A 142733-nucleotide genomic window follows, 5' to 3' on the forward strand; every position below is an offset into this window, starting at 1 on the left:
ATGCTGTTGGGCATCGAACCTGGGTTCATCCTGGGTTGGCCCGTGCAAGGCAAATGCCTTATTGCTCTACTATGACTCTGGCCCCTGATTTCTAATTTCTACTTAAACATTTTGTACTGTAGTTTTCAATGTTTTCCTTGGTAAACATTTTGAAATGATGATAAAATATTTTTATTGACGTCTTTTAAATTATCTTTTGAACTGGGCTGGAACGATAATATAATGGTTTAGGGTACTGCCAATACACATGGCCAACCTGATTTGACCCCAGAATCTTAAATTGTCCCCCAGCCCCACCAGAAGTGATCGTTGAGCAGAGCTCTAGTGACTCAAAGGAATGAGCACATGCTTTGCAAGCAGGAAGCTCAGTTCCTTCCTTGGTCCCATCAGGAATAGACCCCCAAGAACTGAACTGAGAGTATTTCCCACTCCTAACACATCTGAATGGAGAAGAAAAGAGAACAAATAAATACCCTCAAGGAGGCGAGGGTGTGGCTCAGTGGCCTGGTTCCACGTTCAGCAGTGCCACCGCCTCTACTCCACTCCCAGTTGTAGCCCTGGTGACCCCTCTACTGGGCCCAAGAACCACTGGGAAGGGTCCCTCAAATAAAATATCCCTATGGGCGTTTGCCCAAATAGGAAGACAGCTTCATCCCATGTGACTCTGAGGGCCCAGCAATGTTCCTGGTGGTGTCATTTGAAGAGATCTGGTAGAGGGCCACCACACTGACCAAGGGCTACTGCCCCAAGGGGTTGGCCTGGTGCACTGGGGAGCCTTAGGTGGTGCGGCTGCCTCGTGGTCTCTTGGCAGACACCCCTCACCCAGAGTCACTGTCTCTGACCACAGGAGCTGGGTGCCTCCTTCGGAGAGTGCAGTGCTGCGCTGGGTCACAACATCCTGGAGCCCGTGGTGACATTGGCCCGGTGAGTGTCTGCTGTCCCCACTTGAGCCTCGGCAGCCCAGCCTCTCCATACTGAAAGAGGAAGGTCCTTCCAGAAAGCTCCCAGGCTCTAGTTCTAGGATCTGTGTGCAGGGAGGCATCCCACATGCAATCTTGCCATTCAGTAATGTCTGAACCACTGGCACCATTCTCCTGAGAGCAAGCTGTAAGGGCAGGGGTAGGGGGTTTGGGACAGTCACAGTTCTGCCTGAAACTTTCTAAAAAGTCCTAAAACAAATGCCCTGCATTGTCTCCAGTTCACACACACACACACACACACACACCAACATACCATATCTCTAGCTGACACATAGACTCACACAGACACACATACATATCAATACACATACATACACACACAGACTCACGTACACACACACACACACACCAATGTACATTATCTCTAGCTCACACACACAGACTCACACACTGACACAGACATATGGACAGACAGACTCATGCAGAGATACACATATAGATACATATGCATACACATAGAGACACACAGACTCACACAGACACATGGTTTCACAAAGAGACACACAAGCATACATAGAGATACACACAAACACAAACACACAGAGATATACACAGACACACACAGATACATACAGACTCAGAGACACACACAGACAAAAGAGAAATGCATAGATAAACATATAGACACAGGTAACACAGAGACAGAGACCCAGAGACTCACACAGACACACACAGATCCACACACACATACACACAGATGCACATGGAAGTACATAAAGAGACACAACACACATACAGACACACAGAGACACAACACAGACAGGTGCACAGACAGATACACAGACTTACACATTGGTACACAGATGCACACACACACACACACACACACACACAGATGCTCATTCACAGGGCCCTCCCTAACTACCTACCCCTGGGTTCGTCTTCCTGTCCCCAAAGCCCTGTAATTACATGGTTGGTCTTGTTGTGCAGGAGGCAGTCGGCGTCTGTCCAGACTCAGTTTAGCCCCCTGCCACAGCTTTGGTTTTTCTCTCCCCCTGCCCCTACCTGGTGCCTGGCACAGGGCACATGCTCGATGAATGAATGAGTGAAGGATAAATAAATGAATGGAGGCCAGAGAGAGTACAGAGATTTAGGAGCTTGCCTTGAATCTCACAGGCTCTGCTTCAAATCCCTGCATCACTTTTCACTCTCAGCCAAGGTCCTCCTGAGCACAGGACCAGGAGTAGCAGCGCCCTGCAAATGAACAAAGCAAGGAATGGATGGATGGGAGATGTGGGGGTGGCTCAGTGTCCTGAGTCCTTCTCTATCAGAGCAGCGAGACTGAGCTTGCTGTACTGCAGACTTGCTGATACCCAGACACCCTCCACAGAAAATGTGCCGAGAAGTGCACCTAAGGCTTTAGTGTCAAAGTCCAAGTTCCTAGGCAGAGTCAATAGCTCAGCGGTTGAGCACAGACCTCACACGGACAGGCCCCAGGCGCCATCTCTAACACTACAGGTGGGGGGTAGGGGGCTAAGCCTAGACAGGAGTGAGCCATTGTGGGATTCTCACATTACCCAGACCCCTGGCTCTCAAGGCCCATGTGACACAGTGGTCAGAGCCATGCCTCACATGTGGAGGTCCTGGGTTCAACCTCTTGCACTGGCAAAAAAATTTTTTGTTTTTTTGGGTCACGCCCAGCAATGCTCTGCACTCAGTGATCTTTCCTGGTGGGGCTCAAGGGTCCATGGGATGTCAGGGATCGAACCCAGGTCAGCCATGTGCAAGGCAAACACCCTACTTGCTGTATTGCCACTCCAGCCCAGAAAGATAACCAATGATGGAAAAAAAAAAAAAACAGGCCCATGTAGGACAGATTCAGCAGAGCTGGGAGAGAGGAAGTAAGGAGAGCAGGCACCGGATCCAAATCAATGCCCTTGGGAAGGATCAAGGGCGCCTGATGCCTAGTCTCTATCCTACAGGTTACTCAAGGTGCAAGAAGACCACTTGAAGGACTGCCTGGCAGAGGTGACCCACACTAAGCCTCCGAAGAAAGCTGGCTGCTGCTCCTGAATGCTGGCCCATGGGTTTGGACAGTCACCCCCAGATCTCCTGGTCCATCTGTCCTGAAGACAGCAAAGCCAAGAAGATATTTGGAGATTTGAAAATCTTCCTCTAGGTCTGGAGAGATAGTACAGGGTGAAGTTCTCACCTTACATGCTGCTGTGCACAGTCAATCCTTGGCACCAAGAAAACAAGTTGGGAGCCCTCTGAGGGAGGGCAGTTGGGTGAATCCTGGGCCAACAGGGAGGATCAAAAATCCTTAAAGAAAAAAAAAATAGGGGCCGGCATGGTGACACTAGAGGTAAGGTGTCTGCCTTGCCAGCGCTAGCCTAGGACAGACCGTGGTTCGATCCCCCCGAGTCTCATATGGTCCCCCAAGCCAGTAGCGACTTCTGAGCACATAGCCAGGAGTAACCCCTGAGCATTACCGGGTATGGCCCAAAAATCAAAAAAAATAAAAAAGATATCTAGAAAGGCACCTTAAAGAAACTATTCAACATTGGCCACATATCTCTAGGAGTAAAATGATAGAATGAGCATCACTTTACTTTTAACATGTACATGTTTATTCTTCTATAATGCTATATAGTCAGAAAAAAATAAATGTTTAAAGGTGGGAAAAAAGCACCAGAACTGATTTCTTTTGTGTATGTGTGAGTGTGGGGGGTGGTACTTTGGGCCACACCGGTCAGTGCTCAGGACTGACTCCTAGCTCTGCACTCAGGTATTATTCCCAAACGGTACTTTTGGGAATCATTTGGGATAAACTGTGTGCAAGACCAACACCCTCCTGTCAGCACAGTCACTCTGAGCCCTGAAGCTGATTTCTTTCTTTTTTTGGGGGGGGGCACACTCGGTGACCCTTAGGGGTTACTCCTGGCTATGTACTCAGATATTGCTCCTGGCTTGGGGGACCTTATGGAATGCTGGGGGATCGAACCGTGGTCCATCCTAGGTCAGCCACATGCAAAGCAAAAGACCTACCTCTGCACCACCGCTCCAGCCCCTGAAGTTGATTTCCTTTTTTTTTTTTTTTTTTTTTTTTGGTTTTTGGGTCACACTCGGCAGTGCTCAGGGGTTACACCTGGCTCCACACTCAGAAATCACTCCTGGCAGGCTCAGGCTCAGGGGACCATATGGGACATCAGGATTCGAACCAATAACCTTCTGCATGAAAGATAAACGCCTTACCTCCATGCTATCTCTCCAGCCCCTGGAGCTGATTTCTAATGGGTAGTGCCTGTCAGTTGTAAAGCGCTCACTCCCTCCCCCCGCCCCGCCTAACACACATACACCAAGCCTGGCATGGCATCCTGAAACGTGTCACCTTGTTGGGGAGCAGGGCCGACCTTGGAGTAGAATCTCATTTCAGTAGCAGTCCATTCCTCCCCTGCCCCAGACTGTCCCCCTAAGATCTGACTCTGAGTGATCTCTTCTGAGGATACTACACTCTACCTCATCACTTGTTTGTCCCTGACCAGCCTCTGCACTGAAGTGTCAAGCTGGGTGTGGCTGGTGGAGCCGAGGGGGCCGTCAGAGTAAAAGGATCTGGAGTCACTCTTGGACTCCTGGAAGCAGGAGTTCCCCAAATTACACAGGTTTTGCCCCCCAAAAGTAGGGTTGCACCTTGTAACTAGGTGTTCAGTGCCCAGAGTCCTGGGGAGGTCCACTCTGAGGTCACCTTACGGTAATGTCAGTGCCCACTGCCTATGGCTCTGGCCGGGTGGGGTGCTGAGAGCAGTGGGTACTGGGAGTGGGGTGCTGGGAGTCAATTGGGTACCAGAGAATTAATTCCTCAGTTGAATGTGAGCAAAAGAAAAAGGAGTGTGGAGGCAGAGAGCAAGAAACAACACTGCCCTCTGGTTCCATCCGAATCTCTGCCTCTAGGGTATGAAGGTATTGCTTAGTAGTGGGGTCCACAATCTTGTTACTAGTTTGGGGGGATGCTGGGCTTGAAGCTGGGAATTGACACATGTCAGACTAAGCTCTGCCACTGAGCCCACCCTCCAGCCTAAGAATTGTGGATTTGCGGGGCCGGGCGGTGGCGCAAGAGGTAAGGTGCCTGCCTTACCTGCGCTAGCCTTGGACAGGACCGCGGTTCAATCCCCCGGCGTCCCATATGGTCCCCCAAGCCAGGAGCGACTTCTGAGCACATAGCCAGGAGTAACCCCTGAGCGTCACCAGGTGTGGCCCAAAAAAAAAAAAAAAAAAAAGAATTGTGGATTTGCGTGGATAAAGCTCTGGTTTAGTCCCCGGCAATCCCTCAAACAAAACCCAAAACAACTCAGCTCGGAGCACCCAACCCTCTGCCATTTCTAAAGAAATATTTGGGCAGCAGTGAGTGCCCATCATTAAAAGTGCACATGGAACCAGGGACAGATGTAGAAGTGACAATGAGGACTCGGGGCTCAGGGCACTGTTGGTGTGAACGTGGATTTATTCTTCAGTGTGTGGGCTCTTGAGAAAGATTTTCACACAAAACTCAGGTCTGTAAGAAGTTAAAGTTCATTATACAGTTCAAGGAGACGGGTTGAGGTTCCTCATGGAGGACTTGTCTCATGTCCTGCTCTCATCTGGTCTAGATGACCACATCCTAGCCACCTCGAGTGTGTGACGGGTCTTGTCCTTCCTTCAGCATCTGTGTTCCTGATCTGGATTCGCCCAGTGTGTCGTTGACCTGGCAATAAGAGCCCTATTGCCTTTGCTCCCTTGCTGGAGCTTTTAGCTCTGTACCTTGTGGGGGCTCTCTAGGGTCATACCCCAATGATTTCCCTTCTCTTAGTCTCCAGCCACAACAATACATGCATATGCATAAAGTGGGAGAGAGACAGGGGTGGTGAGAGAAGAGAGAGAGAGAGAAAGGGAAAGAGAAAATTGCGTTTCTACTACCCACAACCATTTCATTACCGTATTTTCTGGCATATAAGATGAATGGGCGTATGAAACGACTCCCTAATTTTACAGTTAAAAACATAGGTTTAGGCCTATATTCGCTGTATCAGACAGAACGTTCCTGTGCTGCAACTGTATGTACCACAGTGAGCCAATCACAACAAGCAAAGGTTATACTGTAATAGATTTCCTCTCTGACTGGCCAATCTGAGCAGGCTTATTACAATACAGATTCGGGTACAGAACTTTGTCTAATTTGCATGCATAGAAAGCCTGCTTGGATTGGCTGAGTTGGAGAGGTGGTCCGACAGCCTTGCAGTGATTGGTGCAGGATCGAGTTGGAAAATTAGTTTCGTGGCAATATCCAGATGATTTGCATATCGAAACATTTCTCGGGATATACTCGGCGTATAAGACGACCCCCGATTTTTGGTTGACTTTTTCTTTGTTTCAAAAGTCGTCTTATACGCCGGAAAATACGGTATTTATTTTTGATTGTATAACTTTTCAGGTGTATGAGATTAAAATGACCCATTTGGGGGCCAGAGCAATAATATAACATGCAGGGCTCTTATTTTACATATGGCAAAACCGATTTCTATCCCCAACATCCCATATGGTTCCCTAAGCACTGCCAGAAGTAATTCCTGAGTGCAGAGCCAGGTGTAAGCCCTGAGCAATGCTGGGTGTGTGCCAAACCTCCCTTCTCCAAGAGTGACCCATTATGTTAACTTTAGATTACTATATATTTTTTTTGTTTGATTGGTTGGTTTGGTTATGGAACCATACCCAGTAATGCTCAGAGTTATTCCTGGCTCTGAACTCAGGAATCACTCCTGGAAGTGCTTGGGGACCATATGGGATGTCAGGATTGAACCTGGTCTGCCATGTAAGACCTTGTAAAAGCCATATGTAAGTGCTTTACCTGGTCTAGGGCTTTGGTGCTTAGATTAACTAGTTTATCTGGCACTCTACCTTTCTGCTCCCAGTGTTCTGCCTCCACTTGGGGATTCTCAGCCTCTTCCTGATGGTGGCCCCCTCTTCTCGTTGGCCCTTGTTCTACCATTTCTTGTCTTCTCCTTTCCCTGGCCCTTGTTGTAATCCCCAAACCTCCCTATAATCTGAGGCCTGTAATCTGAGCCTTTTCTAACTATAGCAAGTTTAGAGACAGACAGACACAGGATGTGAGAGGTAGGCAGTGAGTGGTACAGGCCCAGTCCTGCTCTGTTCTTGGCTCTCTCTGGTGTCCAGAGGCCTGGCAGACTCCCAACTCAGTCCGATGGGTCAGTGACTAATGAGTTAGTAGGTAGAGTGTGATTCCTGAGGGAGCCAAGGTGGCAGGTAGAGTCCCTGTCCTCTGGGGGATTCAGGCCAGAAGCAGCTTGTCGCCTGCCCCTCCCCTCCCATCTCATCTCTGCTCCTGGTCCCTGTAGTGGGTGCTGGAGGGGCTGGCACTGCCCAGTCTCCTCTCCTGGCTCCTGCCCGGAGCAGCCTGTGAGCTGAGTGCAGCTGCGGAGGGCTTGGAGCAGGCCACAGGGCCGGAACCAGCGGTGAGTCTCTTGAGTGGCACCTTCTCAGGGCATCCAGTAAGGGGGTTCCTGCCTCAGTGGGAGCTGATTGGGGAAAGTTGGGTGTAACTGGGTGGGTGGGCTCAGGGTATAGCAGAGGAGAGGACCTGGCAGAGATGGACGGTGCTTGAGGAGCAGAGCTTTGGAGAACCAAGTAGAAAGAAGCACAGCATCATTTATGGGGCCAGGAACCCTTTGGAGCACATGATTTTTTTTGTTTATTGCTTCAATTTCTTTGGGTGGCACATCTACTGTACTTGGGTTATTCCTGGCTCCATGCTCAGAACTCACTATTGACGGAGCTCCTGGGGCCTTTAGGTGCTGGGATCAAACCTGAGTCTCTTGCAAGGAAGTCAGGGCTCAGCCCACGGAGCTTCTCTCCCACCCCACGGGCACAGGCTTGATCTTCACATCAATGAAAGGAAAAGGTGGGGGAGGGGATTATTGTTACCCCAGGTTACAAACGAGGAGAGAGCAGAAAGGATTAGACCTCAGCTTCTTAAATTGTGGGTCACAACCTCATGTGGGTTAACTGAATGTGGGGATCATGAAAAATTTGGTAACAGTGAAAGGTTTCTAAATCATTTCTGGCACAACCAAAAACAATTTCAAGCTCAAACAAGTGATGAGTCCTGAGGTGTTTCTGGCAGCACTTGCCCTGATTGCATTTCTCCGGGGTCCCGGGACTATAGGTTTAAGAAACCATGGGAAGACCGGAGAGATAGCATGGAGGCAGGGCGTTTGCCTTGCATGCAGAAGGGCGGTGGTTCAACTTACGGCATCCCATATAGTCCCCCGAGCCTGCCAGGAGCGATTTCTGAGCATAGAGCCAGGAGTAACCCCTGAGCACTGCCAGGTGTGACCCATAAACAAAAACCCAAAACAAAAAAGAAAGAAAAGAAACGCTGGGTTAGGTTGGTAGCCAGCCACAGAGTCAGCAGGTGGTAAACAGGATTGGACCTGGGCCTCAGAACCCACAAAGCTTAAGTGATGTTACAGAACTTAAAACATTTTTGTTTGTTTGGGGGCCACACACAGCAGTGCTCAGGGCTTCCCGACTCTGCACTCAGGGAAAACTCCTGTTGGTGCTTAGGGGGCCAAATGGGATACCAGAGATTGAACCCAGGACATCCAGGTGCAAGGCAAGTGCCCTACCCACTGCACTGTCTCTCCGATGTTACAGAACTTGGGACAGAATGGTGTGGGGTGTGGATGCTGAGTAGGAGTAGGGCCATTTCCCAGATCTTCTGCCTCTCCCCCTGGTGCTTCCACTGCCCCTCACTGCAGCCGACTTCCCAGCACTGGCTGGCAGGGCTAGGCCCCATGAAAGAAACAAAAACACAATGACAAATACAAGAAAGTTAGGGGTGGCACCAGACCCTTTCTTCCCCAGCACTACCCACCCCCCCCCCGAGTCTGAGGCTCTGAGGAGTATTAATACTGAATTCATACACACCTCTCCTCTTTCCAGCTGACCTCAGTCAAGTGGTTGCCATCCCCCCACAAGCCAAGCAAATACTCAAGATAGGGCTTCCAGGGGATTCCAAGTCCTATGACTCTGAAAGAGAGGATTTTCTCCAGCCCTCACTTCAGTGTAGGAGAAAAGGAGTACAAGCCAAACAATGGACCTCAGGGAATTGTCTTTTCTGCTGGAAGATCCCCACTATGAATTAGGATTAATACTCAGGAATTATGTATGGAGATAACAGGTAAGCTTCTCCCCACTAAAACTGGAGGTCCAGGCCTGGTGTGTGGGGTGCCTGATAGCAATGTTATCAGTCCTCCATTCCTTGGGATATCTAGACCCCATCTCAAGGCCAAACTCTCCCAATCAAGGAGGGTCTCCCCAGGGAGCAACTCTTCCTATCATCCCAAAATCTCCGCGGGCCTACCTTTGGAGTCTTTTGTGCTCTTTTAGATGGGTCCAAACCCAGCTGAGCTAAATCCTGTCTAGAGAGGATTTGAAATCCAACCTGGATCTCTTTGAAACTCCCTAGGTAATCAGTCTTGGGGACTCCTTGGTGGGAGGTTCAGGTGGGGTGTGGACTTTACATTGTCTCCAGGTTCTGTGAGAATCACTTTCCCACTTAAACTTCTATGTCAAACATGCTCATTCCCCAGACAGAACAGAGCAGTGATAGAAATAAAATGTGTATTAAATATTCATTTCTGGGGGCCAGAGTGGTGGCGCAAGCAGTAAGATGTCTGCCTTGCCCACGCTAGCCTACGATGAACCGCAGTTCGATCCCCTGGCATCTTATATGGTCCCCCAGGCCAGGAGTAATTTCTGAGCTCATAGCTAGGAGTAACCCCTGAGCGTCACCAGGTGTGGCCCAAAAAACAAAAACGAAAACAAAAAAAAATAATTTCTGAATGGTGAGATACTGGGACATGATAGAGCTTAGTGGTTAAGGGGCTGGAGAGATAGCATGAAGGTAAAGTGTTTGCCTTGCATGCAGAAGGATGGTGGTTCGAATCCCGGCATCCCATATGGTCCCCGGAGACTGCCAGGAGTGATTTCTTAGCGCACAGCCAGGAGTAACCTCTGAGCGCTGCTGGGTGTGACCCAAAAACCAAAAAAAAAAAGAGCTTAGTGGTTAAGAGTCTAGACAAGATCACCAAGTTGTTTCTAGCTATATTAATATGTATATACATACACATATATATATAGTTAGAATATATAGCTATATTTAATATTCTAGCTAGTATAAATAAATGTGATGTAACATATATATGTATATGACTTTAAGGGCCACTTTTCAATCATTTTACCTCTGTTTTTCGTGATGTATAAAAGCATGTATGTCCTAAGAAATTGAACTCAGGACAAGATAGAAAAAAAAAAGATGTCATGTAAGCTACCTGCAGGAATTTTAGAAAAAAAAAAAAAAAGACTTAGAAAAATATCAAAAATTGGGGCCGGGAAGGTGGTGCTAGCGTAGGACGGACTGCGGTTCCATCCCCCGGCGTCCCATATGGTCCCCCCAAGCCAGGAGGAACCCCTGATCGTCAAACGGGTGTGGCCAAAAACCAAACCCCCCAAAAAAAATCAAAATTAAAAAATACAATGTATGCCAGAGCCAGAGAGATAGGAATAGGAGTTAGGGCACTTGCCTTGCATATGGCGATGGTTTGATCCCATTACCACATCTGGTCCCAAATCCCCACCAGGAGAGATCCCTGAGTGCAGACCCAAGAACAAGTTCCCAAATTCAACCCAAAATTACACTGGATCTGAGCTTCCCCTTTCACAACTCCTGTTGGCCTTCATTTCCCTGAGGACACTGAAGGACAGTGAACACTTAGCCAAGGTCATACACATACTCATGGAGACTGGGATTGAACCACAGGGTGTGGCAGGATCCATTCTCCACCAGGATGCTCAAGGGGAGCTAAAGCATGCTGAGGATGCCCCTGCAGTGCCCACTGTGAAAGGCAGGGAAAGGGAGGTAGCCAGCGAGCCCAAGTTCTACCTGGTCCTTGTGTGTCCCTGTAGGAGTATGGGACTCAGGCCAGAGACCAACACCACGACCCCCGCAGGGGCTGAGCCTGTCCTTCGACTCATCTTTGCTGGCTTCTGTGGCCTCATCCTGCTGGTGGGGTTTGTGGCCAACGGTTTCATGCTGCTGGTGGTGGGCCGGGGCCCGGGCAGCCCCCGCCCACTCCTCGCCTTGACTAACAGCCTCATGGTGAACATTACGCTATCCGATCTGCTCTTCCTGGCCTTCGTGGTGCCAGTGCTGATGCTTAGCTTCCTGCGGCCCGATTGGTGGCTGGGCCCAGCCATCTGCACCATCAGCCAGGCTGCCAACAATGCCACCAGGTTCTGCACCTTCTACAGCATGGTGGCCACAGCCCTGCTGCGCCACGCTGCAGTGGCCCATCCACACATAGCCCTCCCGGCCAGCGCCGCTGCTCGCCTACTACTCTGTGGGGCCATGTGGGTCCTGGGCCTCACTGCGTCACTGCCCAACTGGCTGTTCCAGAGAGTGGTGAGGTCAGGGCCGGGAACCCAGGCCTGTCTCCTGCTCCTGAATCCCGCACAGACCTCCTGCTACTTCACCCTGCTGGGGGCCCTGGCCTTCCTGCCTTGCATGCTGGGGCTGGGCTGCTCTTTCAGCCATGTGGGCTGGCTGCTGAGGACTCATCCTTGTGGGCCCACAGGGGAGAGCATACGGGAGCATCGCGAGAACACAGGGCTCATCCTCATTGTGCTGGTGGTCTTCGTGCTGATGTGGGGCCCCTGCTCCGTGCTGGGCTATCTGTCGGCTGAGGGGGGCCTGCCCGACACCCTGGGGAGTTTTGTGGCTTCCAGCCTCTGCACAATCTTGGCCTATTCCAACTGTGCCGTCAGCCCTATCCTCTGCTTCTGCCTCTCCCGCCCCTTCCAGGCAGGCCTCAGGGCCCTCCTCAGCTCACCATGGGCTGGCAGACCTCTCAGAGGCAGGGGAGGAGCTGCTGTGGGGACAGAGGGTGTCCCGCCTGGTAGGGACATGGCCCCTGACAGAGCATATCCCACTTGGCCGGGACAAGACCCTGGAGGTCTTTGTGGTATGGCAGGGGTCTAAGGTGACAGTCTAATGTGGGGCGTTGTGGTTGGAGAGAAAGGGAGAAACCCTTGGAAATATTTGAGTTTACCATCCTCATTCTACTAGTGGGAAGACTCAGGCCCAGAGGGGGAAGGCTTCTAAACATTCACAAGCTGAGCTTCCCATCACCTAAACTTTGACTGTACTTGTTGACCCTTTACTAGTTAGTTTTCAGAGCAGTAAATTTGAGTTCATTTAGCACAGCTGGGGTGAATGAACAAGAGGAAGCTCCCAAGGCAGAGGAAGCGACTAGAGAAAGAATGTGGAAGCTGACGGGCTGGGGGGCTTCATCCTAAAGGCGGGGAGTGAGTGAAGGTGGAGAGGGGAACCAGCTGGCCCCTGAGGGCAGCTCACAGCCTGAGAAAGCTTTAGAACGGCCTCTCCTGACACACCCCTCAGTTCACAAGAGATTCAATAAAGGCCCTGGGAGCTATGGGCTGCGTTCTTCATGTCCACCCTTCTTCCTGCTCCGTCCCTCTCCAAAACCAACGCCAGGCACCTCTCCCTCCTCCTGGAAGCCCCAGGTTCCAGCTTCTATGCCTTCCCTCTGGTCTCTTGAGCACAGGAACCAGGGAAACCATCTATCCCAAAATGCCTCGGGGACACACACACACACACACATGTCCACATATATAGGCTCACATATACACACCTATACAATGCACACTCACACACACGCACACATACCAGAGCCTCAGCCCTCAAAGGTCCCCATGACACTTTCGCTAAGAGCTCCAAGTTGACACCCTCCCAGCAGGGGGCAGATGGCCCAGTGCACACATATGAAGACTCCTGGCCCTGGGCCTTAAACTGACCCTCCAGGTGAGCATTTCCTCCTGATGCTTCCACAAGTATCCAAGGTGAGGTCCCACGGGTCATGGGATTTCCCTACTAAACAATGGCGCAGCTTTGTTTCCGCTCAGAGCGCATCAGCATGCGTCAGAGGGGCACCCAGTGACAGGGTGGGCCATGAGTCAGCTCCGATTTACTATGAAATCATCAGAGGTAAACAAGCCCTGACTGTGGTATAATTAGCACCAGCTTTCTCATGCTGCGCAGACTGGAAAATGCTGCCTGGGGGTTGGGGACAAACTTGCCCAGAGAAGGGAGAAGCCCCCTTCCCTGAGATCCAGAGCCCCAGAAGCCACAAAGATTTCTTTGTGAAGGGGACAGTGTTCATGGGGTCCCTCCAGCCCAGAAAGTCCCGGGCATGCCACACATTGGTACCACTCCTGTAGCTACTCTCTGCTTCTGGAAGGGAGCAGAGTGGCCTGAGGGTCTCATCATGGACTTGTGACATTCAAGATGGCAGGAATGTGCCAGGGGCCTCATAGGATGCCTGCAAACCCAGCCCCTCCTGTAGGCTAGGCACTGGTACCCCTGAACTGTAGGCTTCCCTTGGTGTTGCCACCCTTCCCAGACATACAGCCATGTGTGTGAGTCACAGAGTCTTCAAACTTGATCAGGTCCCCACACAGACGCTCAGAAAATGCCTGCGGCAAGCCTGAGTGTCCACAGTCCCGGGGAAGTGTCTGGGCTTGTTACCTCTCTCACCTCCCTGGGCCTCAAGGCTTTCTACATTCTGGATTGTTGGATTTTGAGTCTGCTTTAACTTTTTGGGCTACACCTAGCAGTTCTTGGGGACTACTCCCAGGAGTCACTTCGTGGTGCTCAGGAGACCACTTTCACAGTCCTGAGAATCATCTCTCCAACCCATATTCTGGTATTTTCCCCTCCATGATCCCAGCTTCTGCTTTCTCCCCTCCTGCATGCAACTTCTATCCCCATGGGCCTCACTGGTGTTCTTCAAACACACTAAACACTCCCCACCTCAGGGCCTTTGCACTTGCTGTTCCGTCTGCTTGGGCACTCTTCCCTGAGAGACCAGAGACCACTTTCTCCTCTCCTCAGGGCTAACTTAAGCCTCCCCTGGCCATCTCCTTGAAAATAACACTTGGTACCCTCATCTCCTGTCCTCCTGTTTTCCTCTGCACCTCTCACCATCAGCAGTGATACTGCCCACGGTCTGTTCACAAGTGGTTCCCTGGTTTTGTGTGTTTGTCATCTGTTCCCTGTGGAAACAGTGTATGTGCTTTGCTTGTTGACAAGCACAGGTTCTGACACAAAGTCCTTGCTTGGTAAATTCCCAAATGAAAGAACAAAGGGGAGAGAGAGGAGGACTTGGGCTCTGTCATACAGTCACATCTGTGCGAGTCTTCAGAAGGGAAAGGAAAACAGGGACCTTATTTAGTAAAAGAACCAAATTTACTTGTTTAAGGCAACTTCCACACAAAGACTGTCTCAGACGGGCACAGGACCAGACTGTCGAAACACCACCACCATCATGCACGACACAGAGGAAGGGCCAGGCAGTGGATATGGTGGGACCTGGTCTCCACTCAGGCACCCAGGTTCAGCGGGCTGAGGAGCCCCATGCGGCAGGAGGGAGGGACTAGCATGCTTGACCTGTTTCCCTAGGGGGCAAAGGTGGGGCTGCAGTGGACCTTCCCACAGCAGGAACAGGGGCTTGAGACCCAAAGCCAGAGCCCGAGGCTGAATGACTAGGGTAGACTTGGGGTGATGGGCTAGAACAAGGCAATCCCAGAGCCAAGGCAGCCTGGGCAAGGGCTGTTCTGCTAAGGAGTGACATGGGGAGCCTCAGGACACCAGAGGCAAAGAAAAAGCCGCTTGCCTTGGGCTGTGAAAATTAAGATTCTGAGGCCAAAGGGCTCCACATTGGTTCCCACAGCAGGATGGACTTGAGACAAGGTCTGGACCCAGAAACCTGTCTCCCAGGGATGAAGTGGGACTAGGCTAGCTCTGGTGGGCACCAGGGGACCCTAAAACCAGGGGAGATGCCTGGATGGCCTCAGGCCTAGTGTCTGCCTTCCCTACCCATCACACCTCCCAGCATCTCCACCTCCCCTGCAAGCATCCTTGGGAGCCATCACAGCACTAGCCTGATGGAGTCCATTGGGAACAGTACAGAACAGACACTGGGTAGCAGAGGAGACACCACAAAAGGGTGGGAAAGAGAAAGGGTGGGGAGGGAGGCCCAGTGCAGACAGCAGGGCGTCAGGTAAGCCCACGGGATGCCCCCAGGTGGGTCAAAGGGGACTCCAATTGTCCTGATGGGTAGCAACTTCAGGGCTGGGCTGGAGCAGGGGTCAGGATGAGAAGAGATGCTCAGAACTCCGCCTCCCCCCTGTATCCCCCAATAACCTGCTTAGAATGTGGGGGCAGGCCTCGGAAATTGGGAGGTCTCCGAGGCCCCACCCCTTGCTGGCCTGCAGGGATCCCAAAGGCCCAGGCCTGCGGATTGTAATGGGCAAGGTAGTTCTAGGACCCTGCTACTGGCCTCCCTGCAGGCCCGTGCTGTCTGCTCAGACGCTCGCATGCTGCGGTGAGGCAGGGGGCGTGCGGGCCGGAGACTGCAGCGGTGAGGCCGGGGCAGCGGGCGGGGGCCTTGGGCGGATGCCCTGTGCCTTCATGTAGGACACCAGCTGGTCAGGAATCTCGGCCAGCACGTCGCGGGCCAGGCGTGCCATGCTCAGCACATGGTTCCCTGTGCGGTCCACGTAGTCCCTGAAGGGCACGAACTGGCAGGGGTGGAGTGGGGGAGGCACGGTCAGGTGAGATCCCCGCTGCACTGCAGCGACATCCCCCCCACCCCCCCAGTCTCTAGCTGACCCCAGTCTCTGCTGCTATTGGGAGGGGGGCGCAGCCAGTGGTGCTCAGCCACTAGAGGCTCTCCTAGACCCTGGAACCCATTAGGCACTCAGGACCTGGTGTGGTCTACAGGAGACTCACAGGAACGAGCCCACCGAGGCAGCCTCAGGTCTGTGTGGACAGGGCCTGCTGGGGACATTTCACTCAGTCCAGGGGTTTCCCCAGCCCATCCGGAGTTATCAGGGTGCTGATTCAAGAACCCCGAATTGTAGCCTCTCTCAGTGCTTGTAAGATAGTTACCCTCTGACAATGGGCCAGGGGTGTGGCCCACAGGGAATGTGACCCCAGGATGGACTATGATGGCACCACTTCTTTTGGGGGGACTATGATGGCTGGGCCACTTTGAGGCTCCCACTGCATCCTTCCCAGAAGGAGTCCCCAAAAGCAGGCATGAGGCCAGTGGGGTTAGAAGGGCGGGCAGGGTGGGGCTTCACCTGGACAATGTCCCGCTCAGCTAGCTTCCCCCGGGAGGACACCCGCACATCGTCACCATCCAGCTCCACCATGGCTGTGGGGGCAAGGAGGGGGTGGGTAGTAGCCTCCAAGCCTCTGCTGGGCTCTGGCTGTATCCCTAGGTGAGGGATCCCGAAACGAGCCCAGCCAGGTGAGTCTCTGGTCCCAGCCCACGCTCTGCACCCTCACACAGAGAGACAGAAGCCTCCCCACGGCATCAGGGTGCACACCCAGGATGCCCCTCTCTGTGCAAGCACAAGCGTTTTCCCACCCTCGTGCTGCCCCAGATCGTCACATGCATGCACCCGGGAGTCCCACAGAAGAGTGAGCCGCAGGGCCCCTCAACATCCAGGTGCCTGGACACTCACCATCAAACTCGGCCTGGCCCACACCGACGATGATGATGGACATGGGGAGTTTGGCAGCCTGGGAGACAGCATGGAAGTTGGGGGGGTTTCTGACCAAGGGGCCAGTTACACGATGGGGAAAATCACAGGTAGAACAGAAAGGGGGGCTCATGAGGAGAAAGGCAGGAGGACAGTGAAGCAAAGGGGGGGAGAGAAAAGAAGAGAGATAGGAGAGAGAGAGAGGAGAGAGAGAGAGAGAGAGAGGGAGAGAGAGAGAGAGAGAGAGAGAGAGGGAGAGAGAGAGAGAGAGAGAGAGAGAGAGAGAGAGAGAGAGAGAGAGAGAGAGAGAGAGAGAGAGAGAGAGAGAGAGAGAGGAGTGCAAACAGGCAGAGCCTGGATGCCAACCAAAGAAACCCAGGGTGGGGATTGATCAGGAGAGAGGACAAAAGAGAGAGGAGGGAGGCAGAGGCAGAAGTGGCCACCAGTTCCTCTCCACTGGGTCTATATCAGGTGGGAACACTTATATTTTGGGGGCGTCACACCTGGTGATGCTCATGGATTACTCATGGCTCTGCATTTAGGAGTCATCACTGAAAGTGTTCTGAGGACCGACCATACAGGATGCCAAGGATCAAACCCAGGTTGGCCACATACAGAGCAAGGGCCCTACCGCTACACTATTGCTCCAGCTCCAGGTGAAACCATTTTTGTGGGTCTGGAAGGATCTTTGGCCCTCCCCATCTGTAGGCAACGCCATGTTTCTGCTTCTGTAGCCCCACACCCCGCCTCCTCTCCTCTTCTCAACAGCATGGAAATGGGCTCGTGGGGCTGAGAGGTGGGTGAGGGACTCCCCAGCAGCACTCCTCAACCCAGAGCCACTCGCACCCCTGCCAGGCTCCAGACCCAGAAGGGGGGATGGAGGTCCTGAAGAGGGGGGCAGGAGAAGCCACGCCCAGGCCCACCCCTTCTCCTCAGCCCCCTTCCCCTGCCTGTGCCCCGCCCTGCTTACGTTGACGATGGCCTCCTTGGTCTGTGCCATGTCCGAGATGACGCCGTCGGTGATGATGAGAAGCACAGAGTACTGGGAGCCATCCTGCACTGTGGCTGCGCTCCTGGGGTGCAACGTGTGGGTGAGTGGGGACCCTGCCAACCCCTCTCTTCCCCCGCCCCAGGGCCCTGGACACTTGGTGTGGGTTTCCACAGGACCTGGGCTTCCTGAGATGTGAATGGGTGAGGGACCTGCCGGAGGACCCCCTCTTGTGAGCAGCAGGGGCCTCACCTGGCCACGTGGGTGACCACTGGGGCGAAGTTGGTGGGGCCGTAGAGCTGCACAGTGCGCAGGCTGTGGTGATAGGCCTCCAGGATGCCATCGATGCCACAGCATGACGGGTTCTCCTGATTACCGTTCTGGGGGAACACAGGACAGACAGCGGCTGGACCAAGTGGGAGTGCCAGGTGGGACCAGGGCAGGAGAGGGACCAGGGCATCGCCTGCAGGTCAGGGCTGCTAACGACATGTGTCTGTGGGAGTAGGGGGCAAGAAACGGAGCTCCGAGACTCAGCATGAAGGCAACAGGTGCTGAGGGGCTGTGGGCCTGCTCCCCCACCCATGCCTGTTAGGGGCATCCCACAAAGAACCCCACACCCTGGAATGAGGACAGGGTTTGAGCAGGTCAGGGAGGGGGTGCAGCACAAGAGGAGCATCTAGGGGGACACAGGAAGGAAAGGAGTGGACTGGAAGCATCATCTCCTTTGACTTTTCCAATTCAGCTCTGATGGGGAATCATCAAGGTGTCACCGAGCGGCCGAAACCAAACTCGCACCCCCTTATACTCCTTCCTGAACCCTGGAAACATGAAGTTCAGCCCCGACTCCGCTGCACCTCACCTGTGTGACTGCAGAATGGGAGAGGTGACCGTGAACTGGGTGGGGCTGGTTGCCGACATGCCCCCAATGCAGGGGGAATCGAGCAGGCAGGCATCTTTCTGTCCCACTTAAAGGCTGCCCAGAAACCCCCATCCCAGGGCCAATCCTCAGCATTGCCTGCCTCCCGGGACACCCTACCAGTGGGAACTCGTGGGACACCCGGCCATCCGGGGGCAGCTTGGCGCCAAAGCCCAGGGCAGGGAACATCTTGTCGCTGTCGTAGTGCTGGATGATCTCCCCGACGGCCGTCAGCGCCAGCGCGTAGGCATTCAGCTGGTAGGGGCTCATGTAGTGCAGTGACGTGGACTGCGATGGGTTCCCTGGGACACAGGACATGCCATGTGAGAGCATGAGGGGAGGGCAGAGGGCAGGGTGCCCCCAGTCTCGGCTTCTTTCTTTCTTTCTTTCTTTCTTTCTTTCTTTCTTTCTTTCTTTCTTTCTTTCTTTCTTTCTTTCTTTCTTCTTCCTTCCTTCCTTCCTTCCTTCCTTCCTTCCTTCCTTCCTTCCTTCCTTCCTTCCTTCCTTCCTTCCTTCCTTCCTTCCTTCCTTCCTTCCTTCCTTCCTTCCTTCCTTCCTTCCTTCCTTCCTTCCTTCTTTCTTTTCTTTCTTTCTTTCTTTCTTTTTGGTTTTTGGGCCACACCCGGCGGTGCTCAGCGGTTACTCCTGGCTGTCTGCTCAGAAATAGCTCCTGGCAGGCACGGGGGACCATATGGGACACGGGGATTCCAACCAACCACCTTTGGTCCTGGATCGGCTTGCAAAGGCAAACACCGCCATGCTATCTCTCTTTCTTCTCTGCCTCTCTTCACCTCTCCTCCCTCCTGCTCAATGCTTGGGTCCTGCAATGTTGGGTAGAAAACCTAGGGCATCCCTGTGCACATATGCCCTCACCCTCTCCTTGCTCCACATTCAATCCTTGAGTGAATCTTGGCCACTTCAAAATTCACTAAGCACGATGCTACCCATGTTTCCCCACTCCTGCACCATTCACCAGCCTCTTCTTGTGGGTGTGCAGGGCCTGCTCACTGCTAAGTCTGTGTCTGCCTCTCTGCACACCAGCCCATGAGCCCGCCAGGCCTCGGAGGCTGTTGGTGCCTCTTATTTGCTCACAAAGATCTACGGCCCTCTTCTCCTTAGGATTAAACCCAAAAGCTTTACAAGGCTTCCCACCTTCCAGGTTCCTGGTGTTCCAGCTCTGGCATTCCCTCTGAGTGATGGTTGTTTCCTTGTGAGGACCCATGCCCAGGTTTGCACAGGGTCTGCACCATCACCTGTTTAGTTCTCTACTTCTGTGGTCCTACTTCTCCGAGCCCCTATGGAAACTTCCAGCCTCTCTCGGACTCTAAGCCCATCTCTTGGCTTGATTTTTCACCCAGAGCTCTATGGGGGTGGGAGGATAGGCCACACCCAGCTGGGCTCAGAATTTTCTCCTGACTCTACAGTTAGAAATTATCTCAGACAGGGGCTGGAGCAATAACTCCATGGCACTTGCCTTGCAAGTGGCCAACCTGGGATGGACCCGGGTTTGATCCCCAGAATCCCATATGGTCCCCTGAGCTTGCCAGAAGAAATTTCTGAGTGCAGAGCCACCAGGTGTGGCCCCCAAACCAATTTTTTTTCTTTTTGGGGACCATATGGGATACCAGGATTTGAACCACCATCCTTCTGCATGAAAGGCAAACGCCCTGCCTTCATGCTATCTCTCCAGCCTCCTGAGATAGCTTTTTTAAAATTTTGGTTTGGAGGGGCCAGAGAGATAGCATGGAGGTAAGGCATTTAGAAGGTCGGTGGTTCAAATCCTGGCATCCCATATGGCCCCCTGAGCCTGCCAGGAGTGATTTCTGAGCGTGGAACCAGGAGTAACCCTTGAATGCTGCCAGGAGTGACCCAAAAAACAAAAAAATAAAAATAAAAAAGTTTTGGGGTCGGAGAGATAGCATGGAGGTAAGGAGTTTGGCCTGAAGGCAAACTTCTGTATGAATACAGAAGGACGGTGGTTTGAATCCGGCATCCCATATGGTCCCCCATGCCTGCCAAGGCCAATTTCTGAGCATGGAGCCAGTAGTAACCCCTGAGCGCTCCCAGGTGTCACCCCAAAACCAAAAAAAAAAAAAAACAAGCTATCTCAGACAACACTAGGGACTATATGAGATGCTAGGGATCAATCCCAGGTAGGCTGTATGCAAGGCAGGCTCTACCTGCTAGACTATTGTGCTGGCCCCTTGTCCAGAGCTCTTGTCACTAATATTGTCCTATTTCACTTGTGTGTTTGTTCACAAAAGGCAGCACAGCGCAGACCATCAATGCCCCTTCAGGTCCTCCACCCTGCATAAATTGTGCTTAAGTTCTAAACCTCTCACCTCACTCCCATCTGTGACCCAGAGAGAGATTTTAGCAGGCAAGTAGGCACCTTTCTAACTTTCTTCATTGCTGTCACGGCTCAGGCTGCTGCCCCTCTCAGGTCCTCCCCCCACCCCCAAGATGCAAGGCTATGCAGCTCCATCAAGGTTCTGGAACACCGCTAGTGAGCAGCACAAGACCTGGGTCTTTTCAGATTGGCCCAATCACAAGCACAGGGCACACTGATGAGACACCCGTTTCTTTCTTTTTTCTTTTTTTGGGTCACACCAGGTGGTGCCCAGGGGTTACTCCTGGCTCTGCACCCAAGGGTTACTCCTGGTAGGCTCAGGGGATCCTGAATCTGACATGCTGGGAATCGAACCACCTTCCCACCTGGGTCGACTGTGTACAAGGCAAATACTCTACTGCTGTGCTATCTCTCCGGCCGTGAGCCACTGTTTCTATCATTGCCCAGTTGGTACTCTCCTTGCTCCTGAGGTGGGGTTCCAGACCCACATGGGAGAAGATCAGGGGACAGGGAGCCTGGTTCTCTGGCTGCTTCACCGCCCTCCCTGAGCACCCCAAGTTCAGGGTTGACTGGACTTCTTTGCCTCACAGAGCATGAGGGGTACAGAGCAGCATTGCACAGGAAATGGGTCCCACAGGGCCAGGCCATGACCCTGGGTAGGAAGGCCTACCCCAGAGATGTCAGTGACTAAGGTTGGGTCTGGAGGATATGGCTGCCACCCCGAGTGTGGCCATGGCTGTGGGCCTTGTCCTGGGGGGATGAGGCCCTGGTGCTTAGCACCTGTCCCTTCTATCCCACACTCACCATTGGAGGCTGTGAAGTCAATGGCCACTGTAAAGTTGATCTGGGTCCTAGGAGAGAGAAATATGGGCAGAGGCATTATCCTGGCCCACACACACCAGTGGAATGCAGGGAAGAGATAGTAACCTGGACCCCACCCGCCCCAGCTTCTTGTGGCCTTGGGTGAGTTTTTCCAACTCTGGAAAACTGGGCTCATGATCCAGAAATACCTTCCCCAAAGGATGGCCTGATGCCCAAATCTGGTGTGTAAGTTGCTCCAGGGCCAGACTGACTTGTCTGTGGCCTGTCATATGGCTTCCTTCCTCCTGCCCTGAACTTGTGACCAGGGGAGGAGTGTCTCACTGGACTTCTGGTTCAGATCTAGAGTCAGATTCAGGATCAAATCTTGTTTGACCCAAAACAGAGAGATTAAGAGAGGCTGAATATCTCCTGAGAAAAGAACAAACTACTACCTACTGCATAGTCTCGTCAGAAAGACGTCACCTAGGGGCAGAGTGATAGCACAGCAGTAGGACATTTGCCTTGCAGGTGGTCGGCCTGGAATGTGCCTGGGTTTGATTCCCGGCATCCCATATAATCCCTCGAGCCTGCCAGGAACGATTTCTGAGCTCAGAGCCAGGAATAACCCCTGAGCGCTGCTTGTGTGGCCCCAAAACCAAAAATAAATAAATAAATAAATAAATAAATAAATAAATAAATAAATAAATAAATGTATATCCCACTGCCTTTAGGAAATAGGGAAGCTCAGTGGCCCAGGGCTGCAGAATGAGGATGCTGTTGGGAGGCACCTCTAGGACCAGAAGAGCAGCAACAAGGCGCACACTAATCTGTGCAGAGTCTCAGACCCCTAAACTATAACTGTGAAAACTCTGAGACCAAATTCTTCAGAGCTTTTGGAGTAAAATGAATTCCACAAATCAGCCCATAGCTGTGTGTGGCTCAACCAATACTTTGGGGAGGGGGGTTAGGACACTGTTGACTCTTACAAATACAGAGTGAAAGGAGAGGCAAGTCAGGTCTGCTTTGTTTTGTGTTGGGGCGATACTCAGTGATATTCAGGGGTTATTTTGGGGCTCTGTACTCAGGAGTGTCTCCTGGCAGTGTTCAGAGGACATATATAGTGTCAGAGTTTAGAACTGGGATCAACAGGATGCAAGGCAAGTGTTAAGGTTAAACCTCTATATATCTCTCTGGCCCACTGCTGTGACTGCTGTCCTGGCTTAGGGTTCCAAAGGAAGGCAGGTAGATGAGTGGGAGAATAGCTCCCTTCGGGCTCACTTCACCTGCTTGAGGCTTAGTAGGGTAAAAGACAGGCTGAGCACCCAGCTCCCACTCCCACACCCTCTCCTGCTCTCAAGACCAACGCCTGACTCCCCTGCCTGCCAGAACATGCCAGGCGCTGGCACTCTGAGCCATCTTTCTCACTCTGGTTCTCTAGAGGATTCCAAGAGGTGTGGGGGCTGAGCTGGCCCCTACATAGGGTTGCCATACTCTTGATGACAGCTTGGTGCAAGAGCAGGACATTGAAGCCTTTTAAGGACCCTAATGACCTCAAATCAACCCTGATCCATTCATTGCCTCTACGGCAGAAAAGAAACCTGGTGGGAGGCTGAGCAGAGGGCACAGTGCAGAGGAGAGGCCAGAATGCTGGAAACCAACAGGGGTGTTGGGGAAGGACTGGTTTAACTGGGGGTGGGCCCAGAGCAAGGGCAGGGCCTGGAGCTGCTTAGGGAGGGACCTGCCAAGTGACCAGAGGGAAGAGAGACTGTGCTGAAGGCAGAGAAGGCAGTTTCAGGGGAGGGAAAGCGAGTGTGGCCTCCCCGGGCCCAGCCTTCCCCTCTGCCCTAGAGAACTGGGCCACCCTGGCCTTGGGCAGTGTGCCTGCCTGTCTCCTTTCCAAACAGGTGCAGTCACTCACCTGCCTGCACCTGTGCTGCTGAGAAGATTGCAGGGCAGGACCTCACCTGGACGGCACCTTTCCCAGGAGTTGTGGGCTGCTGCCTGCTGGCAGCCCTGCCTGATGAGTGCCACACATTGACCGTTCTCTTCTTTCTGCTCCTTCAAGTTTTTTAGATCACCTCCCCAGCCCTGAGAGCACCCCCAGCTCATATTTCAGGTCACCCATGCCCTAAGGACACAGGGCAGGTTCACATACTCTTCTTAGAAGGGGCCATTGAAAGTCACCTCACTGCAACTCTTAGTATCAGAGAAGGAGGGTGATGCCCAGTGTGAAAAGTAGCCTGTTCACAGGACTCAGCTGTCTATGACCATCCACAGAGGCCAAGCCCCTCTGCAAACAGAGCCCTGATGAGCCCTGGTCTCCTGACTCCTAGCCAGGGCAGTCACCCCCTCCCTGAAACTGTGGTTCTCTCATGACTCCCATGAGAGAGATGTATGGGAATACCTCTTTGTCCCATGGCCCATCTCTGCAGGGCCACCTGCTATGACCCAGATCAGCCTCCGTGGCTCAGGACCCCGCCAGCCTTCGCAGGTCCTGTTAGACTTGGCTCAGTCTAAACTGAGATTCCTGGCAGGTCTCTCAGAGCCCGTATCACAGACTTGAACTAGGGCCCCAAAGAGAATGGGGGTGGACCCGCTGATCAAATCCAAGTGTGGGCCCATTTCCCGCCCACCACCAGAACTGCAGTCTTTCTCACCCTCCTTTTATGTAGTCCAGGAATGTGCACTCGGACTCCACGGCGAAGGATAACAGCGTGACCTGGATGAGAGGAGGCCAGTCACTGCAGGGTACTGGTGAGGAGAGCTCAACCATGCAGCCCCTGAATTCTCATTTTACTCTTCTGTGCTCTGGGGTCATTCCTAGTTCTGCATTCTGGGGTCATTCCTACTGATGTTCAGGGAACCATCCTGGGTGCTGGGAATTGAGCCCTGGTCAGTCATATGCAAGGCAAAGCCCTTAACCCCCATGCTATCTCCTTAAGCACTATTCTCCCTGTTTTACAGCCAAGGCCATTGATACCCAGAGGGGTATTGGCAGGTGTCCAAGGGCAGTGCCAGCCGAGGATGTGATGGGAACCATGTGGGCGACTCTGTACTCTGGGCCTCAGTGCCAGCTGCTCCCCACAGGGCCTTGTCTCATTGGAGCACAGAGACATGAGCCTTGGAATCCCCTGAGAGATCCTGCCCTGTCCTTCTCAAAGGCCAATGCCAGGCTGAAAGCCTCTCGGCCCTGAGACTCACCTGCCCTGGTTTGTGCCTACCTCCAACCCATGCTGCCTCCTCCCTGTGGCATCCCTGGCCCCGCCCTCTCAGGGTCCAGACCCTCAGGAGCAGCTTGTCCTGTCCCTGACTAACCCCAGGAGCTCTCTATCTGAGCAGAGGTCTCTTGACTGGCTACTCAATGAAGTAACTCTCAGGTCACAGAGACATCTAAAAGCACGACAGGAGCTCTCTCACCTGTCAAAGAACCCCACAGCAAGACTTGGGGAGCCCCTAATGGTGCAGCTACACTCACTGCACAGGGCCAGCCATGACAGGTCTCTGCTTGACAAACTTGATAAGCTGTGAGCCCAGAGAGTGGGAGGGTCATGGAGACCGCCCAAGGCATGTACACACACACACACACACACACACACACTCACATTCACACACAAAATACACTCAATTGTGCTATACCCACATACTCACACACTCATGATACACATGCATACATTCATATGTGCACTTACACTTACATACACACAAACATGTTCACATGCACACACACACACACACACACACACACACACACGCACACTGTAGTTATAAGGGAGGCGCCAGCATGGACAAAGCCTCTTCTCATGAGAAATGGACTTGGACACAGAATCCCCAATCCTGAGTGAGGATCATCAGACTCTCAAAGAGGTTTAGTGTTTTTTTTGGGGGGGGGGGGGGGAGGGAGGCAGCAAACCTGGTGGTGGCTGGGGACTCTGCAGCACTGACAAGCCAAGCCTGTTCATGAAAGCATATGCCACTGAGACCCATATGCCCTGGCCCCACTCTGGTGAGCTTTTTTTTTTTTTTTTTGGTTTTTGGTTTTTGGGTCACACCCAGCGGTGCTCAGGGGTTACTCCTGGCTGTCTGCTCAGAAATAGCTCCTGGCAGGCACGGGGGACCATGTGGGACACCGGGATTCGAACCAATCACCTTTGGTCCTGGATCGGCTGCTTGCAAGGCAAACGCCACTGTGCTATCTCTCCAGGCCCGAGCTTTTTAAACATTTTGGTGAATCTGTGATGTAACACAGCACTTTGCATTGCATTTATGAGACCGTGGGTCTGATTCACACACACACACACACACACACACACACACACACATACACACACACACACACACACACACACACACACACACACACGGTGAATCTGTGATGTAACACAGCAGTTTGCATTGCATTTATAAGACCATGGGTCTGATTCACACACACACACACACACACACACACACACACACACACACACACACACACACCTTGGAGCTTGAATCAAGGTGCCCTGCTACCAGTTTTGGTGTTCCTCTGGCCCCACATCCTTTTCTACTACTCACTTGAACCTAAGTTGCAGCAGAGGATTTCCCCGCACGCTTGCAACTCCAAGGACCCAAATCTCAACGGCACCTTGGTGTTGGCTACTAAGGCTTTCCTCAGCATTTTGACAAGATCCTAGAGATCAGGCATAGGTAAAGAGAGGCAGCACCAAACAGTCCTGGGCCTCACCTGGGCCTCCTCAAACGGAAGCCCCAGAGCTGGCCTGGGCACCTGGATTCTACAAACTCTCTGGATCTTCATGAACTCTTTATGACCATAGAATGTGCTGAGCAAAGAAAACTGAGAACTGGGCCTCATCCTTTCTTATTCCTATCTGTCTCACTATGTCTCCAAGATGAGCCCCATCCCCACCTGGGCCTCATTTCCTGCAATCCTGATGTAAGAATGCTGGACAAGTTCAGTGGATTTCAATCTTTTTTTTTTTGCTTTGGCTTGGGGCCACATCCAAACAGTGTTGGTAAGCACCAAACACAGAGCTTACTCCTGGCTCTCCACTCAAGGATCACTCCTGGTGGTGCTCAAATGCTATATGGGATGCCGAAGATGGAACCTGGGTTCTGTACAAGGCAAGTAAGTGCCCTAACAGCCCTACCTGCTGGTGTATGGCTTCTCTAGGCCCTTTACTACTTCTTCTTTTTATTGTGTGTGTTTTGGTTTTAGTGTTGTCTGAGATAACTTATTTTGGAGGGGCACACCCAGTGGCACTCAGGGGTTACTCCTGGCTCTGCGCTCAGAAGTCACTCCTGGCAGGCACAGGGGAACATATGGGATGCCGGGATTTGAACCACCATCTGTCCTGGATTAGCTGTGCTCAAGGCAAAAACCCTACCACTGTGCTATATCTCTGGCCCAAAGTCCTTTACTTCTTTATTTTATTTTTGGTTTTTGGGCCACACCTGGTAGTGCTCAGAGGTTACTCCTGGCTATGCGCTCAGAAGTCGCTCCTGGCTTGGGGGACCATATGGGACACTGGGACTAGCGCTGGCAAGGCAGACACCTTATCTCTAGTGCCACCATGCCAGCCCCAGCCCTTTACTTCTTAAAGGTGCTTTATCCACAGCACCCGCTCCCCCAGGGGTATGTCTGCCTAAATATGTATTTGGTCTGTCCCAATAAAATCTGATCACATGATACCTACAAGAATGTGTCCCTCCTGCTAGGACAGGGCCAGCAAGCAAAAGCCCTCAGTGTCTGTGCTGCAGGGCCATGTGCCCTGTAGATGGGGCCTCAGATGAGTCACCCCAGGGTGAGCAGGCTGGGGAGTGCTCTGTTGTGAATGTACACACCTCGTTGCATGCAGGGCCTTGGGCTCCATCCAGTACCATGTGTGCCCACTGAGCACTTTGGATACCTAGCACCATGCTGGAAACATCCCCTGCTGGCCCCTGAGCCCACTAAGTATGGAGTCCTCCCACCCATAAAAGTACCCTCAATCCCAGTGACGCATCCACTGGCTGAGCTTCACCTTGCACTGTCTTCCATTTCTCACATCACCAATTACTGAGTGACCTTACCTGAGTCACTTCCCCACCGGCACCTTGCTTCCCTTTTCATGACAAGGGGATGAGCAGGTCTGTTGAGCAGTGACCAGTGAAAAATACCCAAATAGGGAATTTCTAGTCGGGGCACAGCAGGTTTGAATGTCCCACCCAAGAAGGAAGTCACTTGAGACAGCTCACGCTGCAACACAGGACCTGAAGCCAGCCTGTGCCACCTCCACCCTGCCCCTGGGCTGAGGCGCCATCGCTCCACCCCACCCCCAACCCCGTTGGTTCCCACGTTCTGCAGAGCCCAGGGAGGTGCCCCACGGGCTGGGTTGGGAGGTGGCACATGGGCTGGGGGTGGGGACACCCCACTCAGGCGGGGTAGAAGGCGCCCCATTCGGGCTGGGCATGATTTCACCACTTCAGCCCCAGAGGTGCCGACTCACTGTGCCAGAATTCACATATTTCTTTTTCTTCATTTTCTTTTTGGGATTTACCACCTACAGATAGAAAGCAAAACAAAACAATAGTTGGTAGGTAAAAGTACCCAAGTAGGTGAGTCGGGGCCCCTGCACAGTGATCGAGGACGGTCTTCGGAAATGAGCCACTTCGTGGAGGAGCGCTTCTGTGGGAAAGTGGCATTCAGGGTTACGAAACTGGGCTCCCCAGTTAGACTCAGTGTCCCACAACCAAACACACCAGGAATAATATTTATTTAACCTTCCTTCCCACCACGCCTACAGACACACCCTCCAGGGCTGCACTACCAGGGAGGAGGGGTACAGAGGAGGGTAGCTGCTGGGAGTCGGGTGTCTGAGAGGAGGGGTGCTAGGGAGTAAGGGTGTCATCCAGGGCCCTGTCGGTGCCTGCTCCTCTGTTGGCTCAGGACTCCACGTCCCCAAAACACTTTCCCTCACCTTTATCCCACTCCTGTCCTCCATGCTCCTCCCTGGGGAAGGTCGAGGCTGACCCCCCCACCTGTGCTCTCCCTTCCCTTCCAAATGGGACCTGGCAGCAGACAGTGGAGGACGAGGTGGGCTGGTGACAAACACATCTGCTGACCCAGCAGCTGAGCACCTGGATAGGAGGCCATGATGGTCTGGCAGAGTGAGAGTGGCCTACCCTGGGGAACTGCATCTCACAGCTATGCCCATCAGAGTCACTTTTGTTTCCTATATGGGACATCTAATCTAAATTGAGGTTTACATTCTCATCCTTGGTCCACAAAACCTTCCTGCTGGCTAATAAAAAATAAAAAAAGCCATGAAACACATGATGTGCAGTAGAAGTTGATAGAAGGGCTGGAAAGATGACTCAAAGGGCTGGAGCACATGCCTTGCATGCAGGAAACCTCATTTCAATCCCCAACACTACCTGGTCCCCCGAGTACTGCCAGGAGTAATCACCCTCACCTCAGAAATCCCAGGTATGACAAAAAAATAATATAGTATTTAAAAAGTTGGGTACAGAAGGTAAGGAGCTTGCCTTGCATGCAGCCAACCTGGGTTTTATTCCCACATCACATATGATCTCCTTCACTGAACACAGGAATAAAACCTGAGCACCTCTGGGTATGACTCAAAAATTAAAAAAAAAGAGAGAGAAAGAGGAAGGGAGGAAGAAAGGAAGAATGGAAGGAAGGAGGAAAGGATAAATTGAAGAAAGAAAGGATGGATAGAAGGAAGTAAAGAGTGATGGGAGAAAGAAAGGAAGTAAAGAATGATGGAAGGAAGAAGGAAGGAAAAAAGGAAGGAGTGAGGAAGGAAGGCTATAAGCAGCTTTTCTCTGCTGTCCCATTCATCAAAGCTGGGACTGTTACATGTGCTCTTTCACTGTGACTTTTGGTGAATCCTTTTATCCTTCCCGTATCTGCCCAACAGGCTAACTGGCTTGCTCTTTAGCTAAACAAAGAGATTTTTGTTTGTTTTCTGGTCATACCAGGTACTCAGGAGCTATTCTTGACTCTGTGTTCAGGGATGACCTAGCAATACTCAGGAGCGATTTCTGAGCGCAGACCCAGGAGTAACCCCTGAGCGTCAAATGATTGTTCCCCCCCCCAAAAAAAAAGGGCACCGAGCTCAATCCCTGGCACCGTGAGGTACTCTGAGCTTTGCCAGGAGTGAACTAGGTGTGCCCTCCTAGAAATATGGGTCCTGGTCTCTGGGTGTGGCTGAGTGGGATGGGTTGAGAGGAGCAGAACGAAACTTTTATTACAGATAGAAGTTCATTGTGAGGTTGGCGGTGTAGGCTGAGGGTCTCAGGAGATGTTGTGAGGAACTGGGAAGAAAAGAAACCAGAACCACAGTTAAGCCTCCTAGGCTGGCCCATGGTGACGAACGTGCACCGACGCTGTCATCAGCTGCTGAGATGAAGCTGTGAAACTTTGAGCAGTGAGCCCATCTCAAACTTGGACTCCCAAGTAGCCCTCTCAGCTGAGAACAAACATGGATGGGGTGGGGTGGGGTGGGGGTCTGGGTGTGGCTCAAAGAGCTGAACACAAGCAACAGTTCTTTGTAATCTTCTATGTTTTCTTTAAATGAGCCGTTTCCACTCTTAATTATGACTGACCGTTTAACATTAAAGCAGCTTTGTTCTCAGATCTTCCTGGGAAATGGGCTCAGAAGAAGCTCCCTGTTATCCTGAGGTTTCAGGAACCCAACTTCTTTTTTTTTTCTTTCTTTTTTTTTTTTTTTTTGGTTTTTGGGCCACACCCGGCGGTGTTTCAACCTCAAACTTTTTTTTTTTTTTTTTGGTTTTTGGGCCACACCCGGCAGTGCTCAGGGATTACTCCTGGCTGTCTGCTCAGAAATAGCTCCTGGCAGGCACGGGTGACCATATGGGACACCGGGATTCGAACCAACCACCTTTGGTCCTGGATCGGCTGCTTGCAAGGCAAACGCCGCTGTGCTATCTCTCCGGGCCCAACCTCAAACTTTTTAAACAGGGGGCCAGTTACTGTCCTTCAGACTGTTGGAGGGCCAGATTATAGTAAAAACAAAAATTACGAACAAATTTCTATGCACACTGCATATATCTTATTTAGAAGTGAAGAAACGGGGCCAGGCGGTGGCGCTAAAGGTAAGGTGCCTGCCTTGCCTGTGCTAGCCTTGGATGGACAGCGGTTCGATCCCCCGGTGTCCCATATGGTCCCCCAAGCCAGGAGCAACTTCTGAGCACATAGCCAGGAGTAACCCCTGAGCGTTACAGGGTGTGGCCCAAAAACCAAAAAAAAAAAAAAAAAGAAGTGAAGAAACAAAATGGGAACAAATACAATATGTGGCCCGAGGGCCGTAGTTTGGGGACTACAGCGATGCCTGCAAACTTCACAAAGGTGGCCTGGCACCCTCTAGGAGCCATCTGAGGAACTTCCCAATTCCTGGGTTCGGGTATTTAGCAGAGGTGGCCCAAGGGGCCAGAGGCTATGATGCTTCTAGGGATAAAGACTATGTTACCACTTTTTGATGACTGTATGGTCTTTGCAAGGTGGAAAGTGTGATGAACAGGTAATACTCCCCACGGTGGGGAGAGAGAAAAGCTGAACAACAAATTTGGCAGTAGAAGAGGCTCATCGAGAAGCCAAGAAGGCTCCCTGGAAGAGGAACTCCGAGAGTGTCTGTAAGACCCAGCAGGCCCAACCAGGTGAAGAAGTATGAGGGAGTCAGGGAGGACACGTGCATATGAAGCTACAGTCCAACATGGAGTTCAAAGATCCTGGATGGGTAAGCAGGCAGCGGGCAGGGTGTGAGGTGTGATGAGCATGGCCTTCACTCAGTAAAGATCTGTGGAATCCGCTAGCATGAAGGTGTTGTTCCAAGTCTCCCCTTTCTTTCCTGGGTGGGCCAGGCTGAGGCTACGACAGGGAACTGAGGTGATTGTAGGACCATTTTGGAGGGGCAACTAGTGGCTGAGGGTAGAAAGGGGCTCACCAGTAGAATATAACTTACATATGTGATTCCTAGCACCTACCTCCCCAAAAGAGGTAGGTGGCCAGAGCAATAATACAGGGGTAAGGCCTTTGGCTTGTACATGGCCAATGCCAGTTTGCTCCCTGGCACTATATGGTTTCTTAAACTCCATCAGATATGATCCCTGAGGGCAAAGCCAGGAGAAAATCCTCAGCAATGCCCGATGTAGCCCAAAACAAAAATTAAACAAAAGAAATAGAAAAGAAGGCTGTTTGGGGCCAGAGAGATAGCATGAAAGTAGGGCATTTGCCTAGCATGCAGAAGGATGGTGGTTCAAATCCCAGCATCCCATATAGTCCCTCAAGCCTGACAGGAGTGATTTCTGAGTGTAGAGCCAGGAGGAACCCCTGAGTGCTGCCGGGTGTGACCCAAAAAAAACCAAAAAACCAATCAAACAAACAAACAAACAAACAAAAAAGGCTGTTTGGAGGCTGTTGCAAAGCTCCCCTGCCCAGGGGAAATGCCCACAGTGGAGGTACACAGAATTAAAGGAAAGAAATGTGGTATGAGTCAGGTGGGGGGCCAGAGATATGCCTTACACGCAGCCTACCCAGGTTCAGTCCCCTGCATCCACTGGTTGAGCAGTGGATTAACCTCTGAGTATTGCTGTGTGTAGCCCCAATACCAAAAAATAAAAAATAGGGGTCAGAGTGATAGCACAGTGGGAGGACATTTGCCTTGCAAGCGGGTAACTCAGGATAAACATGTGTTCAATCCCCAGCATCCCTTATAGTCCCCCGAGCCTGCCAGGAGTGACTTCTAAGCACATAGCCAGGAGTAACCCCTGACAGTCACCAGCTGTGGCCCCACCACCAAAAAAAAAAAAAAAATAGTCAGAGTTGGGAATTAGAGCAAAGATAAGAGAGATGCAGCGAGACCCACCTCCACTAGGTACCATGGCCCATGATGATGGCACAGGAGACAGAGTTGGCATCCAGGAAGCGGGCAGGCTGCAAGAGGTGTTCAAACTGCACTGGGCCGGAGAAGTAACCAGCAGCCAGTAGTGAACCTGCCCAACAGCCATTGTTATGTGGAGACTCCAGACAAGAACAGTTGGTGACATCCGAGCCAGCCTCTCAGGGAGACCTCCATAGCACAGGGGCTACAAATTCATGCCCTTCCTATTCTGCCCAGTGGCCTTTTGGTGTGTGTAATACTACTGTATTTGGCCTTTCTGCCAATGGCAAGGCTGCAAGGAATTAATCTGAGAAACAGGTGCTCCCGCTGTGTCTGCTTTGAGCCTGAGCTCAGGCCTCCCTGGAGCCCATCAAACACCCTCAGGAACTACATTCTGAGAGATCTAACTGCTTCCCTCACCTTCAAATCTCCTTAACTATGTCCAGACAAAGACTGAGCCTGCTGGGGGAGTGGAAGGGCAGGAGACAAAGTAAGCTCTTCCCTTTGTAGATGGAGAAATCAAAGCTATTTCCTGTGAGGATCAAAGCCCTTTTAAATGCCCCTCCAATTTACAATAACTCCCATTGATGGAACTTGGGAGCCCAGGATAATGTGGAGCCACCAGGCAGGGCTGCCAGCTGGGCTGCCCGCCACCAGAGCAGCAGTGTGAGGGCGTGACTGGACATGGAAAGTCCCTGTCCCCAGTTGAAGGGCTATAAGGAGTTGGGTTGTTGGAGGACTGTGGAAAGTCAAACAGTACAAAGGACACAGCCAGGACCAGAGAGACAGCATGGAGGTAAGGCATTTACCTTTCATGCAGAAGGTCAGTGGTTTGAATCCCGGCATCCCATATGGTCCCCTGAGTCTGCCAGGAGTGATTTCTGAGCATGGAGCCAGGAGTAACTCCTGAGCGCTACCAAGTGTGACCCAAAAAACCAAAAACCAAAAACCAAAAAAAAAAAAAGAAGGACACAGCCATAGCTATGCCAACCCTGGAGTTTGGAAGGGAGCGAGCAGGGAAAGCCACACTAAGGGGCAGGATGAACAAGCCATGAGGACTTTCATGAGGAGTCAGTTGTCACTCTTAGAGAGCAAACGCTGTTATCTCAGGGCTAAGGTGTCAGGGTTACAGGCTATACAGGACAAGGCTCTTGCCACAGAGGTGGCTGACCCCAGGTCTGTGTATGGCCCCTGGGCACCACCAGGAGTGAACCCCAAGCGCACCCAAAATTAAACCCTAAAAAAAAAAAAAAAAAAAAAAGAATAAGCCCTGAACACAGCTGGATGTGGCCTAAAACACAAAGGACCAACATGTCACCATCCAGGTTCTCTCATTCCTTCCCTGTGAAGAAGAAACAACTACAGTAGTCAGTCATCAGGCCCTGGAATGTGGGGACTGAAGGCAGGACACACAGAATACAGGACATCAGGACCTCTGGGTTTCAGATTAGCTGGTCGTTTTCTTTGTTTTGGGGCTTTGGGGCCAGGGAGCTCCTGCATGCAAAATAAGCTCTGAGCCCTCTGAGTCATCTCCCCACTCTGGATTTTTTGGTTGTTTTGGGATTATACCCAAAAGTGCTTAGGGTTTAGTCCTGGTTCTGTACTTGGGATCACTCCTGGTACTAATCAGAAGACCCTAGATAGCTGGGACCCTATGAACCCAGTTTGGCTGCATGTGAGACTAACATCATACCTACTGCACAACCCTCTCCCATCAGGTCTTTCGAACACCACTCCAACACCCCCACAACATTATCGAAAGTGCTAGAAGGAACATTGCCACTCTGTGATCTGGTCATGAATAAGACCACTGAATCAGGTTTACTGGACTCAACCACTTCTTTGGAGACATTTAACATCTCTGGGAGTCCTCATGTCCTTACCACAATTCGGACAGTCACTGCCACCTGGCAGGAGAGCAAGCAAAGCCCCCACCAAGTGCACATGGTAACTGGGATCTGTGTGTTCTTCAGTACATTACAGGCTGCGTGCAGGGAGGTCTCACCTCATAAATGTTGAACTGGCTCTGCCCTCGGGCCAGCTCTCGATAGCTGGTGGTGAACTCTCCGATGAAGTCATGGCTGCAAAAGAAGAGGCCAGGCTGCATCCCCGCTATCTCCTCACCCAAGCTCCTGCTTCTGTCTGGTTTCTACGGTAGGCATACAGGTCAGGAGATTGGCCATGTGTGTGCCTGGGAAGTGCTCAGGGTCACCTGGGAACAAGAAACCTGCCATCTTCCTGGAAAATAGTAGGGCCTTAGAGCCTGACACCCATCTATCCATGGATCCTATCACAACAAACCAGCAAGAAAGGGCATGGCAGGGACTATCTGGGAAGTCTGAATGCAGAATGGATTTGAGAAGGTATTCAATCCTGACCAAAGCGTAAGAAGAGTGAGGGCATATGTGGTTAGGTTAGAAAATGTTCTTCTGGGGCTGGAGAGATAGCATGGAGGTAAGGCGCTTGCCTTTCATGCAGAAGGTCATCGGTTCGAATCCCAGCGTCCCATATGGTCCCCCGTGCCTGCCAGGAGCAATTTCTGAGCATGGAGCCAGGAATAACCCCTGAGCACTGCTGGGTGTGACCCAAAAACCGCAAAAAAAAAAAAAAAAAAAGAAAATGTTCTTCTGCATAGATGTCCCCGAGGAAGAATTTAGAGGTGAAAAGCTCATGTCTTTTTTTTTTTTTGTAATATTTTATTTTATTTATTTATTTTTGGTTTTGGGGTCATACCCAGCAGCGCTCAGGAGTTACTCCTGGCTCTGTGCTCAGAAATTGCTTCTGGCAGGCTTGGGGGAACCATATGGGATGCCGGGATTCAAACCGGAGTCTGTCCTGTGTTGTCTGTGTGCAAGGCAAACACCCTATCACTATGCTATCGCTCCAGTCCCAAGCTCGTGTCTTTTTTTGGGGATGGGGGGTCACACTCAGCAGTGCTTAGGGGTTACTCCTGGTTCTACACTCAGAAATCACCCCCGGCAGGCTCGGGGGACCATATGGGGTGTCGGGGTTCTAACTACCATCCTTCTGCATGCAAGACAAATGCCTTACCTCCATACTATCTCTCTGTCCCCCCCCCCCCCAAGCACATGTCTTAACAAAGCATGTCTGTAAAGTAGGAACGAGGCAAATAGGGGAGCTCTCGGCTGACATAGAAAGCTCCTCTCAAATTTTATGTGGATTCAATGTTTTCCCAGTCACTGGGTTTGAACACTGCAGATCCAAGCTGCTGGGAGTATGTCCTACAGTGTCGCAGGGGCCTGGCCTGTCCCTCTTTGAGGACTGTAAACTAACTACTGCAAACATCTGCCGGAGAACTGCCACCTTCTTGTGTGACAGAGAGTGCGGCTCTGTGGCACGGGTACTGTCCCTGCGAGGGGGCAATATGTCTGTGATATTTAACTAGGCCTTGTCCTTTCTGGAGCCACAGGATGCTGATGACCAGTTTGGGGCTCCTAGAGGGTGAGCCACAGTGACACCTGGTGGCTGAGGATATCCCTGATTGGGGGGGGGGTAGTAGCGATGAGAGTCAAGGTAAAATGAGGCAGATGTAGGTGGCATATGAAACTGACTGTCCCCTGGAGGAGGGGGTTTGATAAGCTCGGAGCCATCTCCTGGGGTGAGGGGCTCTTGCCTAATTCCACTGTGCGAACACACAGCCTTCTTGGGCAGGAAGACTGCACAACACCCCCAGTAGGTTAAGCACAGGCGTCCAGGAAGATGAGGGACTGAAAGGGAGTCAGAAAACTCTGGAACCAAGGGTTCAGAGTACAGATCTGAATTTGGTTCACAGACAGGCCAGGGTCTCTACTTAAGCATGAGGTCTGGCCTCATCTCATTTATGATGCCCAAGCACAGTGGTCGGCAACCTTTTTTTTTTTTAACTGAGCCAAATCTCGCCAAAATCACCATTGAAATTTATTTTGAGAGCCACACAGAGTGCGCACTGACAGAGGCTAGGAGCAGAGTCCTGACTCCTGGAGCGGCCACCCGGCTCACAGAAGAGCCAAATTAAAAGTGTAAAGAGCCAGTGTTACAGCTCTTTTAGAATTTGTCCAGCAGGCCTTCTGGTCTTTACCGGAAGGCCTCCCCCCAAAAAAAGTGTAAGAGTCACATGTGGCTCTCGAGCCACAGGTTGCCGGCCACTGCCCAAGCACATACCTGGGCATACCAGCTCCCCAGAGATCCCACATGGTCAGGGGCCTACCTCCAGCTAGGTGAGGTCTGCTTGCCTGAGGGTTCCCAGGTTCATTCAGGTGCATCTGAGCATACACCCCCAGTCCGATGGACCAAAAGGGGTTTCTGGGAACTGAGCTCATTTTCAGGAACCTCGACTCTGCACAGTGTGTGTGGGCACCCCAAGCTTCCCACTGAGAGAACATGTCCATGGGTGCTCCAGGGCTATCTAGGTTCTATGATCTGGACATGAACATCTCAGAGAGTCTTCCAGTCCTGAGCCCAGAGGAGAGCAGGGCCGTTCCCCTCCCCTGGGCCCATCCCAGCTTACCTGCCGTCCCGGTCCCAGTCATACACCTCCACTTTGATGGTCCTGGAAAGCAAAAAAGCCCATGGGGGCATGGGTGTGACCCTATGTAGACGTTGGGCCAGAGTGGGGCTAGGGACACCTACTGGGCTCCAGCGCCCTTGGATGGGACTCAAGGGACAGAGGCACTGCTTGAACCCCGAGGGCTGGGGAGTTCCTGACCCATGTGGGAATGAATGGTCGGGTTTCAGGAGAAAGTTTCCCACTTCACGTCATCCCCACCTTCTCTCTGACTCCTAGGGTGAGCACAGGAACATACGGGGACGTGGTGGCAGGAGGGCACACCCAGGATCTCAGAGCTAAGCCGGGAGGGTCTCCCAGAGTGAGAAGCCCCATCAGAGGAGTCTGGGGTGCAGCCGGGCTGGTAGGGATAGAGGTCGGTGGGGATACCCCTGCTGCTTTTCCACAACTTCCTCCCGGATGCCAGTGGATTAGCTTTGCGTTCAGCCTGGTGGCTTGAATTCGCTTGTTTTGACACCAGTGCACTGGGCTGGGCTTTGGGAGCCCGGGTTTATTTTTAGCCGTTGCCATGGCAACAGAAGATGGGGGGGCCGGAGTTGGTGGAAGGGAGCTGGGGGGCCTCCAGGGATACCCAGGCCTGTCCAGTGCCTTGGGCCCCGCAGGGTGCTGCGTGGGCAGGTTCTGACATCGGATCCGACCCCCTAGCCCCCGCCCCAGGCTAGCCCAGGGTCAGGGAGGACTCAGCCTCGGGGTTCAGGGTCCCCGGCGGGCGGCGGCGCTGTGTCCCCGCAGATGCGAATGAGGGGGTGCGGCTGTGCGCATCACAGCGCCGCCCTCGGGAATGGAGGAATCCCAGTCGGTCCCGGGTTCTGGGCAGCAGGGCAGCCGCCCCCCCCCCCCCCAAGGATCCTTTCAGTCCTCCTGAAAACACCTGTAGCCCTGCAGGTGGGCTGCAGAGCAGAAGAGGCAGCGCCGATGGTGGACCTCATCCTGTCTGTGCCCCCCGAACCATCTTTCTTTTGGGGCAGGGGAGAGCTCCTCCAGGGGGCTTGGTGCTGGGTGCCACCCCTGCCTCTAGCATTGGAGGCAGACACAGAGCTCCTTGCCTGGGCCCCGACTCCAAACCATTATTTTATTATTTATTTTCTACTTCGGGGGACACACCCAATGGTGCTCAGAGCAATGACTGGCAGTGCCCAGGGGACCATAATAGGCGGTGTCAGGATTGAGGTGCTGGGATTTGAACCAGGGTCACAGCCACATCCTACAAAGACCCTTAACCTTTGTCCCTCTTCACCTTTGTGGCCTTTTTTTTTTTTTTTAACCTTTGTAGCCTTTAGAAGCTTTATAGTATATGTAATAGCCTTATATGTATAGCTTTAAATTTTGTGACCTTTGTTAAGGCAAAAGCCTTAATCTTCAGCTCCAAACCATCTTTTTATTTTGCTTTTTTCTTGGTTTGGGGGGACACATCCAGCAGTACTTAGGGCTTATTTCTGGCTCTGGACTCAGGAATCACTTCTGGCAGATCTTGGGGGACCAAACAGAATGTTGGGGAATTAAACCTGGGTGGGCCACATACAAGGAAAGTGCCCTAACACTGTCCAACTTCCTTCCCTCCACTTGATCACTTCGCTACCCCAGGAACTTTTCCGCATGAAATTGCTTTAATTAAGGGATACTCTGGCCCACATACCTGAGTTCTTGTCACTTTTGGGTGGGGGGTTTCTTTGGGTCACACCCAGCGGTGCTCAGGGGTTACTCCTGGCTCTGCACTCAGAAGTGGCTCCTGGCAGGCTCGGGGGACCATATGGGATGCTGGGATTTGAACCGGGGTCCGTCCTATGTTGGCCGCGTGCAAGGCAAATGCCTTACCGCTGTGCTATCGCTTCGGCCCTGCTCTTGTCACTTTGAATCCCCGCAAGGGACAAGTCTGGAAGGGATGCTAGAGGCTGCCTGGCACACTACCAGGGAACTGCTCAGACACAGCCTTCAGGCCCTGGGCAGAGCCCAGGAATTTATTTTAGAGATGTTTCCCAAGCAGTTGTGCTGGCATGTTCTGGAGTGATAACTTCCAGCCCTTCGCTTTTAGATGAGGAACTGAGTCCTCCTAAGGGACTTCCTTGGGGTCACTGATCTAATGTGTCCCATTAGGCCAAAGATTCCCATCCTCCTCAGGAACTTCAGCAAGGGGTACCTTGACAAGAAGCCAAAGGTGCCTCAAGGACTGTCACATGCTCAGAGGCTGTATGAGGAGCCCTGTCACAGTCACAGCCCAGAAAACTGCCAAAGCACTGGTGGTAAATGTGATAGGAGGAGGAAGGGAATGAAGACTTGAACCGTATCCTGCGGTGCTCAGGGCTAACTCCTGGCTCTGTGGCCAGAGATTGAAAGTGAGTCAGATGTGTACAAGGCAAGCGCCCTACTCACTGTATTATCTCTCCAGCCCCTTATGTAATTTTTGGGTGAAACACAGCTGGCAGTGTTCAGGGAATCCAGGATCTGTCATTCCTAGCAGTGCTTGGGGACCACATGCAGTACCAAGGGTATATTTGTATTTCCTTCTTTTTTTTTTTTTTATTTAATTTTTTGGGTCATACTCAGTGATGCTCAGGGGTTACTACTTAGGAATTACTTCCCTGACAGTGCTCAGGGAACCATATGGGATTCCAGGGATTAAATCCCCATTGGCTGCATGCAAGACAAATGCCCTACCTGCTATACTATTGCTACAGTCTCTTTATTTATGTTTTCAATCCCACTACTGAAGACCTGATGTAATTGGACTCCAGCATGGGGAGTTTGGAAAAGCTACAGCGGGAGTTGTTTTTTTTTTTGTTTTTTTTTTTTTTTTTTCAGAAAAGAACACGTTTCCAAACATGGTTGCCCACTGGATCCCCACGGGGAGTGTTAGCAATCCTAGTGGCCAGACCTCACCTCAGCTTGAAAGCCAGACTCAGCCAGCCTGGGGTACAGCGTGTACAGGGGCATATTAAAAGCCCTTCAAGGCTCTGAAGTTGGCAGCTGAAGTCTGGACCACTGTGGGTGAGCTCTGGGCACACAGCCCAGCTACAAAGACCCCCCCAGGATAGTGGCAGCCCCTGAAGCCAGGACTCCATTAGTTTAGAGGCTTCAGTTTCCCATCTTGGCGCAGATGGAAGTCAGAGAAAGAGTTTCCAGCTACAGGGAGGCAATGGCAGAGACTGGACTTGGCTTTGGCTACTCTCTGGACAGCTGTGTCACTATGCAGTCCTCGATGGGCTGTCTCATATCCCAGTATGTTTCACTTGTGGTCTGTAGGCCTCGATTCCCAGGCTCCCCACTGTCTGTGGCTTCTGGGGACACACATTCAGGAGAAAGGACTCATGGCTATGGGACAAAGAAATTTACTCACAAAATGAAACTCACCCCTAGTTCAGAGACTCTGTCCTGGGAGGCAATGAGGTGGAGGGGTGGGGGGGTTAAGGACAGCCCTGGATGGACACCCAGAATTTTAGCTCTGATATACTGTGCTTCTAGCTTTACCCTCAATGATTCTTTAATCCTCTTTAACAGCAAATAGGGAGCAGAAAAAGCCTAGTGGGTTAAGGTGCTTGCTTTGCATGCAGTCAATGGGGTCCATCTCCAGCACACTGTATGGTCCCCTGAACTCCACCAAGTGTGTTCCCTGAGCACAGAGCTCTGCCAGGTGTGACTATGAGTGATCCCTGAGCACAGAACTCTGAGCATTGCAGGGTGTGACTCCAAACACCTCCCACCCCCCAAAAAAACCAGAAACAACTTTCCAGTATTGGAACGGATGTGGTAATAAAGGAGCCTTCACAGCTGTTGGTGGGAATGTCGTCTGGCTCAGCAATGGAGATTACTCATAAGAGTAAGAATAACTTCCATGTGACACAACAATACTACTTTTGGTCATGTACCTCCCAAACACATAAACACTGATTTCAAGGTACTAGAGAGATAGTACAGGGATTAAGGCATTTGCCTTGATGCAGTCAAACTGGGCTCATTCCTCAACACCCTATATGGTCTCCAAGCACGGCCAGAAGGGATTCCTGAGCACAGAACCAGGAGCAGAGCTGATTAAAGCCCAACTACCAAAAACAAATTTAAAAGGGGGACAACTATGCTCGTTTTTGAATTGCTGTGAGAAATGACATTCATTGTTCAATTTCTCTCTAGAACATTCAAGCCTTTTCTCCAAGTTTCTGCCTCACCAACAATGCCTAGTCACCACAAAGAGGCAGCTACATAGAACCAGGGTACACCATCTGTTTAGTTTACTGCTGAGCCCTTAGCTTCTAGAACAGGGCCACAGTAGTGATTAGGTGCTCAATAAACATTATTTGTTTGCAGGGCCTGGAATCACCAGGGAACTCTGGAATGCAGGCCACTGGCACAGTGGACCTCTTCCACAGCACAGCCTCAAGGAGAAAGTAAGAAGTACCCCGGGGGACACCCTGTGACTTCCTGTCTGAGTTTAGCATCTGCATGTGTAAGCATGAGGATGAGATACCCCCCAGGAGGTTGGATGAAGTCATTAAGGCCACTCTGATGTATGAGGTATCAGTGATGTGAGAGGATCCTCACCGTGGATCACAACCAGGCCCACTCCCAACCTGGGGATCTGCTTCCTCCAGATTGGACCCCGAGTCATGAGATGTTGACCTTTGCTGCAGACACAGCAAAAGGGGATCCCCAAACATTGGTGTAGTCCTAGATGACTCCAAGAAAAGAAATGGCCCTTTCCCTCAGCCTGGCAGGGTTCAGGCTCTCCAGGCCTCCATCTCTGAGAATAACAGGGCACATCACTCAACCCAATCCCCTGAGATTCTTGTAAAATGGACATTCACAAAGTAACTAGTCTATTAAGTCCAGACAGGTAGCAGGACTGAGTACAGGCTGATATATGGGAGCCCTGGGCTCTCCCCCCTGACCCCACATAGTCCCTGATCACTACTGGAAATGACCCCTGAGCATAGAGCTGGGAGAAGTTCTTCGAGACTGCCCAGTGTGACTCAAAGACAAAACAGAAAGTCTGGGCTGGCATGATAGTCAGAGCTAGGACACTTGTCTTATACATTGCTGACCAACTTGGATCGCTTGCACCCTATATGGTTCCCAAAGCCCCGCCAGGAGTGATCCTTGAGCACAGAGGCAGAAATAAGCTCTAAGCATTGTCTGGTGCTTAGCCCCAACATGAACAAGCCAAAGAACACAAAGCTATAAGGACCCAATTGGGCCCAGGACCTAAATACTCAAGGGTCCTGACCTGCCTCCTGGCCCCATGAGGATAAAATGAGCATCCTTTGGGGGAGTGTTCTCTAATTCTGGGTATGTGCAGAGATTCCCAGTCAACTCTGTCCCCTTCTCACCATCTCTCCATTCTTCTGCTCCTGTCCTGTTCCCCCACTAGCCTCCTCCCAGCCTTCTGTCTGGTCCCCACTGACGGGACCATTATTGCTCCATCCTTAGTATGGCTGAGACACTTCCCCTCTCCTGGCCTATTTTTTAAACAAGCATCACTTGGGACAGGGCTTAAAAGCAGTGCTCAAAGGACCCATGACCACCACTCCTCATCAGCCCACTGGGCCGCAGTTTAATGCTTGGACTTGCTGACACTAGGGACTGAGAGGCTACCCGCAGAGCTTGACCATAGGATGCCAAGATCTTTCATGTGAAATGCATACACCCCTACCTCCTTGGACCCTGAACTCTATTTCCAACCAAACTTTGTGTTTTTTATAAGGGCCACTCTTAGTGCTGGGCAGTACTCAGCAGTGCTTAGAATCAAGCTGGGGATCAAGCTCAGGATCTCACATGTCAGGCCTGAGCCCTTCCTTTGGGGCTACCACCTGATCATTTTAACAACTGCTTAAGTGGGTGGAATAAAGGGTCCAAGAGAAGCCACCCATTGCCAGTCTGGGTATATGAAGGGCTATATCAGGCACCCTATCACTCCAAACCCAAACCCCAAACCCAAGTGATGAATTCACCTCTCCCACACCCTTACCAGCAGATCAAAGCTGTCTGGTCTTCTTGCTGTCCCTTCTCCTTTCCTCCCTTCCTTTACTTTACTTTCTTCTCTTCTCCCTTTCCCTTCTCCTCTCTCTTCCTTTCCTTTCCCTTCTCCCTACTTTATTTGGGGCTAAAGTTAGAGGGACCATCAGTGTTTTCAGGACTTCAAACAAGTGCCCCAGCACTAAGTAAGACCCTCTCAGTAATCTGATCCAAAGCAACTACTCATAGCACATATTAAGCATCTGCCCACAGTGTGTAGGGTTAGGAGCACAGATCCTGGGGCCGGAGAAATGGGACAGGAGGTAAGGCGCGTGTCTTGCATGGCGCCAACTCTGGTTCGAATCCCTGGCATATGGTCCCCTAAGCACTGCACACATCTCTCCTGAGTAGCCCCTCCACACTGCCAGATGTGGCCCAAGACTTCTCCCCCAAAACCACAAACAAAAGCAGAGATTCTAGGCCTAAGACATGACTAAGTGCCAGAGCACGTGCCTTGCCAATGTGAGGTACTAGGTTCAGTCCCATTTCCAGGTCTAGCCTGGTGACCCCGAGCACAACAGAAATGGCTATAAACTTTGAGCACTACCAGGAGTAGCCCCGCCTCCATTTTATTTTTTTGTGTTTGTATGTTTTAGGGCCACATATGGAGGCACTCACAGCTTATACCTGGCTCTTGGGCTCAGAAATTACTCCTGGAAGGCTCAGGGATCACATGGGATGCCAGGAATTGAACTCAAGTCAGCCATATGCAAGGAAGATGCCCTACCTGATGTACTAGCTAGTGTTCCTGATCCTCTATTTTTTTTTTTCTTAAAAAGAACAGATTCTGGGCCCGGAGAGATAGCACAGCAGTGTTTGCCTTGCAAGCAGCCGATCCAGGACCAAAGGTGGTTGGTTCGAATCCCGATGTCCCATATGATCCCCCGTGCCTGCCAGGAGCTATTTCTGAGCAGACAGCCAGGAGTAACCCCTGAGCACCGCCGGGTGTGACCCAAAACACAAAAAAAAAAAAAAAAAAAAAAGAACAGATTCTGGGGCTGGAGAGATAACATGGAGGTAGGGCATTTGCCTTGCATGCAGAAGGACAGTGTTTCGAATACCGGAATCTCATATGGTCCCCTGAGCCTACCAGGAGTGATTTCTGAGCGCAGAGCCAGGAATAACCCCTAAGTGTCACTGGGTGTGACCCAAAACCCAAAAAGAACAGATTCTGGGGCCGGAGAGATAGCACAGTGGTAGGGTGTTTGCCTTGCATGCAGCCCATCAAGGATGGACCTGGGTTAAATTCCTGGCATCCCTTTTGGTCCCTGAGCCTGCCAGAAGCAATTTCTAAGCGCAGAGCCAAAAGTAAATCCTGAGTGCCACTGGGTGTGGCCCAAAAATGCCCTCCCACCTCCTCCCCAAAAAACTGAACAGATTCTAAAGTCAGCTGGCCTGGTGGCAGTCAAAAACTAAGCCAATTCTTGGGGCTGGAGATATAGCACAGTGGTAAGCATTTGCCTTCCATGCAGCTGACCTGGGGTGGATCCGAGTTCAATTCCCAGCATCCCATATGGTCCCTCAAGCCTACCAGGAGCGATTTCTGAGTGGAGAGCCAGAAGTAACTCCTGAGAATCTCTGGGTGTGACCCAAAAACCAAAAACAAAACAAAAAAGAAAAAGAAAGAAAAGAAACTAAGTCAGTTTCCTTACTTATAGTGTTGACACTATTCGTGTGAAATGACTTCTTCACCATACTTGGGGCAGAGCATGGTGCAGGGAAGGCCACAGGAGACTTTGTGGGATGATAACTGTGGCCTCCCCCTCTGGCCCAGGAGCACCCTGAGCTGTTGGCTTAAGTGTGAGAGTTCAGAGAAGGTCTCACCTACCACAGTGCCTGCAGCAAAAGACTTGACTCTGACTTCCACCACAGGCTTGGAGAAGGGCTTCATCTGCCTGACTCAAAGTCTCTTGACACTCACCTCCCCAGTGGCTGTGGGGTACAGACAGGGCCACTCACTCCCCAGTGAGTGAGGAGTAGTAGGGCAATTGTGGCACCTCTATTACCATCTACCATCAGTCATAGTCACTCTGTCCCTGCTGTGGGAAAGGAACCAAGCTGCCCACCCTCCTAGACAGTCTGGGCGGGAACTTACCCTGGTTGGGAGACCCTCTGTGTGCTCCTGCACACTCCCAGAGACTCCAGCCAGGCTGGCATTTGATGCCTCTCCGGAATGAGAGGCACCCCCGAGGCTGGACCTGCTGAGCCCTCTGTCCTCCAGTCTGAACTTACTCCCCATATCTCTTTAAGTCCAACAATGGTGCTCAGGACCCCTCCCCAGGAAACCCCTACCGCACCTCTCAGACCTCCCTGAACCTTTTCAGACCTGACTGTCCTCCACATCAGCTCCTATCCTGGCAGCCACAGCCAGACACAGGGGAGTTTGTTGGGGCCACCGTTTCGCTTCCTAAAACACACTATCCATTTGAGGACTCCAGGTCTCCCATCCCCCAAGCAGAAATATGGCTCCACTCTGCCAAGGGCTATGGCTGGATTGCAGCGCCAGCACTAGAAGCACTAGGGCCACCTGTAGAACAGACTGTGGCACAGCTGACTGAGCTCTGCCATGGAGCAGGCAGAGGGAGGCCAGGAGAGAGGGAGAAGCAGACACTTCCGGGAGGCTCACACAGCCATGCGGGCTCTCCTGAAGGCCTTCTCAGGCTCTGTCATCCTCAGGGGTAGGCCCCGGGCACCCATGAGTCACCCTCCTCCCTTGCTCTTGGGGGGCCGTTTCCATCTCACCGATCATAGTCCCCATTGCAGAGTGCTCGCACAGGGATGGAGAAGGTTTGCCACACGGGATTGAGGGTGTTCTTCATGACTTCGGTCTTGTGACAGATGGTGAAGCTGGGGAGAAGAGAGAAAAGTGTCAACTGGTTCAGATGCGAGACAGAACTTCATAAGGAACCTTTGCTTCATGAGATGTAAGCTGCCTGTTGCTAGAGGCATCCAAGCAGAATCTACACTGTTTCCTGGTGAGGTAGCAGAGCATTCTCACAGCATGTGGGGTAGCAGGAGACCCCAGTCCTGAGACCCCTTGCTGTCAGACCTTCAGCAAGCCCGGCCCTCTCTGGTTCCTCACCCAGAAGCCCAAGAAGGTGGAAGACGATGGGGGTGGGGAGTGGCTGAAAATACCAGAAATTTTCCAAAAAAGATCCATGGCAGGCTGGGCATTAGGGGCTATGAGGGCCTGGCACCCTTGGTGAAATTGGTCATCTGAGTTTCATGGGCTGCTGACCCATCCATCCTGGGTGTGGAATATTCTTTCCCCAGAGACCACCTTCACAGCTCATCCCATCCCTCAGCCTTGCTCATTTGTCATCTCAGTCATACTTTCTCCGAGTGCCCCGTCTAAAATTAACCACTTCCGATCCCTGTATCTGCCATCTCCAGGCCTCTTTCATTTTTTCTTCCTTTTTTCCATTCCACCCATTTGAATTTTGTTTGTTTGTTTTGGGGGGCCACACCTGGCAGTGCTCAGGGGATACTCCAGGCTCTGTACTCAAGTATCACTCCTGGCAGGCTCAGGAGACCATATAGAATGCCGAGGATGGAACCCAAGTTGGTCAGGTGCAAGGCAAGTACCTTACCTGCTATATTATCTCTCCAGCCTCACCCTTTGAATTCTAATTAGTCTGACTTTTCCCTATTTCTTTTATGGGTGTCACTAAAACATAGGTGCCCGAGAACAAGGATTTTTGCCTTCTTTAATCACTGATATATTCCCCAGTGACAGAGATATCTAAGTGACTAGCACTTAGTAACTTTTGATTTGTTTTAGTTTTATTTGAGGGCCACACTCCTGGTGGTGCAGGGAAGGAGATGTGGGGGGACCATATGTGGTACAGGGAATCAAACCAGGGGTCAGCTGTGTTCAAAGCAAGTGCCTTAAGCCCTGTTTCATCTCTCAACCCACTTAGTAATTACTAACAAAGTTTTTCCAGAATGGCACTGGGGAGATGACTCTGAGGGTCTGGGGTTCTTATGGACCTCTGAGATGTTGCTGGGGTGGCCCTGATGGACCATGGCACTCACTGGTACACCTAAGCAGCACCACATCAGGGCCAACACAACCTTCTCACCAGCACAGCCAGGTCTAGGATTGCATTGGGCGTGAGGGGGCACCTGGGCACTGCTCGAGAGGCAAAGTGAAAAAATAAAGGGTTGCTTTTTGTTTGTTTGCTTGTTTTTGGGCCACACTCAGTGATGTTCAGCCAGACTCTTGGCTCTGCACTCAAGGAATCACTCCTGGGGGTACGGAGACCATATGGGATGGCGGGGATCAAACCCAGGTTAGCCATGTGCAAGGCAAATATCCTACCCATTGTACTATTGCAAATGCATTTATTTACCTTTTTTCTGGGGTGGAGGCACTCCTGGTGGTACTTGGTAGGGGGAAGTATGCGATGCTGGTGCTGGCCGCAAGCAGAAAAGGCTCCTTACAGCTGTACTATCTCTCTGCTCTCACCCATAAATAAATGCATTTCTTTTTTGTTTGTTTTTTGGTCACACTCAATGATATTCAAGAGTTACTCCTGGCTCTTCAGTAAGGAATTACTCCTGGTGTACTTGGGTGATTATATGGGATGCCAGGGAAGGAACCTGGGTTAGCTGCATGGCAGGCAAACACCCTACCCATTGTGCTATCACTCTGGTCCCCAAAACAAATGCATTTCTCAGGGGGAACCTTTCTATAGCTTTCACAAGCATTTCAAGCCTATGAAATAAAATCCTTGAGCCTAGTTGGCCCAAAGTACAGAATTGGCTTCTCACAGCTGACCCCAAACTGGTGTCCCTAACCCCTCCCAGTGCCTCTGGCCTTAGCTGGCCTTTCTTGAATTACAGTCTCCTGGAAAAGCAATGGGAAACTAGGACAGAGCTGAGGTATGACCACCCCATCCCAAAATTTCCACCTCAACTCTCTCAGCTTGGAAAGGTCACCCCGGAAAGTGCCAGGCCCTGCCTGCACCCACACAGCCTGTGCCATTTCTTCTCTGGTCATTTCCAAGTCAAAATGTCATTCCTGTCACCACGAGTCAGCAGTCTCTCCCCTTCCTCCTCCTCGCCCACTGCAGTGTGGAGGTATATGTAGAAGACCTCTTTGTACCCAAGTCTGTGAGACTATAGGAGTAAGGGTAGGGTCCTCCTAGCTGCCTGGGCAGCAGCTGTGACTGGAGGAATCTGAGGAGGGGTCAGGAGGGAGAAGGAAGGGTGCAGATGTGTAGACCTCCAGCTCAAAGAGCCCCTTCGTCCAGGCATGTGGGAGGGGTAACCCACCATCAATCTGAGACCATGGACTCTACTCTCTCTTCCAGGCAAATGTTTTATTTGTTTATTTGATTTGAGTTGTTTTGTTTTGGGCCACACCCAGCATTCCTCAGTGGTTACTCCTGGCTCTATGCTCAGGAATTACTTTTGGTGGCTCAGGGGCTCAGGGAAGCATAAGGGATACTGTGAAGGGGACCCAGGTTGGTCACATGCAAGGCATGTACTTCAGCACAAAAGGGCAAGCTTTTTATTTTTTGCATGTTTTTCCCTTTATTTTCTTTTTGTTTTGACACCACTACCCAGGGAAGTACCCAGTAGTTCTCTGTGTTAGAGGAGGTCACTCTGGTGTTGGGGGGGGGGGGGGGGACTGGTGGTAGATGTCAGTCAGCTGGAACTCTGGCTCCAGGCAAAATATACAACCCTCTCACACTCCATCACCAACTCCTCAGATCCCTCCTCTCTGGATATAAGGGGAAGGGGGGAGGGAGAGAGGATTTTGCAAGGGCTGGTGTGGGAAACTGTCCCTTACAGCAAGCATCCCACTGCTCATTTGGATTCACCTCCACACTATGGGCACAGCTGGAAGAGCTTTTAGTAACCAAAGAATTAGACAGCTGTAAGCTCTGGACTCTAGGGCTACATATAACTTAGCTGTCTAGCTGGGATCAGTGACTTTCCCTCTTTGAGCATCCCTCTCATTGAGAGGGTAAAAACAACTGCTCACACAGGGGCTGGAGAGATAGTACAGTGGGTTGGGTGCTTACCTTGTAATCTGGGTTTAATCCCCAGGCACCCCATGTGGTTCCTGACAATCAGGAATGATTTCTGATTGCAGAGCCAGGAGTAAGCCCTGACTGAGCACAACCAGGTGTGGCCACAGGAGAACAAAAAGAACAGCTGCTCACACAGCTAGACATACTCTGGTCACATGAATCTGCTGCTTCTCATCCTTGCAGCCGCCCAGGTGCTAGAGGCAAAGACTATCCTGCTGTCAAAGCAGGAAACTGAGAGGTTCTGCCCAGCAGCATCTCCACACATCATCTTGGCTACTGACATTAAGAACTATAAAGAAATCAAAAGCCACCCCTATTCCAGTGCTCAGCCACAATAGGCGGCTCATGGCAGATTTACTGGATGGCAAGACCCAACATTTCTCTCATTCCATAAAGTTCCATTGGTTGTGGAGATGTGCCTAGAGTTGCACCGTTATCAGTAGAGCCAGGCCTGGTAGGTGCACGTCTCCACCATCAGTTTTACTCCCAGAGGAGTTTGAGGATTGAATTAGGTAAGGTAGGGTAGCACTGGAGCTGGGGTGGGAACTCTGTGCATCTTCCTTCCCTCCCTCCTCACCATCTTTAGCTCTCAGTTCCCTACTGTTTCTCTCTACAGTTTTAAACCTTCTCTCTCCAAACCACGGATGGCCAGTACTTCTGTGAACTGTGCCCCTACCAAAAGCCCTCCAGCGTCACCCCCACTTGATCGATTCTTTGGCCATTTGGCATGCAGCTGCATGGCCAAGCAGCGGGTGGGGGCTTGCGTCTACCCAGTCCCTCCCCCCACCATCTCCTGCCATTCCACAGCACGCTCTGCGCCTCCCACCCGCTCACCCTGTCAGTCACGCAGCTCTGCTCTCACACACACATCCTTCCTCACCTCCCATCCATCCTACACTTAACCCCGCCAGAGCAATTCTGGCAGCACACCCCTCTTGGCTCCAAACGCCAGAGCCTTCCATCCACCTTGTCCGCCCTCCAAGCCCTCCCCACGGGCCTCCCTGGCTAGCCGAGCGGACACCCCGTGGGCGTCCAGAATGTCTCAAGGCCTTTTCCTCACTCCCTCCCTCCAGTCAGTTTGAAGTCAACAAGAATTATTTAAGGAAATTCTGCTGGGAGTCCTTTGCTGAGACAAAGAAGCCTTTTGTTATGCAAATGATCACACCTAATTTCCCCTTGTTTTGGAAATCCGGGCTTAAAAATCAGTTTTCCCTGGAACTGAAACACACCTCCTTCCTGCCTCGCCCCTGCCCCAACACCCACTTTCACGTGCCCACACCCCCGTATGCTCACTGGCACAGACGCACTCATGTGCCCACTTCCACACTCATGTGCAGGCCCACACACCGCACACTCATGTTCACAGGTATGCATGCACTCACACACGCACACATTCACACCCCAGAATCATGACACTCTGGGTGTTGGGGTCCTGCTTCCTGGAGAGCCCCGGGGTCTCCTGCCCAGCTCCTTCTCCACGTTTTCTCCAGCACATTCCAACCCAGTTCGCCTTCCCAGGCATTGTTTCTCAGTTAACCTCCCCGGCCGGGTTCCTTCAGAAGCTCAGCTCTAACCTTCCTTCCTCCCCCTACTGCGAAGCTTAAAGAGACGGAGGGGATCTCCTAGCCCAAGGAGTTCAGGCTGCTGCTGAGCCCTCAGAGCGAGGGCTTCACATCCCCGGGCTACGCAGATAAGTTAGCAAGAAGCCCCCGGGGCCCCAGGCTCTCAGCCCCAAAGCTGCCCCTCTGTGGCCAAGGCTGACCTACATTTGCTACTGCGCCTCTGTGTGTGTTTGTCAGCTTTCGGGTGGGCGGCTTCTAGATTAGGGAGCAGACAGGAAATGGGGCTTCAAAAATGAGTGGAGTTTGGGATTTTGATGTTTACTTCAATGTGTTTATTGTGGTGGGAGGGGGGACTCCAGGGCCTCGAAGGAGCAGAGCTCGGCAGGGTAGGAGAGGACTGTGGTGCTGACTGAGAGCAACATCAGGGACTCCTGGAAGGAAGCCTATGACACGAACAAAAATGTGCAGCTCCGCCCCGCCCCATATTGCTCTGTGTGTGCAGTGAGGGGGCTCGGGGAGTTGAGGGGGGTGGAAAGCTGGTTTGTGTGGAAGAAGGAAGTAACTGGCAGAGGCACAGGCCGGCTTGAAAGGCCAAGCATGTCCCTGCAGGAGAGCCTCGTTCAACAAGTTCACTCCCCAGATCCATATGCCCCCTCCCATACAGAGGCTGGAAATCGGCACCCGGCTTTGGTTAACAAGAGTCAACTGACGGCCCCTCAAGTCTTCTTTTCCCACCTCTGTAGGGCCTCTTTCATCTGAGACCTCTGTGTACGTTGCGTGAGCGTGAATGCGTGTGACATAAGGTGTGCATGTGAGAATATATGTGAGTATCTCTGTATGTGTGAGTGGTTGGTGTAGACATCTGTATCGTGAGTGTATGTGCGGATATATGTATTTGTATGAATGTGGGTGTGCGTGGAGGAGGTGTGCATATGTGTGGTGTAAGTGAGAATATACTGCGTATCTCTTGATGGGATGTGTGGAGTCGGTGTGTTCATCTACATGTATGAGTATACATGAGAATACAGATGAATGTGAATGAAGCTAGTGTACATGTGTTAATGTGTATGTGAGAATATATAGGGAGACTTCATGTGAATGTCTAGGTGAAACTATTTAAGTTGTATCTGTGTGGAGTTCAGATGTCCCTGTGTATGAGAGTATGTAAGTCTGTATGTGTGTTTGTGAGTGTATGTGTATACAGCTATATGACTAAGCAGGTGAATGTGACCGTATGTGTTTGAAAGCGTGTGGGTGTCTGTGCATATTTGTACATGGGTGTATGTCTCTCTGAGGGTATGGGTACGTGTGTGAATACGTGCTGTGTTATTGCATGCAGGTGTCTGTGTGTATGATAGTGAATGTATATCTGTGAGTGTATAGGAGTGTCTGTAGGAGTGTTTAAGTGTCTGCATATCTGTGAGTGCATGTGAGTGTGTATAGGCATGTTTGAGTGCACATGTGTCTGTGAGTGTGTAAATATGTATTGGGGCTGTGCTTTCCTCTGCACTGGCCCCAGCCATGTGATTTCCTTGCCCTTAGTCCCCCCCAAAAGATGATTCCACCCTGTCTGGCAGGTCACACAACCATCCACCTGGGCCCAGAGAGAGAGTGATACGGGCAGACAACTCACGTCCCATCCTCGTTGCTTCTGTAGAACACCAAGAAGGGGTCGGACTTGCCAAAGAAATCCTTCTTGTCCAGCTTGTTGGCGCAGAACTGCATCGTGGCAACGTCCTGGAGTATGGTGGGGAGAGGCAGTAGTGTGAGGCAGGAGAAGGCTCTGGAGGGCATCCAAGTCCCTGAGAAACACCCCCACACCCTGGACACGTGAGCCTGTAAGAAGGACAGGCACACTCTGGCCCCTTCCAGCAAGCGGCTGTTTCGGTCAGTGGATGGGAAAGCTGGAAGATTCCAGAGTCACCGGCCCCAGACTGAATCCTGATTTCACCTCTCTGGAAACCTCAGAAAGGGAGGGCACAGCTTGGACCCTGGGCTGGCAGATGAGAGGTCACATCTCCAGGGTAGCCAGAGGTAGAGGAAGAGAGCATGTGAAGAAAGGGTCAGGTTCTAAACTTGGGGAGCCTTCATATGGGGGGGTTCATTTCACTTTCCTGAGCTCACAGGTAAGACAATCTGCCCAAAGGTGCCCAAGGTGCCCAATCCTTACCACATACTTTCATAGCCCTAAACTCACAAGAGACCCCAAAATATTTGACTAAACCTAAGACTAGACCTCACCCATTTCATAGCTGTGAAGCTTGAGTCTCTGAGCTGAAAACAAAAGCCTACAGTTCAGGACTGAGGCTCCTCCAGGTCCAGGTAACCATTGTCTGGCCAAAGCACCTCCCCTGTATCTATCACATGCAACCTCCTCAGCCCAAATTCTCTGCATACTCAACATCCTGAATTAGTGATAGGTCTTCTCAGGGCTTTGTCCTGTAGTCTCTGAAGTTGAGCCAACCCTCGGGGACTGGGAAGTATATGTGTGGTAGTGGGGTGTCCCCCCCTTCTCAAGCTGCCCCCATCCTCCTGGTCACTGACAGTCTCTTGAGATTAGTATCCCACAGGCTAACTGGTGGCACTTCCCACAGCTGAAGGGCTTGGTAAAAGGTGGAGCTAGTAATTGAGGAGGGTCTGTACCAGAGGAATCTGGGCCAGGGAGGTGATGGTAGAGGGGATAAAGCACTTTCCTTGCATGCAGCCAATTCCAGTTTCATTCCAGGTACTGAGTACCACAGGGAGTAATTTTCTTTTCTTTTCTTTTTTTTCTTTTGGTTTTTGGGCTACACTCAACAGTGCTCAAGGCTTCCTCCTGGTTCTATACTCAGGATCCATATAGAGTGCTGGACATCAAGCCCAGGTTGGCTATGTGCTAAGCAAGTGCATTACTCGCTAGGCTGGAGGAATAACTTTTGAGCATGGTCTGGGGAGCATGGTCTGCCAGATGTGGCCCCCCCAAAACTACCCTGAGTAATCTGGTGGCTGCAGACAGGCTTTTAGCTTCAGCTCTGTCCCCTACCACCAGCTGTGTGACCTTAGTTAGTTCCCTTCTCTGTGCTGTTTCTCATCTACAGCAAGACCATGAAAATACCTACATTCCGCTTGTAAAAATAAAATTAAAGTGTTGAGAACAGGATATAGAGATAGCTAAGAAGAGTTCTAACAATCAAGTTTTGCAAGTCCAACCCTTTTTCTCAAGGTCCCCATGTCACTCACACCTCCCCATCTCACAGGCATTCCCTGGAGACTTGTGAGCTCACCTATGCGGAGTGTCTCCCTTCCTCCCTTCCTTTCTCATTCATCCAACAAACATGTTTTGTGTGATACCATCCATGCAGGCATGCTCCTGAGCTTGGTGCTTTGCATTTTACATAGCACAGGATATTTTTTTCAACTAATCTCTTGTCATTTTTTCACAAATGAGAAAGCAGGAGATTGGAGAAACTTGGTAACCTGCCCAAGATTGCCATGGAATGGAAATTCAAACAGGTGTGAGACTTGTCCAGCAGCTTCCAGACGTGTCCCACCATCTGGGAGCACCAGCTGCTTTGACTTGACTGCTGTGTACACTTTTTTTTGGTTTTTGGGTCACACCTAGCAGCGCTCAGGGGTTACTCCTGGCTCTATGCTCAGAAATCGCTCCTGGCAGGCTCTGGGAACCATATGGGATGCCAGGATTCAAACCACCTTCCTTCTGCATGCAAGACAAACACCTTACCTCCATGCTATCTCTCTGGCCCCATTCTCTGTACACTTTACACTCAGGCATGAGTGGATGGGAGGGATGGAAAAATTAACCTGGCCCAGTAATACTGAGTACTGCATAGGAGTGTCCCTGCCTCCCGAAAAAGAAAAAGTGAAAGAGGAGCTGATTCTGCTGAACAATAGTGGGGACAGATCCAAGAATGAACCCTGAGTTCTGAGCATCCCTTAGATTTTAAGTACTGGTTGGATTCACACACACATACACACACACACACACACACACACACACACACACACACACACACACACACAAACTGTTCTTGTAGACTGGTCAGTTTGGCACCAAGGCAGCCCAGAACAGACAGCGCTGGGGTAGACTGGAACTCAGCAACTTGGCAACAGGGAGTTCAGAGCTCCAAAACCTCTTTGGGGCTCTACCTAGGGTGATCATTATGATCCTATCATTTTCACACCCTCACCTGCAAACACAAATAATTCAGGGTTGTTTCTGAAACAGTCTAAAATCTGTTTATTTTGTGACACCTGTCACAAAATCCAGGGCAAAGCTCTTATATTTTTATCACTTAGGAGAACCGCCAGACCTGTGAAATCAGGAAAGGAAAATATATATATTAGAGTGTTGGGACCTAAATTCTGAATAGGGAGCCATTTTGTAAAAGTCACATGGCAGGCTTCTTCTTCTGGTTCTGAGCAGGGAGAAAATCCATTTTGCAAGGATCACATGGTATGAGCCAATTTCCATAGAACCTGCCTCAGTCTACCTGGCCTATCAGGTAGGGACAGAAGACAATGGGAAGGTACCCCTAGTCAAGAGCCAATCATTTTGGAGATCATCAGAAAGCTAGAACTTCCCTATATCCCTATCCTATATAATCCCATTCACGACCTTGGGTGGGGTTCTTTTCCACCCCTCGTGGGATAGAACCCTGACCGGTCAGTTAGGAGCTGTTGGCAGGCGGAATAAAGCTTAAACTTTACTCCAATTTGTGTGGTCTCATCCTTTGATTTCTGGACCCTAACAGGGAAAGCTACATTTTGGGTTGTCTTTGTATGAGGGAAGAGGGCACACCTAACTGTGTCCAGGTGGTACTGAGGGAACCATAAATTGTACCAGGAAACAACCAGAGTTCAACCTTCCCGCATTCTTTCTTCAGTCATGGGGGAAAAGATAAATGTCAGAGCAGAGAAGGACAGAGGTCCCAGGGCCATGGAGGTCTCTGCAGGGAAGGCTAGGCCCCTAAATAGCCTTTCCTGCAGAATATGTTGAGGAGCCAGGCCATGAATAGGAACCCCAGCTCAGCACTCAGCCCCTGAGGTGCCTGGGGCTAGCAAGCCAGCCTAAGGCCTGGCTTTTCTTGTCTGGTAAGTATGGGAAGCAGAACCCCTGGGCCCTGGCTGCAAAGACTTCTAAAGGAGATGGGGACAGCTATCTTCTGCTAAGTGGCAGCCCACACTACCCAGCAGAGGAGAAACAAGAGAAAGCCAAGAGCATCATCCCCAACTGAGTAAACTTCATGAAACTGCCAATATCCAGTGGCTGTTTACCCACACAAGCTGCAGTACAGCACAGGGTCCTGGAACACATGCCAGACACTATTTCTACACAGATTTATCTAAGCCTATCAACAACCCATGAAATAGGTACTATTAATTTTGTTATTTACTTCTGGGAGATTTGGGGCCACAACCAGTGGTACTCAGGAGTTACCCCTGATGGTGTTCAGGGGACCATATGTGATGCCAGGAATCAAATTGAAGTTGGCTGCCTGCAAAGCAAATGTCTCGACTCTTGGACTAACTACTATTCTGATTTTCATCTTAAAGATGAGATGCTAGAGGGGGCTGGAGAGATACCACAGCAGTAGGGCATTTGCCTTGCAAGCGGCAGACCCGGGACCAAAGGTGGATCGAATTCTGGCATCCCATATGGTCCTCGTGCCTGCCAGGAACAATTTCTGAGCACAGAGCCAGGAGTAACTCCTGAGCACAGCCAGGTGTGGCCCAAAAACCAAATCAAAACAAATTAAAGATGAGAAGCTTGAGAGATAGTACATCAGGTGGGGCATTTGTCATACATGCAGCCAATGTGCATCCTGACATGCAGTCCTGACATCCCACATGGCCCCCCAGGACCATCAGGTGTGACTCCTGAATACAGTCAGGAGTAAGTTCTGAGAATTGCCAGTGTGACACCCCCCCCACACACACACACAAAAAAAAAGGCCAAAAAAATAAATCAAGTTCATCATAAAGACTAGGAAACTGAAGCACAGAAAGATGAATCCCTTTGCATGATGGCCAGTACAAGGAGGAACAAATAATCTGTTTCCAAAGATTAACAGTTGAGATTTCAAATGAGGACCCAAGTCATCAAGGTTAGCTTCATTATATTCAGTTTGAGAAGTCACAGAAGGGTGGCATTCTATTGAGAAAGACCTCTGTGCAACCGAGTTAAAAGAAAAAGGACTTTCTCTGAAGTTCAGAACTGGAAAAATCTCCGGATGAGCCACCTCTCATTCTGCATAGCATAGTGAGGCTCTGAAGGGGGACTATGGCGGAGGGGTGTGCCATTTTCTTGCTCAACAGTACTTACCCTCCCCGCACCATCTAGACCTACTCTCTCCAAAAGCCCATTATGGCCATTGTGTCATCCACGAGGATGAGGCAGAACCTCACAGAGATTTCTAGGCTGTGACCCAGGCAAGCTTCCTCAAGACTGGGACTCCATGATGAGATACTGTCACAGCATTAACATAATAAGAATCTTAATATTTCTAGAGGAAGTCAGTCAGAAGACTTGCTAGAATGTTCATACCCTTAGCATGGGTAGCTGATCAAAAATTCCTGAGGAAACATTAAGATTCCTATTAGTGTTTCCCCATACATTCATTGTGTAGTCTCATTTTCTTCATATTTTGCATTATGTTGGTCCCTGCAATCCTACTCCCCTGAAGCGGGTTCATCAAAATCCTCTGGCACTGTTGGACTGAAGCAGCGGTATCTAAAATATACTAAAGATTCTACAAAACAACCTACAAACAATAGACTTATATAGTAAAGTGCCAGGCTACAAAATTAATACCCAAAAATCCTGGGCTTTCCTAAATACAAATAATGAAAGAAAGGAGATATTAAAAGAACAATCCTATTCACAATTGTGCTTCAGAAAATCAAGTACTTTGGAGTCAATTTAACTAAAGTTGTGAAAGACCTATACAAAGAAAACTGTGAAACCCTGCTTCAAGAAACAAACGAGGACAGACACAATGAAATGGAAACATACTCTGCTCATGGACTGGTAGAATTAACAATATTAAAATGGCAAGACTTCCCAAAGCATTGTACAGATTTAATGCAATCCCTCTAAGAATACCCATGACATTTTTCAAAGAAGTGAGTCAAACATTCCTGAAACTTATTTGGACCAATAAACATCCACGAATAACTACAGCAAACCTTGGAAAAAAGAAGATAGAAGGAGTTGCTTTCCCCAACATTAAACTGTACTATAAAGCAATAGTCATTAAAAGACATGGTACTAGAATAAAGACAAACCCTCAGATCAATGGAATAGACTTAAATATTCTGAGATTAACCCATAGGTATATGATCAATTAATTTTTTATAAAGGGGCAAGAAATACAAAGTGGAGCAAGGAAAGCTTCTTCAACAAGCAGTGTTAGGAAAATTGGGTCAACTGCATGAAAAAAAGTGAACTCATCTCTATTTAACACTATGCAAAAAGTCAAATCAAAATGAATTAAAGACCTTGATATCAGACCTGGAACCATAAGGTACACAGAGAAAAATCTAGGCAGAACACTCCATGATTTTAAAGCTAAAGGCATCTTCAAAGAAGAAACACCATTGGTCTAATGGGACTACATTAAACTGAGAAGCCTAAACTGAGAAGCCTATGTATCTGAAAGGAAATAGTGATGAGGATACAAAGATTAGCCACAAAATGGGATAAACTATTCACCCAATACCTACCTGATAAGGGCTAATATCTCAGATATACAAGGTATTGGTAGAACTCAACAAGAAAAATAAACTAACCTCATCCAAAAAGGGGAGAAGAAATGAACATTTTCTCAAAGAAGAAATACAGATGGCCGGGGCCGGGTAGGTGGCGCTGGAGGTAAGGTGTCTGCCTTGCAAGCGCTAGCCAAGGATCAGGACCGCGGTTCGATCCCCTGGCGTCCCATATGGTCCCCCCAAGCCAGGGGCGATTTCTGAGCACATAGCCAGGAGTAACCCCTGAGCGTCAAACGGGTGTGGCCCAAAAACCCAAAAAAAAAAAAAAAAAAAAAAAAAAAAAGAAATACAGATGGCCAAAAGGCACATAGAAAATGCTCCACATATTAATCATCAGGGAGATGCAAATTAAAACAACAATGACATATCATTTCATCCGCAGAGACTAGAACACATCACAAAGAATGTGTGGTGTGGAATGCAGGGAGAAAGGAACTCTCATTCACTGCTGGTGGAAATGCCGACTAGTCCAGCCTTTTTGGAAAACAATATGAATATTCCTCAAAAAACTATTGAGCTCTCATATGATCCAGCAATACACTCCTAAGGATACACCCTCAGAACACAAAAACACCATACAAAAAGGCCCTCTGCACTTCTATGTTCTTTGAAGCACTATTTACAATAGACAGAATCTGGAAACAACCCACGAGCTTAAGAACAAAAGAGTGGCTAAAGAAACTGTGGTATATCTACAAAACGAAATACTATGCAGCTGTTAGGAAAAATGAAACCATGAGATTTGCTTATACATGGATGAATATGAAGAGTATTATATTGAGTGAAATGAGTCAGAAGGAAAGAAATAGACATGGAATCTCCGCTATGGGATTAAAAATATATAGTGTGGTAATAATATCCTGAGATAATAGAGAAAAAGGTCAGGAGGACCAGTTCATGGTAGAAATCTTGCCACAATTGTGGAGTCGTAGAATTAGGACAGAGAAGGGACCACTTGGACAAAGATAGTTGGAATTGAACATTCTGGACAATAACTGAGTGTTGGATAGAGATAAAACGATATGCATGGTACCCCTTCATTAATAGTGCAAACTACAGTGTCTAAATAGAAAAAAAAGAAAGAAAGAGTGAGAGGAGTAAAATGAAGGGGGGAGGGGAAAGGAAAACCAGGGACATTGGTGGGAAACATTCCTGGGTTTATACATTGTAAGACTAAAACTCAATCATGAACAACTTTGTAATCATTGTGTTTAAAAGGAACCAAAAGAGACTGGAACTCCTCCAAGGAGAATCCTTGAGGCTAGAAAATGTAGTGTCTAGGATTTACTTTTGAGGGTGTCTCTACCAAATGTCAATAGTCATGAACATAGCTCTGCTGATTCCTTTAAATGAGGCGTAGTTGGGGCTAAAGCCAGAACACAGAGGGTAGGGAGTTTGCTTGCATGCAGTTGACCATGGTTCAATCTCTGGCATCCCTTATGGTTCTCAAGCTCTGCCAGAAGTGATCGCTGAGTGCACAGCCAAGAGTAAGACCTGAGTATCTCCAGATACGGCCCAAATTTTAATAATAATAATAATAATAATAATAATAATAATAATAATGATGATGATGATGATAATGATAATGATAAGGGTAGTGAAGGAATCACATAGGTGAACTATGTGCATTAAGAGTCTGAGAGTGTGGCAGTAAGATGAGGTAGGATGACAGAATTGGGAAACAAGGAGGGGTCCTAGGCAGCCTCAGCCTGGGAGTAGGGCCCTCACTCTGACCTCTGGTGCAGCTCTGGGAAATGCTGCACCAGAAGCATCTCTAGAATCCACTGTCGATAAAGCAGTGCCTGCAATATATAATTTCCTGCAATTTCTGCCTTTCACCCTATCTTTTTAAAAAAACAAATTAAGTTCTTCTAAAACAGCAGGATTACCTCAATTTGCATCTCTCTGCATGTTAATCAGGAAGCTTGTGGGGCTCAGCAAACAGCTTTTCTCTCCAGTGGGACCTGGCCTGCTCTAGCACAGAAGCATTCCCTGCCCTAATAAAGGTCAGAGGTCAGCTCTAGAGGCCACCAGATGGGAGAGCCTTTGGGAGAGACTCAACACTCAGGCTCTGCCTTTTGGACAGCCCCCAGGTTTAGAATAAGCATGAACGGTAAGTGCAAACTTTTAAAGGACAACCAGTTTCAATAGGCCAAATATTTTCATTAGACAATTTAAAAGAGCAAAGCAAAAATCTGTGATAAAAATATTTCAATAAAACCATTTTTACAGGGGGCACAGCAGTAGGGCATTTGCCTTGCAAGTGGCGGACCCAGGACTGACCCGGGGTTCAATTCCAGGTCCCCCAAACCTGTCAGGAACAATTTCTGAGCATAGAGCTAGGAGTAACCCCTGAGTGCCGCTGGATGTGGCCTAAGCTTCCAACAAAACATTTTACAAATAAAGCAATGAAAACACAGGGAGGTTAAGCAGCTTGCCAAGAGTCACACCACTGGTAAATAAGAGTATCATTTTGTCTATAGGCAGAGTCCAAGTTCTTATCCACTTTTGGGAAGATCTCCCCAGCAGTTCTTGAAGGCTCCTTTGATAGTCAAACCAGGCTTAAAAGTTTAGTGCTTTTTGCCTAATTAGCAAAGGGACCCATGAGCTGGGGGCCACCTAGTAGTGTTTGGGGGTTGAGGGGTGAGATATGGCATTGGAGACTGAACCAGGCCTGTGCAGTTCAGGCATGTGCTCTAGCTCTGAGTATCTCCCCAGCCCACTGAAGTATTTTAAAATAGATGTTGGAACCATGATGACATTTATGATATTCTCAAATATGACTGAATTTTCCAAATTTCCTAGAATTAGTTCATTGTCTGTGTGTGTGTGTGTGTGTGTGTGTGTGTGTGTGTGTGTGTGTGTGTGTGTATGTGTGTGTAATATTAGGGGTAAACTCCTAAGAAATGCTTAGGGGACCCAGGAGCCACACAGTCAAGCAGACCAGTGACAGTGGCAGTTACTAGGAGGTCTTGTAGTACAAGAGACTTAACTGGGGTTAGTGCATGCAAGGCAAGAACCCAAACCCTGTATGTTCCCCAAACCCCAGACTTGATGTTGTCTGTTTGTTCCTTCACTGGTCTGTTCATTTGTTTGTTGCTACTCCTGGCTCTGTGCTGGGGCTGGGGCAGGAGTCACGTTGGGGCTTACTTCTGGCAGTGTTGGGGAAACTGGGCAGAACCTATCTCCTCCATGCTTTGTGCTCTGGTCCTTTGAACTATCTCCTCATCCCATATGGTCTTTTTCAGCCAGGGGAAGAAAAGAAATTAATGAAAAAAGAAAGTCATTGACTATAGGTAATACTCCCTGGGCAGAAGGGAACACCACCTTGGCTGGGGAAGTCTGTGAGAAGCAGCTTATGGGAGGGTCAGCCCAACTGACAGGACAAGACTGCAGCAGAAGGCAGGAGCTACTGGCAAGCCCTAGAGATGCAGTGAAAAAAACCCTAAGCCTGAGTTGATTGAAATACAGATGGTGGGTGTGGACATGCTTCCAGGATGCTGGGTGTGTCTTTAACAGTCTCTCTGGTATTCAGTTGGCTTTGAGCCTGTTGATTTGTTCATTCAGAGCTCACCTTGAGCTGGCCATTCCCTTTCCTAGTCCTTGAGTCTGCATCTGGGATATTAATCAAAACCCATCATCTAACTTGACCTGAGAGGTGGCTCCAAAGGCTGAGAGCACCCTTGTATGCAAAGGTCCTGATTCTTTTCCCCAGTACCATCTGCGACCCAAGCACAACCAGGAACCCATAAAATAAAAGCTTCAGCTATGTGGTGTTTTGTTCCCTAAAGAGAAGAGGTTATGAACCCGAGCAATGGTGCAAGCGGTAGGGCGTCTGCCTTGCACGCACTAACCTAGGACAGACCGCAGTTTGATCCCTCAGCATCCTATATGGTCCCCGAAGCCAGGAACGATTTCTGAGAGCATAGCCAGGAATAACCCCAAGTGTCACTGTGTGTGGCCCAAAAACCAAAAAAAAAAAAAAAAAGAAGAAGGGAAAGAAGAGGTTCTCTATTACACTATGGAAGAATGGCATCAACTATTAAACACAGGTCATCCCAGAAATCTCACTTCATGGAAAACTAAATATAGTTATCATAGTCTACACATTACAAATGTATCTTGGGGCTGGCATGGTGGCACTAGAGGTAAAGTGTCTGCCTTGCCAGCGCTAGCCTAGGACGGACCGTGGTTCGTTCCCCCAGCGTCCCATATGGTCCCCCAAGCCAGGAGCGACTTCTGAGCGCACAGCCAGAAGTAACCCCTGAGCATTACCAAATGTGGCCCCCCAAAAAAAACAAACAAAAAAACAAATGCATCTACCCAGAAAAATAAAACATGGAGAAAATACAAACTCCCCCCCAACTTGTTTTGGACCATACCTGGAGACACTCAGGAATTACTCCTTACTCTGCACTCAGGAATTACTCCTGACAGGTTCAGGAGACCATATGAGATATCAGGTATCAAATCTGTCAGCTGCGTGCAAGGCAAACAAATGCCTTACTTGCTATACTATCACTCTGGCTCCATATATCAAATTTAAAGAAAGGGCCCGGAGAGATAGCACAGCGGCATTTGCCTTGCAAGCAGCCGATCCAGGACCAAAGGTGGTTGGTTCAAATCCCGGTGTCGCATATGGTCCCCCGTGACTGCCAGGAGCTATTTCTGAGCCAGGAGTAACCCCTGAGCACCGCCGGGTGTGGTCCAAAAACAAAACAAAACAAAAAAAAATTTAAAGAATGATCATCTCTGAATGTTTTTTCCTTTTTCCCTTCCTTCCTTCCTTCCTTTGTTCCTTCCTTCCTTCCTTCCTTCCTTCCTTCCTTCCTTCCTTCCTTCCTTCCTTCCTCCTTCCTTCCTTCCTTCCTTCCTTCCTTCCTTCCTTCCTTCCTTCCTTCCTTCCTTCCTTCCTTCCTTCCTTCCTTCCTTCCTTCCTTCCTTCCTTCCTTCCTTCCTTCCTTCCTTCCATTCTTGCTTTTCAGAACACACCCAGCAGTGTTCAAGACTCTTACTCCAGGCTATGAACTCAGGAATCACTTCTGGCAGTTTAGGAAACCCCTTGGAATGTGAGACAGTGAATTCAGGTCAATGACACATAAGGTAAATGCCCTAACTGCCATGGTTCAGCCACAAGGACCATTTCCTTGGTTTCCAGCAGGGAGACACGGGCTTTCCCTAAAGTTTGCTTCTGTAACAGTGACAGTCATACTTTATTAGGATTCAAGAATTCAAGTTCAGGGGCTGGGCAGTGGCGCTAGAGGTAAGGTGCCTGCCTTGCCTGCGCTAGCCTTGGATGGACCGCGGTTCGATCCCCCGGCATCCCATATGGTCCCCCAAGCCAGGAGCGACTTCTGAGCACATAGCCAGGAGTAACCCCTGAGCGTCACCAGGTGTGACCCAAAAACCAAAAAAAAAAAAATAAAGAAAGAAAGAATTCAAGTTCTGTTCTTTATTAGAATTCAAAGCTGCTAAACTCCCCTCTCTACAAGGTTCCACACAACCTGGTCCTCAAACAACAAATAAACAAAAATATAAAACCCATACTTGGACCCAATTCCCACTTACACTCTTTTCTCTAAGGTGTCTCATCACTCTCCTCCACTCAACACCAGGACCTCTATATATACCATTCCTCTTCCTGAGCCCATTCATCCTCACCAGGGATGATCCATCCTTTCCGTGGATCTTCTTTCAGCAGAATAAAGAGATTTGAACATGTGGTTCAGACCTACACTCAGTAACACTACTGTGGAGCAGGAGCTAATCTGGATAGATTTGAAGCTTCTTCCTCTATGCTTCAGCAGAGGACGCTCACCAACCTCAGGCAGCCTGAACAATAATAGTGGCTCCAGCTCTGATGGGGGCGACTTTCTCGGTATTTCCATTCCAGCTGAGCAGGGTTTTTCTCGAAGGCATCAGGCCTGTGGTGACCTGCCTGAGTCCACTCTAATCTCCACCCAACGCCCACGTTAGCCCCAGCACCATGGTGGGCATCTGCCTGGGCAGAAGGTATTCATCGTTGCAGGAAGCTCAGGCAAACCCCATCTCCACCCATTCTTTGATCCTCCCACAGAATGCCTAAGCTGAGGTAATTATTTTAATTCAGCCAGATGCCAGGAATTGAGTCTCTTTTCCTCGCAAAGATTCTAGAAAAGACACCACTCAGCCTGAGATGCCTCCAAAGAAAGGCGCTGACAATTTCTGGAGGGAGGGAGAGAAGGATAAAATCACAGCTACTCCTGAAAGAGGGAGGGGCCTGACACCATTTTCATGCAGCAATTAGGGGCCAGAGTGTCCCCATAATGGTAGGGCATTTGCCTTGCACCAGCTCAATTCCAGGAATCCCACAAGGTTCCCCAAGCCCTAGTGAAATAATTCCTGAATGCAGAACTAACCCCTGAACCCAGTTGTGGCCCCCAAAACCAACCCTCCAAATCACAAAAAAATAAAAGCAGAAATTAGTTTGTTCACCTCAAAAAGCTTATAAGACCTTATTTAATGATAAACTATGTAATTATAAAAAGGCATTGCTGGGGGGGTGTTTAAGTTTGGGAACAAACTGAATTTAGGCTTCAAGGGTTCTGATTCAGCCTTTCCCCATGAACCTCTAGGGAACCAGGATCCTCTGGAGCACAGTTGCCTACTGGATCTCCTTCCACCTTCAGGACAATCCTATCAGCCCCAATATACAGGTTGGAAAACTGAGGCTAGGGCACTTAATTAATTTACTTTCACATGTCTTTGTGTGCCTGGGGTGTGGGAATTTGGGTTACACTCCAGTAACCAAACCAGAGTTGGCAGTTTAAAGGGCAAACACCTTAATCTCAGCTAATAACTGGCCATTCCCTCCTTCCTACACCCTTTCCCCTCCCTTCCTCCCTTCCTCTCTCCTTTTCTTACCCTCTCCTTTACTCCCTCTTCCTTCCTTTCCTCCTTCCTTCCCTACCTGCCCCTCCCATCCTCTTTCCCTCCCTCTTTTCCTGGCTTATTTTTGGGCCATACCAGCAGTGGTCAGAGGCCTCTCCATATGTGGAGCTCTGGGACAGCCTGCACACACAGCAGGAATAAAGCTCCATTTCCCCATAGGTGTAAACCCAGCAGGTTTTTGTTCCCCCATAGGTGTAAACTCACACACATGTAAGCATGTAAAGTACATTCTGACCTCCCTGGCCCTGGCCTCTCCTGTCAACAAGGTCTCTCCTTTGTCTGAAGTTCAGCCTCATCCAGAGCAGCAGCACACTCAGAGGTAGGAATTTCTGAGTTTCTCTAAGTCCTCAGCTGGGTTTCTATCTAGAGTGGGAGTGAAACTTGATTCCTTTTGTCCATGAAGAGTTGGTAGTGGCCTCCCTCAGCTGTCCTGCCCTATTAGCTCTGCTTCCTGTCTTGACCAAAACAGTTTAGGACACAAGAGTGTAGTGGTTAGGGGCCCTGGTTCAAGGTCTGGGTCCAGATCTCTCCTATCAGCATTGTCACTTGGGCCCGAGAAAGGAGACCCACAATACACAGAATATTATAACTGCTGTATATGTATAATGCATCACAGATGATATAAGTAAACCTATGCATGCAAACCTGGCAGTATTGTGTGTGGTTCTGAATAGTTGCCTCCCACGATTACAGCTCTGTACCAGCAGCTCTCAAAGTATGGTCCAGGAACCCTCAGTGGGAGGCGAGGGGCATGAGGCCGAAGCTATTTTCATAACAATGCCAACAAGATGCAGAATTTTCTAGAGGTTACCAACAGTGAGTTCACACAGACTGCAGCACAGATGAGAATCCAGCTCTCTCCCATCTAGCAGGGTATTAAAGAGATTTACAGAAATAGAAAATAAGGCCACGCTTTTCACTTAATGCAGTGACGGTATTTTTTTGTGTTCAGGAAATCGAATCATTTTTCAAAAATGATGTTGATATTCACATGGAGTGGGTTAACTATTGTTATTTTAAATATAAATATGGTTATATTTTAAATAAATTAATACATAATGAGCATCTTCTCAATTTTAAGATTGAGAAACGTGGCAAATAATGATAGATGTCAGGTACAATATTTGCGCTGACTCCCCAGAAGAAAAGAACTGGTTTCGTCTCCTGAGTTTACCCTCTATCCTGAGCGGACCCCGTCTCAAGAGACACTGGATCCTAGTCACCCCAGGTTTGATCTTGTGCTCCCACTCTGCTAATCCTGGCTCCCCTGGTGACCCCCTGAATCTATCTGCAATGGACTGAAGAGACTCACAGCCTTGGTGGCCTGGGAACATCAGTCTGGACTTCAGGATCAGGCTGACTTGATTCTAACACTCAACTATGGCATCCGGAGAATGGTGCTTGGCTTCTCTGGGCTTCATATTCCTTACCCACCAAAACGGAATAAGAATAATAGATTTAGGCTTATTGTCAGGATCTGCACTAACTTATGTGAGATGCCCAACACTACCATGGTAATAACTGTTACCAATATTGTACTTTATAGTGCTGCTATTTGGTCCCTGAGCTTCTTATTTTTTTGGTTTTTGGGCCATACCCGGTGATGCTCCTGGCTATGTGTCCAGAAACTGCTCCTGGCTCCAGGAACAATATGGGACACTGGGGATCGAACCAGGAACATCCTGGATCTGCTGCATGCAAGGCAAATGCCCTATTGCTGCGCTATCCTGCCGGCCCCCTGAGCTTCTTGTTGGTGTCCCCACCTGTTTTTGCAGGGCCAACTGGGATTGAATACACATACTTTGGAATACACACACATGCTTAAATTTACATGTTCACATGCACACACTCCCATGCATGCTTAGCACATATACATGTGCACACACAGAGTCCACACACCCCACTCAAAAACACCATTCACTTGGACACACATGTGCACACATGCTCATGCTCTTATGTGCACATGTACATATTCCAACCACCCACTCACCCCTCGACCCAGTGCAATGGGAGTTGACTTTGGAGCTAAGAAATGAAAGAAAACAACTAAATGCCTAGCATCTGGACTAGCTTAGGCTGGAAAGGGCCTCCTCTCTGCCTAGTGGTGTCAAAGCTAATTTGGCGCGCGCACGCGCACACACACACACACACACACACACACACACACACACACACACACACACACACACAGAGAGAGAGAACATGGTGGAGAGCAGAAGGCGCTCTGGGCAGGCTAGGAGGCCCAGAACTGCAGCCTTAGGTGTCACTTCCTGCTCTGGGCTCAGGTCAACTCAGCTATAAGAAAGACCGATGCTTTGGAGCTCCAAGGTGACCAAATTCTTTTATAACCAGTAAGAAGGCCTGGTGTCCCCTGACTCCCCGTCCCCCAAACACACTCACCCTACAATTGCTGAGCTCCTCTGCAGACAGGATGATGCTGCCGCATTTCTTCCCGGGGACTCCGCTGGGAGAGGAAAGCAAGAATGGGGAGCCAGACAAAGACCAACACACCTTGCGAGCTGGACACTCCCTGCAGCGGCCCCTCCACAGCCCTCTACCCCACTCCCGACCTTCCAACCATCTACCCACCCACTACTCCCGAGAGCCCCCGCTGGAGGGACAGTGTCTGCAGCATAAGTCCTACCATTAGGATAGCATCTAGACTCACGCGGAAGCTTCCAGACCCGTGGCTGTCAAACTTTCCATCCAAAGACCACTTCTGTGGGCAAAAGACCATGGGCACCACCCACCCTGTACCAGCTGATGCCAGTCCCAGGACTTTTCAGCCCTGGTGTTTCATGGGAGGGAGAGTGGGAGATGCAAAGGGGGAGGTGTCCTCTGGGGCAGCAGGTCCAGCTTCTCTCCCAGGAACCCCTTCTCTCAAACACTGAGGCTGGAGTCTCTCGGGAAGAGAAAGCACCCTGCCCACTCTGTGCTCCTCAGGGAGGGGGCACTGGTATATGAAGTAACCCCCAAATCCCTCTTCAGAGGCCAAGTTTCTACCCAGGGGACATGCACCATCGCTCACCCTTCACCAACCCATCCCACTGGAGCACTGAAGAGTGACTCAGGGGAAGGATCGCAGTGCAGCCAGGAACATCTGTAGGATCTGTGGTTCATAGCTGCACTGCTGCATCTTTCTGAACCTCAGTTTTCCTGCCTGTGAAATGGGTGTGTCTTGTCTCCATTATACCAACCGATAAGGGTGTTCAGAGAGGCTCTCAAGGGGTCCAGGAGCATCATTTCCTTCGACCCCTCCTACCCAAACATTCGCACAGCCCCCACTCCCCCTACCCCCGTGTGCCTCAGGCCAGATATCTGCAGAGCACACTTTGAGAACCACTGATGGAGCTGTCAGAAGAGGCTCTCATCAAGGGGGGGGCAGTCCCAGAACAGAGACCACCCCAAGCTCTCCAAATAGGTGAACAGAACAGAGGTCCCATCTGGCATCCACCCCACACCCCATGGCAGGGAGACACCAGCTTGTCTCCGAGACTGGGCATCTGTGCTGAGCATCCCAAAGCCGCAGTCTGGTCCTGCCTCGGGAGCAAAGCTTGTTTGACCAGGAGAGGGAATGTTCACACCAGCCTCCTCCGGCCCAGCCGCTCCATCTGCTCCTCTCCATGCCTGCCTGAAACCTTCTATTTCTTCCTTTCCCTCCTCTCCAGACCCAACCTATTCCCACCTGGTTGGCCTTCCTACCCGCCTCCTCCCTCCCCTGATCACCCCCCTCCCTGAACTACTATCCCTCTTCTTCCTGCTGGTTTTTCTCTCCTTGTGTCAGCTGCCACCTTCTCTCCCACATCCAGCTGCCGGGTCCCCAATTCCTGGGAACCTACCACAAGACCCATGGAGCTCTGCTCCATGTTCCTCTACAGTGTGTGGGGGCACCTCTCAAGCAGATGCTTCTGTGCCGCCCCCCAATCCCCACCCACCGGAGAACCCTCCTTCCAACCAGGAGACAAGAGTAGGAAGGGCTAGAGAGGGTCTGCATCGCCCACATTTGCAGGAAGCAGATGGTTCGGGGTGGGGTGGGAGAGCGAGACTGACCCCCTCCCCACATCCCCCACAGCTGGTGAGGCAGGCAGAAGGAGGTAATGACTGACTGAATGGATTCTGCCTGGAGGAAGAAATGGACATTGAGAGGAAGCAACTGAGGGAGGCAGGGAGAGGAGGTAAGAAGAAGGGAAGTAGGGCTGGAGTGATAGTTTAGTGGGGTAGGAGCTCGACTTGCATGTGGCTGATCAGGGTTCGGTCCTTGATGTCCCATATAGTTCCCCCCCCCATCCCAAAACCCTCAGGAGTAATTCCTAAGACAGAGCCAGGAGTAACTCCTGAGCATTGCAAAAAGAAAAAAAAAAGCAAAAAGAACAGGAGAAAATGGAGAGAGGGCAGGTTGAGAGGAAAGGTGGGAAGCTGACCAGGAGGAGAGAAAGAAAAGGGAAGAGAGGCCAGGCCCCCATCTCTCAGAAGTCCCCTAAACCTGTGAGCTCTGGGTTGCTCACGCTCCAGCTGGGTGGGCGTGGCTTTTCCCAGGGCCAAGATGCCTGGTCCTGGGGGTGTGGAGGAGGCCCCCCTACAGAGCTGGCTGGAGATCTGAGCTTTAGGGGCCCCGAGATCTCTAGTGACCTACCCGTTGGACACAGCTGGCATGGGTTTGCCCGTCCTGGAATTCAAGCTGAAGGCTCCTATCCTATGGAGAGAGAAAAAGGGAGTATGGGCGCCAGCACTCCGTCCTGGCACACAGTGTACTGGGCCCTGGTCTTGGGGACAATCACCTGGTCTGGATCAAACGGTAGAGAAAATGCTAGTGGGTGTGAGTGCCTGAGTTCCATCCCAGGCATTGCAGTCCCCTCAAGCACAACCAGATGTGGCTCCTACTAAACTGAAAACAGGGGACTGGAGACATGGTACAAGTGTGAAGGTGTTTGTGTCTGACCCCCATTTGATACCCTAAGGATTGCAGAGAGCTCCTCAAGCAGAGAGCTCCATCACCAGGTCTGGCCTCTTAAAAAAAGAAAAGAAAAGAAATTGAAAATTTTAATAGGGCCCAGAAGAATACTGCAGGGGTTTGGAGATTCTGTTTTGCATTCTTGTATGGTCACAAGTTCAAAGCTCTGGTATCCTATACACAAGTACATGTCTGGCAGTTCTGCTGTCTGTGTTTCTACCATTTCCAGCATAGCAAGCAATTTTATTGTGTCTGAGCACCATAAAACTGCATGAGTTTGGAGATATAGCTCTGTTTTGTTTTGCTTTGTTTTGGAGTTACATCTGGTGATGTTCAAGATTTACTCCCAGCTCCTTGCTCAAGAATCACTCCAGTTAGGACTAGGGTACCATATGAGGTGCCGGATATTGGCCAAGGTTGACCACATGCAAAGAAAATATCACATGCAACCCTAACCCTACCTGCTGTGTTATTGTTCCAGTCCTCTGGATTTTTCTCTTCTTCTTTTTTTTTTTTTTGTTTGTTCTTGGTCACACTGAGTGTTCTCAAAGTTTACTCCCGGCTCTGCACTCAGTGATCTCTCCAGGTAGGGTTTGGGGGATCCTCTGAGGTGCCTGATATTGAACTCAGGTTGGTCACATACAAGGTAATTGCCCTACCCACTGTATTATTGCTCAAGCTCTGTATCAATGTTTTTCTTTTTTTCCTTTTTTGTTTGCTTGTTTGGGGGTCACACCCAGTGGTGCTCAGGGGTTACTCCTGGCTTTGTGCTCAGGGATCAATCCTGGCAGCCTTGGGAGATCATATGGAGTGCTGGTAATTGAATACAGGTCAGACTTGTTCAAGGCAAACTCCCTACCAGCTACTACCTACTACCTACTACCTACTATCTCTCAGGCCCCTATTTGTTTTGGAGTCAAAACAAATAGTTTTGACACAACCCAAGTGTTGTGCTCGGGCCTTACTCCTGGCAGATTCAGGAGGCCGTAAGCAAGGAAACTGCCCAAACTGCTTTAGACCCTGGAGATATAACCTTTATTTGTTTGATTTTATTTTTTTGTTTTGTTTTTGGGTCACTCCTGACTCTGTGATCAGAAATCGCTCCTGGAAGGCACGGGGGGGGGGGGGGGGGGGGGGGAACGGGACGGGACGGGACCATATGGGATGCTGGGAATCAAACTAGGGTCTGTCATGTGTTGGCTGCAAGCAAGGCAAACACTACCGCTGTGCTATTGCTCCAGCCCCATTGTTTGACTTTTTTTTTATTGTTTGAATTTTTAAATTTGATTGTTTTGTTGTTGTTGTTGTTGTTGTTATTTGGGGACCAAACTCTGTAGTACTCTGAACTTACTCCTGGCTCTGTGCTCAGAGATAACATTTGGTGATGCTTAAGGAACCAAAAGTGATGCTGGGGATAGGACCAGGGTTGGCCACATGCAAGGCAGCACCTTTATCTCTATACTCTAGGACTACGAAGCTTTCTTGTCTTGCTTTACTCACTTGCCTTGCTCACGGCTTCCCCAGGTTTGATCCTTACTAGGACGTGGTCCCTGAATCTGCCAGGAGTAAGGCCTAAGCACAGCAAGGTGTGACTCCAAAACAAATAGGGGCCTGATAGATAGTACAGCAGGTAGGAAGCTTGCCTTGAACAAGGCTGACCTGTGTTCAATTACCAGCACACCATATGATCTCCCAAGGCTGCCAGGATTGATCCCTGAGCACAGAACCAGGAGTAACCCCTGAGCACCATTGGGTGTGGCCCCAAAACAAGCATCGAAGTCCTTAATTAAGAAATAAAGAAATTTCGGGGCCGGAGAGATAGCACAGCAGTGTTTGCCTTGCAAGCAACCGACCCAGGATCCAAGGTGGTTGGTTCGAATCCCGGTATCCCATATGGTTTCCCGTGCCTGCCAGGAGCTATTTCTGAGCAGATGGCCAGGAGTAACCCCTGAGCACTGCTGGGTGTGGCCCAAAAACAAACAAAAAAAAAAAACAAAAAAGAAATTAAGAAATTTCGGGACCGGAGAGATAGCATGGAGGTAAGGCATTTGCCTTTCAAGCAGAAGGACGGTGGTTCGAATCCCAGCATCCCATTATGGTCCCCTGTGCCTGCCAGGGGCGACTTCTGAGCATAGAGCCAGGAGTAACCCCTGAGCGCTGCAGGGTGTGACCCAAAAAAGAAAAAAAAAAGAAATTAAAAAATTTCATAAATTCCTTCTTTTATTTATTTATTTATTTATTTATTTTTTTGGTTTTTGGACCATGCCTGGTGACGCTCAGGGTTTACTTCTGACTATGCATTCAGAAATCGTCCATATGGGATGCCAGGGATCGAACTGATGTCCGTCCTGGGTCAGCTGCTTGCAAAGCAAATGCCCTACTGCAGCACTATCACTCCAGCCCCAAATTTCTTTCTTTTTTTTGGATTTTGGTTTTTGGGTCACACCCAGCAGCTCTCAGGAGTTACTTTTGGCTCTGCGCTCAGAAGTTGCTCCTGGCAGGCTCAGGGGACCATATGCGATGCTGAGATTTGAATCAGTGTCCGTCCTGTGTTGGCTGCGTGAAAGACAAATGCTTTACTGCTGTGCTATTACTCTGGCCCCAATTTCTTTTTTATTTTTTAACATTTATTTATTTATTTAGGTTTGGGCCATACCTGGCGGCACTCAGGGTTTACTCCTGGCTCTGTGCTCATAATGGCTCTGGCAGGCTTGGGGAACCATATGGGATGCCAGTGATCGAACCCTGGTCTGTCTTGGGTCAGCCATATACAAGGCAAATACCCTACCGCTGTGCTATTGCTCTGGTCCCTGGCTAATAATTTCTAAATCTAATAAAAAGCAAAGAACAAAACTAATAAAAGTTGCATCAGCAGGCTAAAGAGCTAGTCGAGGGATTAAGGCACTTGGCTTATATGCAGCCTATAACAGTTTAATCTCTAGCACATATGGTCCCCCAAACACCACTAGGGATGGTCCCAAAAAACCAAAACCAAAACAAATCAACAAACACATAACTTCCTTTGGTTTTTATGTCCCACAAGAGTTATCAGCCTAAGGAATATATACTTTGTTTCCTACTTGGACGTATCTAAATAAAAATCATAATTAAAATAATCTAATATAAAAATTTAAAAAGAGGGGGCCGGAGAGATAGCATGGAGGTAAAGCGTTTGCCTTTCATGCAGGAGGTCATCGGTTCGAATCCCGGCATCCCATATGGTCCCCCGTGCCTGCCAGGGGCAATTTCTGAGCCTGGAGCCAGGAATAACCCCTGAGCACTGCCGGGTGTGACCCAAAAAACCAAAAAAAAAAAAAAAAAAAAAAAAAAAATTTAAAAAGAGGTATCATCCTTGGCAAATAATGCAGCTGAAAAATGAGTATGTGAGCCCCATGCACAGAGATGCAGCCCCTGGTGAACACATGTGTGGCCTTCACAGAGACCCACAAGCACTGCCACCATGAGATGAGCAAGCCCACAACTAAAGGAGGGCACACCTGATGGGCACACAGCCTGACGAACGCACCCTGACCACAGCTAAAAGCATGTGGGTACCGGGGCCGGGTAGGTGGCACTGGAGGTAAGGTGTCTGCCTTGCAAGCGCTAGCCAAGGAAGGACCACGGTTCGATCCCCCGGCGTCCCATATGGTCCCCCCAAGCCAGGGGCGATTTCTGAGCACATAGCTAGGAGTAACCCCTGAGCGTCAAACGGGTGTGGCCCAAAAACCAAAAAAAAAAAAAAGCATGTGGGTACCACATCAAGCAGGTGTGCAACTCCAGTCTCTGTTATATAATGGAGGAAAGGGGGAGCAATTAAAATTTAAAAAAAAAAGATAGCCCTAATTATAATTTAAATGCTCTTGATTTTTTCTGTTGTGTTTTTGCTTTGGGGTCACATCCAACATGTCTGGGGGATACCCCAGTCTGTGCTCAGGGGTCATATTTGACAATGTTAGTGGGACTCAATGGTGCTGAGATGGAATCCAGGCTTTCCACATGCAAAGAATGAACATAGCCCTTTAGACCATCTCCCTGGCATCCAAATAAAATATTTTATTTAGTAACAAATAAAACAAGAACAAAAAAAACTTAAGGAGAAGTCTTCTTCCCAAACCCTGTGGCAAAGCCTGGAGCAAACTACCTCAGAGCTTCTAAAGTAGAGAAGGAGGAGAAAGGGGGTCCGCCTTGGGACTGTGTTGCAGAAACTGATGTGAGATTCAGTTAGTTCTCAGACCCAGTTTCAACTGGTCATGTCAGAAATTTAAGAAAGTCCTGGAGCTTCAGAGTACAGTGTGTAAGGTGTTTGCCTTATAATCTAGGATTGCCTAGGTTCGATCCCCAGCATCCCTTATAGTTCCCCAAGCAATGCCAGGGGTGATCCCTGAGTGCAGAGCCAAGAGTAAGCCCTGAGCATTGCAGAGTGAGTTTCAAAAACAAATAAACAAAATATTTGTGGTCCAGAAGTCTGGTCTTTTTGGGCACTGCAGAGTCTGCTACAGTTTGAGGAGATGTCTACTACCATCTGAGAAACCCTCTTCTGTCTTGGGGTGCATGTTGTGTAATGCATATTGGCTACAAATTTCCTGATCACAGAAGAAAGTAATGCAGCCTAGAACAGATGCTCATATAGGAAGAAGACTGAAACTGGGTCCGGTAAAGCAGCACATGCCAGCCACCTGGATGCTGGAGATGACCGCTTGCTCTCTCCACACTCAGTGGTCACCCCCACTGCAAACAAAGGGCAGAAACAGACCCAAATGTCTGAGTGCAGATGTTGGCCACCAGAAGCAGTTCCAACCTGGTAATGCATGTGGAGGCCTGGAGGGCTGAGGGAAGGCTTTGGTTTCAAATACTGATGCACATGTAGTACTTAAGACAGGATTGATCCTTCAACAGGAAAGAGGAGCTCAGTTTCTGAATCTCAGTAATACTGAATTATGAGAGAAAATGATGACAGACCTGCAGAGAAGGGGCGTTAGCAAATTTGCATGTGAAATTATTTGTACAGGGACAATTTGTACAGGTAGTGGGGGGTGGTAGTATGCAGTGCTGGGGATTAGTCTCTTGGCCCTCTCTTTATGTGCTAGGCATGTGTTCCTACTTGAACAATATCCTTGGCCCCTGAATGTGAACTGGTTTTAAGGTGTAAGAAGAGAGTCTTGTGGTGCTCAGGGGCTACTTTCTGGCTCTGTGCTCAGGGGTTGTTCACAGTGGCAGTATTTGGGGGATCATGTGGTGCTAGGGAGTGCGCCAGGACCAACTCATGCAAGCTGAGTGCTTTAGCTTCTGTCCTATCTCTTCAACTGAAAGTATTGTTTGTAGAAGTTCCACATTCAACCCTCCTCACATTCTCTGTACCTGGGCTGGCTCCCTGGCTACACAATGTGCTCTTAGTTTCTTCTGTAAGCCCAAAGGAGAAATGTGTTGGGGACAGAGAAGCCTTTCTGGAATTTGCCTCCCAGATAGTCCCTGAGGGTCAGTGACAAATGCCTGCACACAAAACCATGATACCCGATCATGGTTACTGATATAGTGTGAACAATATCCAGCGAGAACTAGAAAGAAGCAAGTATGGGAGTGACAACAGAAGTGAGAGAGGCCACCCCTATAACAGGCTCTATCTGCTCCCTAAAGTCACCTTTGGGCTTCTCTGGGAAGAGGCTCAGAGTCTAGTCTCCACAGAGCCCTAGTTTTGAACCAAGGTTCAGTCATGCAGATGATTGGGGCAGATGAGGTTCCAAGGAGACCTCAAATCCCCATCTTTGGCCTCCAACAGGTGTTAGCTGGGGAAGCAGCTGTAAATCATTTCTTCTACTCCCTAGTTGTGCAGCCTTGAGGAAGTCACTTCTAGAACACCACAGGGCCCTACAAGGACTCTGAGGCTCTAATCTCCCTGCCTGGGTATTTCCAAGGCAACAGTGGATAGAAAGTTGGCCCAAAACTGGGAAGCAATGTGGACAGTCCCACTGCCCTCTGCACTCACGTGAGAGGTTTCTCCAGACGGCTCCCCGAGGACCCCACAATTTCTCCAAGGGTACAGAAGGCTTGGCCCAGAAAATCCTGCAGAGGGGATTAGAAGAGCCCAGGGTTACCCACTCTGCTTTGGCCTCCCCACCCCTAACACCACCTGCCCGGGGAATGTGAGCACTCAGCCATGCACTGTCACCGCTGTCACCATCAGGCCAGAAGAGGCCGGGACAGTTGGGCAGTCCCAGGGTACTCACGTGTTTGGATAAATCGGGGCTCTTGGAGTCCACGTCATACCTGCAGCCACACACAGATCATAAAAACAGTGGGCCTCTGTCCCAAACCTGCCTGGGTCCTGCTCCCCTTCAAACTGGCTCTTTGCTCCCCTTCAAAATGGCTCTAACGGGACATTTCTGGGAGGAAAATCTAAGAGACAAAAGGGAGCTAGCTGGCAGGGTGGGGTTGTGGCACAGCTTAGAGCATATATTGTGCATGAATGAATCCCTGGTACAATGGAGAGAGAGAGACAGAGAGGGAAAGGGAGGGAGGGAGGGGGACAGCTCCGCTGACAAGCAAGCTTAGTTCCTCCTTCACCTTCCACTCATGGGGTTCTAATTTTTGGAGCTAGGCCCCTATCTTTCCTGTTTCATCGAATACTGGGGTTGGACCCAAAGACAGGAAGAGGCATCCCCTGGTGACCTGGGCCCCTGGAGACTGATACTGGCCTGGGCCTCCCCTTCATCTGGAGTCCCCCTGAAGCCCTCCTCTCTGCACCCCAACACATCTCCATTCCATATATCCCCTACATCTCCACCATACAGCACCCACATCCTACATTCCACCCATAACCCCCCATCATTACTCCACCTAACCCCCAAATACATACATCCCCACATTCCCCACATGTACATCACCCAATCCCCTACCTCAAATTCCTATATCCCTCCACACATCCCCTGCATACCTCTTAATCCCCCCACATCCACTCATCCTTCCACATCCCTCCACACACCCCCCCCAACCCATCCCACCCCCACACCTCACGTCCCACATCACCATATGCCTCACCTACACAGGCCCACCCCAATCCATTCCTATGTCTGCAGTTCTGTGAGGCGCTGGCAGACTAGACCTCACTGAAAGCCACATCCTGGCCCATGCTTGCTCCCAGCTGAGGCTCCAGAGCTTCTCCTTGGACCAAACCCTCAGCCTCACCTTCACCCTCCACCCCCCATCTCTTAGCCCTCAGCCCTCTGCACCTTCCAATCACATTTCTTCCGCCTTGATTTTCACTTTGCTCCCACAGGCCCCAGACCCCCTTTTCCTATCCCTGCTCTGTCCACAATTCTCCAGTGCTATGTGGTCCTGTCACAATCTTTCCCCTTTCCCCAGCAGATTCCTCTGAGGGGAACAGACGAAACCCTCAGCCCACCCTGAACCAGCTTTAACAGAAGTAGAAGTTGGAATGGAAATCTTTCTTCCAGGACTCTTTTTTTGCTGTTTGTGGGGACCTGGGGTGGAAGACAGCCTCCTCCCACAGGGAGGTGCCACTGCTGAGCCCAGGGGCCCTCCCACATGTCATGAGACTACCTGGGGGAGTGTCTGGGGCTTTGCTCACACACCCTAACCCCAGCTCCTCTGAGAATGGGGCTGGGTTAAATTGTGGCCTTTATCCCCGTACAACCATCCGCCCCCACGAGTAACCCCTGCTGGCATGAATTAAGCCCCAGCCACAGGTCCCACTGCCCTGCTCCCAATAACATCCCCCCAACTCCTCCAAATCCATTCTCAAACTCATCTGCCACTTACAGGTCAAAGCGGAGGTTCTGCTTCTCCTCGAAGAAGTAATCCACGATGAATTTGCGCACAAAGTCGGGATTGAGCGTGTTGTCGATGACCTCAGTGCGGCCAAACTGAGAAAGGAGACAGTCATGGACTTGGGGGCCAGGCTGGGGAGGTGGAGGTTGCCCCAGGTTGTACCCCTTGGCCTGAGCAGGTAAGAATGGATGCCAAGACTGTCTCCCCAGTCTAGGTGAGAGTGCCTCCAGCTAAACACAGGAAAGTCCTTTTTACAACTCACCCTCCTTGTCTGCTCTTGCTCCTCCTTCTTAGCCCTGCTCCTCCACAGAGAATGGGCTGGATTCCTGGAGACCTGAGCAAGCCCTGAACATTGCAAGCCCTGCACTGCAGTGCCCTAGCCGTGTCTTCACCTGTTCTCCCCTCCCAGCCTGTGCTGGCCTCCCTCTCTTCAAGGACCCAACTTCTCTATTCTCCCTTATTTGTTCTTCACCTTATGACTGCTACTCTACTGGGATGGATGCTATATTTGGGGATGTGCTAATAGGATACCCCACTGAAATGCAAGGGCAGCAGTCAGAGAGTGCTCAATGTGCAGAACACATGCTTTACATGTGGGAGGTATCATTCCATCCCTGGACTCCAGAGTCCCCTGAGCATTATTAAAGGAGACTGTCACAGAGCCACAACCCACCCCCTGAGCACTGCTAGTTAGGGCTCAAAATCTGTAACCAAATAAAGAGGGATCAGAGAGCTAGTATAGCAGCTGGTAGGGCACTTTCCTTACATGACGCTGGCCCCAGCATCATCCCTGGCACCACACATGAGCCCCTGAATACCACCAGGAGTGAATTCTGAGCAGAGAGCCAGGAGTATCCCCTGAGCACTGCATATGTGTGGCTCCAAACCCATAAGTAATAAAATAAATACTCCATCAGAGCAATAGACAGGTAAGAGGCACTAGCCTTGCATGTGGCTGACCTGGGTTTAATCTCTGGTACCCCATATTGTCCCCCAAGCACACAGCCAGGAGTAAGCCCTGAGCATCACTGGTGTGAACCAAAACCAAACAAACAAACAAACAAAATTCAAGGGCAGAGTTGGGGGCTTCTGGGGTCTTTGAAGGTGGTGACCCCTGGCCTTTAGTGCAGGCTGGATCTAGGAACCCCAAATGAATAGTCATAGCACAAGCACAGGTCACAGGTCTTGGGTTAATTCTCCATGTGGAGGAACGGGGCTGGAATCATAGTACAGTGGGTAGGGCATTTGTTGTGCACACAGCCAACCCAGGTTCGATCCCCAGCATCTCATTTGATCCCCTGAGCCTTCCAGGAGTAATTTCTGAATGTAGAGTTAGGACTAACCCCTGAGCATCACTGGGTGTGGCCCACCCCTCCAAAAAAAGAACTATGGGGGCTGGAGAGATAGCACAGCAGTAGGGTGCTTGCCTTACATGCAGCTGATCCAGGATGGAGGGTGGTTCGAATCCTGGCATCCCATATTGTCCCCCCCAGCCTGCCAGGAGCGATTTCTGAGCACACAGCCAGAAGTAACCCCTAAGCATCACTGGATGTGATCCGAAAACCACAACAACAACAACAACAACAAACCCAACCAAACAAACAAAAACAAAAAAACAAATAAGAACTACAGGTGAAGGAATTGGTGTTAGAACATCTTAAACTGAAACATGAATAACTCGTGGTGATTTAAAAACAAACAAACAAACCCCGGAACTAAGTTCAATAATAAGTTCAATATTATTCATAGTGTTATCTTTTGTTTGCTTGTTTTTAATTTTTGGGTCACATCCGGCAATGCTCAGGGCTTACTCTGGGCTCTGTGCCAGAGTAAGGTACTCAGGGACCATACAGAGTACCAGGATCAAACCTAAATCAGCTTTGTGCAAAGCTACTATTTCTTTGACCCATCTACACGATATTATTTTATTTTTTCTTTTAGATAAGGCCTCCCCATCTCACAGATGAAAAAACAAAAGCACACACAGAGGTCACAGATACAGTATATGCCCCTGATACATGGCTGATACTGTTTTGGTTCCTTCATTGCATACTGTTCCCTAAGCACCACCTTAGAGATCCTTGAACATATAGGCAGGAGTAACCTCCGAACACCCACCAATGTGTCCCAACACTCTGTTCTCTCCCAAAACCAAAGACAAGCTAAATAATTTGCCTGGGATTCATCACTGACTTCATCACTGACACATCTAGGCACATCATCTATGCACATTCCAGGCATTCTGGCCTTGGCTATACCAGCCATGGTACATGTGACAATAGCCAAAAGCCCCCAAGCTCACTGTGATGAGGACACAGGATGGTTGAATGAAGTTAGGCTAGTGGAGGAAATGGATGAGTGTGTTTGAGCCCCAACTTCGTCAGAGTTAATAATAGTGTTGCGTGCTCAGAGCCTCCATCTTGAAAACCATACTTCTTGTCCTGCTTACTTCTTAGAGTTATCACCTGATTCAATTTAATCGTGATGTCAATTGCTTGAGGTTTTGGCATCCTCCCTGTGGTAGTTGCTACAACCACCACTTATCTAGTTACAGTGCTGGCCAGTGATTGCAACCATCCTCTTGGGTGCTGGGGATTGCACTCTTGTAGAAAAGAGTCCTCAGATGACAATGGTGCTGGGATTGCACTCAGTATATGTTGGCTGATACCAGGGATCAAACTCACTGCTTCCCATTTGCAAGGCAGGTACTCTACCACTAAGGTATTCTCTTGTCCATTTTGGGGTTTTTTTTTTCATTGGAGTCTACATCTGGAGGTGGTTGGGGCTTATTTCTTTTTTTGGGGGGGCCCACACCCGGTGTTGCTCGGGGGTTACACCTGGCTGTCTGCTCAGAAATAGCTCCTGGTGGGCATGGGGGACCATATGGGACACCGGGATTCGAACCAACCACCTTTAGTCCTGGATCGGCTGCTTGCAAGGCAAACGCCGCTGTGCTATCTCTCCGAGCCCAGTTGGGGCTTATTTCTTTCTGGCTGTGTTCAGGAACACTTCTAGAGGTGCTCAGGGGACCATATGGGATGCCTGGAATTTAATCTGGATTGGCCAGATGCAAGGCAAATGCCCTACCTGCTGTACCTGCTGTGCTATTGCTCTGGCCCCAATATATCAGGGGCTACTCCTGGGTAAGCACTCAGGAATTACTCCTGGTAATACTCAGGTATCAAACTCAGGTTGATAACATGCAAGACAAACATCCTCTGTGCTGTACTATTGTTCGACCCTCCTTCAACAAAAACCTCCTTGAAGCTTTTAAGCACCACTTCAGGTCAGGCAATGAGCTGGACAGTGATATTTAAACTCGGTATCATGAATAGAACTGAAGTTGATACTGAAGACTCCCTATCCAGGATGGGGCAGTTGTGAATGAATAAGGACATGAGATAGAGTGAATCCCTGCTAATTCAGTACACATATTTTTTGCAGGGTCTTCCCTGCCAGTTGTGTGTTAGCATGTGTTAGCATGCCTGGAGAAGAGTGGAGGCAGTAAAATGTGTCAGAAACAGATTCTTGGAGCCCAGTTTATCATGAGTGAGTCACAATAGTGTGAGTTCACTGAAGGCTGCAGCTTTTACCTAGGTTACATCTCTTATAGTGTAGAAAGCACAGAGTAGTGCCAACGATTCCTATCTGTGAAAATGAATGTGATTTTTGCTCCATGAAATGCAACTGATTATTCGATTATTATCCTGGGATAGTAGCTGCTTTTGATTCCACTTGTAAATTTATGTTGACATTACTGATTGCCTGTGCGTGCATGTGCTCTGAATTGTTTGAACCAATTGAAATATCTTACAGATGCTCCCATATGACAAGTTAAATAAATCCTCAATGAGAGTTCACTTTATATTTCTAGGAGAGTCAGTCATAATTTTATCCTTACAAACTAGTTTTGTTTTGAGCCTGGAAGATAGCTTCAAGACTAGAGCACACGCTTTGTATGCAGAAAGTCAGGGTTCAATCTCCCGACCACATTATTCTCCGAGCAGGCCAAGAGCACCCCTCGAACACAGAGCTCCTGGGGCCTGCCAAGTATGGCCCTAAGCCTCCTCACGAATAATAAATAAATGGACGTCTTGTTTTAGGCCAATGATGTGGCTCAACAAGCTGAAGTATATGTTCTGCATGGGTGATGCTCAGGTTTCAGCTCTGCCTGATTCCTCTGAGAACTAGCAGGAGTAAATTTCACCTTCAAGTCAGGTATAGTTCCAGAGTACCACCAGACAGCCCCAAAATCAAAATATAAAGGAGAGGGTGAAGTGATAGTATTATCACAGGAGGTATGGTATTTATTTGTCTTGCATGCAATTATAGTAGCTGTGACTCTAGTTCAAATCCTTGCCACCATATATGATCCCCTGTGCATTGAGCCAGGAATAACCACCCTTGAGCACTGCCAGGTAGACCCAAACCTTCCCATCCCTCAAAAAAAGTTGTAGGGGCTGTTGAAGGAAATCAAACATGCAAGCTACCATTTAAAAAAAAAAGGTATTCGGGGGCCCGGAGAGATAGCACAGCGGCGTTTGCCTTGCAATCAGCCGATCCAGGACCTAAGGTGATTGGTTTGAATCCCGGTGTCCCCCGTGCCTGCCAGGAGCTATTTCTGAGCAGACAGCCAGGAGTAACCCCTGAACACCACCGGGTGTGGCCCAAAAAACAAAAACAAAAAAAAAAAGGTATTCGGGACCGGGGAGGTGGCGCTAGAGGTAAGGTGTCTGCCTTGCAAGCGCTAGCCAAGGAAGAACTACGGTTCGATCCCCCAGCATCCCATATGGTCCCCCCAAGCCAGGAGTAATTTTTGAACACTTAGCCAGGAGTAACCCCTGAGCATCAAATGGGTGTGGCCCGGAAAAAAAAAACACAAAAAAAACCCCCAAAAAAAAAGGTATTCTATGTTTTAGGGGGATTGGTCACACCCAGCAGTGCTCAGGGATTACTCCTGGCTCTGTGCTCAGAAATCACTCCTCGCAGGCTTGGGGAACCACATGGGATGCCGGGAATCAAACAGAGGTCTGTCCAGGGTTGGCTGTATGCAAGGCCCTACCACTGCGCTATGGCTCTAAATCCCCCCCTTCCATGTATTCTTTTTTTTGGTTTTTGGGTCACACCCAGCGGTGCTCAGGGGTTACTCCTGGCTGTCTGCTCAGAAATAGCTCCTAGCAGGCACGGGGGAGCATATGGGACACCGGGATTCGAACCAACCACCTTTGGTCCTGGATCGGCTGCTTGCAAGGCAAACGCCACTGTGCTATCTCTCGGGCCCCCTTCCATGTATTCTTTAACATGAACTGAGTCTACAGCAAAAGCTCCTGCCAGGCAAGCATGAGGTAGAGAACCGCACTCATTGTGACCCTCAGCTGTCTGTTTGGGGCCCCTCGTGTTGCTACACAGTATACACTCTCCTCCAGGTGTGTTCAAGCACTACATCTACCAAAGTGCATGGTCTAGCAAGCATACACTTTGTATGCAAGCAGAATGTGCACAAGAACTACAAATGAGACAGTGGTCTAGGGCCAGCAAGATAGCACAGTAGGTAGGGTGCTTGCTTTGCATGTGGCTAACCCTGGTTTGATTCCTTGTACCATATATGACTCCCCCAGTATCACTAGAAGTGACCCCCAAACCAGAGGGAAACAAAGAGAGAGAAAAAATGAACCCCAGGAAGCATTTGTTCAAGTTCTACAACCAAGCATGAATAAGATCAAATAAGAGTTCAGTTGCTGCATTGCAAAGCAAGTGCCTAACAGAAGCATTTTAAAGATACCCATGTTCAATCCCCACTACAAACCAATGAAATCTGAATCTCAGTGGGTGGCACTTCAACCACTGAGGGGTTGGTTTCCTTCTCAAGCTCTCTAGGTGATTCTACTGGTAGCTGGAATTGAGAGTCACTAGCAAATAAAATCCTATCAGAGGCAGGGAGAAAACTTAACATTTAGCTAACCCCCTGCTGGATGTTCAATAGACTGAATGCATTATTAAATTACCTCTTATTGGGGTCAGAGAGTTAGTAAGGTGGTAGGATGCTTGCCTTGCACACAGCCAACCCAGGAACCCCAGCATTGTCCTGCAGAGAAAGCCCTCAGCCCCTCCAGGTGTGACCAAAACCCACAGTTATCTCTTGTTACCCATTGTATAAATGAGAATCAGAGAGATTAAGTAATTTGCCAAAGTCACACAGCTAGGAAGAGCTGGCATCCAAACCCAGGTCTGAACTCTAAAAAACGTCTTTCTTGTTTGTTTGTTTACATTTTTGAGCAACACCCCCCCCCCAAATGTTTGGGGGTTACTCTCAGCTCTATGCTGTCAGGGGTTGCTTCAGGTTTGCTTTCAGTGGAGCTCAGGGAGGGGCTAGATTGTGTCGGAGACCAAATCCTTCCCACATGCAAAGCATGTACTCTGAACTTTGCGCCATCTCGGTTTCTCCAACCTAAAGCACATTCTATTTTTACTTCATCTAACTGCCAAGACTCCTCAATATTATGGCTGTCAAAGACAAGGTTTTGGGGTTTTTTTTATTGTTTTTTTGTTTGTTTGTTTTTTGTTTTTTTTTGGGGGGGGTCACACCCAGCAGCGCTCAGGGGTTACTCCTGGCTCTACATTTGGAAATCGCTACTGGCAGGCTCGGGGGACCTGGAATTCAAACCGTCCTTCTGCATACAAGGCAAACGCCCTATCTCCATGCTCTCTCTCCGGCTCCCAAAGACAAGGCTTTGGGTTAGAGAGATAACATAGAGGGTAGGGCACTTGCCTTGCACTTGTCCCACCCAGATTCTATTCCTAGCATCCCACATAGTTGCTTGGGCATCGCTAGGAATTAATTTCTGAGTGTAAAGCCAGGAACAACCCCTGAGCATAGCCGGGTATGAGGCTCCCCCACCCTACCCCACTCCCAAAAAAGAAAATTTCCTTCACAAGCAAGGCAGCAGGCAGGCATCTAGTTTAATATTCTGGGTTCTTGCCCAACCCCCTAAAATCAGCAACAGTCTTATAAGGCATAACACTTGTTCCAAAAGCACTCTGGTATTTTTCTTTTTTGCTCTTTCTTTTTTTTTTTTTTTTTTTTTTTGTTTTTTGGGTCACACCTGGCAGTGCTCAGGGGTTATTCCTGGCTCCAGGCTCAGAAATTGCTCCTGGCAGGCACAGGGGACCATATGGGGCGCCGGGATTCGAACCGATGACCTCCTGCATGAAAGGCAAATGCCTTACCTCCATGCTATCTCTCCGGCCCCTTTTTTTGCTCTTTCTAATGCCTCCAGTTTTTAGACAAAGGGGAAATTTCTCCTAATGTCTTTCCGACAGAATATTCCAAGTAATTCCAGAGAACCCTCCTCGAGGGAGAGAGCCCCTCCTCCATGTGTTGCCTTCCTCCTTCAATCATCTTCAGATATTACTCCCTCCAAAGCAGCTCAGGGAGGATAAAGGATTCCAGGCTGTTCCCACCCTCTTTAGTCCCTCCTCCCATCGGGGACCATGGAGACACCCATTAGAGGAAATGACAGCGCCCGCATTTACAACTGCACTTGAAGCGCCACTGAGAGGAATTCCCTAGAGAGTGATCTCTGTGGAAGATGAAAACGGAGTTTCCCCTGGAAACAGAATGTGGAGGGGGTGCCCAGAGCCCCTGGCAGAACTTGGAGGGCAGGGAGGGGGCTGGAGAGCCAGGCTGGGCCTGATGAATTACCCGTGGAGGTGATTAACACAAGCCCAGCACAAATAACTGCAAAATCTACAACCCCAGGACTTACTAAAGATGTTTTATAGCCTTCATTACTTGGGCTAATAACAAAGAAAAAAATGCGGAAACTATATCTAAGAAGCCACCCAGTTCCTGCCTGGCCCAATTTATGTCCCTATTAATGAGAGCAGGAACATCACTGTTATGGTTTTTTGCTTTGTGTTTTGTTGTTTAAAAAAATCTGGATCAGGGGCTGGAGTGGTGGTGCAGCGATAAGGTGTCTGACCTAGGATAGACTGAGATTTGATCCTCCCACGTCCCCTATGGTCCCCCAAGCCAGGAGCGATTTCTGAGCGCATAGCCAGGAGTAACCCCTGAGCATCACTGGGTGTGCCCCCCCCAAAAAAATCCAGATCAGACCCACCATACTGTGGGTAGGATAGGTAGGGTGCTTGCCTTGCACAAAACTGACCAAGCTTCCATCCCATATGATCCCCAGAATCCGTCAGGAATAATCCTAAATGCAGAATCAGGAGCAACCCTTGAGCATGGCTGGGTAACCCAAACACTTAAAAAAAAAATAATGGTCCTGGGGATACAGAGTAATAAGTACAGCAGATAGGGTATTTGCCTTGCACATGGGCAACCCAGGTTCTATTCTTGGCATCCCACGTGGTTCCTGGAGCACCTGAGTGCAGAGCCAGGAGTAAGTTGCTGAACACGGCGTGGTGTGGCCCCCAAACAACAAAAACAAAACAAAAATAATCTGGGCTTGGGATCAGAGAGATAGTAAATAGGGAAGGCATGTTTGTACCAAGCTGAGTTCAATCCCCAGCACGCCTCACCAGGAGTGATCCCTGAGCACAGAGCCAGGAATAAGCTCTGAGCACGGGTAAGTGTGCCTCATCCCCCAAAAAATACTCTAAATAAATAAAATAATCATTAAAAATCAAGGCCACCTAGGGAAATGCTCAAGGGCTGCAGTACCCTCTGTGTTCTGGAATCCTGAGTACTATCCTGGTACCACTCAGGTCCTAGCACCTCGGCAACAACCCCCAAGCACTGAACTTTGGAGTAGCACCTGAACTACTAGGTTTGATCCCAAACAAACCAAACAAAACAGCAGGGACAGGGAAATAGAGAGGAATCTCAAAGGGCGAAGCCCAGGGTTCAACTCCCAGCACCTCCGGGGTCCCTGATCACTGCTGGGTATGAACTTAAAGGGGAAAAGGAAACACATATTGGTTTTGGGGTCACACTCAGCAGCGCTCAGCCAGTTCCTTCTGGCTCTACGCTCAGAAATCACCCCAGGCAGGTTTGGGGGACCATATGGGAGGATGCCGGGGTTCGAACCACCGACCTTCTGCATGAAAGGCAAAAGCCTTACCTCCATACTGTCTCTCCGGCCCCCATATTTGGCTATATTTCATTTGACAGAGAATTATTAGTTTTCCTGCTGGCAGAGACTCAGAGAGGTGAGGTCTTAGCAGAGGCAGACACTGTCGGCTGGTGCAGGGATGGTACAATGCCTCCAATCCTATCTGGGGAATGCAAGCGTTAGTCCTGCACCACTAGTAAAGGGAACCCAACCAGCCTCAAACTCCTCAGCTCCTCCAAAAATGCCCTGATCCCATTTTGAGCCACTTGAAACTCCTCACTCAGTCCACAATCTGGGCTTTGAGGATGGGAGAGAACTCGTGGTGTTTACTGATTCTGTGGTACCTAACACTAAGGCTAGAGGAATTCTAAAGTCATGTATGTCCAATACATCCCAAAACTTGCTTCTTTTTTTGAGTTTTGGAGCCACACCTGGTAACACTCAGGTATCATTTCTAGCTGTGCACTCAATCAGAAATCTCAATCTTAATCAGAAATTACTGCTGGCAGGTTCTGAAGACCATATGGGATGCTGGGGATTGAACCCAGGTCGGCTGCATGTAAGGCAAATGCCCTACTCCCTGTGCTATAGCTTTCTTTACCAGGAAGGGTAGTTGCAGCGAGTCCTAGAAAGGTTGTGAGGGAACATGGGCAGATGTGGGGAAGGGGTTGCACCATCAAGTCAACAAGAGGGTCCTCCTATATCCCAGAGACTGGGATTGCCTCTCAGCAGGGAGAAGAAAAGATGGAAGGAAGGAGCCCCTAAGTGAGGATGTTCACCCTCTGAAAGCACATTTCTTGTCCCTGGCAACAATGCCCATGTGGAAGACTCCTGACAGGCCACAAAAGATGCTCCCAGAGGTTCCTAAAACCTCTGTGACTAAGCCCCAAGAATATCAATTAGGCATCATTAATTACATATCATCCGTTCCAGTGGTCCCCTCAAAGGGAAGCCTGCTTGCAACTTCTTGGAGGACTTAACTAAGTGGTTCCCAGGGGCTGATGTAGCTCTGCCCAGGAATGGGGGCTGGGGTGGTTCAGAAGGGCAGCTGTCCTGTCAAACTACCCTGGGACAAGGGCTGGTATGGGGACAGGCTGAGAAACAGGTGCCCTCTGCACCTGTCAGATCAGGAGGAACTGTCTCAGAGCTGAGGCTGGTGGGGTGGGAGACTGGTGATGGGCAAGGACCAATCAGGTTTCTCTATGCTCCACACAGAGGAGGGGCTCTTGCATCCAGGTCCCCAGCTTTTCTGTTCTGCTCTGCTCTCCAGACCCTCATCCTCTGAACCTCATCACCCCATTCCTCTGCTTTGCAGGGTCCAGTTCAGTGTGGTTGTGGGAGAGGAGATGCAGGAGAGACAGGAGAGGTGTGGGGTGTCTACCTGACAAGGGCGCAGCACAGCACAGAGCCATGCACAGACTCCAGCTCTAAGTGCTCACACCACTCTCAGGCCTGGGAGAAGACACCCTCCTCCTCCCCATTGTCATCAGGCTTGCCTGGGTGGTGGGACTGGCCCTGTGGATTCCCTCAGTCTTCCCAATCTCTGCAAGAAATTCTGTCTCTGTAGTTAAAAAAAAAAAATCTCTTTCCAGAGGAAGGAATTCTCTTTCCGGTGAGACCCGGCTGAGGTATTGCCTCATGCAGTCATCAGACACATAAGATTTTAATTAACTGAGCACCCGTTGAGAACCACCCTGACCTCTTTCTGCTCAGATATCATTCATTATTGTCACTAACAAAGCATACGGTTTCCAGTCCTACAGCCTGGGTCCCCAATGTCCTCGGCAGCCCTAGGGAATGCTGGTTTCCAATAAGATCCACAGTGAGGACTCTGTGACCCATCCTTCACCCAGCCTCCTCCACTTTTGTCACAAATGACCGTCCTGGGGCCAGAGCGGTAGCACAGCAGTAAGGTGTTTGCCTTGCACGCTACCAACACAGGATGAACCCCGGTTCAAATCCTGACATCCCTATGGTTCCCCCAAGCCTGCCAGGAGCAATTTCTGAATGCAGAGCCAGGAGTAACTCCTGAGCGCTGCTGGGTATAACCCAAGACCAAAATCAACAACAACAACAACAAACAAATGATCCTCCTGACACCACCCCAAAGGAACCCCAGGACCAGGTAGAAAAGAACAACAGCTAGATTGCAATGAGGGTCTGAGGCTCTGGACCCACTTTAGGGGGGTTTAGGCAATTGCATGCCAGTGTCTGTTCACATGTGAGTAGATTTTTCAAGGGAGAAGACTCATGGCCCTCACCAGTTTCTCAAAAGGAAGCATGTTTCCAGAAAGTGTTAGATCCAGTCATAAAATTAAAACAATCAACATTGGCATGGATGTGGAGAAAAAGAGATCCTCATCCATTCTTGGTAAGAATGTTGGCAGGCTCATCCTTTTGGAAAAACAATATGGAACTCCAAAGGAAAAACATGTTTCAAGCTTTAATATGACCCAGCAATCCCACTTCTGGGCATCTACTTCTAGATACCTCCATAAAGTCTATTCAGAAAAGACATCTGTGCTCCTACGTTATGGCAGTTATATAGCCAGAATCTGAAAACAACCCAAGTGTCCAAAAACAAATGACTGGATAAAGAGATGATGGTACATATATATCATAAAATACTACATGGATAGAAGAGAAAAGGAAATCAAGCAACTTTCTGGTATGTGGATGGAACTGGAGAGTACCATGCTGAGTGAAGTCAGTCAGAAGGAGAGGGTCAGAACACAATGATCTCTCTCCTATATGGATCACAAAGAAGCACAGTAAGAAAATAATAATCAAAGGCAATGGAACCTGGGAACAGAACTGGGCCTACTGTGGCAGAGAGACAGTGAGAAAGTTTTATTGGGGGTGGGGGCGAGACAATGGTGGAGGAAAGCTGACACTGGTGGAGAGTGTGGGTTTGGAACACTTTATATGAAACCGTATCATGAACATTATCATAAGCCACTGTGGCTAAACTAAAATTTAAAAATAATAACAACAGGAGTTGGAACAATAATACAGAGGGTAGGGTGCTTGCTTTCCATGTGGCCAGTTTGAGCCTCTGCATCCCATATAGTTCCCTGAGTACCTCCAGGAATAATCTTTTGTGGTTGTTTTTTGGGTCACACCCAGCAGCGCTAAGGGGTTACTCCTGGCAGTTTCGGGACCATATGGGATGCTGGGATTCGAACCACCGTCCTTCTGCATACAAGCCAAATGCCCTACCTCCATGCTATCTCTCAGGCCCCTCCAGGAATAATTTTTGAGTCTGAAGCCAGGAATAATCTCAAGCACTGCTGGATGTAGTTTAGAAACTAAAACAAAATCATAACAGTAACAACAACAACAACAACAACAACAATAATAATAATAATAATAATAATAATAATAGGGCTGGAGAGATAGTATAGCTGGTAATGCTCTTGCCTTTCTTTTTTTTTTTTTTTTTTTTTTTTTTTTTTGGTTTTTGGGCCACACCCGGTAACGCTCAGGGGTTACTCCTGGCTATGCGCTCAGAAGTCGCTCCTGGCTTGGGGGACCATATGGGACGCCGGGGGATCGAACCGCGGTCCGTCTCCTAGGCTAGCGCAGGTAAGGCAGGCACCTTACCTCCAGCGCCACCGCCCGGCCCCATGCTCTTGCCTTTCATGAAGTTAACCTGGGTTCAATTCCTGTTATCTCATTAGAGCTTCTGAGCAGTGCCAAAAATATCCCCTGAGTATTGCCTGGGGTCACCCAAAAATTAAAATAATAAAGAGAGAGAGAGAGAGAGAGAGAGAGAGAGAGAGAGAGAGAGAGAGAGAGAGAGAGAGAGAGAGAGAGAGAGAGAGAAGAAAATGTCTGCCATAGAGGCAGTTTGGGGACAGGAAAACTGGGGACACTGGTGGTTGGGAAATGTGCACTGGAGTAGGAACAGGTGTTGGTATACTGTATGATTGAAACTCAATCATGAGCAACTTTGTCACTGTATCTCATGGTGATTCAATTAAAAATGTATTAATTAAAAAATTAAATAAAGGGCCGGAGAGATAGAATGGAGGTAAGGCATTTGCCTTTCATGCAGAAGGACAGCGGTTTGAATCCCAGCATCCCAGATGGTCCCCTGATCCTGCCAGGGGCAATTTCTGAGCATAGAGCCAGGAGTGACCCCTAAGCACTGCAAGGTGTGACTCAAAAACAAAATAAAAAAAAAAAAGAAATAAAATAAAATAAAGGGATCTTGGGATCTTGGGAGGGTCAGAGAGTTAGTATAGAGGGAAAGGCATTTGCCTTGTATGCCGTTCACCCCAGTTCCATCCCTGGCACTTTGTATGGTGTGATCTCAGAGCACAGGGCCAGGAATAATCCCTGAGCATAGTCAGGTGTGCTCCCCAAACAAACAAAAATATCCAGACACTCCCTTGAGAAGCAAGTTCTGTCCCCCCTATTGTCCCCCCTAAAAGAGACCCAGGCCTCAGTCAGAAAATTAAAAGGCACTGGCATCTGTTAAGAGTTTTTTTAACTGTAGGGGTCGGAGTGATAGTACAGCGGTAGGTCATTTGCCTTGCACACAGTTGACCCAGAACAGACACGGTTGGATCCCCCACATGTCATATGGTCCCAAAGTTAGGAGTAATTTCCTTTTTTGGTTTTTGGGTCACACCCAGCAGCATTCAGGGGTTCCTCCTGGCTCTACCTCAGAAATCGCTCCAGGCAGGCCTGGGGGACCATATGGGCTGCCGGGATTTGAACCACCATCCTTCTGCATACAAGGCAAATGCCTTACCTAGGAGCAATTTCTGAGCGAATAGCCAGGAGTAACCCCTGAGCATCACCGGGTGTGGCCCAACGCCCCCAAAGAGTTTTTAACTGTTAAATGCACCTGACCTGGGGAAGAAACTCCACGATGGCCCAAGAGGGAGAGGGAAGGCAGGGAAGGAATCTTTGAGGTATCAGTGGAAAGCAAAGGGCACCTCTGAGATGCAGCCCTCCCAGCTTTGACTCACAGACCTGGGCTTTTGTTTTCAAAGTTCTCAAATCTGTGCCCTCCTCCTTCCTCACAACCACTGTGCTGGGAGTAGTCACATCCATGTCAATCTGCACCATCACTATGCTGGGGGAGGTAGGGCAATAGGGACTAGGCATGGAGAGGTAGCTGGACCTCCACTCATACAGATAATCTCTCAGAGGGTGCTTTTCCTGACTGCACATCTGAGCACTTTCTTCTCTAGGTGGCAAGGAGCCAGGCCCAAGGCAGCTTCCACACATGAAGTGCTTTCCTCCTCCTCAGACGTCTTTAGAAAACAAAGCCACTGTTCATGAAGACAAGGCTCAGAGAGGTGGACTATCCTGCTAAGGTCACACAGCTGCTAGGTAGCAGAAGCAGGGTTCAAACTCGGACTCCCCATCCATCTAGTGGTGTTGGTCATTAACCAGCAAGAAGGTGGCTAGGGGAAGGAGCAGGGCCCATGTTTCAGCCAGTCTATGCCCCTGCTCTCCGGGTCCAGTCCTGCCTCTGAACCTGCCTCCTCTTCCTGTGGATCTGAGAGTGCTAAGGCCGGGGCATAGGTGTCTTCTGGAATCATACCTTGCACCAACCCCCATACCCCTGCTCTACCTCTTTGTCTCTGCCTCTGTGCCTTTGTCTCTCTCCCTATCTCTGTCTCTCTCATCTCTCTGTCTCTCTCTTTCACACACACACACAAAATGTTCTGGTCATTTCATTGACCTCCATAACATGCAAAGACTGACAAGCTAACTTAGAATTTTAAGACTTGGGAACTTAAACTGAAATGGGGACGGAGAGATAGGACAACAGGTATTTGCAAGTATCAGTACATTTAGCCTTATACGTGGTCAACCTGAGTTCCATTACCAACATCTTATATGGTCCCCTAAACCCTAAACAATGCCAAGGAGTAATTCCTGAGTGCAGAGTCAAGATTTACCTCTGAGCATCGCTGGGTATTGCTAAAAATAAATTAATTAAAAAGAAGTAAAAAGAAAAAGTAAAGAAACCCAATTGCCTTGGCCAGGGAGAAAGGAGACATAGAGAAGGTCAGGGTGTCCTGAAGGGGCCACCCCATGAAGCAGGCATGAAGTAGGCAGGCAGAAGCGAGAAGGCTCTGGGTGAGGGGCCCCAGCCTGCTCTACTCAGGAGCCTGTACCAGGGCTCAGGCCTCCTCCTCCTTCTCCTTCACCACCTCCTCCTTGAGCTTCATATCGTGACTCCTCATCTTCAAAACACTTCCACACACCCATGATCTCACTTAACCTCCCACCGACCCCGTGCAGATGATATTATTGTCACCCCCATTTGACAGGTGAGGGGAGAAAGCTCCAGGAGGCAGGGGACTCTTTCTTTTGCACCTAGCAGGTGGGGGAGGGTGGACAGGACTGTTGGAATGACGCAGATGTGTCCCCCCATGCTCATTGAAGTCCCCTGCCTCAATAATGAGTAGGTGGCTCTGCAAGCATGAGTGATTTTAATGCCCCCACCCACCCCATTTAAGCCATTCTGGGCTTTTTACAAATTATAGCTGGCTGAAGCTTTGGGGACCTCCCCCCAGCTGCAAAGCTCCCTGGGTTGTCCTGGTGGGACAGAAGGGACTGGAGATGATGTTCTCTACCTCTAAATAGCACCCCTCCCCAGCCAGAGTGCCCCTATAATTTTCCTATATTATTGATGGCTCCCTAATTGGGAATTCTAAAAGTCTCACTGCAGAGCCCCACCGTGGCCCCTCATGAATCATTTCATCAGGATTAAAATTAGAGGCCAGAATACTCTCCCGGTTCAAACCAAAATGGGGAAGGAATGTGCTCCCCCAGTTGGCTCTGGAGATGAGACCCGGTGCTCAAGGCTGGGGAGGGTAAAAAGATTAACTCAAGCTCCAGACACTGGGAGGGATGTCCTGATGCCATGCCAAGCCTGCCATTATCTGAAGCCTAGAAAATTCTCTCAGGTTCGGGCATTGGAGGAGGCAGAGACCTTGTGGTCAACCCCTCCTTGCAGAGTGAGGAAGGCTGGGCCCAGAGAGAGGCTGGGCCTCACCGATGGTCACACAGTGGATAGACCTGCCTTCTATGAGCTGTTGCCTCCTGTCCAGAGACCTCCTGGGGTGATGGGCAGAGTCACATGAGGAGTCTGAGACTCCAGGGGCTGCCAGGTCTAAACAAAAAAGGTTCCCCTTTGGCTTTAGATAGCGGCAGCAGCCTGAGAAATTTTACCAAGCCTCTAATGAAAGACTTCCTGCCAAAAAAGCTTAGTGCCTAATTAGCTGCAGCGGCACCAGTTAATCTGTTGAATCGCCCTTTCCTGTGAGAACAGCCCTTTCACCAGGGGACTGGCTGAGGCAAAACACTCTATCGCATCCTGGCTCTTGATCCAGAACAGATTCTAAGCCTAGGGTCTGGCTGCAGCCTCGGGGGAGACAGGGAAAGGCTAAGCAAACCCCAAAAGAACAGATACCCAAACCTGTTCCTTCCACAGAAGGATAACCTACCAGTTTCCTTCCCTTGAAGCACTATATCTCACTGAGGGCATCCCCCCAAGAAATCAATGTTTAACGCTTTCTGCTTGCCAGGCACTGACAAGAACTTGATGACCACCACCCCCCTTCCTTCATTTTGCTGTTGTAATGACAGGGGTTGTGTTCATGGCTGTGGGGCTCCCTGAAGATAGCACACTTTAGTAACACACCCTTGATTTTGGTGCTGGGGATCCCAAATAGCCATGCTGCTGGAAACAGTATTTGGCATATGTGTGGGGGTGAAGGTGGACAAAGGGATACTCAGCCACTAAGTCATCTCTGCTCCCTCCCCAGACATAAACATTATTAGGACAGGCCACATCTGGCAGTGCTTACTTACTGGGATCTAGTCCTGATTCTGCACTCAGGGATCACTCCCAACTGTGCTCAGGAAGCAGGTAGTGTCGTCAGAAACCAAACCTGCGATGGTTGCATGCAAGGCAAGCCCACTGCCTGCTGTACTGTCTCTCTGGCCCTAAAAGCAAATTTAACCTTTCTGGCAGCTTTGGAGACTAAGCACTTGCCAGGGAGCCCCATTGAGAAGAAAGTGTCTCAAGAGTTTGGTCCCAATCACTTTGACTTCAGAGCTTGGCACTATGTAGCTAAAGCACAGAGACCCAGACCTGGCCATGAAGTTCACGTTCATTGGAAAAGCAGACTCAGAAGCACTCTGAAGGCGAGTGTCTCTGAAAGTAATAAACCAAGACAATGTGATCTAAAGATGTTGTTTTAGGATTGGTGAATCCTAAAGCAACTCCCAAAGCATGAAGGCAGGACCCCTTTGTGGATGGAGGAACTGATTAAAAAAATTGACTGGGGCCAGCTCCAGCCCAGAGAAGGCTGGAGCCCAGAAGCAGCAGAGAAACAATGGAACAAAGGCTGTGATAAGAACATGAAAGGAGACCACCAAAAGTTCAGAGCTCTTCCCCTTGACAACACCCTAGCAACGGACTTTATCTACATAGAAAACCTCAAAGGAACTGAAGGAGTGGCTTTGGAGAAAACCCTGTTAGGCAGGTAGGGTGTTTGTGATGCACACAATGAACCCGGAACTAATCCCCATAACCCCTGAGCACCACCGGGTGTGACAAATAAAAAAAATTCTTTGATAAAACCAACTTTACAAACAGCAAGTCTTCAGATACTGAGATACTGGAGATATTGGGGTCACCCACATCTCAACTCAGATGTGTCCCCTCAGATGTGTCCCCTCTAGAGAAGCTTATGTTCTCCCTGAAATGTGTAATTCTCTTTTCCTCCCCACAATCTCTGAATAAAACATTGGTACTTCAGGTTTCATTTCCTCCTGAAATTCAAACAAACTTGGGAGCCTGGTGGAGCTCAGGACTGACTTTCCTTTCCTGAAAAGAACAATCCCTCATTCCAGCCTGAGACCAAAGCTCCCCAGGAACTTGGGTAGTGGGGACTAGTTTCCATGCTTCAAAGATGAAGTGGTCTTGGCACTAGCACCTATGCCCTCCTGGCAAGGCTTTACCAGTTTGCACCCCTCAAGCAATTCCGAAGGAGACAGAATCAGTAACCAAGATCTCTAAAGAGGCCATTACCTCCTTTGCTCCCACTTTTCTCACCAGTATCATTTGGGGGAATGCCAGGAAATCTGCATCTTCTGTTACGGATCCATCCCAATCACCTACATCACTTCCTCCCAAATCAGAAAGATGAATCTCCCGTAGGGCACAGAACTACCCTGTATATCAGCCCGGAGTGAGTACACTGGGAAGTGCATTTGCCTTGAATATGGCCAACATGGGTTCAATCCCTGGTATGGCATGATTCCCTGAGCTGCACCAGAAGTGACCCCTGAGCAGAGAGCCAGGAGTAAACACTGAGTACAGTTGGGTGTAGTTCCCAAACCAAACAAACAACATAAAAACAAACCAAATTGAGACTTGGCCCCTAAGTTGTCATCCCCCACCCCTTAAGTTCAGAGCTTTGAAAGTGCAAGATGTGGGCAGATGGGAGAGTCAAGGGTAGGGACTCAGAAGCCAGCTGTGCCCAGCTCCACTGTGTGATCTCTGAGTTCTGGGGAAAGCAAGCACACTCTGTGCTTCTGTTTCTTCATTGGGTATTCGGTGAAGAACAAGGCTGCTCCTGACATGAGACCACTGTTAGGAATGTCTGGTTCCTCTATTGGAGGAGGGACAGGGCAGTAATCAGAGCCCCTCATAGCTCTGTCTCACAGCTTTACAGAATATTACAGGAGGGTCATGGAGGAAGCTCAATGCACCAACAAGGCTTTGCATGCAGGTGACCCAAATTCCATCCCCACCACTGCATGTGCCCTAAGCACAGAGCAAGGGGTAGTCTCTTAAATAGTAGAATCCATGCTGGTTGAGGCCCAGTCTCTCTCTCTCTCTCTCTCTCTCTCTCTCTCTCTCTCTCTCTCTCTCTCTCTCTCTCTCTCTCTCTCTCTCTCACACACACACACACACACACACACACACACACACACACACACACACACACACACACACCAAAAAAAGAAAGATTTTTTTATGGGGTGGATCCTATATATAGACCAAGCCAGTTGAGTGGGTCTATCATTGAGCAGATACTGGAAAAACCATGGCCCAGAGAGGTTAAGGCAAATGCCAAAACAAGCCCCTTTTTTATACTTTGGTGCTGGGAGACTGAATCCAGAAATCTTGAATGCAGAGTTTGCTCTCCAGCTGAGCCAGGCTTTAAAGCGACCACATAATAGCAACCCCCATCTGGAACTCATCTCCTGGAGAGGCCCACCTCTGTGATGGCTCATGCCCTGCTCTAATCGGAGAAAGATCTAGGTCCTCTGACATGAGGTCTACATGGGGAAGCAGTGACTCCAAATTGAGCTTATAGCCTGGAAAAAGTCACTTCACTTCAGATTTAAATTCTTTTTTTTTTTTTTTTTTTTTTTTGGTTTTTGGGCCACACCCGGTAATGCTCAGGGGTTACTCCTGGCTATGCGCTCAGAAGTCGCTCCTGGCTTGGGGGACCATATGGGACACCGGGGGAATCGAACCGCGGTCCGTCCGAGGCTAGCGCAGGCAAGGCAGGCACCTTACCTTTAGCGCCACCGCCCGGCCCCCAGATTTAAATTCTTGTGGAGCTCGAGTGTTAGTACAGCTGATAGGGCACTTGCCTTGCACATGTTTGTACACTTGAGCCCCACCAGGAGTGATCCCTGAGCATAGAACCAGAGGAAGCCCTGAGTATCTAGTCCCAAAATAAAAAACTAATTAAACTCTCTTTTTAATTGGGTCACACCTGGTGACACTCAGGAGTTACTCCTGGCTCTGCGCTCAGAAATTGCTGCAATAGAACCAGCAGGAATCAAACCACTGGGAATTGAACCACCGATCATCCTGGGTCGGCCGCATGCAAGGCAAACACCCTACCACTCTGCTATCTCTTCATCCCCATAACTCTTGAGCATCACACAAACAGATTCCCCACTACTTTGCCCACCTGTTTCTCAGCCCAGAATCTCTACAAGTCTGCAAATAATCCTCCTACTTTTGTGACATAGCTCCACCTTTGTATTGTTGACATCATTCAAATAGTAGTGCCTTGGTACCAGAGAGTACAGAGGTTACAGCACTGCCCTGCATGAAGCTAAACTCTGTTCAATCCCTCACTATGGTCCCTGGTCATCACTGGAGGGTAGCTCTGAAGGCCCTAGAGCTCCACTGGGGTGACCCCAGAATTGGTGGGCCTAAGCAGAGCTGTATACTAGGCTCTAACATTGATCTGTCAAACCCAGTTGGCGAGGAATCACCAGGAGTAGCCCCCACACCTCCAAAACATTGTTTGAGAACCTCTACCCACAAAAAAAAAATAAGAACTCTCATTCAGTGTTTACCCAATCCCTCCTACTTACCAATAACATTTCCAATTCTCAGATAATCCAGTTCTACTAATCTGGCTTAGCTGCTCGTTACCCCTCTGTGGTGACGGAGGCTTGGAGAGCATAAGAGTCTAGCTAAGATTACACACTGAAAGCCAGGGCTCTCCGACACTCCCAGATGCTGCCCTTGACACTGATCCTGTTCTTGGTTCAATAAGATGATCCTGAGCTCATGGTGGCATAGACAGCTCAGAACCTGCTTGAGGAGTTGTGGGAAAGGATCAGGAATGTGGAATCAAGGATGGGGGTGAAGGCAGGTGCTCAGCACACAAGCCTCCCGCAATGAATCTGGGAGAGACTGTTTCTATACCTAATCAAGGTAAAGGCACTTGTCTCGCACGTGGAGAAATCCTTAGCTGTGAGCTGAGTAGCCACCAAATATGACGGATGTGTCACTCTCGTCCCCCACCCCCACCCCCAAGAAAACCTCAGAAAATTACAGCTCAGGAATTCACCTATTCACTACACCCAGTGGTGCTCGGGCCTTCCTCCTGGCTCTGTACTCAGGGATCCCTCTTAGCAGGGAGATGAGGTTCTGGGGATCTAACCTGGGTGGACCACACACAAGGTAAGCACCCTACTCACTGTACTAGTGCTCTTGCCTAGAGAAAATGTCCCTGGGAATCTTCCTACCTGGCTTTGCTACCTTCCCTGGACATACTGAAACCCTAGTGCTCAGTTCCCTAAGCTAAAATTACATCTTGAGTCAATTTTCATAAAGTGTAGTGACAGATTGAGGTGATGGGAAGATGGAGCTTTCTCAGAAGGCATGAAAATGACCCAAACAATTAAAATCAGATAAAGCCCAGCAGCGGGGGGGGGGGGTGAAGGGGGTGAGAGGAGGAGGAAGAGAGAGAGAGAGAGAGAGAGAGAGAGAGAGAGAGAGAGAGAGAGAGAGAAAGGGAGGAGGGGGGAGAGAGGGGGATAGGGGGGGGGAGAGGGGGGAGAGAGGGGGAGAGAGAGAGAACTGCCTTTATTTTTGCTATCTTGTGTGCTCAGGTTGGCCCTGCCTAGAGAAACCTCCAGCTGGGCCTGCGCTAACCCCCTTGGTGAGTTTCTCAGGAGAATGTTTCAGTCAGGATTCTGCTTCTTTGCTCTGAGCGAACAGGCAGAGCTGGGGGAAGTGGCTGGTGGTTTCTCATAAAAGAGGCCCTCCAGGCCAGGGCCAGTTTCACAGATGGAAGTGGAGCTGCATATTTTTTTTTTTTAATTCTCTGTTCCTGATAGCTCCTCTGCAGGTCACACATAGAAGCAGGCAAAGGAAACAGAGCCTCCGGTGTCTGAGAGAGTCTTCCCTTGCCCAGAAATAGCTCACAGCACAGGGCCTGGCAGTAGCCAGGGCTGAACTGGGCCGCCATCCCTGCTCAAGGTTGGGTTTGGTGTTGTCGCCTGGAGCAGCCTCCTTAGTCTCAGATTCTTCCCAGAGACCTCTGTAACCCAGTTGCCCCAGCCCTACAGCTGTGTCTCCCTCCAGCTGCCTCTTCCTGGCTCTCCTTGGCCTCCCTTTCTACACACTGACTCCTGTCTCTGTTGGCCTCTCTAGAGCCAATCCCAGCCCCTCACCATCCTGCTTTGTGGCCCGTGAATAGGTAGGGAGTTGGCATGGGTGGAGGTGGGCATGAATTCTTGTAACATAATAAAATCAAGAGATGGGATTTAAAGAAGTTACTCTGTCATTAGCCCTAAGCCACTAAAAGCATTACTGCTAGGACCCACTTTTTGGACCCCAGAACTAAGCCCTGATAACTCTAACTGGAGTCAATACAGCCAGATTCTCTCTCTCTCTCTCTCTCTCTCTCTCTCTCTCTCTCTCTCTCTCTCTCTCTCTCTCTCTCTCTCTCTCTCTCTCTCTCCTCTCTCTCTCTCTCTCTCTCCTCTCTCTCTCTCTCTGTCTATCTGTCTGTCTGTCTGTCTCACACACACACACACACACACACACACACACACACACACACACACACACACACACATCTCCAGCAGGGGCCAAGATCAGGCAAAGAATATCAAAAGAAGCTCATCAACTGCTCCCAGTTCTTTCCCTTGGCAATGGGACCCTAGCAATGGACACTAACCTAAGTTGAGGTAGGTAAAACGTTGAAAACCCCAAGTGGGGCAGCTTGGGGAAAAAGCTGTACCAACTAAGTTAGACAAAGGAAGGGGTGCAATGTGCTGCCAGCCCTGCTGTCGGACACGTGTTGCCTGTGCATATGCACCCACACTTCCCTCTGGAGATGTGTTCTCTCAGCCCTCTGCCACCAGGAAGCTGCATTTTCTCTTGGATGTGTTTTATCTTGAACATATTCTCTCTCTCTCTCTCTCTCTCTCTCTCTCTCTCTCTCTCTCTCTCTCTCTCTCTCTCTCTCTCCTTTTATCTATTTTTTTTTTTGGTTTTTGTGTCACACCTGGCAGCGCTCAGGGGTTCCTCCTGGCTCTATGCTCAGAAATTGCTCCTGGCAGGCTTGGGGGGACCATATGGGATGCCAGGATTCGAGCTACCGTCCTTACCTCCATGCTATCTCTCCGGCCCCTCTCTTTCTCTCTCTTTCTCTCTTTTCTTTCACCTCAAATAAAAGCTGTTTTACCTCACTCTTTGCCCCCTTCCTGAAATTCATTTCTGTGAAGGCAGGTATGGAACCCAGAGGCCTGAGTGAGGTCTAGGACTGATTTCCTACAAAGAGTAAATCATCTCTCAGCCCATCCCCAGGTGACAGAGGCAGATAGAGAAGCCACAGGTTTTCTTCTAGGCTACTCCATCTCTCCTCTCCACTTCACATAAGTCACCTGGAGACCGACAATACCTGGAAGCAGGCCCTTGTGACCTACAACTGTTGGCCCCACCAGATCTCCCAGCACTTCCAAAGGGAGGTGTCCGAAGGGCTGACCAGTCCCATCCCCTGAGGGCCTGTTCTTGTTAGGAAGCTCCTTGGGGTCCTTCAGGTCACCAGGCCTGAAATGGCAATGGGGTCCCTCTGTTGCCAGCTGCTGTGACTCCCCAACCAGCAGTAGGACCCGACTCCCCAGGCCCAGACTGACTAACTCATTCCTGCTGCCCACGACGCCTTACACAAGCTCCTATCTTGTGTTTGTTGCCTGCTTCCCTGAAACCCAGCTCCACTCAGCACCCCCAGCAGCCATTCCCACCAGAGGGACCTAGGATGTCCCCAACTCTAATACTATAAAGCCTGTTCGGCATCCACACCTTCTCTTTCACACCAGTTTCTCTCTCACACCAGTACCCTTCATGGCTAGTGTTTACATCTAAATTCCACTTTACTTTTGTTTGTTTTGGGGTCATACTCAGCAGTGCTCACCCCTGGCTCTGCTCTTATGGACCACTTCTGGAAGGCTCAGAGAACTCTATGGAATGCTGGGGATGAACACAGGTCAGCCACATACAAGGCAAATGTCCTACCCACTGTTCTATCTCTCCGACACCCCCAATTTCCATTTTTTTAAAGCTTCCAATAAGCTGAGCTGGAAAGTGGCAAAGCCTCTAGGGTGCAAGTGCAGCATGCACCACACCCCATTTCCATCTCCCACACGCTGCTGGGTGCTACTCTGGAGTCTCTGAGCGCTGCAGGGCCCAAGCAGCACTGCATTCTCTGGTCCTAACCCTGAACCGCCCACCTAGTTAATGGTGTTGCAGGCAGGAGTCGCCCCTGGGTCCCCTGATCCTTTCCCCCTCCCCAAATTCAATCAACCACCAAAGGGCCTAAAAAAAGAACCCTGAAAAAAGAACCCTAAAGTTCTCTCTTAATCTCCCCCATTGATTCTTACAGATGCTTCTCCCTGTTTCCAGTCTAGAATATTCATGCATTTGAATTCATATTCATATTCATTTTCATGCATGTGAATTCCCGTCAGAAACGGCAAATCCTCTCATTCCATTCCTGCTTTTATTTATTTATTTTTGGGGGGGGGGTTTTGGGCCACACTTGGTGACACTTAGGGATTATTCCTGGCTATGCACTCAGAAATCGCTTCTGGCGTGGGGGACCATATGGGATGTCAGGGGATCAAACCGTGGTTCGTCCCTAGGTCAGCTGCTTGCAAGTGCCCTACCACTGCGCCACTGTTCCAGCCCCCTCCATTCCTGCTTTTAACTATTCCCTTCTCCCCTTTCCCTCACACACTGCTTACACACCTCAGCACCTAATAAATGCTGATTCAGCATCTCATAAATGTTGGCTTAAATGGGGGCTATTCATTCATGATTTGGGGGCACACTCTGGTTCCAGGCTTTGTTCTCAGGGGTCACACCTGGAGGTATTAAGGGAACCAAATGATATTGGAATTACAAAGTCTATGCTTAGTCCACTGAGCTATGTCTCTAACCTTAATACAATGACTTTTACTGAGTGACAGGGCACCCCCAGGGACATGATCGCCACCATATGGTTCCTCCTCAACACATCTACAGGGTAGATGTCACCCCATGACACAGGTGAAGCAGGAAACACAGAAGTAAAACAACTGCCCCACATGCACCTGCAGAAAGGGTAGCACTGAGCACCACCCACACAGACTCCTCCTTTCCTCTGTCCCACCCAGTACTGAGACCCACAGGGACCCACAGTGAAAGACACTCCATGACCCTCAAGCAGATGAGTCTCAAGTACAGGATGCAATTATGCCTAGAGGAAGCTGACCTTCTAAAGAGGACCTGCTGGATTTGAATCACTAAGACATTAGCACCTTCCTGCTTTCTATGAAGCTCAGCCAAAAGGCCTCAGAAGCAATTATTTCACTTAAGCAGGTTAACCCTTTCCTGGCAACTCTGCTTTACACTTAAGCCTTAGAATCTTGGAGAAGGAGAGGTGTGAACTTTAGCCCAGCCCCGGTGGAAATTCTTCCCATACAGTTTATGACCAGAACTCACCACCCCCACTTCCACCCCTTTTCCACATGTTACTGCCAAGCCTCAGGCTGCCAGTATTATCCATCTCAGGAACCTGTCCCTTTCCTGAGAACAGAATTGTGTCCCCTCAGACTGGAGCTCCCTGAGGTCAGGACTATATCCCCTCAGATGGACTCTCTGAGGACAGGTCTGTGTCCCCTCACACTGGAGCCCCTTGAGGACAGGAGTGTGACCCTCAGGCTGGGTCTCCTTGAGGAAAGAGCTGTGTCCCCTCAGACTGGAGCTCCCTAAAGAACTTCCATCCACTCTACAAAAATATGAGGAGACTCCATTCCCTCTCTTCAGCCCCAGGGTTCAGACACTAAGGCTTCTCCATTTAGATCATCTAGGCCAGTGTTTTCTGGGTGAGAAAGGCTGTACCTACCTCCCGCCACTGCTTATTCTCCATGCCTTGAGTATACATGACACATACTGTGAGAGAGGAAAGAAATGGAGTTAATACCTCAGGCTGAGAGAAAGTACGGCCCCTGATAGGGAAGGTCCTGAAGGAACTGATGCCTCAGGTGACTTGGGTTTGAGGGAGGGGTCTAGTACAGATTGGCCTGGGAAGGGCCCCTTTTGAGTAAAACACTCCACAAAGTAAGGCAGGTAGACGAAGATCTGAATAAATGGGTGATGGAGGAGGGGAAAAAGTGGGACCGGGGAGATTATCCGACAGCCTGCTTAGAACGCCCATGAATTGTTGAATTATATCATCAGCCCAACCCAGGCTCGGAAGCAGTTTCAGGTTCAACACCAGCGACCCAGGTTTCCAAGACAACCTGACTCCTCCCAATCCACTAAGACCTCCAACTCCCATTTTCTGGACAGTACTGGGGCAACTGCTTGGAGGCCCCAACAGCAGGGCCTGGCCAGTCTCTCTTGTGTTTGTCATCAGTAAGGGCTGTGCAGCTGCTATGATGGACATTATCATCAGGGCAGGACTTACGTGGGTCAGACTTGGAAAACATGTCTTTGTCCAAGAGGTTCCTGAAAAAAGCAAAGAGAAGAGGGTTAGTGGGACCCAAAGAGAAGGCCTCCTTGAGGGCTATTACTGCTATTGTGAAGTGGCCCAGGGCCTGGCCTCAGGCAAAGTAGGATGAGGAGGCCAGTTCCTCAGCTCATTAACTGGGGGAGTTTAAGGAGGACCCACCTCAGATTTGCTCCCTAAAGAGTGTGTAGCTCCCGCCTCCCACCCCACCATCACCACAGATTCTGAAATCCCTGGTGCCCACTTCACTGTATCTCAAAAACAAGTCATATCTAGATGGTTCCATCCAAAGCCCCTCCACTCAGGGCTAGAACATCATCTCATGCCTCAAGTGTGGTTGATAAACTAGCTCCACTTCCAGGGAGTTGAGGGCTCTATATGCAGACCAGGCTCCCCGGTAGTCTGAGAAGGTACTTGAAGAACTGCAGCAAGGTGATGTCCACAGGCTTGGGGTCTCCACAGGGCTGAGTACCACCCACTCATCTCATGTACCACAGCTCTGACCTACTGACCCCGTTGTACAGGCACCTTGCTGAGTGTGTTACAAGTATGTGCTTCCAGCTTTCACACTGCCTTGCCAAAGTGGGCATGGGTTGGGCACTATCTCATCATATTTTGTGGAGCAGAGAGGGAGTTCAGATAACATCGTGCCCTGATGGGGCCCAGTGGGTAGGGCCTTGCACATCCACATCTGGACTGAATCCAGCTTTGATACCCACATCTCATATGGTCCCCCGAGCCTTCCAGGAATGATTTCTGAGCACAGAGCCAGACATAACCCCTGAGTGCCGCCAGTGTGACCCAAACCAAAAAAGTCTGTGGCCCAGTCAGCCCGCCACTCCTGATCCAGCTTGAGGTGAGAAGCAGAAACACAACAAGACAATAGAGCCCCAACACCATAGGCACACAGCCCCTCCCTCTGCCTCTGCCCACACCTGCCAGCCTCTCTAGTGGCACATCTGAGAGCCACCCCAGCCCAGCATGAGCCATCACTGATATGATCCTCAGAGGCTAATTAATGGAAGACCCCAACTTCCTCCCAGGTCCTTCACATGGTGCTGCTGAGCAGAGAACCCTTCTCCTGCAGGTGCTAGGGCAGAACAGGAACCATCTTCACACGTGGCAGCGTGACTGGGCTGGGAGAGAGCTGCAAGCTCCTCCAAAAGTACTAAGGTTCCTGGGTTCCTTCTATCAAGAACTTATTTCATAAAATTCGAGAACGTTCTGGCTGGAAGAAACCTCAGAGGTAAATTTTTGAAACTCTTCATAAAACAGGATTATGACACTGGGAAGGAGACAAAAAGCTTCTCCAAAGCTTCGGGCTCTCTGAAGTTTGCATTGGGGCTTCAAATCCACTCATGTCTAGTGAGTGAGAGAGAACCCCCAGATTTCAGTTCAGAGCAGGGTCATATCCTATGAGCTCCTGGGATATTCCAAAGGGTCACAGGTAAAAATTGTATCAATGGGAGACGGGCACAGCAAGACTAGAGAGCCAACTGGAAAAACAGCAGGTGGGGAGGCAGCAGCACTACAGACAGACAGACAGACAGACAGACAGACAGACAGACAGACAGACAGACAGACTGCCCTATTTTCACAGAGGAGCTCACTGGGCTTCTGACCAATGCCTTCAACAGTGTCTTGTGCCAAGCCCTCCCCAGACGAACTTCCTCTCCTGACAAAAGCCTCTATCTCTAGACCCTCTATGGAGGCTTTGCCCTGTGAATAACAGCCTCTTACTTCCTGGGACTCATTCCTACCCCTACCTGTGAAGAGATGTATAGGAGCACACTTCCATATATTCCTACACATATACTCAACACACAGTCACACTGTCACACACAATACTCAGTCACATATAATCATACACTCACACATATTCACATGCAATTCCCGGTGGCCATGGTTCAAACACCACATGTGTGAACCTGGGGTCGTCAGGTCTCAGTTTCCCCCCTCTACAGAATGAATGAGGCTCTGACAGATTCCTCATCCCCTGCCATTCCCAAGCACAACAATGGTCAGTGGCTTGATGTAGACATATACCCAGCAAGAAGTGGAGGGGTAAGGAACCAAGGTGGGTACTGCAAAGCAGGAGAGACCAGCCCTTCCATGCTTTCTCTCCACTTTCTGTCTTTGGAGAGCTCAAAAGAAAAAAAATTTTCCAACAAGCAAAATGTGTTTTTTTTTTCCTAAAGAAAGCATAAAACCCTTCCGCCAGCTGTGTGCATGGTAGCCTGCTGTGTGGCTTCTTTTGTTCCTTGAATCAAGGCCAAGTGAAGCCCTTTCCAGCAAACCTCCAAGGAGTCATTGCCAACTCAGAGACAGCCAATGGCCATATGAGGTATGAGGTCAGAAGTCTCCAAGTGAAGTGAGAAAGTACTAGAAAGGCTGAAAGGAGAGCTGCAGGCAAGTGCTAAAGAATAGTTGACATAGTCCTGTCCTCAGGGAGCCCCAGCCTAAGGGGACACAGCCCTATCTTCAAAGAGCTCCAGTGTGAAGGGACACAGTCCTGTCCTCAAGGATCCCCAGTGTGAGAGGAGACAAACTGCTCTTGAATTGAATTGCAGGGAACTACCATCCCACCGACCTGGTTGTCTCTTACTAAAGCCCCTCAGTTGCCTGGAGTTGCTGAGCAAGGACTTAACTCCAGCAGAGAAGAAACTACCTCTTAACTCAGCTCTCCCCAGAGTCACACCCAAAAGTTCTCAGGAGTCTACATGGTGTCAGGGGTCAACCATAGGGCCTCTGCCTACCAGGTCAGTGCTCTATCACTTGAGCCATCTCCCAGGCCCCAAACTAGATTCTTTAATGAAAGTCCTTGGACCTCCTCAAAATGATGAAATAGGGTTTGTTGCTACAGCTGAATAGACTGGGGAGAGGGCACACTAAGGTGTGCTCTGGGGTTACTCCTCGAAGTCTCAGGGGCCCATATGGGCTGTTAGGAATTGAATCCAGGTGTACTGCATGCAAGACAAGTGCTCTGTCTACTGTACTATTTCTCTGATTCCCGAATGCATTATTTTTGGAGCTTTCCTCAGTTTTCCAAAGAGGGTGGGGAGGGGCTAAAAGGGCATCTTAATAAACAGATGGTCTGAGGCTAGAGAATAGTAGGACATTTGCCTACCCCATATGGTCCCCCCAACCTGCCAGGAATGATTTCTGAGTACAGAGCCAGGAGTAACCCCTGAGCACTTCTGGGTGAGGCCTCAAAATAAACAAATGAAGAGAACAATGTTTTATTTCCTCAACAATCTGCCCCAAGAATGGTTCCACCTCTGGTAAAAGGTGAGAGCTTCAGGGACATCAGTTTTGGGTTTCATGCTGGATCAAAAAGCCAGTGCCACCACTCACTAGCTATGTGACCTCACAGAGCATCTCAAAGCCTCCGTACTGTACAGTGAGGGCAAAGCCAATTCCTCACTCTTTGGGCTTTCTGATAATTAATTGAGCCTATATTATTCAGCCCAGAGCAGAGTGTATCTGGCCACTAGCAGGCTGGAGTTCCATGCCCTGCCATGTACTTCACTAATGGCCTGTGAAGAATGAGGGGTTTTCAGTGAGCCCTGTATCTCCATCCTGGTTCAACCAATCACTTAGGCTTTGCACTTTGAGGACAGGTGAGCCAACAGCAGGGAGACCCAGAAATCCCTAGGGGACTCACTGGGACCCTCAAGGAATGGGGAGGAACTGATAGCCACAGGTCTTTTCTCTATGGATCAGCTTGGCACCCCAACATCTGGCCAGCTCCAACCCTACCTCCCAGGCAAGGCTAAGAGGTTGGGGAAGAGATAACGTAAGTCTTGGATATGGTTACTACCAGATTCACCCTCTTATCAGTGGTAAAGGAAGATACTGCCCTGTTCTATAGGCAGGGCAGCTGTAGCCAGAAGACATCTTCAGGGCCATCCAGGTGGCCAGTGGGCACATTGAGAAAGAGTTCTGATGCCCAAGCCTCATCTAGTGATTTCTGAGTATAGAGCCAGGAGTAACCCCTGAGCATTTCTGAATGAGGCCCCCAAATAAACTAACCAATTTTACAAATTCAAGGTTCCAAAGCTCCAATCTGTCCAGTAGTGCTCCCACTCACTTCAGTGCTCCTCCAATTCTAAACCCCCTTTCCCCCTCTCCCAACCTCAGCAGGGCTGTTCCTAAAGGAACAACTGAAGAGAAGCACTGTAGGGCCTCCCACACCCTCCTCCACTGCTCCCATCGTGGCAGGCAGAAGTAATCTGAGGAAACAAGAACTGACTGGGAGGAACAGCCCCTGGCACATACCCATCTCCCCTTTCAGAGGCCTGTCCATGCCCACCCGTGTGCACCGAGCCTGCACTGTCTCCCTGCCAAGCCATCCCATTGAGGTCTAGAAAACAATTTTTACATGGTTGAAAGAGCACTCCTTTCTGAAGCTGTTTGAATTTTTATTATAATTAATTACTGTAATGAGTGTCCCTCCCCTGATGTTGGTCAGGGGAAGATCACAGGAACTCTAGCCCCTGATGCATTTGAGCTGGGATCTCCATGTGGCTGCATGTTGAGCGTGGGAGCCCAGTCAAGCTACTGAACCTCAATCTCTTCGTCTGGGAAGGGGTCCCAGACCAGCAGCATGGGATGCTGTAATAATGGCCAGAACTGAACTGCAGAAGTGAGCTCCAGCCATCTCTTCCCTAGGCCTCCTCCTGTACCATCCATCAGATCCTTAAGATTTTATTTGAAAAACTTATCCCAGATCTGTCCCTTCTTCCCACAGGTTGCCATCAACAATGTCTCTAGTTCCTGCCTAGTCTCCTGTGCTTTAATTCCTGCCCTTTCCCTTTCCCCAGCTCCCCTCTTACCCCACTCAATCACCACTCCCAGACTATGCTCTTCATAGCAAGCAGAGAAATAGTTTTTGAAGGTCAGTCAGATCCCATTAGTCCTAACTAACCCCCTCACCTCCGCAGTGGCCGCTGGAAAAAGAAGTCAAACTCTTAGCAAGGGCCATAAGGCCATGAGGTCTGCTCGCCTTTCCTTGATAACCTGGTCTTTTTCCACTTGCTGCTCTTTCTTGCTACTCCTCCCTGCAATTTTGCAAACATTTTGGCATCTTTGGTCTCTCCAGTTCGGTCCTCTGCATGTGCTCATGTGTCTATCCGGTTCACCTTTCTGCTGATTGTTTCATCCTGGGGCTCTCAGCTCCAACTTGCCTTCCCATCCAGTCTACAGCATCCCCTATAGCCTCAGACTTAGATGCAAATGCATATTCCCTCAGACATTATTTAGCAAAGAGAAAATGCAAGCATTTGTTTATATCTTCTCCCTGCCCACCTCTGCCATAGTGATTTCTATGAGAGTTTATTTATCCTATTTGCCAGTTAGAAAGAATAGAAAAGACTCTCAATGGCAAATAAGATCAGTTACAATGACCAAATTAATAAGTTCAGTGGTTGGTATCTATTATCATGAAACAGATTCCAATTTATATAGAACCTCCTATATACAATTGCTTTTTTTCTTGGTAACAATCCTATAGGATATGGCCAGAAATGTTACCCCCACCCCTATTTTACTGATGAAGAGACTGAGAACTTAAATGACTTGGCCCATGTTTCAGAGATGAGAGCCAGGACCTGCATTCACTCCACCTCACCCAGGATTGTTCTAGCTCCCATAGGGATAATAGGTAACAGGCAAAGCTACACTTTGTACTGTTTTGAAATCATAGGAAGTCTTTCAGAAAATCGGCAGAAAGAGAGGCAACAAGGACATAGCCATGCTCCACTGGGAAAAATCAACCCCCAGGCACCTGTTAGCTCCCTGCTAATGCAGTGCAGTCTCAGGAGTCAGCCCTTAGAAGGCCAAATTCCAAGGAGCTCAGGAAATCCCTGAGTCATTGGGAAATTCGATCTGGAAGCAGTATTCCATTCTCATTCACCTGAACTCAGGTATGGAATGGGGAGACCCCTGGGGTTGGAGGAAAGTCATCCCTAAACTCACACTGTGGGTGGTGCCTGGAGCTGAGGCCTTTGGCAGGTACAAAGAGCTACAGGAGAGCATGAGGTGGGGCCCTTAGGGTCATATACAAAGGACACTCTGAAGATCTACTACCTTTCCCTCCCATGTGAGAATCCAGCAAGAATCCGACCATGGGGTGCTTGGGGGGGCAGGTGGCTGATCTCAGACCTCCATCCTCAAGGATGAAAATACACATCTGTGTTGTTTCAGCCTGTCAGTTTGGCATTGACCATGGGAGTCTGAACTGGCTCATATACTGATACATGAGTCTAGGACTGGACATGAGACCCACCATCAGGTCTTGCTTGAACTAAAAGAGGAAGTCCACGAAGTGATTTGGGGATGGGTTATATATCCAGATAAAAAGAATGTTTCTGGGCCTGGAGAGATAGCACAGCGGCGTTTGCCTTGCAAGCAGCCGATCCAGGACCAAAGGTGGTTGGTTCGAATCCCGGTGTCCCATATGGTCCCCCGTGCCTGCCAGGAGCTATTTCTGAGCAGACAGCCAGGAGTAACCCCTGAGCAATGCAGGGTGTGGCCCAAAAAACAAAAACAAAAACAAACAAAAAAAAAGAATGTTTCTGGGACTGAGTGAAAGTACAGTATGTAGGGTGTTTGCCTTGCACATAGCCAACTCCGGTTTCATCCCTGACATCCCATATGACATCCCCAAGCACTACCAGAAGTAATACCTGAGAACTGGGCCAGTAGTAAGTAACCTCTGAGCAATGCCAAGTGTGGTCCCCCCCCACCAAAAAAAAGACCCTTTCTTCTATTTTTTTTTAAAGTTTTGGAGGGCTTTTTGGTTTATTTGTTTTGGGGCCACATCTAGAGGTGCTCAGGATTTACTCCTGAGCTAAGAAATCGTTCCTTGTAGGCTCAGGGAACCATATAGGGTACCAGGGATTGAACTCAAGTAGGCAATATGCAAACATCCTACCAACTGTGCTACTAAATAGAACTTTTCAAAGGTAGACATAGCTGCAAGCAGGGGTTTGAGTTCTTTCCCTATACTGCAAGCCTCCACTGTATCACTGTCAGATCCATATCTCAGAGGCTCATGAACAGTTACAGATTGCTCTGGAGCCCCTCAGCACCTTGAAACCTGAACAGCACCTCATTGCAGGTCCAAGCATTGAAGCATCCAGTCCTATTGGATGCTTATCTCTAAGAGGGGCTTCTGAGTCCCTTGAGAACTGACAGGGAATCAGGGCTGGAGTTATAGCAGAGTAGTAGGGCATTTGCCTTGAATCCTGTCAACCAGGATGAACCTGGGTTGACCCCAGCATCCCAGATAGTACCAAAGCCTGCCAGGAATGATTTCTGAGCACAGAGTCAGGAGTAATCCTGAGTGCTACTGGGTGTGCTTCCCCCTAAAAAACTGCTAGGGAATCACCTCCTATGCCCACCACATAAACACACACAAACACAAAGAATTTTTCATATTTCCTGTCTTTGGATATAGTTGTAATGCATGGAACAAAGGCAGCCATTTTGTAACAATGATATCTATTATTTGCATAAGGGCAGAGTATGAAGATAGATGAATCCTTGGTAGCAGAGTGAGCTGATAACCAGTACTGAGATAAACTATCTCCAAACTTATTATTAACTGAGAAAAAGAAATATATTTTTGGTTCTAGCTACTATCATAATTTCTGTTATTTATAGTCGGGGCATTCTTAAGTGAACTTCGGAATTTTTTGAATTCCAAAGCTTTTCATCCCTGCCACCTTTCTATCCTGTTTTCTCAATGCTAGATCATCTCCACTAATGGCCTGGATATGAATAGAAGGAAGGGAGAAAAAAAGATATGGGATCCATATAGCCCCCAGGACACCACCAGGAGTGAATCCTGAATACAGTGCCCAGAGTGATCCCTGAGATAGTTGGGTGTGAGGAAGAAAGAAAGAGAGAAAAAGAAAGGAAGGAAGAAAGGAAGAAAAGAAGGGAGAAAGAAAGAAACGAAGGGAGAAAGAGAAAGAGAGAATAAAAGGAAAAAAGAGAAACTGGGGCCAGAATAATAGTACAATAGGAAAAAAGGAAGAAGGAAGGGAAAGGGAGAAAGGAAGAAAGAAAATAAAAGAAATAAAGGAAGAAGGAGGGAAGAGATGGAGGGAGGAAGGGAGGGAGAAAGAAGGAAAGAGGGGAGAAAGTAAGGAAAGAAAAGGAAGGAAGGAAGAAGAAAGGGAGGAAGGGAGGGAGAGAGAAAGGAAAGAGGGAGTCAGGGAAGGAGAAAAGGAGGCAGAGGTGGAGGGGGGAGGGTGGGAGAAGGGACAGAGGGACAGAGGGAAAAAAGAAGTGAAGGAGAAATAGAAAAGGCAGGAAATAAAGATAGTATAAAAAAGAAAAGGCAGGAAAGAGGAGAGATGGAGGGAGGAAATGAGGATGGAAGGGAGGAGGAGGGAAGGAAATAAGGGAGGGTACAAGGAAGGAGGGAGGTAGAAAAGAAGAAGGGAGGGAGGGAAGAAGGGAGAAAGGGTGCTGAGAGATCGCACAGAGGGTAGAGCCCTTGCCAAGAATATAGCCAACCAGGGCTCAATCTCCAGCACCCCATATAGTCTCCCAAGCACCGTGATCCCTGTGTGTAGAATCAGGAGTAAACCCTGAGCATTACTAGGTGTGTATGGGGGAGGGGGCCTAGCCAGGGGCCAGAGAAAGAATGTAGGGATAAGGAACTGCTTTGCATGTAATTGGTCCTTTTTCTATCCTGGGCACCACATAGTTCTAGTGCACACAAAGCTGGGAACAGACCCTAAACACAGGCAGAAATGGCCCCAAACCCCTAACCAAATAGAAATCCATTGTGGTAGGGGTAGAGAAAGTGGGGGAAATCAAAGGTGTTTCTGGGGTGTAGTGGCACCTGTCGTGAGGAGTGGGGGCTGGAATATCACAGGCTTGGGCGATACTCCTGTGGCTCTTAATCTGTGTGGTGGCAGAATAGGGGAGAGAACAGTGCGGCCAGGTTGGAACAGACTGGGTGAGGAAACAGTGCCACTAGGCTGGGACAAGTTGTGGAGGTCGCCTTGGGAACTATGGGCTACCCCCAACCACCAGAAAGATGGGCCTTGAAATGACAGCAGTGGAGAACTACCTCATTACTGAAAGGAACCTGGCCAGACCAGGTTTCTACTGGCCGTCATCACTGCATCACCTCACTCTCAGCCCAGAGGTCCCTGAACAAAGATGCTGAAACAGGGCTCTGACTGATAGAAACAGGGAGACAGGAGGTGGGTGTCTTATTTGTTTGACCAGCGTTTGGGTGTGGGGTCACTCTTTTTTTTTTTTTTCACCCGACCCCGGGGTCACTCTTGATATTGTTCAGGAATTATTCTTTGCTCTGTGATCAGGGGTCAGTCTTAGTGATACTCTGGAAACCATACCTGGTGCTGGGGATCAAACAAGCATCATACCCCTCAACTATCTCTTTGGCCCTGGGTATCATTTTAGATCAGTGTTTCTCAACCTTTTTCTAAATATGGCCTCTTGATCACCTTGTTTCTTTCCTGGGACAATTCTGTTCTACTCCTTGGCCCCCTGGTGTCATGAACTGGGTTCCATTTACATGATTTCCAGTTGAGAAAGATTGTTTTAAAATGACAATCGAAAATTAATATAGTGGGAGTGAAATTACCATTTAAGTAAATTACGAACATAAGGTTAGAGTTGTGGCACAGAGGTAAAGCACATGGCTTGACCTGTGTTAGGATGTTAGGACCTGGATTCAATCCCCAAACTCTGACAGTCGAACAGAGGCAACTGCATCTGGTTTGGCCTAAAACCAATATAAAGTGCCCTCTAGAGTAAGCGCTGCATGAAACCTGCTTCTGTCATTTCCTGGTCACTCTAAATGAGCCCCTCAGCATCCCCTGGTGGAAAGCACTTCTTTTGTCCTAACTTGGCTTTGTCAGCCACCACCGATGCCCTGACCCCTCCCTGTACCTCCCCAGGCCTGCCTGAGGAAAATGTTCCAAGCACTGTTCACACCTCTTCTGAGAACGCCCGGGCACATTTCCTGAGCTAAGTCTGCCTCTTAGGCCCCAGGGCTACAAAATGCCAACCTGAGCAGACAGCAGAAAACATCTCAGGGGCAAAGGCAGCAGCTGCCTACCAGCCTCATGCCAACTGGCAAGAAGAGGGCAGCTGCTTGCAAGATTCCAGCAGGGCCAAGAACTGCCGCCTGTGGACTCTGCCCTCCTCTTCCTCCCTTGCGTGCCTCTTGGACTCACCAAGTGGAATGGTGCTTTGCTTTTTCCAGCAGGACTGGGCAGATGTGAAAAGGCTGCCTGTTACATAAAAAAGCAAATCACGAACAGGGAAGATAATATGGGGTAAAGGCACTTGCCTTGCATGTGAGCATCACAAAGTGGTACCAAGTACTGCAGGGTGTGGCCCAAACTGCCTAATCATTTTTTCTTGTACTTTCTCCTTTTTTGGGGCGGGGGTTGGTTATCACACCAGGTGCCACAGCCCTGGTCCCACACCAGTTGTCATGGCCCTGGCAGTGCTGAGAGCTTTCTAAACTGGCTCTGAGCTCAGGGCTGGGGGACCATATGTGGGGTGCTAGGGATAGAATTTGGTCAGCTGCATGCTAGGCAAACACCCTACCAACTGTACTATTACTCCAGCCCTTCTCTCTCTTTTTTAAATCACACTCAAGGTAAGTAAGCTCAAGGATTACTTTTGGTTCTGCGCTCAAGGATCACTCCTGGAGACCTTGGGCAACTATATCGTTGCTGGGGTTTGAACCCAGGTCAGCCATGTCAAGGCAAGCACCCAACTCACCATCCTATCACTCTGCTCCGAGTCCCATTATGTTTTAATGTGCTGGGGGATTAAACCCCAGGCCTCACACCCGTATATCCCATGTACTCGTCCAGATTCCTGCATCCTCACCTGAAAAGCTAAAAAATAGTGTCATGAGAAATGTAATTGGGTTAGCAGGGAGGCTATCAGTTAGTTAGTCTCCCTGGAAAGTTCTGGAACCAACCATCCAAGGAAGAAGAAATTTTGGGTTCATATGTTAAACAATGTCTGCTGGTCTCTGGTTCAATAAATTGAAATTACCTACCCTACTCACTCTCAAAGCAATGCTTAGACCCTCTGAACACAGACAATGCTATGTCCATTACAATTCAATAATGCTGAGAGATGAAGGGACGGAATAGGAATGTGCTGAAGAAAGATATTCTGTGCCATTTTCCTTCCTCCTCAAGTCTCTCCTCTCTTTTCTTCCCCTTCTTTCTCTTTTAGAACCTGAATGAGGCAGAGAGACAGATTTTTATTTTTTGGTTTTTAGATCACACCTGGCTCAGGGGTTACTCCTGACTCTGCACCCAGAAATCACTCCTTGCAGGTTCGGGGAACCATTTGGATGCCAGGATTTGAACCTGAGTCCGTCTTGTATTGGTTGTGTATTATGGCTCTGGCAGAGAGACAGATTTTTAAGCATAAGTCACCCGGATTCTTTCCTTGCCTCCCTTTTGCTCAAGGTGACCTCTCCTTTCTCACCCCTTCCACAATCAACATCTCTGCCCAATGATGTCCTGAAGATTGGTCAGACCCACTTAGACTGTCAGATCACATCTCCTGAAGGAAATGAACACTAAGACTGTCCCCAAAACCAAGTCCCCCAAGATCTCAGATAAAACTCTAGTAACTCCAGAGCAATAAGTTTGAGCCCCTTGGACACCTCCACTTCTGGAGAGCAAACAGGAGGGCAAGAGCAGCACTGAACCCCAGTGATGGCCTCAGCTGCTTGGTGCACCTGCATAGCCTGTCCAGCCAAACAGTGTGCTAGGTGCTCGGTTCAGCACATTAACTACTCCCACCCTGTCTGCCCAGTTCTTGCTCTGTGCCACTTTTCCCAGCCTCAGTTATGTGGTGAGTAAAGTTTCTGGAAGAATCCATGTTTATTTTGTACATGACAAATGGGAGGGGGGGAAACTAAGGCTAAAATTTACCCCAAGTGATAGACCAGAAAATCCATTTAAAAGTGTTCAGGCTCAGGGGTTGGAGAAATAGTACAAGTAGGGCATTTATCTTGCATGAGGCCAACATAGGTTCAATTCCCAATATTCCACCCATATCGTACCCTGAGCACTACCTGGAGTAATCCCTGAGTGCAGAGCCAGAAGTGACACATGATCATCACAGGGTGTGACCCAAGATAAAGGGCCTGACTAGAGAGGTAGTACAGGGGTTAAGACTTGCTCTGAACAGCCAATCTAGGATGAATAGTGGTTCGAATCCCAGCATCCCATATGATCCCTGAGCCTGCCAGGGGCAACTCTCAGTACAGAGCTAGGAGTAACCCCTGAGCATCACTGGGTATGACCCAAAAACAAAACAAAACAAAACAAAAAATCTAAAGCCTCTTGCTTTGGTGGCCAGAGAGATAGTACAGCAAGTAGGGTACTTTCCTTGCACATAACCTACCTGGGTTCGATTTCTGGCATTCCATGTGGTTCCCTGAGCATCATCAGGAGTGACCCCTGAGCACAGAGCCAGGAGTAAGCCTGGAGCATAGCCAGATGTGGAGCTCTACCCCAAAAGACTTTTGCCTTGCATTTGGCCTACCTCAGCTCAATCCCTAGGACCACAAATGGTCCCCTGAGCATAGCAAGGAGAAACAAGAGTAGCCCCGCTTCCCCTCCACACACACCCACAAATCCCAAAGTGCCTATGAGGGCTGGAGGGACAGCTCTGCAGGCTGGAGCACACACTTTGCATGCAGGAGACTAAGGTTCAATCTCTGGCACTCAGAGCACCCCAAGTTCCAGCAGAAGCAACCCCCAAGAACAAAGCTGGGAGCAGTCCCTGAGTACTGCTGGGTGAGGGTCCAAAAAAACTTGTCTCCAGGGAACTTGGGTAATAGCCCAAAGGATGGAGAACATGCCTTGCATGTTTGAAGCCCTGAGTTTGGTCCTCTGTACCACATGCTCCCCAACCCTCCCAGGTGTAGCAATAGTGGTGCCACAAAATCTATGAACCCAGTCAGGTGTGCTGGACACAGCAGCAGAAGAAATAGGCTCTGGGTCCTGAGTTCTCCCCCAAGGCACGCATATTTTTATATCATTAAAAAAATGACAGGGCCGGGACCGGAGAGATAGCACAGCGGTGTTTGCCTTGCAAGCAGCCGATCCAGGACCTAAGGTGGTTGGTTCGAATCCCGGCATCCCACATGGTCCCCTGTGCCTGCCAGGAGCTATTTCTGAGCAGATAGCCAGGAGTAACCCCTAAGCACCGCTGGGTGTGGCCCAAAAACCAAAAAAAAAAAAAGACAGGGCCAGGCCAGAGCAATAGTACAGCAGGTTGGCTTTGCACACAGCCGAACCAGGTTTGGTCCCTGGTATCCCATATGGTCCCCTGAGCACCTCCAGGAGTGATTCCTGAGTGCAGAGCCAGGAGTAACCATTGAGCACTGCCAGGTGTGACCCCAAAACCAATACATAAATAAAGCCACACAACCATTTGTCCTCTTCTCCCTCATCTCCTCTCACAGAGAAGGGAATTTGCAGGTATGAGTTGGGGTGAGGAGCCCCATCCCACCCTGGGAGGCTCCTAGTGGCTTTGGGAGAAAAGGAATGGTGTCTGGACACCCGAGCCATTTGAAGAGCTGACAGCAGGGACATGGCTCCAAGGAGAGCATGCTTGAAGACCCAATGTCAACCCCAGTTCCACAGTGGCCCCTTAACACTGCATATAACACTCCACCAAGAAAGAATTTTAAGGGACTGGAGAGATAGCACAGTGATAGGGCGTTTGCCTTGCAAACAGCCGACCCAGGACCAAAGGTTCGAATCCTAGCGTCCCATATGATCCCCATGCCTGATGCCTGTCAGGAGCGATTTCTGAACAGAGAGCCAGGAGTAACCCCTGGGCATCGCCGGCTGTGGACCAAAAACCAAACACCAAAAAAAAAAAAAAAAAAAAGAATTTTAAAATAATTTAAAATAGGGGGAGAGGGAAGGAGAGATAATACAGGGGTTAAGGTGTTTGCCCCCAAAGTACCCGACCCTGGTTTGATCCCCAATGCCACATAGGTTTTTCTGAGCCCCACCAGAAGTGGAGCACTGCTGGGTGTGACCCAAAAACAAACAGACCAAAATGAAGGGCCAGGTGGACCAAGTCCTCAACAGGTGAGGGACCTCACATTCCAGGTTGGACACTGGGGCAGATGTCATGGCCAGTGTGAAGGCAGGCCTGAGGCCAAGCTTCCCAGACTGCCGGGACTGAGGAGAAGAGTGACACACAGAGCTGGGGAAAGGGCCCTGCGGAGTGTCAGCAGAGGGTGGGCAGGAGCCATTGGGAGACAGCGGAGACAGCGCTGACACCAGGAGACTGAAGGCTGCCAGGGAGCTGCAGGCAGGAGCAGAGATGAGCATGCCACCCGCAAGAGAAGGGGGGCCGGTGTGGCAGCTGCTGATGGCTGAGAGGCAAGGAGGGAGCTAATGGGAATCTCCCAGCAGAGGATGCGCTAGAGTGTGTGCCGCTCTGAGTATCAGCCAGGGCAAATTCTGGGTCATTACAGCCCCCCTCCCCAGCCCTAACCCCCACTGACCCTTCACTCTCTCTCCCAAGGCTCCCTCCTGCACTCCAGCCCAGCCCCTCTGGCTCTACTCACATCTCCCTCAATGCCACAACTTCAAAGAACACAGAGTTGGGGGGCCAGGAAGTGGGGTGAGGGTCTGCACGACTGAAGAGCATAAGGAAGAACAAGGCCACAGCCAGGACTCTCGACACGATCCTGGTCTCTGCTTGGCAGTGGGAACCTACAGGTGCATCTCCTGACCCCACCAACACCACAGGCCATCCCCAGGATGACGCACTCGGATCCCCCTTCTCCAACTGTACCCCTTACTCCTGGGGTATTCTTCTCAGGGGCAGATACTGAAGAAGACCTCCCTCCTTCCATCAAGAAGGGACTCTCACACCCCCAAAGTCTGGGTAACATGACGGAGAATTTGGGGGTGGAAGCCAAAAAAACCACCTTCCAACTCTCAAATTCTGTAGTGTTTTATTTTTGTCTTTTGTCTTAAGATTTGGAACCCAAGTTACTGGATTTTTTTTTTAATGGAACCCCTCGAAGTTGCCGTTACCCCCAGCTCCATGTGCTGGAATGGTTTTGGGGAGGGGGAAAGGCTTTCCAATGTTGGGTGGGGGAGGAAAGGTGGGGGGGGGGCAAAAGCGGGGCGAGAGAGAAAGACGGGAGGGCGCGGGAGCGAGAAGGGATGGGATAACGACTCCTCATTTTGGGGAGAGGGAAGCAGCCCGGGGGGGACCCGACAGCGCCTCTCTCGGCCCCCACTTCCCTCCCGGGCTCGCGGACCCCCATTCCTGCGTCTTCATACCCCCAGGAAGCAACAGCCTGGAGCGTAAACTTTGCGGGATGCGACCCCACGCCCGGCTTCCACGGCGGCGGCTGGGCCGGGGGCCGGCCTCGCGGGCGAGAGGAGGGGGCGGCATCTTGGGGCTCGGGGGCAGCAGGGCGGCGGGAGAGGGTCCAGGGGCGCGGTCGGGCGGCTCACCTGCAGGAGACGGTGATCTCCACCTTGGTGGCCGGGATGCTGCCCGCCAAGGAGTCGAACTCGCTCAGCGACGCCATGTCCTCGGGCTGCTCCATCGCCCACCGCCCCAAGTCGGCCCGCGCCCACTGCCTGGCAGCCCCGGGCGCTCGCTCGCCCCCAACTCCGAGCCGGGCTGGCGAGGCAGGAGCGCGAGCGAGCGGAGGGGGCGTGGGAAGTGCGAGGGGGGGCGGAGAGAGGAGAGGAGAGGAGAGACGAGGAAAGGAGATGAGAGGAGAGGAAAGGAGAGGAGAGCAGAGGAGGGGAGAGCAGAGCGGGGCGCCGGGGACCCTGCGCAGAGCGGGGACCCGGGCCGCGCGGAGGGAGAGCCGGGCGCGGGAGAGGCGTTTGCAGCCGCGCGCAGGGCAGGTGCCGGCGAGGCCGCGGGGCGCGAGGGTCGGTCCGGGCGCCGGGGGTGGCCGGCGCGGGGAGCGCGAACCCGGGGCGCCCGCCCGGCTCTACCTCGGCTCCGCGCTCCCGGGCTGCGGGAACATCAAACCTGCCCCGGAGGGCCGCGCGCGGGTTCGCGAGCGCCGGGGGGGCCCCGCAGGGCCGGGGCGGGGCCGCGGGCGGGGTCGGGGCGCGGGGGCGCCGCTCCACGCGCGGGAACCGGCGAGGCAAGACGAGGCGAGGCAAGACGAGGCTCCGTCCCCGCCCCGCGCCACCGGGGGTCCGAGCCGAACCGCAGAGGAGTGGAGGGGCCCCGGGCGTCGGTGTGCACTAGCCCCCCCGAGGCTGAGAGTGCCTGGGCTGGAGTGCGCCCCTCGGAGAGAGCGGGCCCCGGGGAGGCGTCGGGGGAGACCCCGCCCTTGACGCCCAGGTGGGGTCGCTCGGTGCCCACCAGCTCCCGCATCCCGCCTCCGGCCGGCGGTGCCAGCCACTTGGGCCACGTGCCCGCGCCCACCCGCCGCACCCCACCGCACCCCACCCCACCCCACCCCACCCCCGGCCCGTCGTGACCACACGGAGAACCAGCCCCCGCTCTAGAAGCTTCCCAGGCTCTCACTCCTCTCTCTCTCTGTCTCCTGTCTCTCTCCTCTCTCTCTCAACTGTCTCCGCTGTCTCTCTCCTCTCTGTCTCTCTGCTCTCTCTCTCTCTCTCTCAACTGTCTCCTCTCTGTCTCCTCTCTGTTTCTCCTCTCTCTCTCTCAACTGTCTCCTCTCTGTCTCTCTCCTTTCTCTGTCTCCTCTCTGTCTCTCTCCTTTCTGTCTCTCTGTTTCTCCTCTCTCTCTCAACTGTCTCCTCTGTCTCTCTCCTCTCTGTCTCCTCTCTGTTTCTCCTCTCTCTCTTTCTCTCAACTGTCTCCTCTGTCTCTCTCTTCTCTCTGTCTCCTCTGTCTCTCTCCTCTCTGTCTCCTGTCTCTGTCTCTCTCCTCTCAACTGTTTCTCTCCTCTCTCTGTCTCCTCTCTTCTCTCTGTCTCCTCTGTCTGTCTCTCTCCTCTCTCTGTCTCTCTGTCTCTCTCCTCTGTCTCTGACTCCAGCACCCCCAGACTGCGGGAGCACAGGGAGAATGGAGGTGACCCCACCCCGCCGCACCCCTCCACCCCTCATTGACCCGACCCTGCCCCGGCCTGGTCCTTCTAGGCTGCAGAAAACCTGAAACAGCCCCCATCTCCCCGCAGCCTTAGGCTGAGCTTGGCTGAGGTGGAGTTGGGACCTCTGTGCCCACCGGCCCGCACTTGGCTGGGCTGGCCGCGCCCGTCTGAAAACCACGCCTCTCCACCTTGCTCTGACAGTAGGGCCCTGACACCCTTGAGGTTGTTTGAAGTCAGTTCCCAGAATACCAGATACCGCTGGAGTCAAAGATAAATTGAAGAGCACATTCCTAGGCTTGCCATGTTCCCGTTCACCCAGGGCTGCGGTCCAGCAAGGAGCAAAGGCACTGGATACCCAGGGGCACGGCTGGGTCAGAAGGCCCCACTCTCGAGTTTAGTTTTGGAAACTAATTCAGGCAAAACTGGGCTTGGAGGGGCAACTGAGAGTACAGCCTGAATTGAATCCTCGGCATCCCCTATGGTCTCCCAGCAGGCCAGGAAGAACCCAGAAGCATGTCGGTGTGGCCCTGCCTCCCCTCAAAACAACACAACCAAAATTGGGCTTTGAATATTCATTCCTTCCCTTCTTCCCCAAATGTACTTATACATTCAACTAGTATTTCCCGAGTAACAGATGCCTGGAAAACTAATTCTGACTTAATAACCACCTGCTCCTCCTCCTCTTCTTCCTCCTCTTTCCTCCTCCTTTCTTCCCTGTCTTCTTCCTTTTCATCCTTCTCTACTTCCTTCTTCTCCTTTTCTTCTTCCTTCTCTTCCTCCTTTTCTCCTCCTCTTCCTTCTCCCAGGCTACACCAGGTAGTACTATGGGGGCTGCTCCCAAAGATGTCAAGGGGTCCCTTGGTGTGGCGTGTCAAACCAGGTACTCAAGCTTCAAAGCATGTGTTCTGGCCCTTTGAGCCATCTTCTCATATTGTCTCTTCTCAAAGTGCCTACCCAGGGCCAAATATCATGGCTGCTTCTTGTTTGTTTGTTTGTTTTGGTCATTCAAGTGTCTAGTTAGTAGGCTTTAATATATTCACTGTAATCATGCATGCTTTTTAATTCTCAGGTCATTATAAGCATGAAATACCATTATCTGTCATTAGTAGATAAGAAAAATCTGACCCAGAGGAACTGAAGAGAGTCTAACTGGTAGAGTACATGGATAAACTGAGCTTGATCCCTAGCACCACACACTACACATGGTCTCCTGACCCTGCCAGGAGTGATCCCTGAGCACTGAGTGAGGAGTAATTCCTGAGTACTGATAGGTGAGTTCCAAAATACAAAAACAAACTAACAAACAAGCAAACAAATAAAGCTAAGGTCCAGAGAGGCCAAGTTACTTGTCTGTCATACCAGCTGGAAACTGGCAGACTGAACATTGAACGAGGCAGGTGAGATTTAGGCTTACAAGGGTCCTCTTAATGGAAGCTCCTAAAGCCTTCCTCCCTATAGAGAAGGAGAACAGTAGGGAGCCATGGCAGACTGTTGCATTGTGACATTGTGAGGTGGAAGTTTTACCATACAACCTTGTAATGTGACAGCATTTGGGATAACAGCAATTTTCTCTGAGAGATTCTGAACTCAATTGTCCATTTCTTTCTATTCCTTCTGAGCATTGCACTGGTTCTTAGGCAGAAAAAGGAATAAAAGATTGTACTGGGCATCTTCTCTACCCTAGGTGCTGTCCTTGGTTCAGAAATGAAGTAAAGAGAGGGCCAGAATGATAGTATCATGGGTAGGGCACTTGCCTTACATGTGGCTGGCTTGGGTTCATTCTCTCTCTAGCACCCCATATGGTCCCCTGAACACTGCCATGAGTTATTCCTGAGCACTGAATCAGGAGTAACTTGTACCACTGAGTGTGGCCCCAAAGCAATTAAGCAAATAAATAAAATAGAAAAATTAAAGCCAGAAAAAAGAAAACAGACTCTGACTCCAAAGAGTTCTCAGATTAATGGGAGACTAAGGACATGCCCAAACAGATAAGTCAGTTAGAATGGTTTTGGGCTTAGTTAATGGAAGTCTAGGAAGAAAGAAAAATAACTGAGTCCTGCCCCAGGAGTGAGGACCAGGAAGAACCAGGGAAGACGCAAAAAGGAGGTGGCATTGAGATGAGCTTTGCTGAAGATATCTGTTTGGCTTCTCCAGAAGCAGACCCTAAGAGGTTGGGTTGGGAGGATAATTAACAAAATGCCTTAAGAACCAATTTGAGTGAGGGCCCATTATCAAGCCAACAGATGATTGGGCATATAGGACTCACTCCCACTGTGATGCTCTAGGGCAGTGGTCGGCAAGCCTTGGCTCGGGAGCCACATAAGGCTCTTTACACTCTTTATACAGCTCTGCTCAGAACCAAGGCCAATGTTCACATTGGTGTTTGTGACTTTGTCAGTCATTGTCAGAATGTCATTTTCTCTACATTGTAAGGCAAATTTTACGGAATTTAACATTATAGATAAAAAATATCGTTCTAAAGTTTTTTTGTTTTTTGTTTTTTTTTTGTTTTTGGGTCACACCTGGCAGTGCTCAGGGGGTTACTCCTGGCTCTATGCTCAGAAATCGCCCCTGGCAGGCACAGGGGATGATATGGGATGCCGGGATTCGAACCACCGTCCTTCTGCATGCAAGGCAAACGCTTTTACCTCCATGCTATCTCTCCGGCCCCCATTCTAAAGTTTTTGTTTTATTAGTTGTGCTATTTCTATCCTCCTGACCTATGTGGATACTTGTATGCAAAATATTCTCAATAAAAACTTATTGAAACTAAAAACAGTGTACCATCCTATGTATTTTTGATTTAAAAAATGTGGCTCTCGGGGCCGGAGAGACAGCATGGAGGTAAGGCGTTTGCCTTTCATGCAGAAGGACGTTGGTTCGAATCCCGGCATCCCATATGATTCCCTGTGCCTGCCAGGGGCGATTTCTGAGTATAGAGCCAGGAGTAACCCCTGAAGTGCTGTCGGGTGTGACCCTGCCAAAAAAAAAAATGTGGCTCTCAAAATAAATTTCAATCATGGTTTTGGCAAGATTTGGCTTAGTTAAAAAAAAAGGTTGAGGGCCTGGAGAGATAGCACAGCGGTGTTTGCCTTGCAAGCAGCCGATCCAGAAACAAAGGTGGTTGGTTCGAATCCCGGTGTCCCATATGATCCCCCGTGCCTGCCAGGAGCTATTTCTGAGCAGACAGCCAGGAGTAACCCCTGAGCAACGCCGGGTATGGCCCAAAAACCAAAAAAAAAAAAAAAAAAAAAAAGAAAAAAGAAAAAAAAAAAGGTTGCCCACCACTGCTCTAGGGACCTTAGGTGGTCCATGAAAGCATGGGGTCTGGCTCTGGTACATGATGAGACCGAAAAATATACTTTTATTTGCCTGTCCATATTATGGCCCAGCTGCCTGTGCAATATAGTCTGGGAATGATTTTACAATAACCAAATGGACATTGGTAGAAAAATGAATTTCCTATCCTTGAGATAGAGCGAGTCTCAAGCTTAGCTGCCAAGAAGTCTAAGGTAGCCTACAGGGTGTGGAGATGCCACTGGACCCATCACTTGGTGGTTGAGGGTTGTTGCTTCCTTGGGTCCTCTGGCCTACCCTGCATAGAGAAGCATGGAGTAGCAAGGCAAGTTTTAGAAGATAGAGAAAAATTCAGGCAAAGAACTGTAGGTGTTAGGCCAGAGAAACAATACAGCAGGTAGGGAGCTTGCTTTACACGTGCCAATCCAGGTTTAATCTCTGGATCCTAGAAGTGATTTTTTGTTTTTGTTTTTGGGCCACACCTGGCAGTTCTCAGGGGTTATTCCTAGCTCTGTACTCAGAAATTGTTCCTGGCAGGCTCAGGAGATCATATGGGATGCCGGGAATCAAACCTGGGTCCATCCCAGGTTGGCCACAAGCAAGGCAAACGCCCTACCACTGTGCTATCTCTACAGCCCCTAGGAGTGATTTCTAATGTGCAGAACAGGAATAACCCCTGAGCACCATCAGGTATGGCCTAAGAAAAAAAAAGCAAGTACAGTTGCTGGCTGTTGGCTGTGGGACTGGAGTGGGATCAGTGAGGTAAAGAGTGGGCAGCATGGTTATGATGCTTACCTTTCACCTGTAAGACATGCAAGCTGGCATTCTTGGCAGGGCCTGGCAGGGCTAAGACCAAGGCTGGTGAGGCAGAAACACGGGTGAAAGGTGGCAGAGTAAAAATATGGGGCCAGGAGGAAAGGAACCATGATGTAAAATCACAGGACATGGCCTCTTCAGAATACAAGGGCTACTCCAAAGGGGACATTGAAGGAGGGGTGGACTGAAAGACACCTTGCAGCCATCAGTAAATCCCAGAACACAAAATGGGCTAGTCAGATTCTGGAAAAAATGTTTCCAGGCCTTGCTTAGCTGAATCACAAAGTTCAAAAATGGTCCTTTATGCTGCTCTCAGAGCCATTGCTTCTCTTTTGAGGAATGTGATAAAGGCCGAGAAGCTAAAATCACCTGCTGTTGCTACTGAAATGCTCCCTGTGCCTGCAGCCAGATTGGAACAAGATGGCCCTGGCCCACCCACCACGTAACCAACACGCATCCCTCTGATTAAGAACCAGGAGCACGGAAAGGGCCCTGCCCAGAAGATCTGGAATAATGAGCATCAGCGTTTTGCCTTTGCCATCCAAGATGCAAACGCGCTCTCCTCTGACCTAATCCGTGGTGTTAATGACGCCGAGCAATTTCCAGAGGCAACTCATAGCATTGATAAGGAGAGGAAAAGCACAGGGTGGAGGGGGTGGCACTGTGCAGACTAGGCAGCTGCTGCCCTCCTGCGCGACCCCCTCCCCAAGGCCCTGCATGTCAATGCAACTCTCAGATCTGGCCACCTTAGGGGCTGGAGCTGTAGGGAGGAGAAAGACACTGAAGAGCGAGAGGAGCATGTGCAAGATGGAGAACCAGGGACTCCTTGGAACAGACTAGAAAAAGCTGTTCTTTCCTGAGTACAAGCTCAGGGCACATGCTCCTGGAACAAGGTGTGGGCAGAATGGGAGCATCCACATATCAGCTTGGCAGGGTGTCTTGTGCAGTGAAGGCCTTGTACACCCTGTCAGAAGGAAGAAAGTCAGAGATGGTGATGGGAACCTGACACCGCCTGGCAGGAAGTCAAGGGCGGCACAGTATTTAGTAACATCCATTAATAGAAATGCCAGAAGGGGCCTGGGTGGGGACCATCCAGTTTAAACCTCTTCTCTTACTGAAAAGCTTTTTTTTTGGGGGGGTCACACCCCGCAGTGTCCAGGGTTACTCCTGGCTTTGCGCTCAGAAGTCGCTTCTGGCAGGCTCTGGGAACCATATGGGATGCCAGGATACGAACCACCATTCGTCCTGAGTTGGCTGCATGGAAGGCAAACACCCTACAGCTGTGTTATATCTCTGGCCCCTCTTAATAAAAAGCTTAGAAAAGGGTAGTAATGGACAAAAAGTCACTGGACTAATGACAAAATCCCCTGGTGGAAAAACCTACAGAGCATCCTGAGAGTGGGGCCAGCTGTGCCCTGCTGGAGCTAAAAGACAGAAGTCAGCACCCCTAATCCTGTGGGAGGGCAACAGTCTCTGGCCCTCATCTGCCTTCCTGATCAAGGAACCCCTAGATCTATGGCTGCCATCTTTTTTTTCCCCCGAGGTTGCCATCTTAGGGGACCAGAGGAACACAAGAATAGGCCCCCACACTGTGTTCCGTCATTCTGCCCCCCATTTCTTTGATTTCATGTCTTTTTCATCTCCTCACTGACCTCACTTGATCTCAGGACCTTTGAATGTTCTGTCTCAGCCTGAACACCCTTACCCCCTTGCTCTCTCTTGAGGTAGCACTACCCGTACCCTCCCACTCTGTATTACCACTTTTATGAATGCAAGGGCTAACTGTCCTGCTTGTCCTTCTCAATCCCCAAGACAGTGTCTGTCACATAATGTGACTGCAAAGTGTGCAGTGATCTGAGTGCAAGTAGCCCCTAGCTGTTGGCAATGCCTCCTGACAGCATAGGGTTACCCTGGGCTTCCACCTTCTAGGTCCTCTCAGCTTCCACCTTCTCTGCAACCCTGTTCCACTAGCTTGTCCAGTAAATCTCTATGGAGCCCCAAATATGGTTGCTTGGTTGTCCAGTTGTTGCTCAACAACTCCCAGGGATTTCAGGGCTCTTGGCCGTCACACAGAAAAGGGGTCCTTACCTACTTCTTTTAATTCCTGAGCTCAGTAGACAGGTGCCTTTGTCCTGGACCAAACCCTCACAGTAAACCTGTGCTGCTCTTTGTCCTGCTTGTTCATCATGTCTCTGCACCTGTACTACTATAGGTGTACTACCGGACTCACTGTAGGGAGATGCAGGAGCCACACACTCATTGGCTGTCAATGGATGTGGAGCACTCATTGTGGCTGAGGGGCTAGGAGTCTGGAGACTAATGGGCATGTCTAGCTCCATTTTACAGATGAGGAAATCAAAGTCTGAGCATGTTCAGAACCTTAACTTGCCTGAATTCATGTAGGCAGGCAGCACAGCCAGGAGTCACACCTAGGAGTGGGTGGATTTGAGGTATGTCATTGGCAACACCAAGCTGCTCTCATCCATGACCTCACTCAAGACCTCTATCCACATGCCTGTCTCTAACAAGGTCAAACCCTGGTACTTCACAGGGTCACAAAGATCCTGGACCAGGCATAAAGTCAATACTCAAGGCTTCTGCTCATCGTGTCCAATGTAGGTACATTTCTCTCTCTCTCTCTCTCTCTCTCTCTCTCTCTCTCTCTCTCTCTCTCTCTCCCTCCCTCTCTTTCTTCCCCTCTCTCCCTCTTTCTCCCTCCTTCCCTCTCTCTCTCTCTGTGTGTCTGTATCTATCTTTCTCCCTCTCTCATATATATATATATATATATATATATATATATATATATATATATATATATACACAACATCTATCCCAGGATTTATCTCGCTTTGGTTTGCTATGGTACTAGAAACCTCAGCCAGTATTACAAAGGACTTTAAAGCTAATCCAAATCCTAGATTTGCAAAACTAACAGGAGCTCAGACCCTACTATGAGTCTCCTGGATCTTTTCTTCTGTCACCTCAGCTCCTCCAGGGCTCTCACTCCTGGACTCTGTTGTCTGATAAAGACAGACATGTGCCATGTACCAACTGAATCTCCTAGAGTGAAGGAGTCCAGAGCCCAGGCGAGGCCCCTTCTATGCACCAGGGTGCCCTGCCTTTCCCTCTTGTTCTATCCAGCCCAAACCTTCTTACAGCTTCGACTGAGTCAGTCTCTCCTGTTGGGTTTGCACCTGGCAGTTTGCGCCTCTGCCACCTTCCAGTGTTTCCCTTTGTAGGGGATGTGCCCACAGGGCACAACCTTCTCACTGGTCTGCCCGCCTTTCCTTTGTTGGATTTAATCTCTCTCTCTCTCTGGCTTTGTGTCACACCGGTGGCGCTCAAGCATTATTCCTGGCTCTGCACTCAGAAATCGCTCCTGGTAGGCACCCATATGGGGTGCTGGAAATTGAACTGGGATCTGTCCCAGGGTTGGCTGCGTGCAAGGCAAATGCCCTACCACTGTACTATCAATCTGGCCCCGTTGGATTTAATTTCATTTGAGTTCATTAATCCCCAGTCATCCAGTCTGCTGTTGGGCCGCCTGAAGTCTCTCTCCATTCTGTAAAAGCCTATTTCCTCAGAGTTGAACATCTTGGGAGATGGAGAATGTCTTCACATTAGTTTCAGAGGCTGATGAGTAAACTCTGTCCCTCCCTGGTCATGAGCTTCCTGCCAATATGCTGGTCACTTTGGGACTGGCATGTCCAGGCCTGGGTGAGGGCTGGTACAGGGGCATTTTCAGCATGAATGCTGGGGTATCTCTTCCTGGAACTGGCTTCCACTCCTGCCATTGCCCCAGCTATTGGGTCTCTCCTTGGATCTCTGCCTTTCCCTACCTCTAGTTGTTTGAGGGGAGAAAAGTGGGGACTGTCATGGCAGCCCTTCATTGTTACCACAGCTCCTTAGCAGCTCTTCTGGCTGTACCTGCTTCCAGGGATGTTACTGAGGGTGATACATATTTTTGGCAAGCTCTAATTTCCTATTCATGCCAAGCTGCCAGTATCTGCCTGCCTGGCTGCTGAAAATGGAAACGTGCACAAAAGGCCATGCCTGCCTTTGTGTGGAGCTGAGGTCCCTGAGGCCCTGACCCTGGCATGTGCCTGCTTCCAGCTGCCGGCCACATTGCCTCCGTGTTTTATTAACTCTGGGCCGCACGCTGGCAGATCAGCTCATCAGACACACTTCACATCATGCTTCCCCCGCCCATGCTAAGAAAAGTTGCCCTGATTACAGGAAGTATGTGCTCCCCAGTTCTCTGATAATGCTATTATCAGGGGCCAGGGTGTGGCTTGGCTGCTGGAATAGCTCCGGTGGCCGCTGAAACTGCTGCCCTCCACCACCGCCTTCTCTCCATTTGGGCTGTGACCTTGACCCCCTCAGTGTATCTCTCAGGATCGTCTCTGGATCCCCCGGTTCTTTGGTGAGGGGTTATCATCTGGACTACACAAGGCAAAGCTCAGGAGGTTCAAGGCCCAGGGAAGAAAGCCCTTAAGGCCAGTGACCCCAGTGGAAAACCTGTCCCCATATTTGTTGAACTTGGGGTGCCGAAAGAGCAAAGAATTCGAAGCAGGCAGAACCTTTGTGAGTTGAGCATACACAGGCTTGACTGATGCTCGGCACTGCCCAAGCCCAGCCAACTGCCGAAGAGCCTTCCTCCAAAAAATCTGTGAGGCCAACACCATGCTGCCCACTCAGAGGCGTAAACGAAGTATGTTGTAAGTACCTAGTGCTGGGAAGCTCCTTACACAGCAACTGTCTCACAGGTCCAAAGGAGGCATAAAGGCGACTTTTTCCCTCATAGCAAAGTGTTGCCAAAGATGTGGTGTGTGTGTAATGGCCATTTTCCCGACAGTGTAATAAGAAAGCAGAAACCCAGCTTTTCCTCCTCCCCTGCTGCTTCTGCTGGACCAGAAGCTTCATCGTAGGTATGCAACCCAGCAGCTTTTAATGGAACTGTGGCCAGCATCTCGTGGAGAGAAAAGCGATTTCTCTGAGATTAGCTGAGTGGTGAGGCTAATACAGTTAGAATCCAATAAACACACTGATTAAGGTCATTTGTGCTCCCTCCTTGCCTCCTCCTTCTGCTGCTGCACTAGCGGGCAGCTCTGGCTCAGCTTGAAAGAGGCTGGGGACTAAGGCAGAGGTGCTCTAGGATGAGGATTTAGATAGGACAGCCTGAGCTGAAAAGCTGGAGACCTGAGTCCTAACCCCTGCACTGGCTCCAGAGCATTGACTTTTCAATGGACCTAATCTTTCTCGTTTAGAACTTGAAGGTAAAGATAAAGAGATTAAACCTGCCCCTGAGTACCTCCGAGGTGGCCCTGGCAGACTCTGAACTCATGGGCACAAGTGGTTCCATATTCTTGAGCTGAAGAATAGTCTAATCCGGGCCTGGAGAGATAGCACAGCAGCGTTTGCCTTGCAAGCAGCCGATCCAGGACCTAAGGTGGTTGGTTCGAATCCCGGTGTTCCATATGGTCCCCCGTGCTTGCCAGGAGCTATTTCTGAGCAGACAGCCAGGAGTAACCCCTGAGCAACACTGGGTGTGGCCCAAAAACAAAAACAAACAAACAAAATAATAGTCTAATCCAGTTTGCCTAGGATCATTGGCAGTGGTCCTTGAGTCCCTTCAGCACTGCTGGGAGCAAATACTTCCCTCCCACCAAAGCATGCATACAAAGGATTGAATCACACCTGGGATGAGAAGTCCAAATCCTAACCTTGCTTTTCATCTGCCTTGTCACCCCAGGTTTATATTGTAGCCATTCATCCCTTTGTGCTCTTGCTCAGGTACAAATAGACAAAGAGTGTAGTTTTGGGAATTAAGAGAAAAACATACAAGCTTCCACGGGGACTGGAGAGATAATACAGCAGGTAGATGCCTGACTTGAATTCAGCACATGCAAGTTTGATACCCAGCACCCCATATAGTCTTCTGAGCCTGCCAGGAATGATTCCTAAGCAGAGCCATGAGTAACTCCCGAGCATAGTCAGAATCAGCCCCCAAAACAAGTTTCCAGACTATAGAACAAGGACTATTTGATAAATACACTCAGGGATCATTTCTAGTGGGGCTTCATGGACCTATTTGGTGCTAGGGATTGAACCCAGGTCAGCTATGTGCAAGGCAAGTGCTCTGCATGCTACACTATATCTCGAACCCCAACAATAACTTATTTTCTTCTAAGTTTCCTGTGGTTGACATTTTGATCCTATGAAAATATTCCCACAATTGCTTATGGAATGATTGAATGATGTCAATGGCTGGGTGGCCTACAAAGCAGCTATGAGGAAATTCCTGATGATACGGCCACAGAGTCAGGCTCCTTTTGCAGACAGGCGCTTATCCAGGTTTACAAAATACAGAAGCTTCTCCACTTACTTGCTCCAGTATTTAGGAATGGTTGATTGACCTGTGCCAACAGACTCCTTCCTAGTCCCTGTGTCAGGCTGGCAGATTCATTCTGGCTCCTCACAGTCTGAGCTGTCTTGTTTTCCACACTGCGTGGAGACAGACAGGCCTGCCTCAATAAGACTCCAAAGGCCTATGAAAGAAGCTGAGAACGCAACTGTATTTACGGCGGCCTCTAGTGGCAAAATTTCAAAACTGCACGCTAGGTGAAAAGGGAAGGCTGAAAGGATTCAGAATGAACCAGAGCTTAAAGTTCAGAAATAAAAAGGCCCCTAGTTCCAATCTTTGATTGATGAAAGAAACCGTGTACCAGAGGAAAAGTGCTCCAGCCAAGATATATGAAAGGTGGGCTGAAGCAATAGCACAGGGGGTAGTACGTTTACCATGTACAAGCAAGCACAGCATCCCCAAGCCTGAGCCGGCAGGATAATTTCTGAGCACAGAGCCAGGAGTAAGCCCTAAACGCTGCTGGATGTGGCCCATATATAAACATGAAGGCTTAACAATTCTGTGCACAATCTCTAAAACCAGCCATCAGAGATTCCCAGTGGGTCTGGAATCAACCCTAATCCTAAAGAACCAAGGAACAATCAGAGTCTACATTGGACCAACCTTAGAAATCTCCAGATGCTCCAATGGCTTCTCAATTACCTACAAAAGCCTCGGATTCCCCTCAAGATAGTTAGAAACTTTGGGGCAGGAGCAAGAGCACAGCAGGTACTGTGTTTGTCTTGCACTCGGGTGGCCTGGATTCAGCCCAGACGTCCCATATGGTCGTCCCCCCCCCCCCCCTTGACAGGAATGATCCTTGAGCATAGAGTGCAGCAGGGTGTGATCCATAGCCCTAAATTAAAAAAAATAAAATATGGGCCAGAAAGACAGTACAGCAGGTAGAGTGCTTGCCTTGCATGCATAACACTCAAAACCTCCCTTGGCAGCAACAGGCTGAGGCCTTGAAGGACTTTGCAGATGGCAAACTCTACCACTTAAACAAAAACACTGTACACTGTCCCCTGCCCATCTGCCACCCAAAATACTGCTAGGTTGTGCCAAAATGTGTCCACTGTGACAGCAGATGTGCTCAAGGGTCTGTAGGTCTGAACCGTGTCCTGCGTGCAGAGAAAGCTAGTAAGACACAGTATCAAAACCAGTCAGGCTGAGGACTTTCAGTACTTGGTGGAAAGCTTTTGCTACCAAACCACCTAAAAGTTAAAAGTTTAGAGATAGGAAAAAGCTATTTCTGCAGCATATCGCTGTAACTTCCTGGCAGGGAATAATTTCTTAAATTCGATTCATTCAGCAGTGATCTCAAAGATCTGCAGAAGGTACTAAGGGAACTCCCAGAGAAGATAAATCTTATTTTCAGAGGTTAGCCCTATGGGCTGCTGATATATTGGGACAAAGAGGCAGGAGAGGAATATGGTGGCCTTTCGGGGGTCACTGGAAATGATAGCTGGCATATGCAAGTTGGTCTCTGAATGCCTATTCTAGCCCATTTATCTTCTCAGCAACCCTAAGAGGCTAGGTCTATTAGCCCCATTTTAGTTGAGGAAATAAGACACAATAAAAGGAAGAATTACGTTCCACTGCACTAAGTGGTGAGGCTGGGTCTAAGCCCTATTGGCTGGTTCAGAGTCCTTTTCCTTTAATGTCATATCTCGCCTAATTTTTCTGTGACTTCTAACCATGCTGTCATACCCTCTCTAGTGTCCACCTGAGAATCTTAATGCCAAACTGTGATCTGCTGTTTATAGAGCACTGAGGTGAGGACCAGAGTGCACAGCAGGACACTGCCTTGCACACGGCGAACCTAGGACCAACCCAATTCCCAGCATCCCATATGGTCCCGAGCATACCAGGAGCAACCCTGAGTGCTACCAGGTGCAGCCCCCCCCCCCCAATAACAACAAAGAGCACTAAAGTGGGAATGGAAATAGATGGGCATCGTTTCTCAAGCTTACTCTAAGCAGTCAATGTCAGGAGCCACTACAGTTCATTCTGTGCTTCCAAGCTCGTCTTCTAGGAGGCAAGTCAGGTTATGGTCTTGACTGCGATTTTCTTCAGAAAATCATCTCTAACCCTTAATGTTAAACAAAAGTGACCTCCAGATCTCACTGCTCCCTGTGTACCATCTGTAACCATGTCTTGGGAGCAGATTGAGTGCAGATCGGAGACCGGAAATGATAGCAGGTAGGTAGTATGTACTTGCCTTGCACACAGCAAACCTGAGTTCTATCCCCAGCACTGTATATGAGCACAGCCAGATGTACCCAATGCCCCACTACCCTCACAAGATAATGCAGAATCTCTGTGAGGCTGTTTCATCTAATTCCTAGCAGATCTCCATCAGGAATTCAAATAAACAGTAACGTGTGATTGGCCCTGAGTTAGTCCTTGCAGGACATGCATTTTAGCGTCTGGGTATCATTTATTTATTTATTTTTTTTTTTGGTTTTTGGGCCACACCCGGAAGTGCTCAGGGGTTACTACTGGCTGTCTGCTCAGAAATAGCTCCTGGCAGGCACGGGGGACCATATGGGACACCGGGATTCGAACCAACCACCTTTGGTCCTGGATCGGCTGCTTGCAAGGCAAACGCCGCTGTGCTATCTCTCCGGGCCCTGGGTATCATTTTTTTTGACCCCGTACTAAATAAGAACATTGTATATTCCCAATTTCAGGTCTTCTCTGCTAAATTCACAACTAGATTCTCCCATCCTTTCCACCTAAGCTGTTATCTCCTGTCTCTTCATTAGCTCTAGCAAACCTAGATTGTCTTCACTAATCTCCATCTAACTTATAGATCCATCCTTCTCTTAAGCATCCCTCAGCTCCAAGAGGTTAAATGAGCTTTCTGCGCATAGCAATTCCATACTTCTGTGTGACTATGTCCTAACTCACCCCGAGGAATACTCTCATATAACAAAGTAATACATCAAGACTCCTTTGGGTGGGTGGAGTTTGGGCCATCCCCTAGGATGCTCTGGGACTATTGTAGTCCTTTAAGCTATCTCCCAGGAACAAACGTCCCCTTATCTGGAAGCAGGAATTCCTTACTGCAAACTAACTAGTAAAATCAGTAGTGACTGCGCAACAGTACAAGCTGCACTCTGAGTCATGCCCTCCACAAAAACTAGCATATGCCATCACTCGGCACCTGGTGTGCTTTTCTAGAATCTGAAGAACTATGCTCAAGCTGCTCTCTTCCCAGGTGCAGCTGGGAACCATCTAAAAGCAGCAGTGCGGGGTGGGGGAGATGGCAAGAGCCATAGTACAGCAGGTATGGCACTTGTCTTGCACACAGCTGGCCATGGTTCGATTCCCAGTATCCCATAGGGTCCCCTGTAAAATCACTCCATGTGCCCTATCTCCAACCCGAGTCACTGCAAGAAATAATCTAGGCTGAAGGTGAAACACAGGTATTCTGGCAATCTTCTACCTTATATCAAGAGCAAGTTGCCTGCCAGAACTTTTGTTAATTACTGAGTACAAAGACCATTTCCAGGTGGAGTAAGGAAATTCTGAAGATGACCCCTGAATACTACTTGAGATGATTCATAGGCTAACATGGCTATTAGAACTTCCCACAATATTTAAAATCAGTCCATAACAGCGATTTCAATTATCAGTGAAACTTTATTTTGGAAGTGCTTATATATTACATAGGTATTAACTTCCTTTTACTCATCAATCTTCCAAAAATAACAAATATGAAAAAAATGTAATATATAAAACTTCCTATGTAATTTCTTTAAAATTTTTTTTCTTTTTTTGTGGTTTTTGGGTCACACCCGGCAGTGCTCAGGGGTTTTTCCTGGCTCCGTGCTCAGAAATTGCTCCTGGCAGGCACGGGGTACCATATGGGATGCCGGGATTCGAACCGATGACCTTCTGCATAAAAGGTAAACGCCTTACCTCCATGCTATCTCTCCAGCCCCTAAAATCTTATGTTAAAAAAAAATTTATATTCCCCCCCCCCCAATGGTGTTGATTTCTTTAAGAGAATACCGCTTTTTTTTTGTTGTTGTCACACCTGGCAGCGCTCAAGGGTTACTCCTGGCTCTATGCTCAGAAATCACCCCCGGCAGGCTCGGGGGACCATATGGGATGCCGGGATTCGAACCACCATCCTTCTCCAAGCAAGGCCGATGCCTTACCGCTGTGCTATCTCTCCGGCCCCCGAGAATACCGCTTTTTAAGGAAAATTCACAGTCTGTTCTTATGCTCACTACAGATTTCTACTCCTTCCTGAGAGAAAAAAATGGCCAATGCTTCTGCTTACTTTTAATAAATTCACTTCTCGATTATTACACATTATCATTTCCCACTTGACACCTTCTTAGAAACTTGATTGTTGGATGCAGTTCTTATTTGGCAAAAATTCAACATGGCTTTGCGTGGGATGTCTAAGTGTCAGAAACAGCAGTGTGGATGTTCTGGTTTGGAGAGGGAAAATATGTAGAGAGATGCGTACATTCCCTGGAAGAACAAATGTAGGAGACTGAAATAGGGTGTGCCAGAGTTAGGAAGGCTGACAGACACTACTGGTTTTGAATTCTGTGGCTGTCAGCCACCAAAGACTGCAGTGTAAGCCAGAATATAAATCTCCACAGGAAGTCGTTAGGTTAGGCACTGTGCAGTAACAGCCCGCTTCATCGTTTCCACCCGTCTCACAACAGGCATGCACAGAAGGAGCAGTGACCTGACCACGTGTGGGCACTTCTGCAGTGTTCTGCCATCTTGTACATGGGTGGAGAGAGAAGAGGCACCCTACTGATCCACGATCCTATCCCTAACACGCCCAAGATCCCAGGTCTCCTTAGCTCCATGATTGCAAGGCCAAAATGAAGTTTAGAGTTATGTTTATTCTCAGTCATCAGGAAGCAGATTTGTTGAGGCCATCTCAGATGGTCTGGCTAGGCCAGGAGAGCAGCAAGTCTACCCAGAAGGGTATGCCTTGATGATCTTTACATCATCCACAGGGCGGTCTTGGGAGTTTGTTTCCACCATTCCTATTCGATTCACCATTCCTATACCTTGGGACACTCGGCCAAAGATGGTGTGTTTGCCATCAAGCCACTGGGTGGGAGCTAAAGTTACAAAGAACTGGCTGCCATTGGTGTCAGGACCTGCATTGGCCATTGCGAGAATTCCAGCCCCTAGGGAGAAAAAGAGGAAAAAAAGATGAGTGATCCCACACCCTCAGCTCCACTCTGAAGCTACTAGAACACACCAGAGACAAAAAAGCTAGACTTTGTCCTGTCCTCCATCATCAACCCTCTAAATAAAGATACTAAAATTAAAAAAAAAAAAAAATCAACCCTCTGACCTATACAATCCTCTCTTTAATCACAATCATGCTTGTTTTCCCTGTAATAGCCTGTGGGCAACATCTGCCTAGTCTTACCCATTTTCTGTCTCCGTTTAAGCTGATCCTCACCAACTGCTGGATCCTGTTCCCCATAACCCTCCAACACCCAGCATGCTCCTTTGAGGTAGCATTTGTATTCCCACAGTTCAGACCATCGGACCTTCGACAAGCGCAATCCAGGACACTCAGATCAGCATCCTGAGTCACTGGGGACTCTGAGCAAGGCAGTACTTTCTCTAATCAGCCAGGGCTCCCTGAGGCACCTCAGCTGGACAGTGACATGGCACCCTGCCCTGGTATCAGGAACTCACCCTGGATCACAGCCAGAGCAGGAAGCTTCTCAGACCCACTTTCTTCTTTTGTAACCCAGTCCGGCCACATGATAGACTTACCTGTGAATTTCAAGTCCGGATGAAGTTCATCTTCAAACTGCTTGCCATAGATAGATGCACCACCTCGACCTGCCAGATCAGAAGATGAGAAACCACTCAGCCACCCCACACTCTACCTCACAGCAGGAACTGTAGCTCAAGGTCAAAGCATTTCTTTGGTGTACTAATCAGAAAGGAAAGAAGCAGTGAGCACACCTAGCCCCCCTGCTAGGTATATTGTGACTACACAGCCAGGCAACAGAATTAGCTATTGACACGGGCACATTCAAATCAGTGGTTTCATTCAGGTAAGATGTTTCTTTTAAAAAATGAAGTGTTCCCCCCCCCCCCCCCCCCCCCCCCGGCACTTATTAAAGTAATGCAGATTCACTGTCAAAAATGTACCAAACAAGAACATTAGCAAAATAATATTAAAGTCCCCTGTAATCTAACTACTATTCATAGTTTCATATGTTATACGTTTTATTTTTTTTGGTTTTTCAGGCCACACCCATTTGATGCTCAGGGGTTACACCTGGCTAAGCGCTCAGAAATTGCCCCTGGCTTGGGGGGACCATATGGGACACGGGGGGATTGGACCACGGCCCTTCCTTGGCTAGCGCTTGCAAGGCAGACACCTTACCTCTTAATGCTACCTCGCTGGCCCCATAAGTTTTTTTTTTTTAATTGTCAATATTTTTTAGGGGCCAGAGAGATAGCACAGCGGTGGGGCATTTGTTTTGCATGCGGCCGACTGGGAAGTACTAGGTTCAATTCCCAGCATCCCATATGGTCCCCCAGCCTGTCAGGGTGATTTCTGAGTGCAGAGCTGGGAGTGACCCGAGTGCCGCTGGGGTGTGGCCCAAAAACCAGTTAATCAATAAATAAAAAGTTTAAAAATCATTTTTATGAGTATTCTAGATAGGCATATCCCCCAAACCCTCAGCCCGTCACAGACTTGCTGAGTAATTAACAGTCTCTCCAACCAGTTCAGTTCTGCCTTTGAATCCTTCCCAACCAACAAATCCAGGGAGCCACCTCAAATGGATTAGAGGGACAAGAATCTAAACTCATTTGACTATAAATGAAATTAATTTTGTCCCTGAAAATCAGCTTGGAAGGAAAGAAGGGCAAGGGAAGTGACAAGAGGTAGAGTGAGTCCAATGGAGAAGAGGAAGGACGTCAGGTGTTTGCAAAATCCTTGACACACACTGATATGTCAACAAGAGTGATACCATATAATCACTGGCTTTTATTTCTTTCCTAGCAAAGTGGTACGTTAGAGATGGGGTTCAAAGAAACAAACAGGTAACTAATTCCAGATCAAAGCATTTTAGCTTTGGGATTTTACTTTTTTTGGTGGAGGAACCATATTCGGCTGCACTCAGGTCATCACCCCTGGAGACTTTGGGTATCAAGGATCAAACCTGGGCCAGCCATGTGCAAGGCAAGTGTCCTTTATGTAGTACTATAGCTCTGACTCCCTTCCTGATCAATATTTTAGTCAGTCACAAACCTTATTGAACTCCTGCTTCTCTAGGTTGACCAAGTCAAGGCAAACAACCCCGGTACAAAGTGAAGGGCAGATTCATGTGCTCATCTGCAAGCCTGGCAGCCAGACACCAACCAACCCAGATGGTCTCACTTCCTTATAGCCTTCAGCAGAAAGGAGCCTAGTTAAAGCACCATGTCCACCCCCGGAGGCCCCCCAGGCCCCACTAAGGTGTTTCCATGGTGAGAAGCCTCTGCTTTACCTTTTAGGATGCACCACCACAGGGAGCCTGTCACAGAGAAATGGGGGTGAATCCTAACAGAATAAGCCGCCCACCTGGTCCAGGATACCTATGCTTCTGGAAATTTACTGAAGTACCAAGCTACATAACAAATCATGGCAAGAATTCCAACCTGCTAGTATACACCCAAATATCAATTATGTAACCAAGATGTTCCCTCTAATGACAAAGTTCCTGCTTGAGGTTAGGAGAAAGGAGGTGTTAGCTGAGGAGATAGGAAAGGGTTGAGGGGGACAAACTGAATGAACAGACTGAGCTGAGGGTGCAGGTCAGAGGTGTGTGGGTCTGCAGCAATCTCGGGGGAACAAAAGGAAAGGCCAAGAACCTACACTCTGGATGCTTCTGCCCTCTTCCATTCCAGAAATAAACTGAAATGACCCCACCCCCACCCCATCCAATGTGGTAGCACAGATAGAAAGAGAATTATGGGATGCATCAATCAGGTGTCATAAGTAAAGCCTGGGATCTAAATGCTCAGGAAAAAAATAAGAACAGGGGCCAGAGCAGTGGCACAGAATGGTAAGGCATCTGTCTTGCTGGCACTAGCCTAGGATAGACCGAGGTTCAATCCCCCGGTGTCCCCCAAGCCAGGAGCAATTTCTGAGTGCCTAGCCAGGAGTAACCACTGAGCATCACTGGCCCAAAAAAAAAAAAAAAAAAAAAGAAAAAAAGAAAAAAAGAAAAGAAAAGAAAGAAAAAGAAAAAGAATTAAGAACAGGCAGAGTCCCACTGATGGTAAACGGTTTGGGCTCCAATGGGCTCTAATGACTTTTTATAACTTAATTCAACTCAGTAGGGCCTGCAGCAAAATGTCAGAGTGGCAATTAATTCCCATTCAAATATTCATCTGGACATATGGAATGGGGAAAGACGGTGAGGGGCCAGGGTGCTGAGATTTCTCCAGTGCATAAATGTCAGCCACCATGGCAACCACTTGGAAGATCTACAGCCAGAAATCAACTCTAGGAGGCCGGAGAGATAGCATGGAGGTAGGGCGTTTGCCTCGCTGCAGTAGGACGGTGGTTCAAATCCTGGCATCCCATATGGTCCCCCAGGCCTGCCAGGAGCGATTTCTGAGCGTAGAGCCAGGAGTAACCCCTGAGCGCTGCCGAGTGTGACCCAAAAACAAACAAAAAACAAAACCCCAAAACAAAACAAAACAAAAATTGGGGCCGGAGAGATAGCACAGCGGTGTTTGCCTTGCAAGCAGCCAATCTGGGACCTAAGGTGCTTGGTTCGAATCCCGGTGTCCCATATGGTCCCCTGTGCCTGCCAGGAGCTATTTCTGAGCAGATAGCCAGGAGTAACTCCTGAGCATTGCCGGGTGTGGCCCAAAAACCAAAAAAAAAAAACAAAAAAAAAAAACAAAAAACAAAAATCAACTCTAAGGGCCTGAGAGATAGTACAATGGGTAGTGTGCTTGTCTCGTACTGTCTTGTAACTAATCCAGGCTAACCAGGATTAGATCCTTGGCATCCTAAATGGTTCTCAGAGCACCATCAGGAATAATTCAGGAATCTAGAGTGAGGAATAACCCTCGAGCACTACCAGGTATGGCTGAATGGCTCAAAACAAACAAAAGCACACACATACAAAAAAAAAAAAACAAAAATCAATTCTCTCTTTTTTTTTTTTTGGTTTTTCGGGCCACACCCTTTTGATGCTTAGGGGTTACTCCTGGCTACGTGCTCAGAAATTGGCCCTGGCTTGGGGGGACCATATGGGACGCCAGGGGATCGAACTGTGGTCCTTTCCTTGGCTAGCGCCACCTCACCGGCCCCCAAAATTAATTCTGTTCTCTTAAAAGTCCTTTCATTTTATGGACCTAAGTTTTTTTTTTTTTTGGTTTTTGGGCCACACCCTGTGACGCTCAGGGGTGTTACTCCTGGCTATGCGCTCAGAAGTTGCTCCTGGCTTCTTGGGGGACCATATGGGACGCCGGGGGATCGAACCGCGGTCCGTCCTAGGCTAGCGCAGGCAAGGCAGGCACCTTACCTCCAGCGCCACCGCCCGGCCCCTATGGACCTAAGTTTTAAATATTTATTCAGAGTAAGAGTACTGAATATTTCAGACATTCAAAAGTTACAAAGAATAATGGCAGCTCTTCTTGTATGTCTGTCTCCCCCAAGAAATAAAGGATGAGGGCCCGGAGAGATAGCACAGCGGCGTTTGCCTTGCAAAAGACTGATCCAGGACCAAAGGTGGTTGGTTCGAATCCCGGTGTCCCATATGGTCCCCCTGTGCCTGCCAGGAGCTATTTCTGAGCAGACAGCCAGGAGTAACCCCTGAGCAATGCCGGGTGTGACCCAAAAACCAAAAAAAAAAAAGAAAAAAAAAAAGAAATAAAGGATGAAAACAGACTGAGACCACAAACATAGATAACATTTCCCAGAGCCCCATACCCTGTTCTCCCAGAGGTAACAAATGCTCAGAAGAACCAAGCACAGCACCCTTTTCAGGCAACCTTTATTCTAACCAGGAGCCTGCCATCTTTGCATGTGGCCAGCCCCCCCACCCCCCGCTGTTCTCTGAACCCTGCCAGGACAAACAAGGCGTGCTTAGCACAGAGCCAAGAGTTAACACTGAGCGCAGTCAGATATGACTCAAAAACTAAAGAGGGAAAATTATAACACCTATTCTAAATTCCCTCCTGTCATGGACAAGTTTTTTTGTTTGTTTTTGGGCCACACCCGATGACGCTCAGGGGTTACTCCTGGCTATGCACTCAGAAATCACTCCTGGCTTGGGGAACCATATGGGACGCCGGGGATAGAAACGAGGAATGTCCTGGGTCAGGTGTATGCAAGGCAAACACCCTACCGCTGTGCTATCGCTCCAGCCAGTTCTCTTTATATTGTTTTGCTATTATAAACCAAACTATAACAACTCTGCTGCTTTGGGCATGATGTTTGGAAAAATCTAGTAATGGTGTATTTCCAAACAAGTACCCTCCCTATGACATGAGGCATGAATTAAGCATAATTTGTGAGAATTGAATTGGGAAATGTCTTGTATCATCTACATCCTTCATCCCTTATATCAGGTCAGGG

General features: G+C 49.6%; 4 protein-coding genes and 1 non-coding gene across 5 annotated transcripts in view; 3 read left to right on the forward strand and 2 right to left on the reverse strand.

The window, feature by feature from the left end:
* RAB44 (RAB44, member RAS oncogene family) overlaps window positions 1-2993 on the forward strand; it is a 38481-nt gene extending 35488 nt beyond the window's left edge. Inside the window, exons 12-13 of the mRNA XM_049764750.1 lie at window positions 848-924; window positions 2903-2993. Of these exons, the coding sequence (XP_049620707.1) occupies window positions 848-924; window positions 2903-2993 (168 nt within the window). The remainder of the gene's footprint in view (window positions 1-847; window positions 925-2902) is intronic.
* Window positions 2994-10944: 7951 nt separating this feature from the next.
* Window positions 10945-12135, forward strand: LOC125995751 (allatostatin-A receptor-like). The gene is made up of 3 exons (XM_049764751.1): window positions 10945-11793; window positions 11840-11995; window positions 12100-12135. The coding sequence occupies exons 1-3, from the start codon at window positions 10945-10947 to the stop codon at window positions 12133-12135; spliced, it is 1041 nt and encodes a 346-aa protein (XP_049620708.1).
* A 2752-nt stretch (window positions 12136-14887) lies between these two features.
* Window positions 14888-120157, reverse strand: CPNE5 (copine 5). Its single transcript, XM_049765346.1, has 21 exons — window positions 120050-120157; window positions 104484-104524; window positions 103920-103966; window positions 78146-78249; window positions 76594-76633; window positions 76353-76429; window positions 70052-70111; window positions 67819-67882; window positions 52355-52458; window positions 45861-45965; window positions 37059-37100; window positions 34557-34632; window positions 28136-28189; window positions 24314-24375; window positions 21660-21706; window positions 18626-18807; window positions 17842-17969; window positions 17572-17674; window positions 16584-16641; window positions 16197-16270; window positions 14888-15632 (listed from the first exon to the last, which is right to left on the reverse strand). Exons 1-21 carry the CDS (start codon window positions 120142-120144, stop codon window positions 15417-15419), a joined length of 1779 nt encoding a protein of 592 aa, XP_049621303.1. The 5' UTR covers window positions 120145-120157; the 3' UTR covers window positions 14888-15416.
* LOC125996824 (U7 small nuclear RNA) lies at window positions 36580-36641 on the forward strand. The gene has a single exon (XR_007491494.1). It is a non-coding gene; the product is annotated as a U7 small nuclear RNA (small nuclear RNA).
* Window positions 120158-136420: 16263 nt separating the features above from the next.
* The window catches only part of PPIL1 (peptidylprolyl isomerase like 1), a 23551-nt gene continuing 17238 nt past the window's right edge, over window positions 136421-142733 (reverse strand). Inside the window, exons 3-4 of the mRNA XM_049765439.1 lie at window positions 137912-137980; window positions 136421-137307 (exon numbers count right to left, since the gene is read on the reverse strand). Coding sequence (XP_049621396.1) covers window positions 137087-137307; window positions 137912-137980 — 290 coding nt within the window. The 3' untranslated portion in view covers window positions 136421-137086. The remainder of the gene's footprint in view (window positions 137308-137911; window positions 137981-142733) is intronic.

Source organism: Suncus etruscus, chromosome 18 (genome assembly GCF_024139225.1).
Source record: "Suncus etruscus isolate mSunEtr1 chromosome 18, mSunEtr1.pri.cur, whole genome shotgun sequence".
In the NCBI taxonomy this organism is placed as follows: Eukaryota; Metazoa; Chordata; class Mammalia; order Eulipotyphla; family Soricidae; genus Suncus; species Suncus etruscus.

Excerpts from the sequence above, each read along its gene's own strand:
- LOC125995751 (XM_049764751.1), top strand. The coding sequence starts at position 10,945 with ATGGGACTCAGGCCAGAGACCAACACCACGACCCCCGCAGGGGCTGAG. Across the intron at positions 11,794-11,839 it reads TGGCCTATTCCAACTGTGCC|GCCTCAGGGCCCTCCTCAGC; the intron begins GTCAGCCCTATC and ends CCTTCCAGGCAG. Across the intron at positions 11,996-12,099 it reads AGACCCTGGAGGTCTTTGTG|TGGGAAGACTCAGGCCCAGA; the intron begins GTATGGCAGGGG and ends TCATTCTACTAG.
- CPNE5 (XM_049765346.1), bottom strand. The coding sequence starts at position 120,144 with ATGGAGCAGCCCGAGGACATGGCGTCGCTGAGCGAGTTCGACTCCTTG. Across the intron at positions 76,634-78,145 it reads CAGAACCTCCGCTTTGACCT|GTATGACGTGGACTCCAAGA; the intron begins GTAAGTGGCAGA and ends GTGTGGCTGCAG. Across the intron at positions 15,633-16,196 it reads CTGAGCGGGACATTGTCCAG|TTCGTGCCCTTCAGGGACTA; the intron begins GTGAAGCCCCAC and ends CACCCCTGCCAG.